Consider the following 117,199-nt stretch of genomic DNA (forward strand, 5'->3'; position numbering starts at 1 on the left):
CTTGCCGCCTGCCCACCCATTTATCAAGTGTCTGCAGCTCGGCACAGGCTTGCCCTGTCCTGCTTGCTCCATTGTTCCTGCTGACCCAGGGGAAGGCGCGTGTGAGCGGGAGGGGAGCGGAGGGAGCGGGAGCGCTCCCGCAGCCCCGAGCCGGCCGGGCAGAGCGCGGCGGGGCAGCTGGGAAGGGACAATGACACGGCGAGACTGACAGCTCCCCCTCCCCGGCTGGCATTGACAGATGACCTTGCAGGGACAGCAGCCCTGGGCCTCCCCACAGACATTAGCTGATATAATGGGCTAGACTGGACACGCCATCCTGGGAACGTAGGAGGTAGGGAAATCATCCCGGCTTGGTGGAAATAAACTCCACCGTTTACTTTCACAATAGATTTTCCCTCAAACTCATAAACTTGTTTCTCAGTAACCCTAAAGCAAAATGATCACGGAATTTGAACGCAACATTTACCAAGTCCTAATGAATAACATAATTATCACTTTATGCAAATCAAAACTCATTTGCATATGTGAATATTTAACTATTAAAAACAACGCTTTGATCTTGAATAAAAATATGTATATCACATAATCATAGCCTTATGGAACATGAAAACTATCTTTTTTTTCCTTTCTTTTTTTTTTAACCGTACAGTTTTGCTGCGCTTGGGTTTGCTGTTTGAACGTTCTCGGCAGGGACTCCATCTATGGAGCTTCTTCCCCGAGGATGTCCACTGGGGTCTCTCGGTGGCTGTCATCGCAGCTGGGTGCATTGGGCCTTTCTCTTCAGGTCACTGAAGCACGGCAGCCTTCCTTCAGTTTGCTTTTTCCTTGCCCGGTAGTGTCCGCTTTGGTGGCAGGAGCAAACCCCAGCTCTGCAGCCCAGGTGGGCTGAGTGCTCCTGTGTTACACACCACCCAGAGATGCTGCCAAGAGATGGGTACTTTATACATTAATTACAGAGTAAGGGAAAAAGTCAAACTCTGCTTGCATATTTAAATCAGACCACAGTAATGCAGATTTTTCTCTTAGGGAAAGATTACCAGGGATCACAGAGGAAGCAGGAGTCTTTCACAGGAGATTTCCCCACTGAAAGCTTTGAACCTGGTTCATAGAATAGCCTTGTGAAGGAACACTTGAAGCCAAGGATCTAGAAGCATCCAAGTGCCCAACACCCACAGGTATCCTTATATAATTGCCAAGAAGCAGCTCTGAAGGTTCAAGCCGTGCACTGTGATATGCTGAATGATAAATCTCCTGTTTTCATATACTGGAGCTATTATCAGCTAGCTATTATCACTAATTGTTGTCCTTTGTTATGTTTCACTAAAAATAAAAATTAGATTTTAAAATAACCCCTTCCACTTTACCAAGTAACTCCTTGTCTGCAAAGTTATTCATAGTTATTAAACTAAATGAACTGATAATGAATAACTGGTCACCTAACATTCCCCTACAGGCTGTCATTGATTATGGCCCCTGAACAACAATGTTATCTAGAAATGTGCTTACCCAACTGGGGTGAGTAAGGAATATCAGGCCATTGATTGCCCTGTACTTCTGTCCTATGGCTTGATGTGTTTCCCTAGGGATGTGAAAGAGTGGCCCCCTGGGCTGATGGAGACATCCCTTCCCTGCTCCCCCACCCCTATCATCCCCTCCCAAATCCAGGTTTTCAGTTCTTGCCCTGCCCTGCCCTGCCTGCAGTAATCCTGTGTGCAAAGGGAGCCAGACAGGGACACAAAGCATGTCCTTGACACTAACTTAGTGTCACCTTAGGATGAAGGTGTCCACTTAGGAAAAAAATAAAAATTGGTTCCAGCTCTTAGCTACAACACCTGCTTGAGTATTCTGCCCTAACAAAGTTTTTGCTGAAGCAAGGCTTGCTACCCTTGTCTCTCTCTTATAGGTAATATTGCCTGGGATAAAAAGTATTCATGCTCAAATACTTTTTTTTTTTTTTTAATCTAGCATTTGATGAAAACAGTGTCCTTTTGCAGGACTGTCTGAAGGAGACCCTCTTGAGCACATCCTGAGAGTCCCTGGGTTCAAATGCTTTATCATCTCTCCAAAAACCGAACGTGGGTCATTCCCATCCTGGCGGAGCACAGTAACCACTGAGCTGTTGCAAAAACTGGGAGTGGTGACGAAGGAAACAGGTGGTAGCACTTGCACCTCTTCTGATATTTTGTAAGCAAAGGCTGCTGTAAAAATTTAACTCCAGGACTGCTTATAGTGCCATGATTCCCAGTTGGACTTCAGTGACTTTAAAGTCTGCGCTGTTTAGAATTTGAGTGTTGGTTTGAACTTTGCAGTTTGGGCTTCAGTCTAGCAAGTGCATATTTTAAACAAAGAAAACATTTGGCAAATAGTTGATTCTGCATGCAGGCAATGTCCCTCTGCTCCACACAATTTATTTTTACAAGGGTCTAAGGGAGACACATTTCTCTAAAAATAAAAGGCATCCACACGAAGCTGAATTATTCCTTCGCAAACACAAACTGATCTTTGCTTGTTTCCAAGCATTCTAACAAATCATAACAACAAAGCAGCACTGTACTCCTTTAGTTAATGAGCCTGTGGCTGTACCAAAATCCTACCCTTTCCAGCCCCAAACACATGCATTGCTCCTATAAAGCTTTTGTCCATCAGAATGGACACCGTGACCCCCGACCTTTAAAAGGCTACAGCTTATTGATGGCATTTCCTACATGCTGTGTAACATGACAAAGTGCAGCTGATGCAAAAGTAAATTATTAGTGAAGAGTACAATACTAAGGGCCATAATTATTTTTTAACTATTCAACTTCTCTTTGGAACAAGTACAGGAAGATGATTTTCTTCAAATCACTGAATTCCTCTTAACGTGCATAGCTCAAAGTTTAGTGATGTGCAAGAGAGAAACTCCTGTAGATCTGTCAAAGGGACAAAAGAAAACATAATTCACATAGTAGCACTAATTTGGTATTTCTAATAGGTTGCTAAAAATCTTCCAGCATGTGGTGGATTGACCCTGATTGGATGTCAGGTGCCCACCAAAGCCCCTCTGTCACTTCCCTTCTCAGCTTGACAGGGGAGAAAAAATAACAAGGAAAGGCTCATGGGTTAAGATAAGGAGAGGAAGACGTAATGGGCAGAACAGATTCAACTTGAAAAAATTAATTTCATTTGTCGCTAATCAAATAAGATAATGAGAAATAAAATCAAATCTTAAAAAACACCTCCTCCCCACACCTCCCTTCTTCCCAGGTTTAATTTCACTCCCAGATCCTCTCCTTCCTCCCCACCAGTGCTTCTAGGGAATGGGGACAATGGTCAGTTCATCACACATTGGTTTTGCTGTTTCTTCCTTCTCAGGAGAGAGACTTCTCACACTCTTCCCTTGTTCCACATGGGGTCCCTGCCAGAGGAGACAAAATTCTCCAATCTGAGTACTTCCCAAGGCCTCTCTTCACCAACTGCTCCAGTGTGGATTACCACCTCGGGGTGCAGTCCTTCAGGAACAGAACTCCCCAGCATGGGTCACCCACAGTATCACAGTTCCTGACAGCAAACCTGCTCCAGCATGGTCTCCTCTCTCCACAGGTCCACAAGTCCTGTCAGGACCCTGCTCCAGTGCAAGCTTTCCATGGGGTCACAGCTTCCTTTGGGCATCCTCCTGCTCTGACAGTGGGTCCTCCAGGGGCTGCAGGTGATTCTCTGGTCCACTGCGGACCTCCATGTGCTGTAGGGACACAGCTACTTCACCATGGACTGCACCATGGACTGCAGAGGATCTCACCTCTGATGCCTGGAATACCACCTCCTCCTCCTCCTGCACTGACCTGGGTGTCTGAAGAGGTTTTCCTCTCACACAGTCTTTTCTTCAGCTGCAATTGTTCCAGCACCGCAATTTTTTCCCTTTCTCTTAAAAACGTTACCCTCAAGGCATTCACTGTTGCTGATGGGTTCAGCCTTGGCCAGCACTGGGTCCATCTTGCAGCCCACTGGCATTGCCTCCACTTGACATAGAGGGAGCTTCCACTACCTTCTCACAGAAACCACCCCTATAGCCATCCTTGCTACAGAAAGCTTGCCACACAAACCCAATACAGAGAATATTTTGAATACGTGACTCTTCTCTTTACTTGCCCAACACAAAGAAGCACCCCAGTGCTGTGTGCACAGGATCACTCTGCTGGCTGCTCCTCAGGAGGGCAGCCAGAAACGACCAGCAAAAATTTGTGCCTGAGCATCTTGATTCAAGACTTGTAGAAAACCAGATGAAAGAGGATGTGAATTGAAAGTGTGTTTGTCACTGCCCCCCTTTTTCCCAAGGTATAGAACAATGAGGCCCAGATGTTATGATTGCAGGAATGCTAAAAATTTCATGAGTTATTCTGCAGGCAAGAAAAGACACAGAAGGTCAGGCCAAACAGGCTTAGGGTTTGTGTGGGGCAGGAGCTGTTCAGAATGAATCTTTTTAATGTGCAGTATCCATTACCAATTGATGTCAGAGATCCTCTTATAGATGGATCATCTAATGTTTTTTCTTAAAAGGCAGAAAAATATCCATGGCAAACCTTCAACACATGTATTGGAAGAAAAATTCAGAGTTATGGAGACACAATATCTGTTTTGACCAGCTAGGAATGGCAAGTTCAAGTTTTATTCTGCTGTCCTTTCCTATGAAAGGATGATTACCAGTAAAAAAAAAAAAAAAAAAAAAAAAAGAAAAAGCTGGAAACTATGCAATGTATGCAATGTAAGAAAATTCATCTGAAATTCTCTATTTCTGGATTTTAAGTGAACTACGCCTGCTTTCATCAGGTAACCTGTTGTCAAGTCATCAGGTTTGAACAGGCTCAGATCTAACAGTGCATAAGTGTAGCATGTGTTGGTCTGTGTTTCCAGGACAGAACCCCAGTTTGAGCAAAGTTCAAGGTCATACACAAGGCAGAACCATGTGGAGAGTTTGCAAACCACCAGCCTCCAGCAGCTCCCAAACACTGCTGGGTTTGCTCAAAATGATACCCAAACTGTGGCCATGCTGCTGTGTCCTGTCTCGAGCAGGAGCTGCGGTTTCTTTGCCAGGAAATTTCCCATATCACAGGGGTTTCCCACATGAATGAACCTACATGCCAATGTCTGCAATGGCAGCTGCAGAAGCTTCTGCTGCTCCAGGCCACGTCTGAAACAGAACCGTACCTACAACCTCCACTTTCATCCTTCTTGTGTCCTCATCATAAAAGTTTTCTCTCCCTTTCCCCCAATATCCAGAGCAGTTTTGGGAAAATACCAGACATGCCCTGCTGGTCTGAGATAAAGATACAAGGGTCAGCAGGACTGACCCTTGTCTCTCTCTGGCCTCCTCTGGGAGTTGAAACCTGGATGCAGTCCAGGGCTTTGATGGCTCTCCTGCATATCCACCACCCACCTCTGCCTTGGCAATCCCACTCACAATGTGGCCACTGACAGCACATCAGCCCCCTGTTCCTGAGGGCAGAAGGTCCATATACCCCAGGAATTTCCTGTGTCCTCCACTTTAGTGTCCTCCACCTGCAAATGTCCCTCCCTTGGAGCAATGCTTCCCCATCCAGAGCTCCTTTTTCCAGGCTATCCTGCCCTGCTTATTTATCCAGAGTCACTCTCACACCTGTATCTCACATTTCACACCACTCAGTCAGGAGAAACTACTGACAAAGATTGACCAAAGAGAAGGAGGCAACCAATGCCTTGCTCCCATTCAAAACAAAACAGTGCAGGAGCAGAGGGCTTTTGTTTTGGCTGTCTGGGCATGTACACACAGCATCTGCCTGTATTGGCTTTGCATGGCCAAGCTTTGGTAGTGGGGATGCTACATGGGTGGCTTCTGTGAGAAGCTGCCAGAAGCTTCCTCCATGTCCAGCAGAGCCAGTCTCTGGCAGCTCCAAAGATGGACACGCTGCTGTTCAAGGCTGGGCCAATTAGAAATGGTGGTAACACCTCTGTGATAACATATTTAGGAAGCAGAAAAAAAATTAAAGATATTGTGGTGTTGTAACCATGGCCAGAGGAGAGTGAAGCAAGGGAAGGACTCCTGTCCCTGAACAGCAGCAGAAACAATGTGTGATGAACTGACCACAGCCCCCATTCCCTGTCTCCCTGGGCTGCCAGAGGGGAGGAGGTAGAGTAGGGAAAGAGGGAGGAGTAGGGAGAAGTTGTTTTTAAGGTTTTGTTTTACTTCTCATTATCTTGCTCTGATATTGTTCATAATAAATTCAGTTAATATCTCTAATTTGAGTCTGTTTTGCCCGTGGTTGTATTTGGTGAGTGATCTCTGTCCCTATCTCAGCTCATGAACCCTTTGTTTTATTTTGTCTCCCCTGTCCAGCTGTAGAGAGGTTTTGGTGGGTGTCAGGCATCCAGTCAGCACCAACCCACTACAATGCCCTGTTTGAAACCAGCCCTGTCTCCTCTCCTGTGCCACTACTGCAGCAAGGCTTGGAAACACATTGTTCTGTGCCCCAGCAAAGCCAGAATCTGAATGAAGAAAGGTGAAGATTCCCCATGACAAACACCCTTCCCTGCTTTCAGTACAATCGTGTAGCTCCTGCTAATGATGAACATTTCCTGGCCACAGCCCTTGGCGGGACCAAAATCAGGGTTTCATTTACTCACATTTCCTGTGATTTCCCTTAAGTTTGTCCATAATTTCATACAGACATTAAGCTTTCTTGCTATATATATCTCAAGTAGAAATCCATTCAACCAGAATTCCCTTAATAAAGGTTAAAAGATTTGCAGTGAAGAAATGTCAAAATACAGTAGCTTATAATTGCCCTCAAATATGCAGTTTTATATATTTACTTCATGTAGAGGAGCCTTGGCATATATTTAATTAAAGAAATGGAGCCTGCAGGAGGTCTTGGAATGGAGCTCATTGTATTTTGGTTTGGGATGAATTTCACAATCTACTCTATAGTTTTATTAATCTCCCCAAGCATGAAAAAACTCCAGCTATTTATGTAGAAAATGGCAAGGAAATAAAACATAGAAGCCTTTGGAAGTGGTTTTAAGCATAGCAGGAGAAATTACAGTATTTAATGTCAGAATCTAGACAATTATTACAGAATAAATGGCTCCTTGCAAGAGAAATAAACTTTGAACCAAGATGGTTAATTGATACTTCAACAAAGAAGACATTTTTATGAAACAGAAATTCTGAAACAGACTTTTAGCACTTTTATCAATTAACCAACAATAAAGGTTACAATCAGCACCAGGAAAACCTACAGTTTGATTCCTGTTGACATCATCTTTTTTGATTAAAGCTAGAAACGTTAACCTGAAGACCTGCAGAGCAAGAATCAGAGAGGTAAAGCTCTGGTGAGTTTCCTAACACCAGCTACTGGATCCAGGAGAGAGTGTAGAAGAGTGTCACTTAAAAGGTTACTTGGTGGATGGTTTAGAGCCACAGCTCAGTGTGGCAGAAAGTGGTGCCACACCAACCAGAACGTGACAAGACTTGGAGATAACTTTTTCCCACTTTTTGCAAGAAGTGGAAAACCTGACCTCGTGATGGAAGCAAACAAGGGAAACGCACATATGTAATACCATGTGTGCCAGGTCCAGGGACATCAGCAGGTGGGAGAACTTTGAATCTGAAGACTTGTTCAATCATGGATGAAATTCAGCATCCTTCCCAAGGGAGTTAACACTTCAGTGGGACCAACAAAGATGGGCCTGGCATATCTATAGGGTAATCTGTTACAGGAACATGCTGCTTTGAGTTGCCTAAGGGAAAGGGCGATTCTATTCCGAAACAAAGACTAATGCTTTCCTTCTCCTCTTTCTTCTTCCTGAAATGTCAAGACTAGAGGAAAAGTGACCAGAGCAGTGAAAGCAGTGAAATAAAATGTTGGAAAATATGACTAATTTATTTGTCACATAGGCTCTGGTGTCAGAATCACAGATCTAAAACACAGGCTAAGCTTATTTTTCACTGCTTTATTCCTTCACGCTTATACTTTTTCTCATAGGAAAGTTAGTGGAGGTTACAACGTGTGGTAATGGGGATATCTTCCACTGAAGTAAATGTAATTTAAGTGTAACAAGGCAGAATATAAGTTTCCATGGCAAAACAAAGAATTTGAGAAACATCCCATACAAACCAAACTTGTTCATTTAGAAGAAAAAAAAAACCTTCAAAAAATAGATTTATTTTTTCCTGGCTGGTATCTGAAAAGCTTTTCATCTATAAAGCCAGAGTCATGTACTAGTGGGAATACAAGCATTACCTCTTACCAGTTCCCTGTGAGTCCCATACACAGAGCAGAAGTATAAAGCAGGCTGACTTTAACAGCACAAGGACCTTAAACATGTAATTTTAGCTAGAGGGAATTCATTACCAAAATCTGAGACAAAGAGGATCACAAAGCTTGATTAATTGTGTACATGCTCCAGCCTATTGCTTTCCTCACTGTCCAACATGTTCATAGTTGAGGCAAAAGTAGATTTCACTCCAAAAGAGGAAAACCACACTGGTTTAATACTTAACTTCCACTAACCCCAGTGTGTTCTGGAATCCTCAGCCCTGGGTTAGAGACACAGGCATCCCAGGATGCCAGGTCTGGTGTAGGGGAGAAAGTAAATCTGATGCCTCAGGATGGGATTAGAGAAGCTGGAAAGTAGAAAAAGAAGCTGCCCAAGCTGACGGATAAGAAATGTCCAAAAGAGGCCATGTGGTGTGCAGTATTTAGGGGTGAAGCAATTAAGCAGAGGCAGTTATAGCTACCACTGGGAGAGAAGGTGGCACCTATCTCCTCTGGGAGTCCCAGCTGTAAATCCTTTCTCGGAGATAAGAAAAAATACTGAAAAACAACTAACAGTTATCTTGCCCATATTTTTCCCTTAGCCACATAAGAGGTAGGAAATTGCTTTCAAGTCTTCCTCCTCTCTCCTCGCCCACACATCTGATTAGAAAGCAGATTCAAACCTTGGTCTCCCATTGAGGAGAGTGTCCTCATCACCTCCTTCTTAGGTATTTGGGAACAGGACTTTCTTAATAATACTCTGCTGAATCTGATCTAATTAAACACCTGCATTCAATTATAAAACAAACCTGACTCTCTCACCTTTCTCTGTAAGGCTAAAAGATAAGGATACACGCCCAGAATGTGAGACTCAAGTTTAAATTTCTGCTCCCAAGGAGGTGAGCTCAGATGACCATGAAGTTTGAAAGGCCTGTTTGCCAGAAGACCTTATGGCATTTCCCACTCCACTGTGCATGTTCAGTGTGCCAGGAGGTGACCTCATGTGTTTTACTGCACCACTGTAATATCAGCTGTACAGGGAGAATCTAACATAGGTGCTCATGTCACTGCTCTATTGGTGCTGTCAGTGGATGTCTGATGGGTCACATACCTGCCCAGAAAATCTAGCTGGAGCACAGCTCCTCCTCCTGCTTCACTGCAACAGTGAGAGTGTTTGTGCTCCTTGCTCCACAATATGCAGCAGTGCCAGGAAAACATTTTGCCAAGGATAGGAAAAACTGACTGTTCCTCCACCTACTATCAGTAGCAAGGGGAAGTATTAGAGTTCTCTTAAAGAGGAGAAAATGCATGGACACGAAAATAAGGTGGGAGGATAAAACCTGTCTGCATCAGGCATCCTCCTCCCTCCGGTACTACAGATGCCCTATCAAGAGGAAAAGGTTATGTAATGAAAGAAGTCTGCCTACAAAGCCTGCTGCTACAAGAGTTTGCCAAGAAAAGAGACTCTCAAGAGAGTGCCTTACAACAGCCTTAAAGCAAGATACTGCAAGACAGAACCTCAAAGCATGATCTCTGAATACTAACCTAGAATGGGTTAAAAGGGTAGAAAGACCACTGAATCAACCAAAAAAACACATAATGGGCCATCTCTGGAGATTCTCACTCACTCATGTTACTGCAATTGCAAATAACAATAATAATGTTTATTTTTGTTGCAGGAGAGTGTGGAGGGCTGAATGACTGGGGTTGGTTGTATTTGTAATTCAGCCAGCAAGAACAGAATTTGAATCTAACAGAAAGATGGACAAATTATCATACCAAACATTTCTGGTGTTTGGTGCCACCTCCTTAGGCCCATCTAACAATCCATGTTATGTGGCCCATATGACCATGAAATAAATGCAATTAATATGACTAATGAACAAAGAGAAATATTGTTGCTGCCCACTACTTCCATGGTGTCCAGGAAGCTTTGTCTTGCTCTGCATTTGTTTCAATTCTGTTGTTCTTGCAGACAGGACCTGAATATGCATTGTCATGAAGGAAGGTAAATGGAGGCATTTAAATACTTAACTGCCCAGAAAACTGTGAAATAAAATGCTCAGTCCTTGTTTGATTCAAATTTTCATTAACAGCTTGAGATTGCCAGAGACAGATGCCAGGAAGATGATTACTGTTCCCAGAAGTGGCCAACTTTTGATACTTCACTGATGCTTCTGGAACCGTTCATCCTTTGTACACACATGTGTTAAGTATAGGTTTCTCTCTTCCCTTGAGCACTGTGATTCACACAGTGATGGTATTAAGAGATCCCAGTGAGATGAGAGCCCACGTGGGTTAGGGACACTTACCCATGTGCTTGTCCTAACTTTCTGAAGGAAAAGCAAGGAGTCCTGTGCCCCTTTACACACAGAGAGCTGAGGTACAAGCAAACACACTTACTCAAGATGAAACAGGCAAATCTGTGGTGGGGCTGGGAACAAAATCCAGGTTTCCTGAATCCTCTCCAGTGTCTTAACCTCAAAAGCACCCTTTCTCACTAATCAGGTATATCAGACGAGTCATCAGACACCTATATGTATATCTGCTTACCCTGAGATTTGTATACCTCTGTGGTCCTGAAAACGAGTTTGTTCTCTCCTGCCTCACCCACAGAAGTTTGATAGGGTGGTAAAACCAGCTTAAAGACTTCCTTTGTTCTGATGAGCAAACAGCAGCTCTGCTCAAGCCTCTGACCTCTGTCATGAGGACCTGAGAGATGAAACAGCTGTCAGGTGGGCTAAATCCACATGGAAACTTCCTCCTGGCTTGTGCCCTGTTAGGTGTCTCCTGGAGTATCGGTGGCTGGATGTGTTGTCTTGATGAAAGCAGTATAGGCAAACCAATGAAAGAGGCTCATCAGCAGCTCTCCAAAACCACCTTACCTGCAAACACAAGGCAGGCAAGCAAGGCATGGTCTGCTAAACAGAGAGTGAACAGATCTCAAAGAGAAGCCAAATAGCGTAGAAGTTGCCAAAAACCACTGCCAGTGTCTGCAGGTGAGGATACTGTTACCTTACCATCAGTACATCCTTCCAGATTAGAAAAGCACAGAGTCAAGAGCCGTAGGAAATCTCCAGGTGAATTTGTTAACCTTGGCTCCATTACTAAGTCAATCTTCATAAGCAGAATATCTGCCTTTCCATTTCCTTTGAAAACAGGTGCTGCAGACCTTGTCTCTAAGCGCAATCAAAGTCTGCTGTGTTGAAAAGAATGTTGACAGAGGTAGCAATAGGTATGACAGGAGCATATGAGACTCCTTAAGCTAATCATTAAAGCCAGGATCAAGAAGGCAAGTGCTTACAGGTGCCTCTGTCAGCCTTGTCAATCCAAGAGAAAATGAGGAGATGGGGGGTGAACTCCTGAAAAAGTAACAGCTGAAAAGTGAGGCTAGTATGATAAGATGGCAAGTCACAAAAAAAAGGTGATTCAGGCAGTAATATATGCTGATATTAACTAAAAACACGAAAAGTGCATAAGGAAAATGTTGTGAAACTGGCAAAACTGAATAGAATTTAAGAAGAAATCAACAGTTTTGAGAGACTAGCGTATTATCATTGGAAAAATATTTTTACTCTGACTAGAAAAATAAACAGAGGATAAAGTTTTAGAACAGCTGTATGTGATGTCAAAACTTCTACAGATCTCAGTGGCACCAAGATCTCATAGAAAAAATAAAAAACCTCTGTATCAACCAACTAGAAGTCTTGGGTGGGGAGAGCCCAAACTTTTCAGTTTCACCCCTGTTCCCACCACCCATGGATTTTCTGAGCTCCACATAATAGTGTAATTCCCAAAGACTTGGATAGTGTGTGGATACATCTGCACTGCACATTGTAGTGCTAAATGAGGTAGGTCTAAAAGAACTAGCTTGAGGATGAGAAGCAATCCAAACTGATTAGCATGGTGTTCTACCCTTGCCAATTTATTGTGCTAATGTAGATATATCACTTCTAAGTATCCCTGAACAACACAGCCTTGTGAGATCCGGATCTGCCAAGAGCTCAGATGTGTCAGTAGGTTGAATGAAGAAGGCCTGAGACTAACAGGTTGGTTGGAAATGTGAGGTACACCGAAGGAGGCTATTACTTTGTGCTGCTTTAATGCCTTCTAATTTTTTTAATTAAAGCTCGGTTACAATATCCCATAGGGAAATATCCCTTACTGGCAAAAAGAGTAGGCCAAGAAACCTCACAAGCTCTCTTCTGGCATTAATGTCTATTACTCTAAGTATCAGTCCAGCCCAAACTTGTAGGAGAATAAAGCTACCACACTCCTACCACAAAAACTATTGTTCTTAGACAGTAATTGATGTTTTTCCATATACAAGGACCAGATAATCTACTTTCATTCAAAATGACTTCTTTTAGGTTAAGGGAAAACAGCAACAAGAAGAAGAAGGGGGTAGGGGGTGGTGATGATGAGATTAAAATAAAATGCAAGGTCTCCAAGAGAGACCAGTGTGTGTTCACTTCCACGACAGGCTGGAGCAGGCAAGAGGAGCATGGCTGCTCCCTCTGCACACATTACAGGATTTCTTTGAAATTCGATGTGTTCCTGGCAGTCTTAAATGTTTTCTTTATTACATCGGCCTTTCAGGGCTCTCAGTCTTTTGGCTGTGCTGTTATCAAGCCTTGCAAATGGCTGAAGTCCAGTGAGGGAGCAATCATATGCATCTTTGTACTTGGGATCAAGGCAGGAACCCAGCTACAGAAAGGCTGGTTTGGCTTCAGCAGGCTGGAGATGCTGACGGTGCTGCCTCCATGGGCACCCTCAGATATGGTTGGGTCTGAGCTTCCCAATGTGACCACGTCCTTGTGCTACATCATGTTGCACACTGAGAGAGTAAATCACATGGGGAAGAAAAGAAGCTTCTTGTTCATTCTCTCTTCATACCATCTCAGCAGTGGTCTATGGCCAGAGCCCGTCAGTGTCATTGTAACACAGCACTAGTGACAGCAAACCAGAGAACTAATTTGAGCATGGTAAAACTTTTGCTGGAGTTGGTCCGGGGGTGACCTGGCCCTGGAAAAGGCAGCAGGACAGGGCTGTCGGCAGCTGCTGGATCTCCACTGAAGGAAACAGCAGAGGTGCAAGAAAGAGATTGATCTGAGGGGCTCAGGGCAAGAGCAACATGCTGATTTATAGTTATGTGCTGCATCAGCTAAAGGAGCTGTGGCACTTTCCTTTCAGCCTGGCTGTGGTCATCGGTTAATTGTCCATGAGAAGGTGGAAAGCATTAAAACTCAGGAAACCCTTGTGTCTGTGAGTGTGAGAGTAAAAGTGTTTTAGGCAGCTAAACTTACCTGCTAAGAATCAATTTTACTTTCTCGGGTGCCCAGGTCTGGTTTCCTCCCCACACGTACGTACAGACAAATACATGCACATAAATACTAAACAAATACATTCACCTTGATAGCATTTTGACTATTCGATATGGTCGGATTGCTGAAGTTAAAAACTCTCCAAAGAAAAGAGTTTGCAGATTTCTGTCAGCCAGAGATCTATTACTCATGCTCAACCATCTGGTATTTAATGAGAATATGACAAGCTGATTGTTATTTTTTTTTCACATGGCAAATTGAAAAATGTGACTTTTTGATCTGTATTTTAATTACACCCCCTCTGATCTCTCTCCCTTGCACTTTCTTAGTAATATGATTTTGGAGAGTAAACACATTCTGACTTTCTCTATTAGCCTTGCCTCTCAAATGGATAAATAAAATCTCATTTCTTCATGTTTCTCTGATTTACCTGTGTTCGGTGAAAGTTTAAAGAAAATGCTTTTTGTCACATCTAAAGAATCAGAGAAGAGCTTCCAATGGAAGGTGAGACTGCATGACTGCGACCACCCTTGGTACTTCACAGCTTCCTGGCACCCTGTTTTTTCCATGCCATTGCAGCTCTCCTGGAGGGGAGTTGTTTCATGTTGTATTTCATGTTGCAGGCATTGCTATTATCTAATAAGCTCATAGTTTTGCTCCAATGCTGATAATTAAAAACATAACATAATGAAAAAAGGAACCCAAACAATTCTGCCATGAGAAGAAGGGGAGATGATACAAGTCCTAGAAATGAGGGTTTCTGTCAGATTGACCCCTCTCAGTTCATGACATGTCACTGCCTGCTTAGTTGGGCCTCATGCCTATAGCTGCAACTACATCTGATTACATATGAAAGCCTGACTTTAAAGGGACTGGACCCAATCACATGACATGTTTTTGTCCAAGTTCCACTATCATGTGACAATCTACAGTAGATTTATGAAATTAAGCACAGATGGCTACTTTGTTTTTGTTCTTTGAACTGACAGCTGCTGGTGTAAAAATAAATTAAATTAAATTTCATATAAGTCAGACTCTGAGGGGGTTTTTTTTGGTTAAATAATCTTTAAGGTCCCCCCCCACCCTGCACAAACATACATTCATTTTAAGGTTTCACTGGTTCTGGCCTTCACCCCATGATCCTGGCACACCACCAGGAGCTTTTCCCATCTACCCTGGCAGTGACCTCCCTCCTCATCTGAGCACAAAGCCCCTGTCCCCAAACAGACACCAAGTGACAGTGGGGACAAAATGTGCCAAGCCTGGCCAGTGGGCATAGCTGAAGTGGAGCCATTTAAAGCCACTTTCCATCAGGAATCTCAGCTAAAAGAAGGGAAAACCCCATGAATCCTCTACCCTGCAAGCTTGCGGGAGAGTATTCCTAAGCCCTTAGGAGCTGTGAGCTCTGAAAGGCTGCATCTGCCAACAAAAGTGGGAGGATTGTTAATAATCGAGCTGCTAATAATCCAATATATAGGGAAAACCAAAGGAAGCCACTTCTAGGTAGGGAAAGTAATGGCAGGTGCATAAAAGAAAATCAGATGACTTTTTAAGAAAACAATGTTTCAAGATTAGCCAAAGGGTTCTCCTGTATTCACAAATCTCCATGGAGCACTTTAAAGTCTTCTATGTTTGTATCATTTAAAGTGCTGCTATTTTAGGTCAGTGTAAATAAGTCATGTGTGCCGTCAGCCTTGTACAAGTGCTTTCTGCTGCTTAATAATACATGTGCTTGTCCATTATAGGGGCTACACGGGTATGTGCTGGGATCTGGAGGCAGTCATGCAAAGATCCTGTCTTTGGCATGGCTGCTTAATGCTCTGAGTTAGGGCATGGGGTGTATGCTTGTGATGACCTAGAGCAGGACAGAGGCTAAACAGAGCTCTGATCACAGCTCCCAATAAATAATTCATAAGGAGCTATCTAATGGTATCGCTGCTTTCTTCCCCAGCTATGCCATCAATCCAACACTATTGCCTTTTATTTTATTTATACAGAGATACCAGGGTTCTGCATAGCAGGGGGTTAATTGACCACATCAGAATTCTGCTATTTCAAATGCATTTCAGCAGTTTTCCGGGGTCTGGTGGGTATTTTGGAATTATAATGTCTCAGGTTCCATCATGGAAATGCCTGGCACAAAAGATGCTATTCAGATGCAGCATCCTACAGGACACAGCAATCAGGGCATCTCCAGCCTGACAATCCCTTCAGATACACATTGATGCTGAGCTGCAGTCTCACCTATGGCTTGTGCCTCCAACAGACTTCCACCTCTCTGAAAGGTATTCCAGTCATTGGTCTCAAGTGGGAGCAGGACATTCTGTAGCCCACTGATGTGAGCTGGCATTCTGTGCTCCTGTATTGTTCACTCCTGTGTTTCTGCTTTCTCTGGGTCTCCTTTTCCATGTATGTAATACATTCATCACTATGGGGACTCACATCACGTGCTTTTCCAGAATTGAGCACCACGGCGTCCTGCTCCCTGTGGCCCTCTAGGCAGGACAGCAGCAAAGACAATTGGGTTCCCTAAGTGACCCAATGGCACAGCAGTGCTGTGCAATAGCCTGAATACAGGACAGAGAGCATGAACTTTCCAGATCTCAATCATCTGGTCATTTTGCAAAGCTGCAGTGAAATGTAGAAGTGATGGTGAAAAAGTAGGCCTGTCCATGATGCATAATTACTGAGTTGGTGCTTAAAAAGCACTCAGGGGTTGGAAGCTGTGAAGTCCTGCTAGGAAGATGCTGTGGCACATTTTCTTCAGTGCATCTGCATGTTGCTGCATCCAGTCAGGTAGCCATCACCCTGAATTAGAAGTGGGTTCTCTTATTCTGAGCCAGTTGCTTTGTGGGGAGAAAATGAGTTAAAGTGCCTGTTTTTCCTGATGGATATCTGAGAGAGTTAATCAGGTGATATTTTTAAAGGCCTTGTTCTCCTGTGATTTTGCCCCCAGAGAAGTCAAATTAGATTTGCCATTCCTCCAACAGGAGGAAAATTCAACAAATAAAAGAGCAAACTATCACAGTGGAAAAGCCAAATCTCCAAGTCTGACTTGCTGGGAGGGAGATGTCAAAATACCTTTACAAATCTGTGCCTCAGTACGAGTGTCAGGTTTGCAAGGTGCAAACACTGTGCTTATGAGAAAGAAATGAAGAGGGTTTTGTTAGCAAAAGCTTCCCCAATCACACCTCCACAGACCTCTGCAGGCTACTGAAACTGAGCACAATGTCTGTGAAATTAAGAGCTGAAGAGTAAATTGGTGAAAGAAAATGGTGAAAAGAAAAAAAAAGTAGTTTAAAATGGTCTTTTACTTTCCCCTTCAAATGTTACAGTACTGATTTCTTTGACAGAAAAATTAGTGTGTGCAAGTGTCTCTGTGGTGAGTTATAAGGAGAGGTTTAGAAACAAGATTTTTGACAGAAAACAAAAGCACGTCAGTAAATAAGTATGCTGTAATGTTGAAAAAGCCCCACAATAGCGTTTCTCGTGCATATGTGGGAGTGAGGGATTGTAAGAACAAGTGGTGGCTGCTTGCCTGGGTTTATCAAAGCCCAGTAGGGCACTATCACCTCTTTGTCTTTCCTGGGCTCAGAGTCATCAATCCCTCCTGTTCCTTCCCGAGCTGTGAAAATGTCGAGGGAGAAACTCCTCCTCCTGTAACAAAGCCCAGCTCCAGGCGAGCACCGTGCGGCTCTCGGGCCCCGGCCGGGTTCCCGCGGCTCCGAGGGGCAGAGGGGATGGGCAGAGCTCCGGCTGCGGGACCGCACAGCCCCGGGGCCGGGCTCCCTTCGGGCTGGGCTCCCTCAGGGCCGGGCTTCCTTCGGGCTGGGCTCCTCGGGGCTGGGCTCCCTCGGGGCCGGGCTTCCTCAGGGCCGGGCTGCCCCAAGGCTGGGCTTCCTCGGGGCCGGGCTGCCCCAGGGCCGGGCTGCCCCAAGCGCTCGGGCCGGGCTGCCCTCAGGGCCGGGCGCCCTCGGGGCCGGGTTCCCTCAGGGCTCGGCTCCCCCCGGGGCTCGCATCCTCCGCAAAGCAAGTAAGGGCAGGCCTGGCCAGGACACCATGCGAAGGAAAGGGACTTTGTGCTGCCTTGGAGCAGGGGCTGGCCCCGTTTCCTTGCTCTGACAGGGCAGTGCTGGAGGCAGCTTTGTTTAATAGCTCAGCTCATACCTGAAACCACAGCTTCCAAAAAGCCTGGAGCCTCGTGTGCGTCCTGTTCCACAGGGCTCCTGTCCCTTGCTCCCCTTCCCACTACCTCATGCACAGCCACAAACACCAAAGACCCTTTTTAATAAGGCAACCCTCAGACTGTCTACCCTGTGTGCCTAGCCCCCACACAAAAGCTTTCTGGAGGGATGTGCTGCTGAACTCCAGCTCCCTAGGATAGCTCTGGTGCTCATGGAACCCCCACAAGCTGCAAATCACCTCAAAGAGAGGAGGAGGAAAGGGCCCTTGATGCCCACTGGGAGCCAGCACCCCATGGAGAGCTGTGGGTGACTGGGCAAGTCCATCTGCAGAAAGGCATAGCCTGTGGGATGCTCTGGTGGGAGCAAAGAGAGCAGACAGGAGGAATGCAGACAGGGATGGCTGGAGGGGCAGGGAGGAAGCTGGAAGGTGGCTGAGGGCAGGAGGGGAGAGGAAAGGCTGCAGGACGAGGTGGAGAGTGGAGAGGATGATGAGGTGTGGGATGATGTGGGAGATGTACTGGAAGGCAGAGCTGGCCAAAGCCTCCAGGCTGGAAACCAAGTGAGTGCAGAGGTTCTGGGGGAAGCGGGTGCCTTCACTGCAGCTGCAGCACGGCCCCCTCCCAGGGGTAACAGCACCTACCAGCTCCTGCCAAGGCACTCGGGATCAGTGCAGCCCACGTGTGGAAAGCTGGGCACCACAGGAAGGAGATCACACAAGCATTGCTTCATACAGGAGTGCTGACAAGCTGGAAAAAGAGATTTTATCTTCTTCTATACCTGATGTGCTGCTGGGACAGCAGGAGGGGGTTATGCTGCTGGTTTCACCAGAACACCAGAGATCTGAGCTGGTGGCTGAGGGACTCTGGTCCCTGACCACAGTAGGAATGAGCGATGGTTTACAAAGGCAGCTGTGCAGGTCTGTGGCCTTCTCCCTGTGGTCAGGTAGGGGCTGTGGGCAGACTAGTGTTTTCCCAAGTGTGCTCAGCATGAGACAAATATTTCTCTGTCATTTTGTTGCAAAAGTGATTCTACCAAAAACATCCAGTTCAGGAAGTGATTTCACGAGGAAACAGACAGAGACAAGTATCCAAACCAGGCAGAACTCCAGAGCAGTAGTGCAGGATCAAGCACAGGATTTGCCCCAGCTTGATATTATTACTGTGCTTGTAATTAAAAGCCTTTTTTCTTCTGATTGCAAAGATAACCTCCTAAGTGTTGCCGACCATAATCCAAATCAGTTTCATACACTTGAGCCTGCATATACCCTGGAATGACAAATGCCTCTGAGAAATAGACACCATTCTATTGCTGTCAGCAGAGCATCATTGCTAGTGGCACCCATTCATTGTTTGAGTGTTTAGCTCATGTTTTCTCTGTGCTGCTGCTGGACATACCTTCAGACACCAGTGGTAACCTTTTCAGGGTGGTGCTGGCATTGCCAGGAGACCTAACAACCCTCAGATATGTAATATCATTTGAGATTATTTTAAAGGGAGAGAGAAAAGGAGATTCGTCTTCCTCTGTAAAATTTACTTATTAAAATTTCAAAATCCAACTTTTCTTCCTACATCACCTTCATTGTTCTGATGAACAATGTCCTCTCCTCCAAAGCAGACTGTAGCCTACAGAATCTCCCTCTGTGTCACTACAAGTACTGACATATATTCCTACAGCTTAAGAAGAAGCAGAAAATATTTACAAAGTGAGAGTTTCTACAATGACATGTAAGGAACCAGGTGGGTTAAATGACTCTTGAAGTACATTAAAAGGATGAGGCCATGCCATACTTTCTTCCAAAGACACACTGTCAGACACTGTACCTGCTATGTTGAACATGGCCCATCACCCATTTTTGGGAAAAGAGCCACATAACTGTGTATTGCTTTCAGTATTTCTAAGGAGAGCAGACAGGAACCCACTCTGAGGGGCACATCAGTAACCACACAAGCAGAGCTGGGAGAGATAACCATGGTGAGAGGCTCAACGACAGCCAGGACTGGCCCAATTCTTTACTCCTGCCCCTATGCATGGTCTTGCTCTCTGTCAGCTCCTGTTTTCTCCTCTTGTGCCAAGCAGCTCCAGGGGAATAGGTCAACCCAATTTCCTAGGACAGAGACATAGATTTCTCCTTCTGCACCGTGAGTAGCTGCTGCTGCCTATGGGAGTTGTCATCCTTCCTGCACAGGAAAAATACAGTGAATGGAAGAGGCTCAAATCCCATGCAGATTTAGAAAAGAGCTAGTTTCTCATCCAGGAGAGCAGAATGCCAGCCCCATTGTCTCTGATAGCAACCCCAGCTGAAGAAAGCAGAACCTGCAATGCTGTCACAGATTTCACTGCCTTCAACACCTACTGATAAGCCATTAAAAGCTACTTTGAATATATCAAACTAAGAAATAGCCCTAGATTGGCTCATGGTTTCAATACACATTAAGAATTTATGCCTGTCAGCCCAAAGTTTGTAGTAAGAGATGTTTCTTAGTGACCTGGGAGTAGGGATGTAAATAGTGAATTAGCAAAATGTCCGGATGACACAGAATTTTTTAGGTTATTCAAGACTATGGGGAGCTACGACATGTTCCAGAAAGACTTGACCAGACAGCATGATGGAAGATGAAATTCAGTGTAGACATGTGCAAGCTAATGCACACTGCAGGAAATAATTTAAGCTTTCATACATGCCAAGGGACTGTGAATTAGTGATGAGAGGCATTATGGTGGACACACAATGCCTTCAGTGAAGCTGGTTGCACAAAGTACAGCCCAGGTCAGCAAAGGAATGAGGGGAAACTCAGATATCTAAAAGTGAGTGGGGTGAGACTTACATGGCAGAAACCTTCTGGGTCAGGCTGGAATATAATTTAAAGGTACCTGTGAATGAAGCAGCTCTGGAATCAATTCTCTCACTTTGCCTCAGCCAGGTCTTTTGGGGCTCTCATGTCTTACACTCTGAGAAGGTCAGAATAGTTGTCAAGCCTTGTAAAAGAGCTGGACCTCACTGAATTCTTTTTCCATCCATGAAGTCCTTGAAAAATGATAGATATCCTGACAAAGGTTCAAACTTGGCAATTAAATTCCCATGAGCTGGAATTAGAAAAGGTGTCCCACTTACATGAATAGATTGCATAAATTGTATTTGGAGGTAGTTTCAACAAGGCAGGTTCCCTGGGTTTTGCTGTGAATGAGCCAAACCTTTAGCATAAGGCACTATTGCAATATTACCAAAACTTAACCCCCCTGGAGTGGGAAAGGGAAGACCCTTTTTTGTTTGTTGGGGTTTTTTTTCCTTTGAAACAAAGGGCAAAAAACAATGTCTGGGAATGAAAGCCCTATAAATTAATTTATATTCTAATTTCTGCAATGTCTTTGTATATAAATGGAAGTTAAGTACATAATTTATGGAGGGTGGTATATGTGAATTGGAGTCTCAAACCCCCTCAAACATACTCACTCAGGCATGATGTGTAGCACACTAACACTCTCGGGCAGTGTGCAGATTGCAATAGTAAAAAAAAAGAATCACTCTAATACTGTGTGTTACAATAATAAATGCAGGAATTAGAGGGTTTTACCGCTCTGTAAATAAATTATGCATATGTAGTTTTAAATTAGCCAAATTAAATGATTAAAGACACTCCATTCCTTCATAAACTTGTCTCAGGAGTAAGGAATGCAACATACAAGCAGAGGTCTCTGGTTCCTCTGAGCCTCACTGTTTCATTTGAAGCAATCTTAGATGCACTTCCCTTCCCTCATAGCTTTGCAAGGACAGAGGGGGTTTTATTTTTCTTCAGCTAATTATCTTCAGTGTTGTGATTAGAAGCACTAGTTGTGTTTGCAATGGACTGCTTCTGGGGTGGAGAACTACCCTGGCTCCTCAGAAATCATCCTGCCTACAATGACTGGTTCCAACATTTCTGCCCCTGGTTTTAACCAAGGTTTTCAAATACCCACAGCTCTTCATGACTGGGCTGGCAGTGGAAGTGGACACCACTCCTGAAATGCAGATCCACAGTGCCTTCTCTGCACAGAGTACTGTTGTGCCAGCCTGTCAGGGGGGCTATGATTTGCTTTGGTACGTGGCTCTGTGACTCACAAGTGGCTACAAACATCACTGCCCATTTTCCAGTGGGAGGGAGTTTAGGCCAAATCTCAGCAAACACATTTCTCATTCATTCCATGAACTGGCACTGCAGCCTTCAGCCAAAACTCACCCATCACAAGAAGCAACTGCAGAGATTTCAGGACTGTTTCTTTTCCAGTATTACCAGTGCTGTCTTACCCCATATTACCAAACAGGGCTTGATTCTACTACATCCTAGATACCAAATTAGCTCAGTTTTTCCAGGGAAAGTTTGGACAGTATCTGTCACTCTCAAAGCATTTAGCTCAAAATGTCATTTTATAAGTGGAGAAGCCATCACAGGAAAACAGAGCACCTTTCTTGAGATCACAGAGTAGAGCAGTGGAAGAGCTGAGATACTTGATTATTGCTGCGGGTCCTGCCTTTGGCCAGTACCACCTCCACACACCATGGTCATTTCATCAGCTGAGCCACTGCAAGGTACTCTTTCAGCATCACTCAGCACCTCCAAAGCAACTTGGACCCTGGATAGCTCAGGCATTTACAGATGTTAAAAATGTCCAGAGCTGTATAACCAAAAATGTCTACTGAAATCTGCATGTTAAAAAAAAAAAATAAAATAAAAAAAAGAAAAATCAAACAGGGATATCCACCTAATATAGATTTCAACTGGATTTTACATGTATCTGCTAGGGAAGAATACACAAGCTTGTCACTCTATCTAAAAATGTGTATTTTAGTGGAATTCTCTCCCCATAAATCAGCTGAAACGCTGATGCTTAAAGCAGTGTGAAAACAGAAGGAGTTTAAGTGAAGGCAGTGTGGGCATGGCACAGTTCACAGAGCATTTCTCCTTTAATTCCACCTGTAAGTACAGTGTGCTGATACATGCAGTCATTCACTGCATTTTGACCGTATTTTCCCTTCTTGCTATGAAACCAGCCTCAGGCTTAACATGTATCATGTAAGGCAAGAGATGTCTCTCAAAACATTCTTGATGTTTTGGAGAAGACCCCCATTTCCAACAGCAGAAGGAGTTGACTGTTGACATCCACAGCAACAGGGTTTTGGGAAGCAAGTCCTAGGTACAGTCCTAGGATCAGGAAACATAACAGACTTTAAACTGCAACTTTATGAGTTTATGAATGGGATTATAAATAAATATGAAAAGAAGAATCTTCAGAATTAAATTTACTAATCCAGAGGTTCCTGGTCATTCTTGGTAAAGTAAGCATGCCATCCACCTTGGGAATTACGGTAGCTGTTCCAAGGAAACCACATACTTAGGTTTCTATGATTCAGACACAAGGTAGTTACAATGGGCTCCAGAATTTGGTTTATGCTTTGGAGGAAAGTAGGGAGAAATTTTAATCTCACAGTGCCAATATTGATTCTGTGTGATCCTAGCCAAATAAAGATCAAACTGCTTCCAAGATTTTTTTTTAATGCTATATAGATCTGTCATTGAGAGAAACACTGCAAGTTTCTGATACAAATACATCCTCATGGTGAAATGGAGATTATTAGCTCATTATGTTTATAGCATGAACCACAGATTTTAGATATTAATGGGGCAAATATGCTGAAAAGAGTTGTGGTCTTTTGTTTAGAAATCTTCTCTTTCAGATTTTTACACCTTTCACTGGCCAGCTTGCCACTGGGATTTGGAAGAGTGGAGTGCAATGTTCACACAAAACAATGACAGACCATGAGGCTATGAGCTCTTTGGAATTTGGTTCTCGTGTGACAGGTTGCCAGCTTGCCATGGCCTCCAGCAACAGTTCAATACAAATAACCAGTGCTACATTTTCTTTCCCCACCTGTTTGCAAAACTTTACCACTATGTGTTTTCAACATCACAAGAAGCTGCTACAAGCTGGCATCTATGTGTGCACACCAAAATGTGTATCACATGTCTATGAAAACTGGGAAATGCTTCACACTTTCAAATCACTAAAGTTCTTGGGCTTGTGTTGGGATTCTGTGTGGGATGTGATGTGAAGGACAGAAACTACGGCATCTGTGAGGGCAGGTACACAGTGGGGTTGCTGGATGAAAATGCAGGAGGAATTGAGAAAAAATTGTCTGAACTACAGAGGACATGAATATCTTGGCTCAGGATGGAGAGAGATGGCAGGGTGCACCTCTGCTGCTCATGTGTGTCATTTGGCAGTATCACTCAGATCAGATCTGCTCTTTCTTACACAACTTCAGGTCACTCATGACCATTGCCTTTTCTGCAAGGGAACTTCAATGCGTAGCCCACAGAGGCAACCATCTCCGGGGCTGCACCAGAGCCAGCATGACCAGCAGGTGGAGGGAGGTGATTCTCCTTGACTCTGCTCTCAGGAGACCCCACCTGGAGTGCTGCATCCAGCTCTGGGGCCACAGTACAGGAAGGATGTGGACCTGTTGGAGTGAATTCAGAGGAGGCCCACAGAGATGATTAGAGGGATGGAGTCCCTCCCTGATGAGGAAAGAATGAGAGAACTGGGATGTTTAGCCTGGAGAAGAGAAAGCTCCAGGGAAATCTTATTGAGGTCTCTCAGCATCTGGAGGGGTACAAGGTACCTGTAGAGGGACTATTAACAAGGACAAGGGGGAATGACTTCAGAGTGAAAAAGGGGATGTTTAGATTAGATATTAGGAAGAAATTCTTTACTGTGAGGGTGGTGAGGCATTGGTACAGGTTGCCCAGAGAGGCTGTGGGTGCCCCATCCCTAGAAGTGTTCAAGGACAGGTTGGATGCATCTTTCAGCAACCTGGTCTAGTGGAAGGTGTCCCTGTCCATGGCAGCTGGTTGGAACAAGAGGATCTTTAAGGTCCCGTACAAGCCAAACTATTCTATGATTTATGATTGTGAAGGCTTGCACAGACCCTCGTAAGAAATTCTACTGCTCTGACACAGCTTGTGAACATCTCTGGCCTGACACTGCCTGAGCATTTCTTTTGGATCATTCCTGGAGATGCCTACCTCAAGAATTGCCTGGTGCAGATGATCCCTGTTTTTCCTCATTGAATGGTTGTACAAACTATCTCCTGAGCATGAAGATATTTAACAAGAGCCAAAACCACTCATTCTGTGCAGTCCTTGTCCTGTACAGTAAGAAGAAAAAGTACCTGGAGAGACAAGTTTTTGATTCAACCCACTATTGGGAAAACTGAATTTGGAGCTGAACTTCACAAAGAAGTAATGTTCTGTTGTTTTTCTGAAATTATGACTAAATGTGAAAAGTGTGGAGTTTAGCAATCTCTGTTCCAAGAAAATGTACTGGAGAACATGTCCCTATTTTTATCTATGCAAGTAAAAATATTCCAGGAGACATTAAACTTGACTATAGAATTTCTGGTATGATCATGGCATGCAGCACATGAACTTCAGGAGATTTAAAAAAACACTAACACTGGACTTAGAAAAATAAGAAAATTAATCCTGAAAAAAAAAAGAAATTAAGAAGATATAACAATTGCAGGTATTATAAGTTAAGATAATCACAAAGTTCTTACATTCGTGTCCAAAATACTTGTTAAATGTAACAAGGATCATGTAACATGAGAACTTTTTAATGCACTTGAATTCAAAGCCAGATATCAAGAAACCAGGGTACAGGCTGTACCTGTGAACTGTGGAAATTGTATCATCAACAGTAGTGATTGAAATGATGAGTGTGGAACCCAATGAAAGTGCCAAAGGAGCATTAAGACAAAGTGGACTACTGAAGGACTTTGATATTTGACCAGGCAAAATGGTAATCAAAAAGAGAAATACCACCATAAGCAGCTTTGGTGTTAATGAGCAACCATATATAACCCAGTGGAAGAATCTTTGAGGAGTATGGAAAATTAGAGGAACAAAGAGGGGAGAACCTAAAATCATTTTCAGGCTGGAGGAAACGTACGGCAAGAGGCCTTCTGTGCCTCTCTCATCAAAAGAAGAAGCCTGGGAGGTAAACTTGACTATTCCATACAAGTATATGCACAGAGGGAAATTTCCAGGGACTAGAGAGAGAGTTTTTGCATCCAGCAAAACAAAGCAGTACCAAATCTACCATTAGGACCTGAAGCAATAGGAAAATTTTGTTTTTGAAAGTGAGAGTCATCAAATATTGAAACAAGCTGCCAAGAATAGCAACACAATCACCATTTTCCCCTATCTTTGTATCAACGCTGGATGCCTTTGTCTTGGACAAGTGCACATTATGGACATATACCAGGTAACTGGATTCAGGGTCAGTGTTCTAGTGAACCCTTCCTGCCTCAAGGTATAAATCTAGAGTTGGTGTGGTTATTCCTACTGCATTCTGGAAAGGATATAATAGTATTTGTTCATGCTTCAGGGCTTTCATCAATCTTTTTAAAGGATCAGGATAAGGATCTTCAAGGAAACAGTTTCCCAAATCTACAGGTTCCTGAGCTACTTGTTCTACATTTTCACTAGGAATCAGTAGTGTACACTCTGCCTCATTGTGCTTCATTTGTCATTTTCATGGTCTTTTTGGCTATCTGAACCATGCCTCTTTAGGCATGTCCCTAGTTGATAGCAGCTTACTGGATTGTATCTGTAAGACTTCTCACTCCTACGACATTATCCAAGATTCACAGCTTATTTCTGTTCCTGTGCAGTCCAGGGTTAGCTAATGAATACCTTGATTACAGCATTCATAAGAGATGATTTACATTTTTTCATTTAAAATGTCACTGGAAGTCCAGTCTTCCCATGCTAAAATATTTGAAGCCACTGCCAACATCATACATGGTTGATATTAATTAGAGTAGAGGATGACAGCACTTAGAAAATGACCTTTAACAAGTGCTTGTTCTTTAGTTAGACTAGGTCATTACTAGAGATTATCAAGCATTTTCAATAAAACTGGAATCTCTGACTCCTCTTCAGCTTTAAATTTGAACAATGAAAAGTAGTGGAGACTCCTCATCTACCACTGCCCCTAGCCTGTCCCACCACAACAGACAGCTGGTGATTCCTGTGTATCATTTGCTCTGAACAGCAGGAGAAGGAAAGAAGGAAAGTGGTGAGCTTCATTCTCTCCCTTACAAGCAGAGCCTTTCCTTTGCTGCACAGAATCAGGCTCGAGAAGATGGAGGACAACCATCCCCAGCACAGTTCCTTTTGTCATCCACACAAAGCTTGTGGAAAAGGGAAGAAAAGTGGGTTTGCAGTCTGTGTTGTCACAGGTAGCAGCCATGTCCAAAATACGGGCAGAGCAGACTTTAAGGAGCTGCAGGTTCATCCTAGTTTCTTCTAGGTGCTTTGCACCTTACAACTCTGGAGTTTCAGAGTGTGTCACTGGAAAAAATCCATTTAGAGACACTCTTTGTGCTCATACTTCAGTCATACCAGGTCCCATGGAGCTGGGGACAAAGCTGCAAGCATAGCACACACCATGCAGTAAAAAGGGCAGTGGGGGCAGTCACTCTGTTCCAGCAGTTCTGGACAAGATGGGGTGAGCAGAACAAAAATCTCCCACCCAGCCTCTCTGTTCAGAGAGCAGGACTTCCCACCATGCTCCACAGCTAGTAGGCCCCATCAAATCCTGCAACTTGCTCCTTTCTGTGTGAGCCATTAAATGAAGGTTCTGGGCATAAACCATGCTGAGAAATTATGCTGCAGTTTAAGAGAGTCAGAACAGAAGGCCTGCTTAGGAAGCAGTTTGAAATTATTGAAAGTAGCACTTCACATTTCCACAGCAGAAGCCTTTATAGGCTGGAAGTCTCAAACCTTGATCACTTCCAATTGAAGCACTTATAAAAAATGTGCACTGCTGGAATATTTTAAATGACTGTGTGCAGTGTGTACTGACTGAACATTAGGGGCTTCAATTAAATAACAGTTCAGAACATAATGAACTGAAAAATTTCACACTCTCTAAAGTGAGATAAGTATGAAGTGAAGAAGAGAGAATTAAGAAATAGTGCTCTGAAAGTGGCACCAGCTAGTGCCTGATGAGACTCAGGCAGAAACACAACAGAACAGTTTGTGAATTAGGGTGTTATATTTTTGGGGGGTTCTTGTTTGGTTTTTTTTTTCAAATCCCTCAGAGAGTACAGGAAATGGCCAGGTCCTTTTTTTTTATTTAACAAAGGGTGACTTTGTGCTGAAATTGGGGATGCACATACTCTGTAAGCTTGGCTCAGTCATGTCTGAAGTTAGGCACTTCTGGAGGCACAGTTTGTCAGCTGCTCCCTGCTGTGGGATCAGTGAATAATCTGGAGCACAGGTCCAAAGTTCTGGCCTGATATTTTGCTAACACCAAGTCCTTCTGCAGTTCTTGCATTTACTAATGAAGTAATGTTCTCCTATGACTCCTCTGACCAGACACACAGAGTACATTTGAAAATGCTCATATGCAGCTATGGAGAATGATGCAGCAAAGACTGTCCATGCTGTCCATTTCCTCTGAATGTCAATTAGAGGAGAAAAGGGATGAGCAAAGGTAGAGACCTGCACCACAGCAGGAGGCACTTGCTCCAGAACACTGCAGAATGCTTTACAAAAGGGAAAACTGACACTCAGAGTGCCAGCACACTGCATTTTGGTAACTGCTGACTTCAAACTAGGGCTATTCTCCCTTTGTTCCATGGCTGGCTTGTTAGCTTTGGAGGCAAATCCCTTTACAGACTTCCATGATCTCTAAAGCACACTTCTTTGGTTTGAAATGGAACAAAATGAGATCTCATTGCAGTAAGTACCGTATTTATCCTGTTACCAGAAAGAGCACGGGTGTCTTTAGAGATCTTGCAAATACGAAAGATGTTTAAAAAAACCAACAAACGTAAAAACCAGGAAAATTGACACACTTCAGATTTTTAGGCTTATTAGGTTTAACATTTCTATGTTTGAGGTTTTAACTGACTCATTACTATTTTTCTGTCTGTATTATTTCATAGCAACCTTTCAAACAACTTGGTGGCACCTGCTCTAGGCACATCTTCCTTCATTTTTTTTAACTGGTGAGCTCCAAATCCCAGCTGACCAAAGCAGCTGTACTCTCTAGGAGCCCAAGAAGACTGAAGATGATGGACAGCCATATCAACCTCTTCCAAAGCTGATGTATCACTTACACACTGCATTTGACTTGAAACTCTTGAAACTAGACCAGAAAGGACCAAAAGCTGAAAAGTAAGTCGATCTTATTTAGTGGCTACTTTAAGTCATGGAGAGTTAACTCAGTTTGCCAGCAGGTGTTCATGGGGATATTAATAATCCCCATGGATTATTAATAAACTTCCAAGGTGGGAGTCAGGAGCCTGCATGTATTCCAGTTTACCTGACATTAACCCAGTATATGAAAAAACTGAACAGACTACAAAACCCATTTATAAGCATATGTTGTAAGCCTAATGATTCAGGAGTTCTATAAAAATTGTAAGTATGCTCTGATCTTCAAAAAAAGGTTGTCAAATAAAATAAAATAGGAGGGAAACTTATGCACATTTCCTCAAGCTCCATATTGTCAAACTGATGAGTCTGTTATCAAAGACTTGGTCTGACTGGTCTTTTGAGGAATGTAGGAAATCCAGCCCAGACCACTGAACTTTCATTCTGTTATGCATAGAAAAAGCATCAAAAGCAATGCAAAAACCTTGCTCCTTAGACAACCACATAATTATTTGCCCATGGAATAAGTTTCTACCTTTCCCCTTCAATTCAAATCTGCTTGTAATCTTAGAACTGAGGGCTAATTGTCATCTTAATTTTGCCTATTTCCTTTTACAGAAATCTGAAGCATTGAGAGCAATGCTTAGCCTTTTCAGACTCCCCCTGAGTGGTGGGATTCTTGTTTTCTTTGCCATAGCATGAAGTGTCAGTGGTTAACTATGTTTTGTTGGGTCAGTCTGAGGCTCTCTGCCTTTCAGACTCCCTTTGGTTCTCCTCAGTAAAGGAGGATGAATGAGACTGCAGCTGGACCAAACAGCAACTTTACAATTCATCTTCAAGGTTGTCCTTCAATTTGCAGCAAAATGCATTCTTGACCACTTGCACCAGAGGACAAAAAGCTGTTAAGATACTGAGCTCTTCAAATATTTGGCTTCAAGTTTTCAAAGAAAAGGGTTGAAGTCATAGAATCATACAAGCTTATATTCTTAAAAGGTCATTTCAAACCCAAAGCAGGGTTTAAATTTTAAGTTGCTTTTATGAACAAGGCATAGATTTCTTCTGACTCTCATGACTGACCATGACTGTGTTTTGGCCTGTCTCCACATGAATTTTCTGCTTGCAACATATCAGCTAATGAAGCAGGTCTGTCCCTAAAGCAGGGCACTACCTGCTGGTGATTTTAATGGGATTCAGCAATCTCTGAGCTTTCCATAATTTTTCTATATTTGAAGATGTCCAACAAATTCTTAACACTTGACACATAAGTAACATATGAAATGCTTGAACAACACGTAGGGAAATGCAGAGATCATGTCACTGCCCAGTTGTTTTTTTTCTTTAACAAATCAGCCTTGAAACATCAAAATAGGATGTTTTGAACAGATCAAATGTTTCCAGTTTTTTGCATGAGGAAGATATGCTAAATCTCACCCTTTCCTGCAGATTTGTGCAGTTTAGATTAACACACCCCTAAGAGAACATTTTTGTCAGTAAATCAATCAGCTATGCCTTTCCCTAAATACCTTTTCTTACTTCATATATCTGTATCACAATTAGCCATTACCTTAAAGAGTTTTTAGAGGCTCTCATTTAGAGATTTCACCTTGACTTCATTGTCTGTATTTGACTCTTTGTATCTTCTTGGAAATGGGATGTTTCTGAGTGTTTTCCAGGTTAATACTTTATTTGCATTTGCCACCATTGACCAAACCCAGGGAAGATGCCAGACCAGAACAGGTAAAATTACACCTGTGGATCCCAGTCTGTCCTTGGGGGAGGCTCAGCACTGCAGTCACAGCAATACTTTCTTCCCTCAGTCCATAGCTAGGGAGAAAAAATCCCAACGCTTAATAATCTTCTGTTTGTAAGGAGGAACTGCTTATTTTAGTGAACATTTGTTCTAAACAAGTACCAGGCACATCTCTTTTCCTCTTTCTAGAAAGAATCTTGTAGTTTGTTCACAAAACTATTTCAGATGAACTTAGAAATGTAACCTGCTCTTGTGACCAGAACTACAGATTCAGGCTCTGCCACCCTATTGCAGCCCCTTCTTCATGTCAGAAAACATAATAATGCTGCTTCATCTCAGAAAAATACTGCAAAAATTTGGCTTTGTGAGTGCTGCAAGGCATTTAGAAACCATTGGGAGAAAACGTGCCATGAAAGTGAATGTCTTCACTGCGGGATGCAAATATATGTTAAGCAATAAAATTCTACTTCCTAAATAGGCTTGACTTGCTTTGATATTCAAGGATATGAAAAAAAAGACATACATACTTCTCATTTAATCCTGCCAAGATACAAAACTTGCCTATTTTTATACAGTTGCCCAATATGGATGACAAAAATAGCTTTCTTAATAAAGAGAAAGAAAATACTAGCTAATTTCTCTAGCTGCAAAGCAGGAGAGGTTCACCTCAAGACTGCACATCATTTTAGGCTGAAATTCTACCTGTTGAATCTAATTTTTGCTGAGGAAAAATGCTGCTGCTTCTGAAAAATCAGCTGAAGATAACTGAATTGTCCTGTCAGAGGATATCACTACTCCCAAAAGTAAAATCTGAAGAAAAGATTAATATGCTTTGCTGAGAGTAAGCTCGATAACTATCATTGTGCTGTGTATTTGCTTCTTGCAGCAGACGATATTTGATCACTTGAAATGATTACTTAGCTTTAGCTGAGAATGTTTTGAATCAAGTGGCTCTAAATCATCTGTCCCACAAGTATTGCTACCAGCTAGTGAGCGTTTAGGCAGCATTAGCACAGGTTAATAACACCTCTCCAAGGGAGAAAGGGCAGGGAGTACCTCAAGAGTGTGTGTGCATGTGTAAAATCCTCTGAGGCAGGCAGCTAGACCTCTCCTGTGAAAAATAAGCCACATCACGCCAAACTGTGTTGCATTTTAAAATCAAAAGCCACACTCTGTTTCCAGGGGGAAATAATTTCATCTAATCCTGAGCGATGACATTCGAATATGAATGTTGTGCAATTACATTGGTGCTCATGTTAATGGTGCTGGACAGTTTGTATCCCTGTACTTGAAGTGAGCCCGTTCAGCAGCACAGGAGTGAGAATTTGTGAAAATGATACCACCATTTCTTAGGTTTGGGTAGTAGTAATTGCACTACTTAATGAAAAGAATTATTCAGGAAACACTATTATTTTCATTCCAGAGCTTATCATTTGAAAGATTTGTGTGCTATTCCTGCATTGAAGTGTTTACCATCGACCTATAAACTGCTGCTGTAATATTCCAGGAGGACTCACTTTCCTAGTCACTACCTAAAAACTTCAAAAATGAATGTGAAGAACAGGTTTTCAAACATTATTCAGCGCTGACAAACTATTAAAGGTACAGTGATTTTATTAACACAGCAAATGACTACTTCTGATTTGTCTGTATACATTTCTTCAATGGATGATACAATTTAAAATTAATAAATATGCTTTTTGATAGATACTTTTCAGAATTTTTAAGTGATAGCTTAAGAGACACAACATGCCAATGTACCCTTTAGGAATTGATGCCACTAGACAGAACCAAGAGCCTCTTTTTCCCTAATCTTGTGGCTCCTTAAAGCTAGGAATTATTAAGGAATGCAGTATAACTAGGTTTTGGTCACCTGAAAACACCACCACCACTTCCTTACTCACTTTGCTTGTTTATGCCTTTTAGCTGTGGTTTGATGCTGCTTTACAGCTGTGGGAAAAATCACATGTGTACATGGAAAAAATTAAAGGGACAAATTATGGATTTGCATAATTTAGAAGCTTAGGTAGAGTAAGTTAACAGGGATGTATGTAGAAATGACTTTAAACACTCACTGTGATGTACACTTCTCTATTTCATTTACCTGTAGTTTGATCTGTGCTACTCCTTTTATTTCAAATCCATAGCAGCTCTGGTCCTTTTGTTACTTACCATTCAATAGTATCTTGACAGCAAAACTACATCTTCGTTCTCATTTAATAACTATTTATCATTCTGTATCTGCCCATTTTCAAGAAGGAATAAAGTTAAGTGTTCCAGAAATTGGAAAAAATTGAAACTTGACCTTTATTAAGTGGGTTAATTGTCACAATCTCAGCATGTACAAAATTAATGACCAAAAAGTGGAACTTCAGAGTTTCAGAAGACTAGGTTAATGTCCAAAAAAGCCTAAACTCTGACCTTCTTGACATATGCCAAAAGAAACAGCCACCCTAATAAATTACTACCTGTGTGCAATTATAATAAACGATTCCTAGCATCCAATCACTTGAATTAATTGCTGCAAGGCAGTGGGACTTATAGATATTCAAGGCAATCTAAAAATTCCTTTGCAGTTCATAGGAGGCTGTTTGTGCATGCCTGTTTCAGCATGGAGATTCAGTTTTAAAGCACATTATTCATACCTTTGGACCACAAATCTGTGTACAAGCCCACTTAGTAGTGCTGAAATTAGGAGCCTTGGCTGAGGTATTAACATTACTGAAAGTGGTGAACCAGTGTGGAATACAGCAAAGGGAATGGAATTTCCCTTAAACCCATATCTTAAAGCAGTTGCTGGATGCAGGACACCTACACAGTTTCCAAAATTCAGCCTTACATAGGAGGAACAGGCAACTTCTGTGAATACGACAACAAACCACAGCATATTTAAATCAAAGAGCATTTGCAAAAAGCAAGCTAAAAGAAAGAAATGAATGCTCCATTTGCATGGGTCCAAGGTAGCAGTACAACATGAAATCGACTGAATTCCACAGCATCATGTCAAACACTGCTGAACTGGCCAAGAGGACAGCCCACACTTCTCCACAGATAGAAAAGCATCTAGGGCACAGGCAGGTTGCCCCAGCTGAACACAAAGCAAGAGGGAACCTGGTCAGAAACACGTGTAAGTGAAACAAGGCTGCAAGCTGGAATGAAGCTACTCTTGGTGCTTGCCATGCATGGGATGTTACAGGGAAATTTGCTTTTTTGCCCCTGTTAATCCTATTCAAAGGACAATTGACTTATGCACTCAGGGCTGGCAAGTTAGCCCATTTTTTAAAAACAGTAAACAAGTAAAATACCACTGTTTAAGTTCAATTATCTACTTCTGATGGTGTTTGAATCTGTGCCTAAGTAATGGCGACCCAGCTGTGAAAACCAACATTACTCATGTGCAAGATGCTATCCCCTATACTCATGCAGATTTTAAGCACCTTTCTGAAGAAGCAAAGTCAAGTCTCAGTGGCAGCAGTGACTCACATGTGCTCTTCACTGCCAGTTCAACACAACTCTTTGTGATCCATATGTGTTTGTGATCTATAGTGAAGCCCTTGCCTAATTGTGAAATTTCACAGTAATTACAGAACTAATTGGAGATGATTTTGAACATGCACTGAAATAATTCCTGAACTTCCTGTTCTTGAGAGCAGCAACTGTGCCTCCCTGGCAGAGGACAAACTGCTAGCTGGACAGACTAGCTGCAGTTCATTTGTCCAGCTCCTCTTTTCCGCTTAGGAAAGGACATCTCCTCAGTTTCCTCCCCTACCTAGCTTAATCTTTCATGATTACAAATTACACCAGATCCAAAAACCAGGACCATTTGTGGTTTGCTTTTTTCTTAATTATGGACTGAAAGGTTTTTTATTTTTTTAAATTTTAACTGAAAAGTCCTCCACATGGTTTCCAAACTTATGGCATTTGTTAGGAAATAGATGTAGAACCTGGGAAATGCTAAGAAAGCTCTCCTAACCATGAGTCACCAATTTATGTGTTGTACTTTGCACAGCATGCAGTGCATGCAAAGAAGGAAACTCGATAGAAACTATTAAATATAGATGGTAATTACGTGAAAATCATGCGGTCATATCTGACTTCAACAAGGATCAGTTAAAAATCTTCTAGAGGAAAAGGGATGGGTATTGCTTCATCAGATAAATGTGGTAGGGCAATGTTTTTACTGAAAACTCCTGTTTGGAGCAGAGTACAAGAAATACCTAGACTGAGTTTCAGTCCATAAAATCAGAAAAGATTTTGGGAGCACCTTTCTTTTGTCTGATTGAAGTACTTCAAATATTTCATAATTACTTCACATGCCTTTCTAGACAATGAGAGAGAATGGGCAGCAGTAGATACTACATACTGGTTTTAAACATGTGAACTAGAGGAGATTTTGTAACCTAAATCTTCCAGAATACCATTGAATCATGCGAGTTTCATGACTCCATGACGATCATTTCTCCCTAAAGGCAAATCAGCCTCAAGAAGGCATCTACTGTTGGGTTGCACAGATTTTCTGTACATACCACCTGATAATGATGTCTGAGGCAAAGAATAAATATTCTAGCCAAGAACAAAAACCATCCCACCTCCCCAGCCAGAAGGCTCTCATTTCTCCTTCACTCATGACAGCACTTAAGCTACAGTTGCATTTACACTTTAAAAACATTTTTCAGGCTGGCAGTTGCTGCTCAATTTTGTATATTTGACTTTATCAAGAGGGAAATATGGACATCACCTTGTGGCACGGACCCAAACTAGTTACAGGTTGTTAGGGAAATGATTCATCAGTAGGTAGGTTCATGTAAAATTCAAAAGGCTTTTTTTCCCCTGTTTTGCTTTTGGAGAACAGTCCGAGAAATGCAAGTGATGTCTTTCTTACAGGAATACTTTAGATAGCTAAACAGAAGCAAGATTTGGCATTTAGCCTGGGATTAGTGTGAACAGCCTCTTAACCAAACATTATGAAGAAAGTTAACTTTAAAATGCTTTGAAAGGTCTGTTTTCATGACAGATGGTAATAAGGGCTCATCAGTGCCAATTTTTTTTGTTTTCACCTCAGTTTTCAAGAGCTTAAGTTTTAGGTTAGTGCTTCTGAAGGAACCATTACATGCATAGAGGAAAAATGCAAATTACAAAATTAGATTACTCACTATTTTTATTGTGTGTAACATATTTTTCTAAATAACACTAACAGATGAAGAGTAAGAATTTGACCATGCACTCAGTAAAACACTTTCCCTTTCTTTTACTTGAATCCTTTTTTTGTTTTTTCCCCAGCTATTTGTCCTTTAATCTTCATCTGTACACCTGGACAGATATTCCTCTCCCCACAGACCCCAAAAGATACAGCAGTCAGTATCAGGTAGAGGTTTTGCTTGTATAATACACTCACTAGTGAAGACATGGTAGAACTATATTTTATTCAAGAAAACCCACACATTCTGTCCTGTGGTGACCACAGGCTTTGCTAAGCCATAGATATTAGCAAATACTGGAACAAAATACAGTGTATCAGATTGAATCAAAGCATTTAAATTCTGAATTACAGTTATAATTTTCAGGGAAGGCTAGTTTCAGAATTGCATCATAGTATCTAGTACAATGTTGTGCAATGTAAGTGGCAGAAACAGAAGTGGAGTATTGGTCCTAATAAAAACCAAAATGTAATTACTTGTATGACATTTAAATTGTCAAGACAACAATTCCATGACATTCTACCAAAGGCAGCATATAGTTACAAAAATACTGGTCCAGCATCTTGTTAGTGATGAAGCAATATCCAAGGTGCAATGGCAACATGCCATTCTTAGTGAAATACTTTTTAAAAAACTATTTTTTCTATTTTTTCCACACTGATACTAGCTGAACACCAGAACTTCTATGACAACCTGAAAGAAGGTCACTATTTAAATGTGTATTGCACCAAAGATTGATGCAAAAACACATGTTCCAGGTTGCAGTATGAAAGATGCAAAGGCTAAAAAAACTACAAATGTGCCAGAAGACGATTTACTGCAACTGATCTTCAATGAGCAGTTTGCAACCTCTATTGAGTTTTAAACAACTGTCCAAGCATTCCATTCTATCCATCATCATGAACTTAAGGATACAAAAGTAAGAGACAAAGTTCTTAATATTGAGAACGGATTTAAACCACTTGATACTCCTCTGAATTGATCCACAAAATAAAAATATTCTGCCCTCCTCTCCTCCTAATAGGCTGGTAATTTCAAAGTCAAGCCATGGAATTACCCTTGTTTTGATATTGCACAGTGCTAGGACTGTATGGTTTCCACCTAGAAGTTCAAACATGTACTATGACAGTGACCAAAACTGCTGGTGACAGTAGACCTGCTTAAGTTGTGGCAGCATCACAAGAAATGTGCATCAGATGAAGACACAATCTAAATGGCAAAAACCACTGCACACTTGGCTGTGGTTTGGACTTGGGCCAAAAATACATAAACCTGATTGCCATTTCCTTTGAGGAAGCAGGATCAATTAATATCTTAACTAAAAGACAAAGTTGAGTAAGATCAGGTAAACATGTGAATTCAATGTTACATTCAACAACACAGAAATGAAGGAGTAGCAGACAAGAACATTGTTAATATTTTCCTTTTAATAATGGTTTAGTCAAAAGTGTAGCTTTGAAAATCTCTAGCTCATTGTGAAAACCTGAAGAAGCTGGGAAGTGACCTCACTTTGATCAGTTTAAAGCTGTGGCTTGGCCTATCTGCTTGCAAAATCTCCAGTAGCTCTGCCAACATTGTAAATAAAAACTACTGCCTGGAAATAAAAAGTAGTCAGCCTTTAAAAGTTAATGAATGTTGTATTGTAGCAGCCTAACTCCGACTGAAGAAGAAAGATATTTTATACAGTAAACAAAAGACAAAGTAAACTGAAATCTTCAGAGATCACTTTAAGTGTATACAATTTGGATTCTCATTGACATTTAAAACTACCAATCATAAGGTTGCCACCTTACCTTTTTCTGGACTGGCACACCTGATTTTAAACAGGTTTTCCTCCAGTCTCCCAAGTTTCTGATCCTCTCATTCAGTTTTCTGCTGTATTGCTCCCCTACCTTCATGCTGAATACCGAGTCAGTCCTGCCTTCTGCTTTTCTTGGCAGGAGGCAGAGCAAGCTTTTAATTTCGGTAGTCAGAGTGACAGAACAACAAACGCACAGCAGATAGAAGAGCTTAATTCTTCCCCAGGAAGAAAATACATTTGGTTCAACAAAGGGCTGCAAAATCTTCCAAAGGCACCTCTTTCCCCAGTTTTTGCCTGAAAGCAAGATGGCAATCTTAATTGAAAAGGGATGCTAAATCTTTTAAATAACTTAAAATTTCATTTTTATATAAAGCAGCAAAACCATTTTTCTCTGCAGAAAGAGAAATGTTAACAAAGGAACACACCAACATAAATGCACTGTTGATAAACTTCAGCTAGTTTAATTTCACAAGAAAGTAAAATTTTAGGACTATTCTTTAACCTCATCAGTACTTTCTGAAGAAGATTCTTTGGCATCTTCAGTCCCTCTGTTGCTTTTCTCTTTACTAAGATTTTCACTTTCTGATTTGGTCCCATTAAATAAAGAGTTTTCACCATTTACAAACCCATTCTCTGTGACTTCAGCATCAATGGCTTCATCAATCTTTAAGTCCCCTTGCTCTTCCACATCTTCTAGGTTTCTCAAGACAATAGGGAGTCTAGAGTCTGCCACAGTGTTCTCCAACAAGGCAATATGGCCCTTGTCATACTTGGGGAGCGGAGCTCCGTCTGCCATTTGTTTCCTGTAATACTCTCTGCTGGCAGCTGCACTCTTCACCGCCTTCTCCAGGATCTCCTTCTCACCTAAGCGCAGTTTGATGGCCATTGTCGCATGTGCAGTGAGGTTGTGAGTCTCCAGGAAGGACTTATCCACCTGGTAGGAAAGAAAAAGCAAGTCTGCTACTAACACCTTACACAATCAAACAGCCCCTCCCTCACCTCATCTCTTTCTCTGAGCAGGAGTGACACCAGGCTCTCCAGGCAGAGCCAAATGGACATGAGGGGGGTCTGCAAGTGTTGCAAGGAGTCCCAGTGAAATTTGTCATGAAATCATAAAAAAGCCCAACATTTCTGCACATAAATCAGTCTGCATGACAAGCAAAGTCAGGTTACTTCACAAATACATGCAACACGTAGGTTCACTTATACATTTGCAATAGGAGCACATTGCTTTGCAATCTGGAGAATGCAACAAACAGAAAACAAGTTGAAACTGATTCCCTATCTTATTTGCAGAGAAAAAAGCAGGTAGTCTCTACTTGGAAAATCAAAGGAAAAATACATTAACAAAATTACATTAACAAAATTTCCTTTTTTGCAATCTTATTTGATTTTCCTTAGATAATGCAAAACTGTTTCTGCACTTAAAAAGTACAGAATTAATTATGTGCTAACATTCAGGCTGAAGTTTGCAAAGACAAAATGAAGGACAAAATATCTTTTCCTACAATCTCAACACACAGAAGAACTCAGACTTTTAAATTACACATAATGATAATTTTACCTCCACAGTTGTTTTATAGGTTTTCAAAAGAAGGGATGCTCTAGCTTCCAGGAATGTCCAAAGTTTAACTTCATTGTCCCAGCTAACAGGAAAGTCAGAGTTCCCCAGAGTGAAGATTTTGCCAATCGCATGCTCACCTATCAAGTGCTCCTTCAGCTCTTCTGCAATAAGTATAAAACCAATCTGTTAAAAAACAATCTCATCATTCACTTTGTCAGTTGACAAACTGCAGAAAGATTTATTTTCAATCATATATCTTTGAGCAGCTAGCAAAAAATAACCCTCTCCCTCAAATAAGAATTATCAGATATGCTGCTTTTTCTCTAGGATTTGCCTCAAAGAGACAACTTCAAGTCTTCAGGTCAGCAGCAAATGGGCCTTCTCCCCACCTGGAAATGAAGATACTTTAGACATCACAGCCTCTCATACACAGCATAAATCTCCATCAGTGAAACAGAATGTTTTGTAAAATCATTCATAAATGAAAGGGAGTAATTTGTAAAGAGTGCAATGAACTTTTTGAGAATAAAAGGAACAGGCCGAAGAGCGTGCAAATAGCAATGGAATTCTTTTTCCTATTGTTTTGATAATCTTTTTCAGTAGCAAAAACTTCCTACAGGTGGTCAGAAAAGACATCCATCAAAACTCAAGAGTAGAAAACATTTAATCAGCTCCTTGATATTACACAAATTTCATTTAAGTTTTAATTAATAAATTTGACTACTGCAAAGCAGTTATGACAAACTTCACCAAGAGCTTGCATGTAGTTTCTCAATAAACAGTTTTCCTAAACAGTATTTAAAACATATAAATAAACTGAGCACAATCATATACCAGAGAAATGCAATTAAAGCATTCACTAGCTATATTTTCCTCTCCAAGCCAAAATTCACTCCCTCATCAGCATCCTAAAATTTTCTTCCTTGAATTTACTTCCCAGAAGTATGAGGCAATCACAAGAGATGGATGTAGGTCCCTTCCAACCGAACTGTTCTGGTATATTCTAATTTCTTAGTAAGTTTTAAGAGATGGATGACAAGAGGAAGTGAAGGCATGACACTAAGTTACATTGTTTTTATTAAAGAAAGCAAATAGACCACATGCAGAAACTCAACTACTTCAGTATTCCTGCTGGCACAAAAAATCCACATCATCTGCACAGTATTCCTAACTGCAAGGGAGTTCTCTCACTGTCATGACAAACTGTCACATCCATAACCTTCAAAACTGCATCTAACCAACTAACCAGCTATTATGAGCATTTAATGAGAAGTTTCACATGCACAAATAAGGTGAATATTTATTAAATGCACACATATTTTTCCCCACAAATAGAAGTAACAGAAGAGAAACACTAGAAAGACAGTCTGAAAATACAGAAATTACCAATTACCAAAATATTGAATATTTAGTTCACAAATTACTAAAATATAGAAAATACTCAACTTTGAAATGTCTCTTCCATATTTCTTTTACAGTACAGAATATTCCAATTTAACACATAAATTATTCCAGTGGTGATGACTAAAACGCTGTGATTTTAAGCATGTAAACCCCTAGGTCTTGCATGATCTTGTTCTGCAAACTATTTTGAAACCCAAGAACTAGAGATCAAACTCCAAAGCTCACTCATTCACGAGAGTCTGGGCGATTAAAATAAATAAAAAATTGTATCATTTCATGCTTTCAGAGTTACTGAAATATTCCCTCAGATGACATGGACAAAGATTGGGGTTCTCAGTAGCTTTTAACTTAACCTTTTTAACTTAAACTCCTCAACTTTTCTGATCATCTATATTAATGTTTTATATAAATGTCTATCCCATTCCTACATTAAGAAAAACAATCAAAAATCCCCACAACAACACAAACATAAATTAGGTTATCTTCATAAAATATCCTACCTTCATTCATACAAAACACTCGAAGGAAAGCCAAAAGCTGGGCAGAGATTGCAGGCTCAGTGGAGTGCAAGGCAAAAACACTTGAACTAATAAAAGAAACAATCAAACAACAGCAGTAAATACAAGTCCAATTGTCATATCTTTTAACTTATTTTAATATAAAAGACCATAAAGTATACAACAAATGTACTGCTACAAAAGTAACTTAAAAAAATTAGGTAATATTAGCTCAAACAGAAAAGCTTCCCTAACTTGTATCTGAAAAGAATGATTATCTCTAAAATTTTACACTTAAAATTATTTTATTCAGCTTTCATAATAAATTCATGAAAATGCAATGTTTCATGTCTGCTGCTCCTAATAGTACCCTCTGGACTTAAATGACTAAAGGAAAATGCTGTGATTCACATACTGAGCATTGCACTATGTCTGCAAGGGATAGGAAAGAAAGTAAAGCCACAGATTGCTTCAAATTAATCCTTGCTCTGTTTTTGTTCAAATGGTTATTAAAGCAAAGGCCTTTTTCCTTATATATGGTTCAAATTAGATGATAATATAGTTCAGAGAACTTCTGTAAATATTATTACAATAACTTTAATTTGCTATACAAACAGGAGAAATATAACACCTAAGAAAATTATCACAAAAGAGCTCCATCTATGCTTTACTGGACACTATATACTTTGGAAATGTTTTGAAAAACCCATGGCATTGTGTTTTACTTACGTTGGGATACCAGCACGAGCTAAGACCTCTGCCTTCATAGCATACAGCCTGTCACTTTTACTCACGCCAAGCTTTATTTTCACTCTGTCATGTGAATTATTATCAAAGAAAAAACCACTGTGGATCACAAATTCAGCGTTTGACCGAGTGCCATAAAAAATGTAAATCTAGAAGGATGAAAAGAGAAGTGAAGGGACAGGAAAAAAGCTTAAGATCAGCTCACAAAATTGACATAATTTGAAAGTTATTTTCTAGAAGAGTTACTATTCTGAGTACAATGTATATTTGGTTATATGAAGAAACATGCTTTGTTTTCTGGTATTGACTCAAATGCTGTATACAATATGGCAATTACACTTTAGAGGTAGATGTAAACATATACATGTATAACACAGACTTTGAAAGGCAAGAGGAAATTTTTATTCTGTACTTTAAAAAAAAAATGTTCTGGTTTCTCACACTGACATAAAGTACCAGCATACAGAAATAAGCTTTCAAAGGCTTGCTAAAGGCTAAAAAAATCAGAGACAAGGAGGGCCCATTAAAAGATATGGTGTTTCTGGAATCATTTTCCCCAACCAAATGTCCACTCAAAACTACACTGCTGATAGATCAACTTTGCTTTCATTTAAATGTTACCTTAAGATATGGATATACCACAGTACATCATACAGAGAGATCTGAGCTGTGTTCAGCCAGTATTTATTTTTGTTTTACTCTGAACTCTTTTTTATAAAGCATATAGTTACTTTAATTCACATTTTAAAAGAAGTTACTAAATATAACCTGCAGAATGTATTAACTCAGGGCTAGGCAGTATGAAATTCATGGGACTAGAGGTCAGAGTACCAATTGTATTCTCCCACATCAAGAGGATATTTTCCCATTTGTGTCTGATAATAAAATTGTCAGTCAGAAAAAGAAGTCCCAGCAGTTACAGAATTCCCTTCAGAACCTCAGGGTACAGCAGTGCTCTGGATGCCTGCAAGCTTCCATTCCTCTCTAGCTGACAGAGAAAGACACAGTGCTCTCTAAAGGGCTCAGTAACAGCAATGATGCCATTTATTTTCTCTGTTTTCAATTTTGTGTAAGAGCTGTTTATCCTAAGCACCAAATGCTTAAGTATGATATTGAATTATACTAAACATTATACTGTAACACACTCATATGATGAACATGTGACCAGACCAGGTGTATTGAGGCAGTGGGTAAGGAGAGAGTTGCTCACCCTCTCAAGTTTTAAAACTATTGTGATACATCTCATATTAAACTAAAAGTCACATATCATGTATAGATTACACAGTATGCTCTTACACCCCAAGACTGTTTTACAAAAAAATCCAATTAAACACAGTGAGAATTGTGTTATTTCAGGCCAGTGTTTGACAGACTCTGTGGACCTCTGCTGCCTAACATTTTTAGTAGTAAAAGCATGGATCATACACTCTTCCTGCTAAAACTGTAAGAAATGACATCTGCATGGTATATTAAAGGACTGAAGCATTATATAATTACAGTGCTTTAAAGATGTCACTAACAGTTAAAGTTTGCACAGAAATTCTGATAAATAGCAGACAAAGTGAAACTACTAAAATAAAATTGAAATATAGGAACCCTCTATAATTGAAATGGAGAGAGCAGCCAGAACAGCTATATGACACATCCATTGCCAGCTGTGGAAAATTATAAATTGGATCACTTCTGGAAAAACTGTGGACCTCTTTTAACTCATCACACCACAACTGGAAAAAACAGAAAATATTTGACTACCATAACAAATTCTGAGAGCAAAAATTTACAATCACTGTAAACCTCAGCATAGCAATGAGGATAAATACACTTTTGGAAAGATGTATTCAATAAAGAAAAAATGCCAGATACTTCTTTGTTAAAAAAGGTAACAATACAAAAGAAAAATTAAAATCACAATATTATAAATTGTAAGACTGGCAAAATAACAGAGTAAAAGTAAAAACTCAGAGGCTGAGTTACAAAACATTTCAGGATGTTTCATAGACAAAGGCTTTGTCTGGCCATGCTGACTGCACAGGCAGCAGTCAGAAAAGGAGTGCTGCTCCACTTGAGGGTTTAGGCTGGCTGCTGACACAGCACAGGGGCTTCCTACACTCCTAGAACCACTGTCTTCAGTGCATCACTAGTTTGGACACTCAGTTTTGGTTCTGAGCAGTTCTGATCAAAATACTGGATTCTGAACTGTTCCATGCATCTTTGCAAGACTCTCCTGCTGTCTCAGGATGAAGAGGTAAATGCATGCATGCCTGTGTGAAAGGGACACAGTATGTTTTTAGGTCCTTCCTCATTTCCACTAAGCATTGCAATGACAACAGCATGGGTTAAAATAACTGGCAACTGTACTGCATTTCACCTCTTTTAAATGAACAAAGACTAACAAGAAACATAAGCCAACAAACACCATTGTTAAAAAAGACTCTACAATCCATTACTACAGACAAATCTAAAAATTATTTATCTTTGGCCTTTTGGACAGGGCCTTTTACTAAGCTCTTCCAGAATTCCTAACTTGGTGGCTGTGTATGTTCACATTAAAATTAAATATTTCAACTAGTTCTATAAAATACGAGGAATAAAACTCTCCTACAGTCAGGGTCTACCAAGTGATAGAAAATATTCTGAAAAAATGCACACGTATTTAGTTTGGTAGCATTTTCACTCAAAATTAGCTCAGCATAATAAATTTCAAATGTAGCAGGGTTTAATCCACACTACTACATTATTAAAATTTTCTAGGGAGTCACCAAGTGTTCATAGAACTTAATGGAACAACAATAATGTAGACAACTCTTCACACTACCTGTTCTCCAGCCTTGAAATCTTGAAGTGCTACACATTCACACCGGTCATCTTCCAAATTGTAGCCTGTAGTGATCTATCCAGGAAAAGAGTGACAAAAGTACATTTAGCATTTTATATTTCTCTCTCCCACCACTGACAAATTTCCCTGTTGGAAATAAATATTAACAATAGGAATTGCACACATTTCTTTCTCAGCACAACAGAATACAGCTGATAGTGATTGCTTTACGATTCCTGAGCAATCTCTTTTTTTAAAAAAAGTCTCAGCATTAAAGAAATCTAATGGAGGAAATAACCTACCTGAAGTGAACAGAAGGCTCTGAGGAAGGTACCCTCCATAGAGCACAGACAAAGTACCATGCTAAAGCTGGCAGCTTGTTATAAAGTTCTGGAGCTTTCAGTCACTCCCATGAGGCCCAAGGGAGCAAGGCACTGACAGCTCTATATACTGTGCTTTATCCTTCAACTGCCAACACATTTTTGATCTCTCAATGAAAAAGGATTAGATAACTGTGGATCTTTAGGGGATACAATCTTCAGAGAATTATAATTTACTTGAAAATAATCCCTTTATCTAAAAGTTAAGTAATACTCTTAAAATGCTAAAAGGATTTTTGAGATGGTAGCTGGCAATGGAAGAGGATAAACTCTCTTGACAAACCTGCACTTCCCCAAAAATAATTACTACACTGTAAAGGGGTCACACTAACAAGTAAAGCTTTCCTAAAAATGTAATATTTTTTATTAAGTGACGAACAGCATGTTCTTGAATAGTATGACCAGAGATGCAGCCACAGGATGGAACATAAGCTGCTGAAAAATCAGAAAGCAACTTTTATGGTAGGTAGTCTGAGTTCAGTACTGACAGAGGTAACTCATGGAAAAATATGCTCTAAGCCTGGGGAAAAACCTAGAAGAAGCCAGCAATTCTCTCTCAGCCTTCAAAAATGAAAAGTTTTGTAAGCTGACTGATATGAGTCGCAGTATACCCCAATTCCCATCTTGGATGCAGCTTGTCCAAAGACAGAACTACTCAGATTATTTCAAAAGCTTGGTTGATGGCTCACACATTAATAGTTTTGCACTGCTTGCATCATTAAATGTGCATTTGTCAGCCGAAACAGTGCTTTCAAATGGAGCAAATCCAAAATGTCAGCCCCAAGCACGGGCAGCCCAGCCCTGCAGACGCTTGCAGAAAGCTCCCTGTGCAGATGCTCACTGCAGGTCTGTTAAATGGGTTTGTGGAGATCAGTAAAGAACACAAGAGCCATGCAATGCAGCCCACTGAGAAACACAGGCTGCAGTACTTGAATACAAAAATTCCTGTGCATTCTCTAATTTGGACTGCACAGTTTTAATTAAGATTTTCGGTTTAGAAAGTTATCCTACCCTGAATTGCAGGTTACAAATGCAAGAGGATAACAAATCTACTTTCTACAAATCAGTCATCTTCTGAAAAACTGTACTTTTCATCCAAAAAAAAGAAACTCTTGACCTGTCCTGAAATTTTCTTAGTGTGTAAACTCAGTGAAATAGTTCTGAGTGTGAAAAGTCCACTCCAATCCTTTGAAATGCCAGTGGAACAGAAGGCTTTCACAGACTGGGGAAATTCCATTATTTTATGAGGAGGATTCTGTCAGTTTAAGCATGCCTCACTGGAGTACTGATCTTCCTTTTAAATTTTTAGTTTTGCTTTAAAAAAAAAAAACCCAAACAGCACACAAAAGCCAGCAGCACTTCTGAAAGACTTTTCTATAAAGCATAATGGAGTGCTAGACTCCTATTTCCTCCTTCTTTTAATAGCAGTCACGTAAGAGAATTAACAGGGTGTTTACTTCTCTTCCCACATGATAGCTGACAAATTGCATCCCTTCAGTTTTATTTCTGAAGCAGACTGATACATGAATTTCAAGTTGTGTATAAAGCATGCAATAGTCTGCTTGGTCAGTGATTAAGGATGGACCCAGCCCAACAGGCAGAATGTAGCTTATTCAAAGCTCTGTCAGAACTGGTAATCAACCTCTGACTGTCAAAATACAATCCCACTAAAGAATAACAATGAGAAATGCATGAAGACAACCATTTTGAAATAGTTCTTAGAGGCAGGTTGATCTAATTAATAGTGTCAGAAGCAAGAAAAAGCTGGATGGACCTAGCTCCAGTTCAAATCCAAAGAGCATTTTATTATCTAGCTCATGGAAAGGGGCCCTGTGGAATAAAGCAACAACAGGGATATATATGGTAGCTGATTGACTTGGGAGGTATTTCAGCACTACATTTGGAATAAACTACACAGGGCTGCATTCTATGTCATCTTTTGTTTCTTACTTTCCTGCAATGGATAACAGTTCCCTTCATGTATTTTAAAGGGATTGTGCTGTGATGAGAGCAGAGCCCACCCTCACCTCAATCTACAATAAGATAAATAAGATAAACTACAATATAGGCAGCTTACAGTTATTTTAGCAGTCACCCCCCATTTCTAATAATAAAAGGCAACTAGCACACAACAGAAATAGCTTTAGAAGCTTTTCTTAGCCCATTGCCAATACTACAGTTTTCTATCCTTCCTGAATTTATACCCATTTAAATTATTTTCTCTAGAAATATGAAATAAATGACTGAAATCTTTACATATATACAAAATATTTAAGTTCAGCACAACCCCCTTTGCCCTTTAGGATATATTTCAGCATAAAAAAATGTTTCAAATCCTGATATACTACTGCATTAGGAGGTTTGGCTCCAAAGGCTGGCTCCATATCAAACCCACTGTTAAAGAGCATAATAAAAATAAAAATTACTTTATCAATTTAAATAGAAGTTTGAATGAGTAAAACAACATAAATAGCTGCTCTTTTAATATATGCTACTTAAATTTTCCCTCACAGAACCTTGATTCCCTTCCTCTTTACTCTAATCCTAACTTTGAAGGCATTCATTAAGAGTTGTCTAATGAATACAGACAAGTCTCTGCAAAAGCATCTGAAAGAGATGCCCAGCAGGAAAAGGGTACAGGAAGTACTGATGCTTGCAGCTATGACTTATATTACAAAAATACACATTTCTGAATTTTAAGCAATTTTCTTTGTACTGAAGACTCTCATATGAACTTTATTGCTAAATCAAAGCTGTGAGATTGCATAACAAATAGGCAAAGGCAAGAATCACTGTTAAAGAACATGTAATCACCTTGCAATAATGAAAAATAAATAATAAACCCCAAACACTTGTACCTTCGTAGCCTAGCCTACCATGCTGTAATTGATACAGTCATAGTAACAGTAAATTAGCTAAATGTCAAGTGAAAAACAACTTACTTTACAGTTTGTTCATTTAAAACAGACTTTTTTATACCAACAGCACTAACACATTCTGCTGTCCTAACATTTAGGTCAACCCTCCCACAAAAGAGACAGATCACTTGAATAGGATGGTTATATCCAGTGCTTACAACAAATAATATCTACTGGAAACACAAGTAGGGGGTATGACTTTTGAAGTGTGCATGAGCATGACTAAATAACATTGATAAAACAGCCTCTCTGGGTTTCCATTTCCTCACCTCAGCATTAACTAGTCTGTTAATGAAATCAGGAATCATCCCCTGAACTAGCGCACGTAAGCCAAAATGTCAGCAGGTCTGACTTTCTATATACATATGTCACCTTTTAAATGTTTAATATGCCCTAAAGTAGTATTTTTGCATTTTGTTTCTTTGATGTAGTAACAGATGTACTGTTTTTGTTGAACTAGGCTTTGTTCTTGTTGTTGCTGTCTCTGTAACAAGGCTCTTTGGGCATGGTTAGGAGAGCAGGCAGTATTTCTTAGTTGCAAATCTCTAACCACTTTCCCTAGTGGTAGCTACAAGAGGCAACATCCATCAGTGCCTGCTTTCTGTTCTCAGAACAATTCTGTCCAGTACTGTGCATCTTCTTCAGCCCACCAGAAACAAAGCTCCATGTCAGGAGACTACTCAGACTTGTCTGGACAAAACATTTCATGTAAATGAAAACTTTTACAAGTACATTGTATGTACACAAGACATAACTTTACACAAGTATCAAATCTCTTGTATGGTTTTCTCTAGATGAAGAAAGCTCTGCCTGAAAAGCTATCATAAGATATTTGAGAAACTGACAAACCTTTCTTTCAGATATTAGTTTTTCTAGGGTTTCTTGGGAAGATAGCATACCTGTGTTAAGAAGCATAACAGAAAGTGTTACTAAACTGTTGTATAGCAGTTGAAAGACTTAATACCTAACCCCTAAAGTCGTTCAGCAACACTGAAGAAATACTTACCAGTCCATTAGTATGATTACACATGTCCCATAAAGGTATTAGAGCCAGTGTAACTCTGGAACCATCTTCTGTTGGAATCTGGTTCTGCCGTGTCATAACAGAGGAAACTGCCCATCTGCAAAAGATAAAAACATGAGATGGTCAATGTTCAAAGCATTAAAACACAATTGGCCATAGTCCCACCTGAAGCAATCATTTAGACTGGGAGTTTCCAAACTTAGTTTCCTTCAAGATCACACTGACTATAGGAACAGTAGAAGGCAATATCACTTGCAGGAAAAGCAGCAGCTCCCAGGTTTCCAAGACATGCACACAGAACAAATACCAAACCAGGATTGTGACCCCTCTTCTCTTTGCAAGTGACTCTTCACACCTTCCATTGGCTGCATTCCTCAGCCAGGATCCACTCCCTTTGTCAGCTTCTGCTTCCCAGCCCTTCACCACACACATATCTCACACTACACATCCCAAACCCAGGGTCACCTGCTCCTGCAGCTTCTCCTGCTGGGCAGCAGGAGCTCCCACATATGTGCACACTCTTGTAAGAGCCAGGGTATATTTCCCCCTCACTCTCTAAAAAGCTTATGTACTGCATGAACTGGAAACCAGTGCAACCACCTGACACATGCATGATCTTTTGGCAAGTGTTTCTCTTCAATTTGCAAGATTTTGGCTTAGGTCAGTATTGCTAAATTTTCTGCTCAATAGTATTGAGAGGAAAAAAAGCCACAACATTCCAAACAGATATCCAGGTAAAAACCATGAAGAGAGTATTACATAATTCTTTAGCACATGGACATCATTCAAAACCCTTCTAAGTCAGGTTAAGTAAACAAAATGCAAGCTACCTTTTCAAACATAAAAATCTTTAGAAAAGCTTAGAACTTCAGTATTTTCTAGATTTCATTTTTTATTTTATACCTGACAAAAATTAATATTAAACACTAGTGGAAAAAAGAATATTTGTCTCACCATATTCTGGCCTTACTACATATATGTGTTGTGGGGTTTTTTGAGGGGAAAAAAGATGTCACCAGGAGAAGGTCAAAATAATTTTAATTCACACAGACTTCACTACTAACATGTACTTAATATACAGAATAAGACTTGTGAAGGATTTCTTCAGAAGAACTAGATTGATAAGAAAGACAGTGGCCAACTGAAATCAACCTAGGTCTAAAAAGAAAGTTAAATTGTAGATAATTCTGATATAGAAAGACTGCTTGAAACACAGTAACAACATGCTTCTTGTTAATTGTTGCAATTTGTCTGTAAAATTTTACACCACCTCACTTGTAAATTGGTGTGTTCCTCTCTTTAAGTGAAGGAGGCATGCTTCAGAAATCCCACTTTTATAGCCTTACCCACAAGTACAACTAGGCTAGAAAATCTCTTATGAATGTCTTTTATTCATGCTATTTTAATCATTTAACAGAATTAAAGCTCTCATTATCTTAATTATTATTCTTTTAATCTTAGTTCTGTCACCCCTTATAGCACCTCCAAGTGACACTCATGCTTCATGTGTACAACTTCCATTCTCCAGCTCTCCTGTTCAACAGCAGCAGCTTGAGATATTAACTTTTGCTAGTGTGTGCTGGTAGAGCCTTTTATGAAAAAAAAAAATTAAAAAATTTCCCCAAACCCTAAAACTCCTGCCACATCAACTGAATTATTTTCTTAAGAAACAAGGAATTAGCCTTAGTAATCTGACTATGTGTGCCAGTGAGCTAAACTAACTGCTTATAATGAATGACTATTCCTTTGTAACAATTAAAATCTGCATATTTATTTCACTTTCTTCTTCACTAATAAAGTGTATTAGTATCAAATCCTACAATTAAAATTTCAGCAAAAATAGGGCTTTCCCACCAATTAAGACTTCCAGGGCCCCACAGTTTACCATAGTAAAAACAGAAAAGAAACAAAGAAAAAAAATTAAAAGACAGACCAACCTGTAGTCGTCATAAGTGAAAGAATCCTTTAAGGGCAGTTTGCTGGCATTAGGATGGGTCTGCAAAATGTAAGTTGCATAAAAAGGTGAAAAGAGGAAGAAAAGAGAAATCAGAAATCAGTCAGCAGAATTTCATTATTTAGCTGCCTAACAGATCCTAACAAGAGCCAAATGAAGCAGGAGGCGTCCAGCCGCGCTACAGAGGGATCATCATGCTATTATGCTCTCATACATCACTGTCAACTTAATTTGTTGTGCCCAGCAGCCGCCATAAATCTGTTTCTTCATATTTCAAGGCTGGAACCCACAGACATTGTACAAAAATAAAAAAAATTTAAGGTGGACTGAGTGTGTGAAGGTAAAACACAATCCAGCCCTCAATGCACAGTGGGGGAAAGAAATCAGACAATCAGTGTACATTAGCTTTCACCAACTTCCACATTTTCCTCTCCTCTGTGATATCAGTGAGGTATTTCACAAATGCAAGAAATATTATACAAGATTTTCAATTCTTCCTTGATACCTGTAACAGTATTATTCAGTAAAAGTTGCACTACACCTCTGAAACAAAAGCAGATTAAAATATTTAAATAGCTTTGGTGACAAACACTGATTAGGCAGTATCTACATTAACCCATCTACACACGCTCCTATCTAAAAGTGGAGCTGTGTCATTTGAGAATGTGTAACACAGTTCTCATTAACAAGCAAACATTTAATTTCTAAAAGCTTTAAGAAGCTCTGATACCCGTTATTTTTCTGACTAATTAACTTATTTAAAGTCTCGAAAATACAGGTAGCTTTAAGCCCACATTCACACATTTTCTTTAGAATTTTGTTCCAATTCATAAATGGAAAGCCACAGCAGCATAAATTTTAATCTTCAGGTTCAATTAGGTCTCTGAGACGAATTGAAGCAAATGATCAAACGGTTATTTCAGAAGATACAAATGATTTTTTGCATAGCTCTATCTTTGCGACGCTTTTAATGCGCGAAGCTCCATGTAGTACGCAGTTTTTTACTCTTGATGCATTAGCATCACAAGTGCGTGGTAATTTATCATTTCTCACTGTAATGTACTTGCTGGCACTGTGTGCAGGACAGTAGGGGATGAGGTAAAAGTGGCTCAAACCGTAAATCAATTAGAAAACAAAAGCTTGTGCTCAGCGCGCAATTTTAGGCAAATTATATATTACAAAAGACTGCCAATTGGGTGTGAGGTCCCAGGTGGCTGCTGTCCCTCAGCCCCTCGGTTAACCCTTCCGATGGGCTTTCTCCGGAACACGACCGAAGTTAACAATTCCAGTGCCTCCTGTTCCTCCCCTCACTTTGAATTTTTTTTTCTTTTTACAGCACTCTACGTTTCCAAATGATTTTCACTCACATAGATGGCACGGTCACTGTGTAACAAATCCCTTCGAATTTAATTGTAGCAAGACATTATACAGTTGTTTCTTCTAACAAAAACATTCAGCACAAACCCAGGACTGAGACAAAGCCAAGACATCTCAGGAGGCACCTTCGCTGCCGGACAGTCCAGACCCGAGTCCAGAAATGAACACAGAAACTCAGCCTTCAGCTGGAATTAATTATTACAAACAAAAACCTCCCTATAGTTTTCATTCATGACAATCTAATTTCAACTCTTAGTGTTAGTGATGTATTTTGCAGCAGCTTGATAAATTAATCGGGGAAAGACAGCACCAACACTGCGAGTATCAGCCCCTCAGTTTCACGTTCCAGCACGGCCGCGTTTCCCTCCGGCCCGTGGCGATCGGTGTGAGGAGCGGGGTCTCATTGTGCACCTCAAGTTTACATCCGGCACGCCGCCCGTGGTGCCCGGAGCCCCGCGGGTGCCGCTGCCCCGGCCCCCGGCCGTGCCCGGCCCCGCCGCCCCCGGGCCCGGCCCTCACACCGCGGGCCGCGCGGGCCGGCACTGCCCCCTGCTGGCGCCGCCGCGCACTGCTCGCTCCGCTCCCCTCGGCAGGGGCCAGGGCACCCCACAGGCCGAGCGCCGCCGCGCACTGCTCCGCTCCGCTCCCCTCGGCGGGGCCAGGGCACCGCACAGGCCGAGCGCCGCCGCGCACTGCTCGCTCCGCTCCCCTCGGCGGGGCCAGGGCACCCCACAGGCCGAGCGCCGCCGCGCACTGCTCCGCTCCGCTCCCCTCGGCTGGGGCCAGGGCACCCCACAGGCCGAGCGCCGCCGGCACCCCCAGAGCCCGCGCTGCACCGCGCACCTGCAGCGAGGGCAAGCGCCCCGCCGAGAGGGGTCCGACCTGTTCATCACAGGAGAAAGATCCCGGGAACGCAAACACCCCTGCGTGTCTGCTCTGTTCTCTCCTGCTTTGCTCCTGTCCCTGAAACAGCAGGATTTAGCGGAACATGCTGTTTTTCCAAGGGTAAGAATGACTATGGTCATAATGCACTGGAAGTAAAAAGGCATCACAGACACTGCGAGGGCTCAACAGCCAAAAAGCGACAGGCTGCAGCCCCTGTGTCCAGCACACAGCCGGTTCCAGGAGCACCAGCTCACAGCCTCAACCCCAACTTGGAGCAAATAACCATAGGATGCAAGATCTATACACGTTGTCATTGTCCTCTCTGTAGGAAACGTGTATTAGATCAGTAGATTGCAGGGAGATCAATTGTTCATTTCACGCAAGCAGCCTCCTGTAAGAGCCAACCTGAACACCCAACCCATGGGCAAAGATCCTGGATGCTGCCAAATGCTCTGTCACCCTTCTGGTTTGTAAATCTGTGAAACTTTGGGATTGCCCCTATGTGGACACCATCCAGATGTAATTCACATAAAACCACTAGTAAATTACAATAAGGGACAAAATATATGGTCTAAAAGACACAGGGCAGAATAAAAATCCCAGCATTTGTAATTACCATATTTATAACATCCCGTGGTACAATATTCTAGTAGCTCTTTTAAAGTTAAGATACGTCAGCATATTTGATCATGCTAGATTTCTGATTTGGTCTATTTTACTATGTAACTTTAAAACCCTATAGATTACAAGAATCTGAAGACACACAAAAAAGAACAATATTCTGATTAAGAACTTGATTTAGTATGCAGCTTCTCTTTATAGTCCCTTGGTAAAAATGAAATCTCCCTAACAAACACTTAATAAAACCTGTCAATATATCTAGAAAGAAAAATGACACAAATGCATTAAGTATTAAATACCCTTGAAAAAAGTCACATATTCCATGAATTTTTGATGTACTATCTTGACATTAATGTAAAACCTTGATATTTATAATTGACAGATATTTAATAAAGTATAGAAGATGACTGCTGCATAGCATGCAAATTGCTCAGACTGCTCAAAAAAGATACAGACATATTTAAACTAAACAAACACTTAATATGTAAAAAAAAAAATCAGATCTAGCTTTTACAGGTTCATGCAGCTAGGTCTCTACAGATTAGCTTTCAAATGTGACATTATCCACTACATGAACCCTAATTTTAACTTACCAAGTCTGTATGAAGTAGTTTCAGAAAGTTGGGAGAGGAAGCTTTAAATAAAAAATGGGAACATGAAAATGTGAATATATTCATTTAGATGCAGGTCCTGACATTCTACTGAAAGAGTTATTATAAAGAACAAATACCATTTATTTCGTTACCCTTTCTGTGAAAATATTGTCAGAGCTGGCAATCAGGGTGATGACCACTGCAAAAACAAATAGTGGCATGCTGAATTTCATTTTCCTCCTGATGCTGCTATTCCTAAAAAAAAAAAAATGAATAAAAAATGCTTTTTCCCCTTCAGTGTTCCAAGCCTTCTTTGAGACATTTGGAGGATATCTCAAAATAACCAGAAATATTAAAAAGTAACAGTGATTGCTGCCAGATTGTCTGCAGCCACTGTGGAAAGAGACAGACTGTTATTCTAGTCACCTAAAACACTATCAGACTAGAAGCCAGTTACTCAGTATGGCAATCAGAGGAAGGGGGGGGGCGTGGGGGGGAGAAGAAAAAAAAAAAAAGAAAAAAAAAGGACACTTCCAAACATATTTTCTCTTTCTGTGAAGCAGTAATATCCAGGGGTTCACATCTCATGTTTAATGCCTCATAAACAAGCAACACTCCTGATCTGCCATAGGGGCCTCTGTGTTATTAATTTCTCCTTCAAACTTTTAGATGGACATCACAAGGTAATAATTCTCAAGTTGCAGAAAGTAGATGCTAAAGCACTCCCGCTTTGAGGGCTTGTTTCATTTCAACGGCATGAAGGCTGCAGTGTAGAATAGTGGGTGCCCTTCCAGCTAAGAAGCCATCACAGCCTTGACTCTGCTTTCCAGCCTAGGGGCATTCAACTCCTGTCAGAGTGGCCAGACTCCTGCAGACAGTAACCCTTTTCCCTATTCAATCGCAAAATGCTACAGCTCATTTATCAGAGTTCCTAATCTTGATGGAGAATTTCCATTAAAATTGGCTTAACATTTGCTTGTTTACCAAGTGATGCAAAGAACAAGTCCAATTACTATAACATACAATATAATGTCTGAGTAGAAGGAAAATTTAAAGTTTACTTAGTGTTAAATTTGTGTTCACATCTACACTACTAGATGCCTTGAAAAGAGCTGATGTATTTTTATGTGAGGTCATATTGCCCAGTGTATTCCTTTGTGCTATTAACCCTAGTATAATCCAAGTAAGAAAAAATTATTTTAATCACTAGATGTGATCAAAGTTAGTTGTTTTTTAAAAGACACCACCTCTAAGCTGAGATAAATCGATCATTGGACCCATCTACTGCTCCACTGTAATACATAGCCAAAAAAAGGTTTTTAAAAAAATCCTTGTTTTTGTTGGTTTCCTGACTTTGTAGACAAAGAGATTGTTGGACTTCTGTGACAACTATTTCAGGTACTCACCAGTCCAAGGCAAAGTTGTGGACAATCACTGCACTGATATCACTAAATCAGATTTCAATAATCTCAGAAATCTCTTGTATCCCCATTGAAGGGGAGACAGCTCCACTTCTACCCCAGGAAATGATCATAGCCAGTGTTAAAAGTACACTGAGGCTACCACTGCACTCCCTTCACAGCCCCCAAAACATTAAGGGTGCTTGAAACAGTTAAAGCCAAAACCACTTTAAGTTTCCACCTTGTTAACTTTCATTCCTTTGAACATAAACCCCAAGGGTTACTTGCTTTTGACCAAACAATTTTTTCTTCCTCTTCTTTGCAGATTCTTCCCTCTTTCCACTGTACTCATTAACATGGGGAGATTTCGTTATGAGCCTTGGTGGATGCTACTTGATGGTTTCAGGCCAATGTGTAGGTGTACAAAAACACAAACACACACACATTCAGGGCCAGAAGCAGGAAGATCTGTCAGCATTTGCTGGTTACTGTCCCTTTCCCAGCTCTGGAAATCCTTTGAAGCAGCAGCCTTGAAGAGAAACTCCTCTCTGTGGAGCTGCTGAGGCTTTAACTGCCCTAAAGCTAAGTAAAATAAAGAATTCAGAATGGAGGATCCTAGTGATCTACAGGGAAACAAGAATTCACTTTTTCCATTGGACATATGCTGCCTAACCTAATGAGGGAAGCCAGTTTACTGTACAGGACAGGAGACAAAGCCAAAGATTATTTTACTTTGTATAGTTTATACAGTTTATAACTACAGAGGCATACTATAGAATTTTCAAACAGGCCAATTCGTGAAGTGCTAGGAATAATGTTCCCAAACTCGTGCCATTATATGACTTTCCTAACAGAAAAAAGATAGTTCTACTTTGCAAAACCTAATAGAATGAATCTTTTATAAAAAAAGGATTGAAACTTCTTAAATCTAAATAATATTCTTGCTTAATTCTTTATGTCAGCAATTTTTATTTACTTTCAGCCAATATACACAAGAAAGCACTGTTCCAGACTATTAGGGGATTCACGCAGCGGAAGCAAAGTGGAATGACTCCTTCTGGTGCAATGGAATTTAACTGTGCAGTCCCTTTTTCTGTACCTTCTACCTGCAAAATTGTTCTTTGTTAATGAGACAGCAGTGGCACAACAGACAACTCAAATCATTAACTATTAACTCAAGGGTCTGAAGGACTGACAACCCACTTCACATACAATGTGGATATTACTGTTTGGTAGACAGAGTACACAGAAACAACTCTGAACTGACTGCAACTGAGTACCCCACCTCCAATCCTGTGCCATCTCCTTTTTTAAATAGAGGCAAGACAGCCATGGACTCCTTAACAATTACTTCTTGATTACTCCATTTCAGAATACTGCTTATTCTGTATGTGTGTATCTATACACAATTCTGAAATACTAATCCTTCCCAAAACAGAAGACATTCAGATACAGCATTTAAATAAGAGACCAAGTTTTTGTACCTTTTTTTTTTGTCCTTTCACTGAATCACTTAGATCTGAGTGCAGCCACATTAAGGGCTGAAGTGGAAGAAGCTGGGCTGAGATTAGATGTGTTTTGCAATGAGACAGCCTCCCGAGTCCTTCCCAAAGCAATTCACTTGACAGAAGGACACATGAGCTCCACTATCCCCTGTGGTAAATCTCCTTGCAAAATTTGAGTTTACTGTTCATGTTGAGCCTTAGATTTACAGGCTCGTTCTGCAACATTTCATTCACACAGGTACAGTAAGATAGCTACAAAACCCTGCTTCCTTGCAAGGGTCTATGTTTGTATATCATGACACATCTTTTCCTCTATAGGCTCTTCCTGAGGTACAAAGTTTACCTTGAGCATTTTTCATTTCAGGAAACATTTTACCTTGTTAATTTCAGGAGCTGGACTTTGATGATCCTTGTGGGTCCCTTCCAACTCTGGATACTTTATGATTCTGTTTAGTGCAACACACAGGAACTATGCTTATGCACAAATCCATCCCACAACTCTACTATTAGTGAACTCCACTATTAGGTGAATCACAAGCCACATAAAAAATGCTGTGATGGAAACCCTGAAGTGAACTGCTTTGAAAGGACAGAAATGGTGTTTCCGATTCACAACCACTTCTCAACAAAAGAGTTTGCTAACAAGCATTAATATTATGCAGTATAGCCAAAGCTTTGTTACCTGTGATTTAACTACTCAAGTTTTCCAATAAATCCTACCAGGAGCCATTTAGGTAGAAGCTTGGATCACGATCACCTCACAACCAAGCTCCCACAGGCCATGGTAAGTCCTGGAATGACAGGTACTGGGGCTACAGTGGCACACACATCCAAAACTAAAAACCATTTCCTCTTCAACCTACATTCAAACAACAGTACAAGAAAATAAACTTTGGTTTACTTAGCAACATATCAATGTCCTACTGTGTGGAGTATTAGCATTGGGTCTGACTGAAGAGGATAATCCACTTTGTAATTTAGTTAAATTACTAATTTTAACAAAGATAAGTACCCTGTATAATTTTGCAGTGCTTAAAGAATACATCCTTTGAGTATTCCGCTCTAAGAAACATCAGCTTGTTATAATATTTTAAATTTATGGAACATTGGTAACTGCTGTTATATCAGGAAAAATATTAAATCTGCACAATAAGTACAAACTTTATATGAGAAAGTATACTTCTAAGTGCATGATGATCTCCTGATGTCTGCTGAGGCACTCACTTCCACAAAAGACACAGACAACATCCCTGCGGATAGACTCAAATGTCCCACAAAGTGCAACTCAGTTTAAAAAAAACACAACTAACAGAAAAGCAAACAAAAAACTGTCTCCACTCTATTGGCTGTAAAAAGAGATGCTTATCTGCATTCTCAACTAGGAGAGTGGTTGAGAACCCCATCTTCAAAAAAATGCCTTAAAAGCCCATACTACTAACAAGAGAATGTATTATTCCTCCCAAATGTGGTTTAAACTAAGCAGAAACAAATTTTGTTTTGCATGGCACATATGCTTTGAAGTACATCTCTGCTTCTCCAGAGGAAAGCAGGCGTTTAGGCCACTACAGCAGAATCCATTCAGAATATAAAATAAATTAAAACCTGCTGATTAGGAGATCTTAGCAATGTCTGTACAAGATAACATTTATATCCAAAATGAAAGATATGTTTTATCCTATCTGTCCTCCAACTTCGAATCATTTTGACTCTAAGCAAGAGCAGACACCAAGCAGGATGTGCCTGTATTCTGATCTAGGCCAGCACGGTCCAACTGGTGCCCATCGTCTGAATCTGGACCACAGGATGCCTCCATATGGCCTGCCACCTTTTCCTTGGAGGAGATAGGGAACAGCTGCTTGAGGAGCAAACGCTGCCTGAACAGCCAAACACCTCCTCCTGTGTCCGGCTGGCTCAAAGCCCAGAGCTGTCGCTGTGTTCCTGTGGAAAGCAAGGAAGGAACGGGGGAACAAGGCAGCAGAACCTCCCACCCACGCAAGGACTCGAGCTCTTCATCTGCCTGGCTCGGACAGACACAGCCCAGCAAAGCCTGGAGCTGCTTCTGCCATGGAGAGGGGCAGCCACAGGAATGGCCCCACAAAGCCCCAGGATCTGCTGTTACTGTCATCATGGTCGGGGGTGGGATGTACCCAAAAGTGACACAAAAAATCAGGAATTTGGCACATGTTTGCAAAGTCTAAACCACCTTACAGTAGCTACACTAAGTGGTACAGTACAAGCATACTGTCAATCTTCAATCTGCTGCCAGTAAAACAGATTAATACAATATTTTGGCCTTCACAGAGAGGAAAAACACAGAAAAGCATAAATATATTTCATTATTAACTGCCTATTTATTTATTATTGATCAAGAAGAACAACTTGGGCATTGAAACACAGACAAAGCAAATTATATAGCAACACTATTTTTACCTTTGCAACTGCCCACTCAATGCAATTTTAAATCTCTCCTTAAGGTGACATGCATAGTAGACAAGTAAAAAAAGGGAAAGATTTTACAGGGTTTACAACTGTGCCATCTTTCTTCCACCCATTTTTCATTGTGTCGCTGACATCATTTCTGAAAAAAAGCTATTTGACTGGTATGCCAATGAGTATAAATCAAGCAGGGAAGAACACTGAGAATCCTGAAGACCTACCTGGTACAGAAACAAAATTGAATTTCTGTTTCAAATACATCTGCTTTTGACTGCATATTGGTTGATCTCTTTGGAAGCATTAAAATATTCTCTATTACTCTATTATTATCAACTTAAAAATAATAAACACCTTCTGATTACTTCAGTGGGGTGTTTCAAAAGACAGTATACTTGTCTGCATTCAACTCAAGTAACGTTTAGCACACAAAAGTTAAATGGTGGTGTCTTCAAGCCAAGTACAGAGAGACACCAGATGTTCTACTTCACGCTGACCTGGAAAATCATATGCTTATTGGAATAGGAGAGATTAAAAACAACACAGAAAAATAATGTAAGAGCAGCATAAGTCATATTGAAAGTATCATCAAAACTTCAAAAATTGGTGTAAAAACTATGCTAGAGACGTGAAATCTCATTTAATATACCAAATATTGAAGCCACACACAATACCAGATTTTAAAGATGCTATGATGAAATCTAGAACTTGATGTGTTAAACATCCTAACTAAAATTATATTCCAGTCCCCAACAGCTAATGGCTGGATTTTAGAATTTCATTCATGCTAAATCAATTAGTCAAATTTTATATGAATAATATATGAAATCTAGTATCTGATCAAAAGGGATTACAGCCTCCAGGAAATTAAGTTCTCTGTCCAGTACTGCACACAAACAGACAAAAACATCTTTGTATAGATTACTGCAAAGCTTGTATTCACAACAGGACTACAACAACACTTTCACAGTGTCCAGATGTCAATACACCCTAGTCAGAAAACTGTTTGACAGTGTTCCTGTGAAATGCTGGAAGAAAATCAGACCACAGATAATACCTAAAAATTGTTAACAACTTCTACCAAATTCTATTTTAAAAAAATATTAAAAAGAGTATGACTCATGGGGCAGCTTCTGTCTTCTTGAGTAAGAGGAGCTTGACAGAAGGAAAAGAAAGCAAGTATTTGCTCATTAACTTTGCAAAGAAACATAAAAGTGAGTCAAAGAAAGTAAGTTTACTTGCTAAAAAATGTTACTTAAATAGGTGACTTTGCCTTCTTCATTTAGTAAGAATTTTAGAATTAAACTGATCTCTCCTGTACTGGGGAGCCCAGTGCTGGACACAGTACTCTGGGTGTGGCCTCACCAGTGCTGAGTAGAGGAGAAGGATTACCTCTCTCAACATGCTGCCAACAATCCTAGTGCAGCCAGGATGCCATTAGCCCTTTTTTGCTGTAAGGACACATTGCTGGCTCATGCTCAGCTTGTTCCCCAACATAATAATGGGATCATTTCACTTCAAGTGCAGGACTTTGCACTTCTTGCTAAATATCAATTAGCAGCCCATTTCTCCAGCCTGTCAAAGTCCCGCTGGATGGGACTTACCAGAAACTGAAGTGAGGCTAACAGGCTTGTAGTTCCCTGGAATGATCTTTCTATCCTGAGGATAGGAGTGAGTTTGCTTTCTTCCAATCCTCAGGAAAGTTTTCCAATCATCATGGGAAGATGATTGGGAAATCATCGCTCAAAGATCACTAAGAGTCATCAAATTTGCTTTGGAAAGGATCTCTAAGTGTTCCCTAGTCCAACTCCTCACTGTGATGAACAGGAACATCTTCAACTGGATCATGGTTGCTCAGAGCCCCATCCAACCTGACCTGGAATGTTTCCAGGAATAGGGCATCAACAACCTCTCTGAGCAACCTGTGTCAGTGTTTCACCTCTCTTTTTGTAAAAAATACCTTCTAGTCTAAATCAACCCTCTCTCTTTTTGTAAAAAATACCTTCCTTAGACCTAGTCTAAATCAACCCTCCTTTTTTAAAACCATTACCCTTGGTCCTTGCAACAAGCCCCGCTAAAAAGTTGGTCCCGATCTTTCTCACGCCCTTTTAACTATGGAAAGGCTGCTTTAAGACCTCCCTTTTTTTTTGTCCAGGATGAACAAGGCCAGCTCTTTCAGCATTTCCTCACAGGAGAGGTGCTTTAGCCCTCTGATTATTTCTGTGGCTATCCTCTGGAATCTCTCCATGTCCTTCCTGTGTTGGGGACCCCAGAGCTGGGTGCAGTACTCCAGGTGGAGTCTCACCAGAGCACAGGGATTGAATCCCCACTCTCAACCTGCTGGCCACCCTGCTTTTGATGTAGCCCAGGGTACAACTGGCTTTCTGAGCAGCAAGCACACATTGCTGGCTCCTTCACCAGCACTCCCAAAGTCCATCTTTCAAGGCTGCTCTCAATCCCTTCAACCCACACCTGTATTGATAGCATGAGTTGTCCCAACACAGGTGCAGCACCTTGCACTTTCCCCTGGTGAACATCATGAGGTTCCCAAGAGCCCATTTCTCAAGCTTGTCCAGGCACCTCCAGATGGCATTGTGGTACTAGGAACTCTTGAAGGCCAGTCTTACCAGTAAAGGAAGGCATTTGGTACTCCCATTTTACATGTTCTATGTCACAGTCCCCCACTCCATCCAGCAGCCCGCCCACATTTCCTCTAGTCCTTTGGTCATCTATGTACATATAGAAACCCTTTTGATCACCTTTGATATCTCTTGTAAGATGCAGTTCCTACTGAGCTTTAGGTTTCTTAACCACATCCCTGGATGACTGGACAATATCTCTATATTCCTTACAAGTTACCTGTCCCTGCTTTCACCTTCCCTATGCCTCCCTTGAAAAAGGAGTTAAAAACTCCGTCTGAGTTTTTGCCAGGAGTTCCTTGCTGATTCATGAAGGCCTCTTGGCACTTTTGCCTGACCTCCTGCTTTTGGGACGAACTGCTCCTGAACTTAGAGGAGGTGCTCTATCAATACTAACCATGTTTTCTTTCTTGGATCCTTCTTCTCTCCAAAGCCTTATCCCATGGGACTCTTCCAAGCAGATCCATGAAGTAGCCAATACTGCTCTCCTGAAGTCCAGCATCATGACCCTTCTGTTTGCTCCTCTCAGGATCCTGAAATCCACCACCTCATGGTCACTACAGCCAAGGCTGTCTTCAACCTCTGCATCTCTAGCAAACCCTTCTTTGTTTGTAAGTATGAGGTCCCTGAATGCAAGTAGCACCTCTCCTCATTGGCCCCTCCACTGCTTGGTTGACGAAGCTCTCCACAAACCTCCTGGACTGCTTATGCCCTGCTGTGCTGTTCCTTTAACAGATACTGGAGTGAGGTCCCCACTGAGGACCAGGCCCTGCAAATGTGAGGCTGTTTTTAGCTATCTGTAGAAGGCCTCATTAACTTCTTCCTTCCTCCTGATCAGGCCTTATAGCAGAGGCCCACCGCACTGTCAACCATATTGAGGTTCAGGTCTTTTATTTCTTTCCAGACTGATAACTTGCTCTTCAGAAAAAAAATGTGGTCCCTCAGTGGTCCAAAGAGTACAGGCTGAAAACAGTGTGTAAATCAATGCCAAACTGCCATCCTGGACAATCCCACAAAACTGGTGTTTTTTCCAGCACATGAGAGGCAGCTACACAGAGATACTACTCACGGAGTGCCACTGAATGCATACAGCCATGGCAAAAGCTATGGTCAGCTAATGCTCTGCTGGTTTTGGACTTACCACTTCAAAGATTTTAAAAGACAACTAAAGTTATCATAAAATTGTCTTTTATTTAGGCAGGAAGTAACAGCCTTTACTACAGCTGGGGAAAAGATACAACACTTTCATGTTCAAAATGGAATTAGTTTGGACACTTCCACCTTCTCTAAGTGCATTCCTTGTCTTCATATCTTGTTTTGATTCACAAAACCTTCTCTGTGGCTGACTACAAACAGGCATAGAGATGCACCTGAAAATTAAACACAAAGACCACTGCATATTCTTTTAAAAAAGCTTCAAACTCGGCTGTATTTTCTTTAGAAATATGATCTCACTGTGACTGTCTGTAAACTATATGGCTCCCTCTTGTGTCTATCATACCACATTTCAATGGACAAAAAATTTTTAACATTAAGCCATAAACATCTGGGCTTTGTTCACCCTTCTTCAGGCAAGCAGTGCTCATAAATGTTAAGGAAGTCACAGACATACCTTCCTTTCTCTTCCCATGAGAAGAGAAAACCCTGCAGCTTACAGAATTTCACTTTGGAACAAACTATAAAAAAATCTAGCAAACTACAAGTCTGCAGCAATGAAAGTAATCTTTTGAGCATTCTCTGTATTTTGATACCAATGCAGAGGCCAAATGCAGCACTGAAGTACATCTGCAACAACTTTTAACTATTTTTTAGTTATCAAATTACATATGTTTAGAGAGGTGTCAGTGTGGTTTATAGAGCCTGGCTAACATGCTCAAGAGTTTATTTTTGTCTGCTCAACATCCCACCTGTTTCTGCTTATCAAACCAGACTACAGTTTAGCTTGCAACAGCTGTGAAATTCATAAATCTGCCCATTCTTCATGTGTAGCCAGACTAAGCACTTGGAGAACGAGTCAGAACTGCAGCAGTCACCCTTTATGGAGAAGCTAAGGAAATAAAACAGAGCAGCACTTCTCAAACCATGTTTGAAACTGCACACCTATCAGAAGCCAAATTATTTTAAAAGCAGTCTAGCAATGCTATTTGGAAAGAAAAAGAAGCATTTGAAGACAGGACCTGTTAACCCTTTTATTCCCCCCACCATTAGAAATATCTTGTAGACTAAAAATATTGCAATTAGAATATTTTGTCTGCACAAAGTAGTCCCTTTTTTAGTATCTTCAATTAGCAAAAAACCCCAGCTTTTATTTCAGGATGCTGCTAGCATTACTTCCCACAGTAGAACAACTATCAATAAAGTAAACACAGTTTTAAGATTTTTGTATTATAAAAAATGTATCTGTATACTTAAAAATACATACTTTAAAAGGTATTTCTACTTTAAAAAAATTAGTCTGCATACTGAAAGCAATATGAAAATCCTGGTCACACAGGATAGCTTTCATTTAAACACTTCTACTAAAGCAGTAGTAATACTGAATGAAATGATGGTACACAAAAATCTAAAAAAAACCTCATTTAATCAAGCTTGCAGAGTACAGAGCCTTTTATGGACAAGTGGGTTTGATTTGCTTTTTTCATTTATATGAAAAATTTCTCTTTCACTGTTTCTTCCCTTTTCCATCTGTTCATGAATTACCCTTAGCATTAGTATTTTGGGGGTCAATTTTGTTCAAAACATGGTATGAGTACATGCAAGCTGATACTAAAATTAATTTAAGCTTTTATGAATAAGGAAAAATGGTACTGTTTTAGGGAAGAAAAAGACTTCTATTTTTTCTCTATGAACTCCTTTCCTCCACCATTTAATAAATTACAGGCTTTTATTTTTGAGAGCAGAAGCAGAAATCAAACATTTAAACTTTTCCATAAGTTTTCACCAAAAACATCAATAATAGCTGCCCAATAGATACAGTTGGCATTCCTGGAGCCAACTGAGTTTATTTGACTTTCTAATGTGAACAGTACTATTTGCTGAATAGTAGTGAAGAAACATTCAGCTGAAATTGTGGTTACATGGCAGTGCTGAAGTAAGGCACCAAACAACCAGGACCCACTTAAAATTTAACTAAATACTTATTACCTCTCATTCTGCAAAGGAAAGTAAATAAAGCAAATGATTCCTACCTGACCTACCTTCATCTCATGTTCAACAATGTGAAACAATAGCTATAGAACAAGATATGTAACAAGAATACAAGGCAAGCAATAAAAGTATTTGTCAGGAGAAGCAAAAAAAAAAAAAATTGATCTCATTTTCTGACCATTCTCCATTTCAGAGATTTTTTTTTTAAACTAATGTTGCAACCACACAACCTCTCCCATAATAGTACTAGTGCAGGATGAGTGAAAATGATGGAACTGGTCATAGTGATAGTTCAGCTGAATGAGATGATTCAGTTCTGAAAAGAACTGCAAGAGCAAGAATAGCAGCTAGAAGAATTGGATAATGTTCCACAATATCCTGCTAATAACTTGTCAAAAACAGTAGACCTTCTTAGGGTGAAAAAAACGTTCTAAGGCACAACATTTAGCAGCTCTGTTTGATCAGGCAGCATATTTTGAGAAACTAAGTGAAGGCTGGAAGACCAAGTGTGGACTGGCAGTCTAGGAGAGGCCACAGCAAGAAAGCAGTGTTGGCTGAACTATCATTTCCTCTACTGTGACACCTGGAAGGAAGAATTCAGTTCCCTTCCAATATCAAAGCCACTGTTTCTAGCTTATTCCTTGTGCATCTGATTTGGCTTTCACCAATCATTTTCAATTACTTCAGTTTTCAAAATGTATCCCTCTGCTCCTTACACTCCATAAACTGAATTTGTGTTTGAAACATATTCAGTTCTTGAAATACCAAACAGCTACACAAAATAATGTAACATTTGTTAAATTAAAACAGTTGACAGAACAGCTTTGGAACTCTGGTAACACTAAAGGAGAATAGAATTGCCTTGTGTCTTCTGACCTTTCTCATGGCCAAACAAAATGTCTCTAGACCACACATTTGGGGAGATTCAGTACACAGAGCCATACATTTTTTATACAGATTGTGCCACAAAAAAGCTTTGAATGTCTGGACATTGAGCACTACCTTGAGAACAACACATCAACATTCACACCAACATTATATCCAGATATCAGTCAGACTAACAGAGTTCTGTCAGAAACTTGGTTTAAATCATTACTTCAGAACACAATGAGAAGTTCACCCATCTCAAGCCTCTCCATACCCTGTTACCAGATGGGTTTATCTTTGTATTTGAAAGCAATCAGAAATAATTACACTAAACAGAACTCAAAACAACAGTTAATCCAGTTCATTGGAAATACAACATATGCAATGGTTTTATTCTGTCAATTAACAATTATAATTTTACTTTGTTAAGTGCAAACTAGACAGTTTCCAAAGAATCATAGAACCATGCATAGGTTGCAGATCTCTGTAGGTCATATAGAAAAGTTTCCAACCCAGAAACTTCTAGAGACTGGCTAACAGTAGCAAGATGAAAGCAGTGACTAGATCATTCCTTATCTCCTTTTCCCCAAAACAAACAAATCCAGATCCCTTAGTCTCCCATACAGATAAAGGGCTGAAGCAAATTACATCTTAATAGCCCTCCTCTGGTCTCAGTCCAGTTTGTCAACAAGTTTCCAGTTTGTCAATGTGTCTTTTGCACTGGTGGGCCCAAAATTGTACAGTATTCCAAATGAAGCCTCACCCATTTTTAAACAAAGGGCAATAATCACTTCTCTCAACCACCTAAATACATTTTTATATATCGATAAGCCTACAGAACTGCCAAATTTCAATAGCAGTTAAAAAAAAAAAAGGCAAGAAATTGCTTTAATGATTGAGACTTTCAAGGGCAATATACTTGTACTATTATCTAGCATCACTGCTTTCACACCTTCCACAATAAGGATCATGAGAACAACATGTATATACTATATTTAAGATTCTTACCTGAATAACTTTGTAGAAATAGGCATACTGTCGAGCTGTATTTTTATATTGGCTAAAAACATCATGTATGGCCTGAGTAGACTGAAGATACTGTACTTCATCTTCTTCAAAATAGAGAGGAGTATCATATTCACTGGGGAGAGTCTGGATGTAGGGCAGCCAGAAAGAGTTGGGGTTGGCTCGCTCACAAAGGAGATGGAATGCCAATGTTATATTGCCCATGGCTTGAAGAATTCGATCTTGAGAATACAGAGATCCTGAATCAACCAAGAAAGGCAAGGAACAAAATTGATTCTCCATGGAAAATATCATCCTAGATTTACTTTAAATTAACATGATTAAATAACAGTTAAGCACTTAACAAAAAGAAAAAGCTCTTCAGGTTTCTAAAATATTTAGCCTACACTTTATTATACTGCAAGATTTTTGACACAGCAAATGCCTCATGTACAATTGCATTACAAAACTAGAACAATATTCTCAATACCTCAGAACATTTTATCTCCAAGTACTATACAAGCTACATAATACACGTTCAAAATAACACAAACACTTGTGGCAGATATCCAGTGCACTCAGCCAGAAACTAACCGGGAAATTAAATTCTTTCCACTGACACTTCAAGTTTCTAAGTATTCCCAACCTGATGGCTGGCATGATAAGCAAGCCCTGTAATAAAGAAGATCAGCTAAAAAAAGAAAGTCTCCTACTGAAAGATCCCATAAATATTAATTTCTTCTTAAGAACTTCCTTGAGCTCTTACCTAAAACTGAATTTTTAGCTGACTCAACCGTCATTAACAGTTTTCTAGGAACCCACAGAAACAATTCTTCAGCCTACAGAAAGGAAAGAAATGCAATAGAGGGTCAGCCAGCATTTATATGATATGCCAAGTGTCTCAAATATACATCAACTTTAAATTACAAGTTGTTTGCATTATTTTTTTAAATAAAAATTATTCTGAATCTAAATTCTTCCTTCTCCCTCTTCCACTGCAAATTCAACAAACAACCTGTGGTTCACATTGTGGAAAACAGTGTTTCAATCTGCATTACACAAAGCTTTAAAACAGGCACTCAGATACAAAATAAAGCCCTTCCATTTTGGAACTGCTACGATGTACAACACAACCTTAAAGCTACCAGACACATTATATTGCTAATAATTACATGATCACATATTTTCTCACAGTAGAGTTTTTTCATATTGGCTGTTTTTATTCTAAAAGAATGGTTCAGGTATTTTATCAATCTATTAACTGTGTGCTAATGAAGCTCTTAAATTATTATACTGGGCTCATTTTCTGGTAGTCATTTTACAACAGCTGATTGGTCTTCAAACCTGTTTCCCACCTACAAAATAGGAATGGAAAGACACAATTTTAAATGCTTTCCTTTTAACAGTTACCTAACTCTTTGTGTGTCTATACTCCTTATCTGATGATTAAAAAAATCCTTTACAATTGTCATAATTTGGGGATTTTTTTCATTTTCACTGGAGAATAGGTATTGCAAACACCTCTTTCTGAGACAAAAAGACCAATTCTTTAAAAGAAGAGACATGAATGAAGAAGAGAAGAGGCTAAATAGGTATTGCAAATACCTCTTTTTCAGACAAAAACCTTGTTCAGTTCTTTAAAAGGGATATGAAAGAAGAGACTAAATAGTTAGAAAACATGGAATAAAGGGATACATCAGTGTGGTAGAGCACTCTGGTAAACAGTATAGGCAACATAGAGGAAAAGAAAAAGACTGATTAAAAATTCACAGTACTATCAGTAGTCATCCAAAATAATACTCTATTTTAACAATAATGTTTTTCTCAAGTACACAATGTTTCAGAACAGCATAAGCAGTTAAAAGGGGGAAAACGGTGAGCATTTCAGAGTTTTGCAGATACATTCCAAACACAATTTTCTAATCTAAGTCAAATGTTCACATGCTCACCTTTATCTCTCTTGTTGCTTTCAAACCAAATCCCTCCTCTTCAAAGTTAGCTATTTCAAACCCCTCTGTGGATGCTCCATTTTCAGTTGCCCACTTTATCAATTCAGGAAAATAGTCATCTCTTTTTCCATCAAAGACAACAGACAAACCTATATACACAATTTATTGAAAAACAAATGCAGAAATAAGAGGATCCAGAAAGATAAAAAAGCTCAATATAGAAGCCCATGTTAAAAGTTATCTGCTATCTCATAGCAGTGCTACTTTGAAGAAGCTGAGTCAGAACTGGTCTCTGTTAAGTGTTACTCAATAATTTATAAATGTCATACCCAATTTTCATCAAATTCATTATTGTGCCAAAATGGCTTACCAGTCATCTTAAAAATGCAACTGCCTAAACTGAGCAGTAATGAAATATGAAACTCTCCTCCTCTTTCCCTTTTAATAAAAGCCAAAATATTTCCAATCTTAATATCAATGATAAATGCAATCACCACAACATGTTGATACAGACAAGGAAGAATTTGAGAGGCAAGCTGTAATTTCATTAATTCAGCACTGCAACTGATGATAAGCAGATCTTGAGTTTCTTCTTTCACATACAAGACAGTTAGCCTTTTCCTGTAGCATATGGATCTACTAAAATATCCAAGGATAGATCTAAGGATAGATCTAAACTATCTAAGAATCATCCTCCTGACATCACAGAGCTCATCCAAATTTTTAAACTTTGCTTCTCCAACAACATGTGGTCCACCAGTGGAATCACAAGCCTCATTCATTTCCTCAGCTTTCTTCTACTGTGAATGCATTTGAATCTCTCTGTAATAGTTCCTGGCTATTCTCAGCCAGCTCCTTTTGTACCTCTTTGTCTCTGTCTGTTCTCTTCAATCCAATCTCTAGAGTCAGATAACATTAAAAGTGTCCAAAGACCCCCAAAATGCTCAGGCCATTTTATGAGTGACAAAATGTCATCAGTATTACATCCAAAGATATTTTGGCTAAGCAAAGAGAATAAAATACTTTTTGAGATCAAAATTATTTTAGGCAAGTAGCATTAGTAAGTAGCAAGTAGCATTTAAAATATCCCTCTCCTGCATTTTGCGTTTCAAGGCCCAGAACCAATCAATCTGTAGTTAACTTAAAAATGTGAGCATAATTTAAAACTTTCTTCTTTGTGATGCAGAATAAAAATTTATTAAGCATTTGCAAAGTATTTTTTTTCATATAATGCCCTCATAAACATAGTAAGTCTAGTTGCATAGTTTCTACAGAACTTGGTAGGTATTTACACTGCCCAAGATTTTGCTCTTGTGATTTTCAACTTTTGCTACTCTATAAGACTATTGGAAGCTTTTAACATCCAGTTTGTACTTGAGACCATTCTTTAAGCATCTCTAAAATTCTGCTTCGTTCTTCATATACAATGTGGACCAATACTTCCCAATTTTTTCCAAATTAAAGAGAAGATCATCTCCTTTAAGCCATAAGCACCATTGGGAAATAAATGGTTTCTACATGGAACAAAATATAGTTGTACTGATGAAAATCTATATTGAAAACTAGCTTTATTTAAGATTTTGCTAATGAGTCAAACAAGGAAAATTTTAGAAATTAAACTCAGTTTTCAAAATAAGATTTTTTTATACCGAAGATCATTCTAGTTCACATCCTGCAACCCCACATTCTAGTCAAGAAAAGCACAAAGTATAATATTTTTGGCAATATACATTAATTATATATTATTAGGTCTAAAGCCTTTATTAAGTTAGAAAACTCTGTAGATTAACTACTATGTTCTATTAAAAACAGTCTTGAAAGACACCATACCATTGCTGCTCACTGTGTATGGAAAAATGTTACATGGAAAGACACTTGTATGTGTCTTTCAATAGCAGTGTGGTTAGTAGGTTTTGTATCTTCCAAAGAAAAAAACTATGCTCTATTAACATGATACTGTTACACTAATTCTACCATCTCTGCCAGCAGCATCTTTCCTGCGGATAGTTTAATCATTCTGGTGCAGAAGAAAGATTCAGAGACAAGGGCAACCCCCGTGCTAACTCTGCTCTTATTAACCTGAATTATGACTTTAACACATATATTACATCATAAAAACCTGCACATGTACAGTAAGTTTATACAAGTCATGGCACAGTTAAAAATGAACCAAGTTCACATCTACATCACTACAGAATGCAGTCACTGAAAGAGCATCATTTATTCTTCCATACACCCTCTGCCAAAAACTGATCAGAGGTGTATTAAGTCCTTTGGAGTAAGATCTTTCTGCATCAGTCAAAATATATTAAAAACAGGTGTAAAAGGGAAGTTTCAAGACTCTTAAGTATGTGCTTTATCAAGTAACACCATGAACTAGACAAGCTCCATTTATATGTAGTCTGGCTTTCTTGCTATAACTGTATAAAAACCAGAGAAGAAAGAGTTGTTTAGGACTTTTTCAGGTATATCCAGCCCAAATCTATTAATTGCAAGGTTAAAAAGTTATTTCTCAGTCATTAAAATATATCTAAAAGAGGTTACTTTTACTAAAATTATGTGAAAAGGATTTTTTAGAGTATACCTCCAAATATAACAAAATTAATATAAAAAAGTATTAAAATATATCTAAAAGAGGTTACTTTTACTAAAATTATGTGAAAAGGATTTTTTAGAGTATACCTCCAAACATAACAAAATTAATATAAAAAAAGTATTATCAACAGCAAGATGTTACATTCCATAATAGAAGAAAACTGATCTAGCATGAAAAATAAGCATACCTTAAACTTTGGAAAAGTGGCAATAAAATTCTTCATGAACTGTGATATTACAATAATTTCTTTATTTTGATTATGTGCATAATTTAGAGCAGAGAGACTTATTAGCTGCTGCATTTACTTTGTGTATTTATATACTTTTGTCATCACTTGATGTCCTGATGTTGTCTTGCTGAAACTGTTTCAACACCCAGTAAAGCCTTAATGTACAACAGTTACAAATTTAACTTTAGAATGTTCAGATGTATAGAGACAGAGCAGCAGACTATGCAACCAGGAACCAAGGCAGCCCATTACTCTCTAAGGATTGTTACTTCTAGTCCTTCAGATGGTGATGAGAAAACAATCTCAAGCTCCTTCTTCTACTTATCAGACAAAATTCTCACAGGATCATCTGTCTGTGATAATCATTCAGAATTCTGAGTATTAAAGTGGTTAATGCCAGTGGTGAAGCCCACCTGAACATTTCAGAAATACTGCAAGTGTTTCACATTTACCTTTCTGCTTTTTGCGGATTTTCTCCACAAGTGAACGGATCTGTACATATTCCTCCCATTCCTTACCAGGACCTGGGGGAGGACTGCTGCATTCTGGAAATAAAAATGTTTTCTTTAATTAAGTACATTTTATATATAGATATACACACACATAGATCTATATATGCACACATATACATATATATTTTAACCTCAGAATTATGTTTTCACAGTAATTTAACAGAATCTCAGTACTATCTGTCCTTCAAATATGTTTACATGGCAAATAAAACAATCTCCACTGTTACAAACATCCCATTATATGACAAGTAACTAATTTAGACTTTTGAAATCTTAACACTATAACTTATTTTATTTTTAATATTCCTTCAGATATAAGAAATAGCAAATGTCTAAAAAGCTGGGTAGAGAAAAAAGTAAACAACCAGGCCATTAAGTAAATAATATCTCAGATAAGACAAACAACAAAAAGTGTCTGTTTTCAATAATTCAAGCAAAGCACTCTGTTTACATTACCCTGCTTGCCATCACTCTTGCTGTAATGAAAGCAGATAATAATAGCACAGAGCATACCTTAAATAATTGAGAAATTTGTTGGTACATACATTTCACCTGCCTAGTCATTACTGTTTTCATAGATGCAAAAGTACTGCAGGGACAAATAAAGGAACACAAAGCCATGCTTCAGCTTTAGATTACATCCACAGTGTCTCTGCCAATATTCTAAATGTCAGTGTGTGGATTTCTTGATCTAAGCCATGTAAATCCAAGTGGACAGCTGAAGATTACCTTGCTCAAGTGATTTGAAAAATCTTAGCATTGAATAAAATATGGAAGCTTGACAAAAAGAACAGCTGATACTTGTCTTTGCTTAGCAAATTAGATCCACATTTTATTTTTGGTAGCAAAGCAGAGGCCAATTGTAGCATAAGCATCAAACTGCTTTGCCAACTCCTTGTCTCCTCCTCATGAGCAATGCTAAGAAAAATTTTAATTTTTCTAAGGCAACACTTAGATGTGTCCAGAATATGAAAATATGGAGTTGTGTTTCAAAAAGAACTGTATCATTGCAGTTACTAATGACAGTAGCAAGAGTCAATAGTATTTTAGCATCATCGTATGAAATTATGCTCTGCGCTTCATATTTACTAGAAATAATGGATGAGTTCCAAGTTCCTCAACAAGTGAAACAATCTTTGGTCTATACACAAGATCTAAGCACTATGAAAAGTTTCCAAACAGCAACAACAAATTTATCTAAGCAACAAAAATATCTGTGCAGTTGAACTGAGTTGTATTACTGCTGCCCACAGTTAATTTCCCTACTCCGGTATCAGTTCAAAGTACTGTTCAAGTGATAGATGGAAACAGTGTAATTTTTCAAGTTTACAAGAAAAACATTTTTGACAAAGCTTCAATGCCAAGTTATCTGGTTGTTTAAAAACCTAATCTCACCCAGTATTTATGCTTGTACTCAGATGAAAAGCCAAATGCTGCCACAAATACAGTCTGTCCAATAAATACCCATTTAAATAAGCCAATGGTGGCATATATTAACAGAGGTAGTTTAGTATGTATCTCAAAGTATCCACCTTAAGCACTCTGAAATAGCAAGCTTGGCCACTTACAGAAAAAACACAACTCATTGGCTTCAGCAAGAAAATGTTTTTGTGCGGTTTGCACAGCATCCCTTTTCCCAGAGAGGCATAAAAACAAAACTTACTTTGCAATAACTCACTAATTAGATTCAACATTTCCTTTGGAGATACCGTCGCTGTGGCTCCTGTACCTGACTTCTGAGTTTTTACTCGGCTTTTCTTCCCCATCTTCCAACTAAAACAGATTAAGAAGCACACTGTCACCAATTACAATGAAAGAAAATATGATAAGTATGAATGAATGAGATCTTCTTTCACTAGTCATATGAAAAAGAAAAGAATGAGAAATTATTTCTCGCACATATATATGTGCAAGTATTATTTACATGGCCTGAACATAAGAGCTATACAGTGCAATCTGAAGCAATATTTCATGTAGTTGCATATTAATTACTTCAGGGTAATTAGAAACTAGAAATCTTAGAACAAAAAGAAAAATTATTCTAATCACATGCAAATTCATTAGTTGTGAACAAATATTATGGATTCCAATGTATTCAGGCTACAGAAAACCAGGTTATTTTATCTCATCAGCTGCATGGCCAATAGCAGCTGAATTAGTATTTTGACTGTACGTTACATAGTAATTCAAAATTAATTGAAAATTAAGTATTCCATTTCAAATAAAATCACAATACCATCTGTATGTCTCTGCTGCAGCTTCTTCTGATTCAAGGCAACTAGTTAAAGAAAACTTGTTCTCAGTTCCCAAAGTAAATGGAACATCATCTGAGGCTGGTATTCCAATATTCAGTGCCCCTTGTTCTCCTGCAGGACTTAAATCACACAACACCTCCTGGAACAGCATTGTAGTAAGGTGTGAAATATCCAGGGAATTTCTCACATGCACCGGGAGCAATTTCTGATGCTGGCACTGAACAGGCTTCTAGAGGAGGGGCTGAGCAGGATCTGGTACTCGTGAATAAGGAAGAACTGCTTAGACATGAGACAGCCAACTGCCTCAGATGCAGTAATTGTGAAATCGTAGCGTGTCTTGAGAAAAGAAAGGAAGGAAAAAAGCAGACTAAAGACTCTGGACTCACTGCAGCAGACAGAGCTGGGACTTGCTCAGGGAATGGTAAGCAGAATGACTTGGGAGGCTACAAACAAGTCCATGACAGCCAGTCATCTTCCTGGACTCTTCTCTGAGCACCAAAGAGCAGGAGGCCAGCTGACTGTGCACAGGGCTCCTCACTGACAGAGCTCAAATGAAACACAGGTAAAGTGGAACTGGGGACAGGCAACTGGAGGAGAATAGAGATGCACTGTCTGGGCAAGCAGAGGATGAAAGAGGGAGGCCAAAGCCTGTTTGGAGCCGATATTGAGGATGAATGTGAAAAGCAAGAAGAAAAGCTTTTACCATGAGCAGAAGACACTCTGGGAAAAGTGTAATTCAGCTGCTAAATCAGGAAGATACCTAGTGATGAAAGGTACAGAAAAAGTTGAGACACCTGACACTTTGGGCATGGTCTTCACCAGCAAGGGCTGCTATCAGGTTTACCATGTTTCTGCATTTAGCAAAGTTTGAGGGAGAGGAGCAGCCAAATCAAAAAGCTATCTAGGTAAGCTGTACCTATGCAAGTACATAGGATCAAATGGGAAACATCCAAAGTACTAAAAAAGTTAGTTGATGTCTCTGGAAGGCTGCTGGCTACCATCTTTGAAAAGTCATGGTAATTGCTCATGACAGGAAACTGGTAACTTAAAATCAAACAAACAAAAGCCAACTGAAAGGCAAGGTGGAGGCAGCAGAGTAAAGGATCCAGAGAACTAGAAAACAGTGAGTTTCACCTCAAATGCTGTACAAAATGTAGAATGAGTTCTAAAAGGAAGTTATTTCCAGGCATGATGGACATAAATGTGACTGGAATCAGAAAACAGACTTCTAAAGGCAACCCCTGCACTTCCTTAAGCAGAAGAGTAAGTGGCTTCATGGACCAGGGAGAACTGGGGGTTGCCAGTGCTTTGACTTATGCAAGGTTTTTAACACTATCTCCATAGCACCCCAATTGTCAAATTGAGGAGACATTGACTGAATAGGCAGGCAAATAATTCCTTGAATCATGAAGTTCAAAGAGTTTTGGTCCGTAATCCTTTATGCCAACAGATTAGGTGCAGTATTTCTCAGATTTCTCAGTAGACAATACCAGCCATTAATCACCAGATTTGGATGCTAGGACAGAAAGGATCCTCACATATTTACAGAAGATATAAAATGGAAAAAGCAGCCAATATGTTGAAGGGCAGGACCAGCATTCAGAAGGATCCCACTAACTGAAGCCAGAAGTGACTTTGTTAAGTTATACAAAGATATAGTATCCTGCATTTGGGAAGGAAAAGATCATATAGTGCATCATAGCTGCAGACTGGACCAGCAGCAGCTCTGCAGAAAAGGATTTGGAGACTCTAGGGGACAGCAAATTCAACAAAAGCCAGCATCCATAAAGCAGTGAAAACTAACTGCAGTTTGAGCTGCATAAGCAAGAACACAAACAGCAGGTCAAGAGAAGCAATTATTCCCCTCTGCTTGCAGTGGTGAGGCCCCATGTCCAGTGCTGCAGCTTTGGGCCACACAGAGCAGGAGGTGCTGGCAAACTGAAGCACATCCAGAGGAAGGCCACTAAAAGGGCTACCACATAAAATGAAAGACATCATTTGTTCAGTCTGGAGATGAAAGGGAGTCCACTACTGCCTTCATCTATGTGATAGGGAATTATGCAACAGATGAAAGCAGACTCTTATTGGAAAACACAGCAAAAACTCAACAGGCAACAGACACACAATGCCTCAAAGGAAATTCCACATAGGCATAAGGAAACTTCTCACCCTGAGGATGGTTGAGCACTGAACAAGACAGAGATTTAACAGCATCTCCAAGCAACCTTGGAGAATTTAAAAATTTGACTTGGCAAGGCCGTAAGCAACCTGATTTAACTTTGAAGCTAAAGCAAAAAATGGAGCCTCTCAATTTCCAGATATACTTTTTTCCCTACAATTCCACATGTTATTGCAACTGAACTCTGCACGTCTATAAGTAGTCTATACAGTAAATAATATCTTCCTGTACAGCACAGAAGATTCTATGTCCAGTTATTTTGCAGTGAGATGGGAGACAGTCATGTCCACAACTTCAGACATCTCAAAGCTTTCAAACATCTGCCCAAGTCATCAAGATCACCACAGCCATAGCAGCTTTAAGTTACAACACATTGCACAGTAACATCCATAAAATGCAAAAATCACTGTACAGAAGCAGTACTTTGGGCTCCAGGTGTTCTGAACATTTTGTATATATAAAAGGAATAATTTTATCCTTGGTCAGTGCAGTTAGCTGACCCAAAATTACATACTTTCTCTCATATGCTACCAAAAAGTTTTGCTCTTCAGCAACTGGTATTAACACTGTAATGTATTGACCAGCAGCTGAAAATTCTAGTAGGAAAGGTATATATCTGGCTGCTTTCCTTTTCCATTAAGATTAGAGAGAACAAGAAGCTACCAAACCCAAGGTTTATTTTAAATAGTAACTTTGAATAATCAGGAAGCAAGCTAAGTTAACACTGTTAACTTATTAACTCAAAATTAAAGGAGCTCAAAACTGACTGAAAAGCAACACCTCATAAAAGGGAAGTAAGGCAAAACTATAAGGTGTTTTCCAAAGGCAAAGAAACCGAGTCTTTCATTTTCTGACATTAATCATAGTGCAAGAACAAAACTAGCTCTGAGCATACACAAACTGTGAAGTCCTGGGGCATATTCACATCCCCTGATTTTAGCACTCTCTGATAGATGTCAGAGGCTCAAACAACCCACCTGTGCTTCATTTTATCAGTCCCCCCTGAGTTGCATAACTTACTTTCCTAATACAGTTTCTACCATGACAAGCCCACACATGCAGCTGGTAAGGAAAGATCCCACAGATTCAATGTGAGAACCACTGTCTGATCACATCTCTTGATGTTTGTGAATGAACACTGGACATCCCCTTGAAAGGTGCTGTTCTACCACAAACAATTACATTTGATATGAGATTTCTCTATATTTTTCAGCACAAATGAAGGGGGCAGTAATGCTCATTATGCAATCCATGTTGGATTTAAAATAGTGCTCACTGGAAATAGGATCCATATAAAAGGTCAACCTGCCATAATGCAGTGTGAGACAAAGATAAAGAATAACAACGCCAACAAAAAATTAACTTAGAGTTTATTTTCATGGTCTTCCCATTATACAGTCTTTCCTTCTGCTTTGTTTTTTTCTTTACCCCCCAGGAGTTTTCTCGTGGTACATCCTTCACAAAGACTTTATTTGCACATCGCCTATTGCATGTCCCACTCTCCCATATGCCATCCTGCTACATTTATTTTAGATTCTTCAGCTCTTAAGAAAAATCAAGTCAGATGGGTCTGTAATGGATCCAACAGCAGGATTGTAGATGGAGTCCAAAAGCTTAAGAGCAAGAACAGTACAGTCCTGTGTTGATTCATACAAATGTTTTCTACATTTCCTCTAAGCACAAGTCCCTGCATCTTTAGAATCATCAGAAAATTAAAGCACTCACACACCATATATTTCATTATAAAAGTTATAAATGACCTATAGTTTATATCAAGATACTCATAAGTATTAAGATATGCAGGTTGAAAAAATGAAATTATTTTGAAGGATTTTGTTTTCTCATTTCCAAGAATAAAGCAAGTTAACTGATCAATAAACTGGGGAAAAACAATCTTAGCAAATGTTCTGCACAAACAACTACCAATATACTGCATGCTTTTTTCTTTCCATTATTATTTTAAAGTTGTATTGAGAGGAATAATCTGCTTGAAATATAAACATCCATCAGTAAATTTATGAGAAGAAAAAAGCCAAAGAAAACTGTGCACATTTTATAAATGGAGACATGAAAAGTGCCACTGTGGATTCAGAAAAACAACACAGCAATACATAAAGCTGTTCAAATATGGTACACAGTTAGCAACAATTTTTGAATTTTTCCTTGTATGAAACACTCAGTAGCAATAATCCATTATTCCAGTGAAAGTAGTGGCAAGAATTATGTCTAAAGATAAAGCTGATTTCAGAGGCTGTGAACTTCAGCTTCCCAAATACAATGAAAAGGAAAATTTGAACAATGCTTTGTATTTATATTGCTACCCTAGATGAATATTGTTTCAGAGGCCAAAACCAGAAATCTAGCTGAAATCTGGTCTACACAAGAAATTCAAGGCTTATACAAGATATGTCTCAGCTACTACTGATGCTCAAATAAAACACAGCAAACATACCATAGAAAAAAACAAGCTCATTGAACACAATTTAAAAGATTGATGGCACCATAATCAGAAATGCATTTTTTCAGTATACTGCTACCAGTATATGAATATGAAATAAGCTCTGTGAGTATCTCTGCTCTCTCCTTTGATACATGCATCCTGTCTAACTATTGCTTCTTAGCCATCAGAATTTCTACAGAGAAAATATTCTGCATGCACGATTAAATCAGCAAGTCTCTCTCTCACACACACACACAAAAAAAAGCAAAACCATCAGACTGACATCTTGGGATATCTAGTTAAGGAAGTATTTCCTTTCAAGGAATCATCTACCTTGATCAAAACTGTACTTTTGGATCCAATTCCCAATCAGAAAAACAGGTTTCTACTTCCTACGTACTCATCTTCATTCAGTGTTCAGTTACATGAAACAGATATAACTATTTAAAACTAATGCATTTGACAGCTGAATTGTTTAGCAAGAGCCATAATTTGAAAGGATTTGCTGCTATACATAGCTGTCTAGAAAATGAATTCCAAATACCAGCACTGTGAAGTCTATGTATCATTAAAAAGTCACACATTATATCTCATAAAATAAATAATTTAAAAATAGATTATGAATGTTTTTTCAAAACTTCTGAAATCTAACAGAACACTTCATCCAATTTCATGGTTGGGAAAAAAGTTTAGTTAAGGAGTGCTCTGCTGTATTTAACCAGCAAATGATTATAATGATAGCAGGAGACCCAATATGAAGAAAGTAAGTGTGCTTCCTTTGTGAAACCACCTTTGTAATTTAGCTCATGAAACAGATTATAGAGTTAAATTTCAATTCAATTCAAAAAAAATCCTAGAATTCCATGACATATTGGTAACTTCAGGGGGAAAAACCAGTATATTTTTCATTTTAAATAAAATTTCAAACAAAAAGGTGGTGTATTTTTCTGCAAGTGACTAAAATTATTGATTAGAAAGAAAGTTCGAGTCCTCTTTATGACACAGCAATGAAAAGAAGGGGTGTTTGGCAGTACCTGCACGACAACAGAAAAAGCAATAAATACATGTAAAAGATATATATGTATGTATATATATATATATATATATATAAAATATAGCAGCACTACATGGGGAGAAGCAAAAGAAAAAATCCTTCAGATTCAGAACCACAAACTTTACGGATGTCTGAAGAAGCAGCACACATTTCAGTGGAAAAGCAATTTGGTTTGCTTTTTTTTTTCTTTTTGATTTTGGCTGTATTCTGGTGAATAGCCTTTAAGTACTATGCCATGTTTTCTTTCAAATGAACGTTGCTGAAAATTCCTGAAAGCATTCTCCAAAGAGCGAGTACACTGACAGCAATGATGAATATGCTTAGTAACACAGAACACAGCCACATTTCCAAATATAGTGTATCAGCTGGCTTGACAAAGAGAATCATGCCAAAACTGGCAGTGAGGGGTGTAAATGATCCATCTCCCTCTCTAATACTGCTATCAAAGAGCAGTATTGGGTGAGACTTTGAACTGGTTTCCACATCACACACAAAAAGAATATTTTAATGAGCTGTAAAATACGCTTCCTTTTTACTTACAGCTTTAAAAAGTGAGCATGTTTACCTAACAGCTTCAGAAGGTAACCATGAGAAGTCTGCACAAAACCTCAGATGTACTAAAGAACTGCCACCAAGTGAATGCATTTTTGTTGTTTTATTTAAAAAATAACCATGACTGCTTTACCATTTTATTTAAGAAACCTAATACTTCTGGTATAAGAGAGTTTGACTTCATCACAGGACTGCATTTTGTTATGGAAACAATGCCAATTTTGCACAATAAAACACAGATCTTTCCAAATAATAGGTCAGAAAAAAACCCTTCAATTTAATCATTAACAAACCCCTCAGTTCACTGTAGTGCTACATAGAGCTGCAGTCAGATTTGATAGGAAGAAAAAAAATTAAAAGATCTGTCATTGAGCACTGTAAAGACACCTACCTCTCCCCCTCTCTAACTGGGTAAAAATACAAGTTGCAACCTTTGTTACAAAACTGTGAATATGATCATTGAGCTAAGTAAACACTATGTTAATTTTTAACTGTGCTGGACTTAAAAAACTTATCCTACATGATGCAGACCACATGAAGTCTGATTTCTTCTGGATGTGTATCTCACTTTCTTTTCCAGTGGCCTCAGAATCCCTGCTGTGCTCTGTCACCCTCCTCATCTCCTCTGGGACTTGGATTAGCTTCAACTATTACTTTTTACTTTACAGAGCAGTAAACCAGCTACTAAAAAATTTGCCAGACTTTTACATACCAACCAAGTTAGGAATTCCCACAGCAAGAGTTACCTCTCCAAGTTTCCCTTCACTTCAAGGACTCAGTACATTTCAATGCAGTATCTTAACATTGCATCTTCTTTAATTCAGATCCTTGTAGATATTAATTACATTATGTTCTCATTATTACATAATAGTTACCACTCCATGCATCTACTTGGCATACACGGGCACAGATGGCAGAGGGGTGCAGATCTAGAATCTCTATTAGAAGGATACATATGGGTAAACAAGGGCAGACAAGGAGAAGACAAGGGAATTCTCAAGCCATGCAAAGAGCAAGGAGAGATGAGTATTGTGGGTGGCTGTGGGATACATTCCTTGGCTGCATCAAAAGGGAGGACAGATGAGTGGGATGCACACAAATGAGACTTGCAATTTCTTTTTCTAGCTTGACTGCCTAGCCTAAGTCCTTTTCCCCTCTGCTTCAGAGAGGGAAGTGTATCATCTCTTACATCAACATATGTTAAGAAGCCAGGGTCTTAAAGGACAAACTTAATGCTTATTAATGCTCAGACAACTGACAGGAGCTCTCCAATCTGTATGTAGGAGAACACAATTTTACACTTGATATGACCAGTTCTACACAGAATGTGATCTTTTGCTTCCACTGATCAAGTTTGGTTTTTTCTCCTAAACTTGAATCTTATGACTGTGGCTAAAAAGATAAATACATTTCATAGCAAATAGATGAAATCAAGAAGTGTAAGAACAGTGTGGGTGGAGGAAGAGATCTGTGATCTTTAAGAAAAATTCAGCTTATACATTTACAATGAATGCTATGTTTTCTTTTGAAAACCACCTACATCATGTCACTTGGAAACCACATTAACATTCTCATCACTCCTAAGGTATTAATCTAAATGTTCCCACTAAATAAATGACTAATTAGTTACTGATTCAATCCCTTTCCCCCCAGCTCTTTCATCTTTGATGTACTCCACCCCTTCTCTTCTTGCTATTAATTCTCTTCTCCTATGACCGCCTTTTCCTTTTTCTTCCACTTCCTCTACAAACTTGTCACAAAATCTGTTCTAAATACAAATGTCATTGCAATTCACTGTCTGTGTATTTTCTTTCTCCAGCATGTCTCGGTTCTTCTGTTTAAGTTGCAAGCTCTTTTGGAAGTTGGACCTTCTGTGATTGTATAGAGGACTAATAACAAATTTTTTTTAAACAGGATCTGAAGTATTTCTGTAGCAGTGATGACAATGCTGATAAAAACGACCTAAAGAAAGCACTAATAAGATTAATAATAGAAAACCCTATATTTTTTCCACTTATGATTGCATTCCACTTAAAATACAATGTGAATTTCTGTTTCCTTTAGCCATAACCCACACAATTTCCTTGAAGAGCTAGCTTTGCTGCATGTGCTCCTCGTGACAAGATGCTGTATTTATAATCAGTCCAATGCACAACACAAGTAACAGAGGGTGCCCTAGGATCTTCTGCTCTCCCAAAACAACTTGCAACCCTCAAATGCAGCTCCTTCTTGTTAGTTAATCTGAACACTCTATTCTATATAAAATATAGGCCAGATGCTTAGGCTTTTCAATTGAATATCAAGTCAAGAAAGCCACCTCCAGCAGCAACCCACAGCCCCAGATACTCACGTTCTTCAGGAAGAGAGACATCCTGGAACACACTTATATTGGTTACATGCTGCAGGTTTTTTAATTCCATCTTATGAGCTTCTGCTTACCATTGCCCCCTCCCTTTCTAGTGTCTGCTTCCTGGACTCAAGACCACCCAAAGCCACAGATCTTCCTCCAAAATCTTCTTGATTAAAAAGCACTCACTACATCCCCTCATATCTTCTCATCGACAAAGGACTGCACTGAAGAGCACCCACCATCTCCTGGAGGAACAGTGAGAAGTTGCCCTGCTCTGTTTCTTTATGAAGTCTGCAGTTTTCATCCTTACCACAGTCTCCTTTATTTTTCTTCTCCCCTCACCTCTTTTACCAGAGGAAAAGCAACAGTGACAGCAATCAAGAGCAGGCTACTTAGAGACCTACAGGAAAAGCAGGACAGAGGGATTTTCCTGGATGTGTTCACGCTGCTTCTTGCAGCCCAAGCTGCAATGTAGTAAGCTTCCCTTCTTCAGGAGGCCTGTGAAATTATCCAGGGCAGCTTCTCCTACTTCATACACAAACTCACATTTATTTTCTTTTCAAAGACCTGATTTAACCGCATGATCTATTTGCAATAGGACTCCGAACATTTTGTCGCTCAGGTAAAGCAAATTAAATAGGTTGTCACCATCACTTCTTAAAAAGAACAGTCTTCCTGAGAAAAAGTCTTTGAAAGCCTCGTGTCTTTTGATTCAGTTATTTCCTTCCCATAGCTTCTCATCTTTCTCACTTAGCAGATGGGTTTTATTCCCTTCAGGAGATAGGTACAGGTACCATTTACCTCTGTCGACCCTCTCTGGGATACTTGCATCTCACAAGCATTTTTTTCTTTGAGGAATCTACCACACCAGTGGTTGGAAGCTTTTCTATTCTCTAAAGACACAGTACCATATGAAAATTACAATCATCTAAATAAATTTAACTGATTAGGAATAAATTTTTACCCCAATGGGGACAAAATAAAGACTGATACAGAAAATGTCTCTCTAGCCCTCTTTAATGAAAAGAACTTACTGGCAAAAAAATTACCAGAAATGTGTGTCCATCTTAATGCTTCCAAATGAATGCTTTCTCTTCCTACAGGATAGGTTTGAGTACAATTACAGTATATGTATGCCATTGCTTTAAAAACAGTTAACATCAACTAAGTAAACAAAAAAAAAAAATTGTTAGATAATATTTTTGCTTTTGTACTCATTCAGAAAAATCCAGTTCTTGCAAAGCATCTGTTTTTCAGCTAGACCATCTTTTTACTGAACTCTTCGTGCAGGCTGTTTACTAAGGCATAAGACAGTCACATGATTGACATATGCTTCAATAAACCCAGATGCAAAATTTTGATTGTTTGTGAGAACACTACTTACATGTTTTGTCCTGGAAGAGCTGTTTGCTATGGCAGTGTAATCCCAGAAGAAACACCCTCAACATATAAAAGAAACTTTGAAAAAGTCTACAAAAGAAGTAAGATTAGTTGTTGTCTAGATCTAGCCTCCCAGTGCTCACATAAGAAAATTTCCCAAATGGCAAAACCATAAATACAGAAATGTTAATATGGACCAAAATATTTATTAGCCAGTATGTCAGAGAAAGTTACTTTGATTTTACCTGTTATCCTGTGCACATACATACTACACAATGCTTAAGTAAAACTGCTCATACGCTAAGACATGAACTAGCAATTATGTGCTACCTTTGCTATACTTAAATGGCTTTGTAAAGATCTAAATATTCCACAATTTTCAAAAATAGGTCCTGTGATGGCTTAACACAACCTGTTCTATTTGCCATTGCAATGTGCCAACAAGGCTCAAAATCACTCCAGTATGTCATTTCAGACAGCAACTCCTTGGCCATGCTGGCACATTTATCAAGTGTCTTCATGGAAATCTCTATATTAATGACGACTAATGAGAACAAAAACTAGAACCTGCCATCACCATTTCCTGTATTTTGCTTAGTCAGACTACTTTGCAAAAGTAGAAAAAATTAGTTACATTGATAACTATGAAGGCACAAGTTAAAATTAAGCAATACTATGTTAATAGAGGTGCAACAGAACACTGTAACATTCGATACATCGCTCCAGAGTGAACTGCTAAGAGCAGAAGTTCTGTCCCAGTCCAAGACAGCTAACGTGCTTTGAAATTTTGACAAGGCCTTGCATGCAATTAGGACTTTAGAATGATGCTATCTAAGCATCATATTTCCATAGCAATTGTTTTTTAACCCAAAATGTACATGTTACATAGCTCTTGGTTACTAAGGATCATAGTAATTTCAACCACCAAAAATGAGGCAGCACCTCTATAAATGGGGGAAAGAACTCCTAATAAAAATTTAACCCATTCCTCCATTTGTGTTACTGAAAAAGCAAGTGTGTGTGGACACCATCCACTTTTTTTCCAAATTCTCTAGAATGCACAGAAAAGATTGATGCATATTGATACATATCACTATGTATTTACTGTGACCTGTTTCATGTAACTGCTAGCGCAGAAGGAAAGGAGCCTAGCTGAATAGCAAAAAAAAATTCTTGGGTATCACTGTGTCAATTTTTTCAAGTCCTTTTTTAATTGCATTATAGTCAACAGCATAAATAACACATAACTAGGCAATAACATATATTCCAATTAACTGGATTGTCTCAAAGGAAGAGATTTAAAGCTGAAGACACTTAATGCCAAGGACTACTGTTTAATTGCAACAATAATTCCACATAAGTGGAATGCCCTCAAGCAACCTAGTAGCAATCGGGCCCACAATTATTGCTACACACTGAAAAATTCTCCTCTCAGTTTAGCTTAGTTTTTGCTTTAACACCTTTGCCTACCCTCTGCTTTCTACACCTACTGCAACTCCAGTATGATTTACTATTGCCTCCCACACTGCTCCCTTCCATTAGATAATTATGTAGGGCCATCATACTGACAAACCACATCTCCAGTCTCAGCATGGGGAGCACATCCTAGAAAGGGATGGCCACAGTCCTGGCACCTTTCCCATGTAACTAGCTCTCATGTTGAAGTTACTCCTCCAAGCAGCCAGGTGATGCAGATGAAACCATACATCAGATACATCACCTGCATTTCACTGAAAAGAACTTACTGCCCACAGAATCCTTCCAATATGTTCACAAAGTTACAAAAAACCTCTTGCAAACCACTCTAATGAAAGGGAGGAAGGAAAGATGATATCCAGAGCAGAAAACAAGTTTCACAAGCTTCAAGACTTGTTCTAGGCTATGTGGCAACAGACACAATTCTTGCCCTCAAAACCAGTTTCATTATACATTCATGTCTTGTACCGACTTAAATTGGCTGAATGTTTCAATACTGCTGCTGGAAACAAAAAACTACTTAAGTATCTATATTTGGACACTGAATTGACACTACCCAGCATGCACAATTAAACTGTGCTTGAAATTATAAATATCTGAATTCAGCTACAGTTTCAAGTTGCTTCCTGGAATACCCTGTCCTTAAAGAAGGGATTCTAAGCAGTTTTAAAGTAACTGCTGTATTTTTTCAAGCTAAGAGTATGAAGCACAGCTGTTCCATCAAGCTTCTGAAGCAGATTAATTCCTTAAAGATGTAGTCAGAGGTGGTATTGGTGGCACTTCATCCTGACCAGGAGAGTTTGGGACCACTATCAGACCACAAGAAACAAAACATGGTCCAGAAATGTTTACTGAATTCTAAGAGCTCCAGGCTGCAGCCAGGAACCACAGCAGAAACTAGTGTGAACAACGAAAAGACAAGTTTGGAGAAATCCATTGGGTATTTGTGTACCTCTTCTCAGGCTTCCCAAGACATGGGAATAGTTATGCCAGTTAATGGGCTTGCTGTTAAATTATACTCTGTGCCTTGTGCACTTCTGAAAGACACCTGACAGATCATGCTGGTATAGGATCATGGTTGCATGGAGGCAAAAAGTTCAGAGTGGCACTGCACCTCCATGAGAATGTGCTGCTCTTTTAGCCACACAAAGGGTACACCTGGCCTGCCTTCCTGCTCTGGGCTCAGGGCAACATCAGCTCACTGAACACACATCTATATAAACCTATCACTGCTCATTTGTGGAAATAATGAATGAGCATTACTATCATTCATTCCATGTGAAGTTTGAGGAGAGTCATACAATGGTTGCCAATGTATAAATTGGAGCAGTGCACAGATTTACTGCCATGCAATTGATAAGAAATACTCTGGGGATGCTCCTTAATGGTTTGAAAGAAACATTTTACCATTTTATATTTATTACAGAGCTGCTTCTTTTGCTGGCAAGCCTTTACAGAAGAGATCACAGCCCTCGAGCCCAGTTATGATTACACTTCAATTCACTGCAATTTTAGTGTCCTCAAACCACCCGGGGCAGACCAAGCACTCTGCATTTCTAAATCCCAAAAGAGTACTATTTGACAGTTGGGTGAGGAACTTCTGACAACATTTAAGAGCTATGCACATTGAAAAAAAAATTAAGAAGTTTCTGCTATGAATGCCTGATAAGTGATGTAACTGAGGGCTAAACAACTGTCAGAAAGTCTTCCAAACCCATTTGCCTTAAGCCCACTCCCTAGCTAGAGGTTAAAATGGTGATTATTCCAGTAGGTGTCAAGAAATTTCAGGAAAAACACTGGCAGTTTTCTGATTTTTTTTTATTCTAGACCTTGAAAATGAAGCAGCATATTCGTTCAAGCCCCTTCATACCTTCTGGCATTCACAGTTGGCAACTTGAGACCTTACAGTCTCTTCCATGTTTACTCAAACTCTGCAGTGGTTTGAAATAAAGCAGCTTTTAACATACACATTTACTGGGCTCTAAGGAACACGAAAGGCACAGCACTATTAAGTGTTACCTAGCTTCATCCCCGAGCTTTCAGATGTTTGATAAAGTAATAAACAAAATGTATACAGACTATAAGGTCTTGTAAACTGCCATAATCTTCTCAGAATGTTAATCCTCACCATTTAGAAGAATGATAGGAGAACTGTTAGGCAGCACTTGTTTTTCTGGTATGCTCACAGGTGACAACACAAGCCGAAGAAGAAATAGTTTAAACATTTATTTTAGCACACATTACAGAGTAAGCACATTGCCCACTCCAGTTCTAAAATATCTAGGAAGGCCATATAACTTTCTGAACAAAGGTCTCCTCTCTGTATTAAGGCAGAAAGATTGACCAGCATGTTTTCACAAGGTAACTGCCTCCAGTATCCTAATAAACTGTTAACATGTCTGCTGAGAATCTGTTTTCCTGCCCCGTCTTAATTTGGTGCACACCCCTAGTCATTTCCTCAACCTATCTCTCTGACCCCCAACCTGCACTGAATCACAGAGTAGGGCTGACCAGACCCTGCAAGCAGTGTTCCAAAATGTTCAGATAAAGAGCTGAAAAGATTTCTGTAGTCTTTCTACAAACCTCTAGGAAGCCTGAGCTTGTCTTGCCTCTGACCCCTCCAAACTGAGATTTCAATGTTTTTATTCCCAAGTACCTTCCTTGCTAGATAAACCACTTGTGTCAGATTCCAGCAGTTTGGACTTTCAACAGTCCCAGGCCCCTGCAGACCCCTCATCTTCCATCTCATCTGAGACCTGCATGCTTCCTGTGCTGCAGCAAGAATCCAGTTCAAGCAGCAGCCTCAGGGCCTGTTGTCACTGCCACAGCCCCATGTCCCCCAACAGCAACACCACCAGGTCTCCTTTGGCCATAAAGGACCACGAAGGGATATTGTGTTAACAACAAGTCACACCTGCAACACTTGCAAGAGGATACTTATATCCATCAGCCCAAAAAGAAAATTTGTTCCTACTGAATACAATCTCAAACAAGGGAAAAAACAGCAGCCTGACTCCAGAAAAGACTGGCTGTCGGTGTTAGGATTCCCAGTTCTTGTCGCTGGGTTTCCTGCTACTACAAATAGAACCATTACCTACAAGTCAGGCAAATTTGTAAATAGATAGAGATGACTTCTACTCAGACCAAGTAATTCTTCCTGAGACACAAAGGACAGAACTGAATACAAACACCATGGCTATTGTAGCAAAGCTGCACCTGATACCTTGCTGTAGGTGACACTGGTGAATCTCTATCCACCAGAGAAAAATGCATTCTGGGAGCAGCAGCACTTTCCAAAACTAGAGCAGCCATGCCCTAGGCCTTAGGTCAACACATCATATAGGGTCAGGACTGAAGTCTGCAGAAATGTGCTCAAACCAGGTTTTTGGTATTGACCTCATCTGGCATTTGAGAGTTTTCTGGAAAAGACACTACTTTATCTTTACAGAAGGTAAAATATTCCTCAAAGTTGCACAGAATTTTGCTGTCTTGGAGTGCTACAGTAAAACCCCAGTATGACAAATAAAACCAGCATCATTGCACTAACTTCCCACTTTCAAACTAGGCATACACCATGCCTTTAAGACTGCAGTCAGTGTTTACTAGAGTTTGCAAAGCTTTTGACTGTTGATATTATTATATGAAACTCTACACTATACCTCCAAACCACTTAGAGACCAACTCTTAATCATCACAGAATACAGCAAGAATTTTTTTTTATTAGTCTACTCATTTTTTTCCTCTAAATGCCCAAACTCAAAGTGCAACAGGCCATGTTTTTATATTCAGGCATGGATTCAAAGACTCAGTAAGCCAGAGAAACAGGTTGTAGAAGTCAAGCATCCTACAGTGACAGAAGGAAATCTTAATATTATCTGTCATTGTCCTGAAAACAGGAATTCTATTTTCAAATAGAGCATTGACAAATGCAAAAATTGTAATTTCATGAGCCCTTACAGAGCTCACTGTTCCCAAGCATCAGCTGGGAACAAATAACTGCTTGAATGCAGACTTTTGGAAATAGGGGCAGAAAACAGCTACAATCTGAATCTGACAACCACATGAAAACCCAACAGTCATTTTCTGCAACTCTGTTTTACAGTTGTATTAGTGTAGTCACTGTATCAGCATACAGAGCTTCTCAAATTGGTCTGACAACATCCTTGCTCCTGACTGACAGAATCAGGTGCAGCATACCCCAGAGGAAATGGATGCTTCTCTATTTTAAGTAAAGTTAATATATTAATATGCTATCAATGCAACTCTGCTTAGCAAAGGGGAAGATTACACATTGTAGGTGGTCATCCAAAGTAACCAGCCATTTCTTTCTTCATCAGCCAACCCTTATTACTTTCTGCAAGTCTAAAATACTATCCCAGCACACAAAGTTCCTTAAGCAAAGAAATTCATCCATACACAGCTCAGCTTCCTGCTAAGATCCACTTCATTTGAAAATGGCAGTTTCCAAAGAAAGGATTATCCAGTTGCAAGACCATTTATATATATACACACACATATATATATGTATGTACATATATACATACATACACACACACACACATATATATATATATATATAAATGACATCAAGACATAGCAGGAATATCCAAAGACAAGCAGTTACCCTCCAAAGTGAGCAGCAGAAGTTATAGAATGTCTGCTGGTTTACAGAGGTTAGAGCTGGAGTTCCACAACAAGACTGTAGAAATGTGTCAGTCACCAGTTTCCTGAATCCCAGCAGCTCTAATCATGCCACCTGGAAGCTCACAGACCACCCAGATGCCACAGCCTGTATAAGGCAGTGGAGACTAACCCAGAAGGCTGTGAGCCTATTTTGAAAAGTCAGTTTTGTTTATGTGAAAAACTAAACCCTGGACAAATGGGTCACAGACTTTTAGATACAGGCCAGTAGCTATTTCTGAGTAACATATTCAACAAGAAACTATGCAGATGCATTAAAGAAATGCTTTTGTACCTAGGGTTCAATTGACAAAACTGAATAAATAAACCTGTAAATAGATGCAGGAAAAACCAACTAAGCTGGAAGATCTGAACATTTTTATCACTGGTTTTGAGGAAGCAAGAAAACTAACTTTATGAACACTGATATCAACCTCTGTCCCACTCTGTCAAAAAAAAATAGAAGAGCATATTGGTGACAATTCATCATATCCCAGTGAAAGTCTGGGAAAACAAATGCTGAAACCAGAATAAGGAATAGTGACTACCACTGCAGTAAAACAGAACCATTTTAACAAACCCTGAAATGCTGTCTGTACAGCAGGTATCAAAAATGTAACAAAAGCATCTATATGACTAACACCTTCTACTTTTGAAAATGATAAATTATACTCTGTTGTATTTAGGGGAAAAAACAAGTAACCTTGAATGCTAAAAAAAAGTCTTGTATAGCTGCCTGGAACTAGAGATTTGATGCACAAGTGTAACTTGGTATTAACAAGTTGTTGTTAACTTCTTTTCTCCAGACCAAATGGTCTCAACTCTCCCAGCCTTTCTTCATATGAGGAAAGTCCCTTAATCATCTCAGTGGCCCCTCTTCAGTAACTTCACCTCTCACACTGGGGGGCTCAGAGCTGGACACTACACTCCAGATGTGGCCTCACAGTGCTGAGGGGAGGGAAGCTGTTGAAGCAAGTAACCTTGAAGGGAGAGCAGTGGATGCTGTTCATCTCTGCATTGATAAGGCTTTTAACAACATCTACCATCACATACTCACACAAGCTGATGAACTACCAACTAAAGCAGTGGACAGTGAGGTGGACTGAAAACTGGCTGCACTGCTGGCTTCAAGAGGCTGTGGTGAATGGCAGGAAGTTCAGCTGGAGGCTGGTCACACCAGCATAGCCCAGGGATTAGTACTGGGACTAACAGTGATTATCATCCTCACTGATGACTTGAGCAGTGGGACAAATCAGACACACAGTTCCACAAATTATATAATGGCATACATCAGTTCATTTGAATTACCTAGGGGCAAACCTGTAAAAAGAGATCTTTCAGAAGTCCTTGTCAGAAATATTTAAATGCAAAAGTTGTTAAATGCAACATCTCCTTCTCTCAGTTCTTGAAATTATTATGTGGCTACAACTATAAACTGTCATCAAATAAAGATAACCAAGAACCTCCAACAGTGGCCACAAAGACAACTCCCACAGGACCTGTCAAGGGCAGGAAACAGCCTGCACCTCATGCTTGGCTGGCACCAACCCCTTCCCACAAAGCAACTCATCCTCCCTTAGCTTGGCATGGGAATGGACACACCAGGCAAGACCCAAGGAAGTTCTGGACCAGCAATTCAGGTCCTGTGGAAGCAGAAATCCACACACCACATCCTCTTCCTACTCTGCTGAAACATTACTTGAAAACTTTGGGCACTAGTGCTATAAAGCATTAAAGACAAAAGCAAGATTAACTAAGAAATACAGGCAGCATTTGTAATGTAAGAGACTTAGTTTATTGAGATGATTCCATCATTATTTATCATATTCTAAAATACATACAAACATGTAAAAAGGACAATCTACAAACTGATCTGCATGCAAAAGGCTAGAATCAGATAGCTACCACTGGAGCCCCAGAGATTGACTCCCCTCCTTTCAGAGCAGGTTATCACACTCTTAACAGAAACAATAAAAAAGGAACTGAACAGAACTGACAGACTTAACAGTCTATCTTCAATTACAAAAACAATTCTGGCCTACATTAATACACTAGTTGAAAACCATATGTTCAAACCCTGCTGTAGGCACTTCCAGGACAGGTTAGCCAATTCCTTCAGAGATATTGGGAATATACCCAGGAATAAGATAAACCAACTAATCTGTCATCCCCCAGTACATAATAGACTTTAACATCAGGCTCAGAAAATCCTGCTGAAAAGTAAAATTATATCTCTCAAGTTACAGTTATATTATATTTTGATTCCTAATAGGATATTAGCAGCTACATTCTCAGAAACATGTCTTTCCCTTTATTTCTGCTTTATGTATTACCTACATCTGGCCAACTTCAGAGCCTGTAAACACCAGTGCTGTAGATAACACTGATCTCAAGCACAGTCATTCACACCTCTGCATGATGCAGCCCAGGTTAGATGTAGAGGTGGAAGCCTCCTGCAGTGACAGGTCTGCTGCTCTGGCCTGGTCACAGAACCCAGAACTGAAATAAAAGAATACAGCTCTAATTCTTCCTTATTTCAAAGAAAGAAAAAGGATTAACAGACTACCTGAACAGGATGGGAATTGGTAAAGAAAGGGCAGGGATAGATGGAGCAACTGGAATAGTCATTTGTTAGAAGAGATGCAATCAAGAGGCAATGTAGGGCAGAGCAGCTAAAAACAGAAAAAGAGAGCAAAGAAGGTTAAAGCAGAGGAAGGGCAAGACCAAAAATGCAAAGCAATGTTAAAATACACTTGGGCATGAAGTCACCTCTTAACTGCTACAAACACAAGCCTAGCTCCAAATACACAAGACTAAGGCCAGACAACACTGATGGGCCATTTTTATGGAGCAACGAAGAACCCCAGCTGTACTTTTAGTTTTGAGAGGTTCTTTCTTATATTTTACATAACAGTCTAAGTTAAAAACATTATTAGTCATCTAAAGCCAAATCTAGGAAGCTGAAGTGTCTCTAACAAGTTCTTTGGCAAAGGATGGTCAGAATCCAATAATTCCCTTTACTATAAAGAGCTGTACCACCACAGGTGTGTCAACCATGAGCACAAGCATAAAGTATTTGGAAAAGAGGAAAGACTGAACCACTGCTGTATGCACTGCATACATCTACTCTGCAAAGAACAAACTGCTAATCTCACTACAGTGTAAGGTTAAGGAAAGAATGATGGTGATAGTGGTGACTGTGATACTGGGAAGAAGCCAATCTATCAAGAATAATATCAAAAGAAGCTCCTAAAATTAGCTAAACATTTGGCTGATACACTTACAAAAAACACCAACTACAACAAATTTAGCTAATTGTTGAGAATCAAATTCCAAAAGACATTTATTCTTATAATTAGAATCCAGAAAACATGTCTTGACAGTATTCTGATTACAGATGCCTGAGGTAGTATTAATCTACTGAAAAAAGGAAGTCCTGTCATTTTGACATTATCTCCCTCCCCACCCAGTTGAACCTAGCTAGATACTAAGCACAAGACTGCCTCATGCATTAAATATAAACTTCTGGTAAGAAATTATTAATTTGAAGGTAGCACAAAATGCTGAAAGGCAAAAAAAAAAGTCTATATCCAACAGAACAGCTCAAAAAAGTATGTATTTCTTAATTCACTTTTATCAGCTTGCTCATTTTGAACTATTACATTATTTACCATAGGTTGGTCCCCATACCCCTTGACCTCCCATTAAAGCTTTCTTAAACAGATGGAGTGCTTCTTCCTATCAACACCTGACTGATCTTCCTCAGAAAGACAGTTTACTATCTATGCATAGGAAACAAGTTCTTCACTCCCTTGCCTCTCTCTTGAATCAGATCCTCAGACAGCTATTTGACCAGAAAAGAAAAAATACTCTTTGAAGAAAAGAAGCTGATAAACTCTACAAATTTACCAGCCCACTTTGTAATTTTATTTCTTAGCTTTAATTTTGTTCCTCCTGAAGACTCCCACAAACTTTCTTTTCCTAATTCCTTTAGAGCAGAATTAATTAAAAACCCTTATGTACTGTCTTTATCTGCAGGTTCCTAAATAATGTTCTTAATTTAGAAAATATTAACCTCACTTTATATGAAATAACTCCTAATTAAGAATAAAGCAAGCCACCCTGACTTCAACCATCAGTAGGGCAGACTTAACAGAACCACCACCCAGGCTTCCAAAAGGTTAAGCCACAGGCATCATGAGGTCTCATGCACTGAGCACTATGCCAGCCCACTAGAAAATATACAGATCCCTTAAGACCTCCAGTACCCTTAAAGTGCCTTTGTTTTTTTCAAAGAGCAACCACTGAAATACTCACTTGCTGAGAACTCTACACAATTTATCAAATTAACCACATAACCAGCACCACTATGATGAAGTATTACATAGATACAGTAGACATGTCGAAATAGATTTATTATAATGAAAACATCATCAAGATCTACACTTTTCCATACAGAGAAACATAATGCAGTCTATTTTTAATTTCTGTACCATACTGAAATCAGAATTCTATTTCAAGGCACATCTGACTTCAGCAACAGATCAGGCCATCTCTAGAAATAGTGATATATAGATTACAAATGATTTTGGGGCTTGTGGCATTTCTTCCCCCAACAGCCTAAAAATCTATTTCTCAGCACACAAAGTCAAGAATGTGTTTTCAACTCTACTGCAATATATACTTCAATCCCTGCTAAACATAACCGAAAACTTTACTAAGGCACAAGCCAGCAGGCTTGAATCTCTACCATATTAAGTTACTTAATTGAGCAAAAATATCAGGAAGCCACCCCCGCCTTTGAGCCCATCATGCCTTTCCTTCCCACAACTTGTACACTGGCTTACTATTTTGTACCAGGAACCTGATAGTGGACATACAGAATGCCACAGCTGTTTTTTACTCACCGACAAAATACTTATGTTTCACTTGACAGACATGGGATTACAACAACTGAAGGCAGAAAACACTTGCAAGACATTAAGCTAACATTGTAGCAATTTTCAAAGAACAGAGCTGTCACTTGAATGGACAGGTGCCTATATTACACGCTCCTAGAAGGGACAAAGACAATCTACTTTCAGCTTGATCTCAGGAGCAAGCTTAGGTTCCAAGGACAAGTCCACCCAGAAGAGCAGATGCCAAGCTTGGGGCAAGTACAGATTTGAACCATGAGGGACAACTTCCAAAAGGAAGAACTGAGCTTATTCTGATAGCTGAACGTAGGCTAAAAAATTGCATGCCAAATTCAAAATTTAAGAACGGAAGGCAAAGCACAACCTCAGCTCAAGCAACTCTAGTCAAGTGTTGCTGGGTGAGGAAGAGGAGGAAGGGTTCATGGGACGGGCAGCTGTTGTAGCAATAGGGGAAGGCTGAAATAGCGAGGCTGTTTCAGGAGTAACACCCCTGTCAATAATCAGTTTACGATTTACTCTAATTTTACCCCCCCCCTTTTTTTTTCCTCCAAAGATTTAACCCCTCTGCTTAAGCAGAGAAAGGAAAGAAAGCAGAGAAGCAGAGCACTCTTCTCCAGCCAGAGGAGGGCTCTGAGGAGCCCGCACACCCGCAGAGACGCCCCCGAGCCAGACCCCGAGAGCTGGGGGCATGGGAGGCTCCATGGCAAACTGAACTAGGAGCAGGGAGCATTCAAACCGTATCACATATTTAAAAAAAAAAATCAAAACCAAAAATAATCACATCATGAGGAAAGCAGTTTTAAGCCATTTGCTTTACTCTCGTTTCTATCAGCCTCTCAAGGGGGGATGGGGCAAGGGAGAACGCCAGTGCCGCCGCCTCGATCACCAGAAACCCGCGCAGGCCGGGCTGGAACGAACCCGCCCACGGCGGACCCGGGGGACGCGCCGGCCCCTTCAGCCGGGCAGCGGGACAGGGACAGGCCGGGGCGAGCCGCGACGGAGGCTGCGGCTCCCGGGGGAAGGAGGCCCGGCCCAGCCCCGCACCGGCCACGCGGGGGAAGGCAGGGGCGGCGAGGCCCGCGGAGCGCGCCCCGGGGCGGCGGGAGGGGGTGTCCGGAAAGAGCGGCGCCTCCTGCGGGGAAGGCGGCAGCGGAGCAGGGCGAGCCCACGCCGCGCGGAGGGTTGCGAGGAAGGGCCCGCGCTGGGGCGAGCGGCGGAGGCAGGGGAGGGGGCGCGGGCAGGCCCCGCCTTACCTCCCGGCAGCGGCCGCTCCTGCCTGGCCCGAGGGAGCGGCGCACCCGAGCCCGCGCCGGACGCCACTGCCCGCCGAGGGGAGGCGGCCGCTCCGCCCGGCCCCGCCCCCTCCTGCGCCCCCTGCCGCCATTGGCCGAGCGGCCGCCCGCCGGAAGGCCCCGCCCCTCCCGCGCCCGCGGCGGCCAATCCTTCGCGGCCGGCCTCAGAAAGGGCACGGCAGCGCCCCCATTGGCTGTCATTCAGTCCCTGTTGGCCCGCCTTCAGGTTTCTATTGGTCTCTGAGGTTCGCAATCTTTCTCTTTAGCGTTCCGATTGGTTCGCTCCCAGGGTACGCCGGCACGTCGGCTTTCTGCCGCGGCTCTGCAGCCGCTGACGAAGCCGGGATTGGGCGGGAGGCAGAGGGGACGCCGCCGCTTCCCATTGGCGGAGCCTCCGTCTTCGCGCGCTACGCCCTTGCGACGTGATGACGCAGCGCGTGGACTGGCCTGGGCTCCCAAGATGGCGGCGCGCAGGGCGCGGAGGCCGCGCTGTCGCTGAGAGGCCCCGCGCTCCGGTGCGGCTCCCGCTCCCCGCGAGCCCTGTGAGTGCGCGGGGCTCGCCCGGGCTGCCCGTCGGCGACAGCCGCCGCCTGGGGACGGGGGGAACGGAGCGGGGAGGCTGGGGCGGGGAGCGAGCGCCTCCCCGGGCACCGGCAGCCCCGTGCAGGGCGGGCGGGCGGGTGTGAGAGGCGGTGTGAGCATCCCCGGCTGGGCTGGGGCTGCAGGGGCGGAGCCGCGGTCGGTGCGTTCGGCTCAGGTAAGGTATGGAAAAGCCGCGATCGAGCTCTGGAACTCTCTTCCACTTTCCTGGGGTGCGTAAAAAGGCAGGGAAAACTTATTTTTGTCGGGCGTTGCGGTGTGGATTGGCACGTTTAAGATGGTTCATTGAAGATGTTTGCGGGTGATGATTTTAATTCCTGGTTCCGTATTCGGAAATGCGTTCGCTCCTTTATAGAAACAGATCGTGTCGCTTCAGGCGCTTTTAGTGTTAATTTGGTTTTAAGCGCTTTAGAAGTTAGAAAGTAAAATACCTCGTACGGAAGAAGGATCGTTACAGTTATAAAAATTAGCACCTTTCTAGTAAATGTGATGGGAATGTGTGGTCGTGGCCTGGCGCACTTTTTTTTGATTCTGGAAATAGTTTTTAGTAGCCATTTACTTTTTCTTGTGGCAGAATTTAGATCTGTCTGTGACCGATACCACGAGTTGTGAAGGTGATTCCAAAACCACCGTGAGGCAAAGACAGTTTCCTTTATTCTGAAAAAGAGAAAACTTTTTGAAGGTGAGCGAGGTGCTGATTGTAGGCATCGTTCTGTGGCTGTTCGCGTGATCTTCCTTCCGTTTTCGGAAGGGAAACGTCTCGAAAAGTAATAGCTGATTTTAAGAGTTTTAAATTTTGTGTCTTCCTGTGACTGTCTTGCTTAGAGCGAATATATTGCATCATATGTTAATGACTGTCTGTTATGCAAACCTTTGCAGGTGACTGTAGTAATCTGTGAGTAGTATCTGTAGCTGGTTGAATTGGAGTACGAGCAGGTTTGTGCCTTGCCTGAAAGAAATAAAGGAAGCGAGTGCTCATTGTTTAAGCTGAGGCACTGGCTGAATGTCTGTCATAATTCAAACACCAGAAAGGTGTCTGCAGAGCTTTGTGATCTGCATCTGTGTACACCAAGTGCTGGTAAACACAGGCAAGTAGGAGACTCTTGGGGTGTATTCAGTTGCCTTGTTTGGGGGATAGTTTAGATGCTGCCTTACTCTAAACTTAATTGGTTGTCTCAATCTTGATATGTGAAAGAACACTGATACATTTTTTTCTTTAAGTAATACAAGTACAGATCACTTTACAAAGCTTCTGCCAAGTGGTTGCTGCTAGGGGTATCCCTGGGAGCAGGCAGGTATTTAAGGCTCACCTCACCAGGGCCTTTCCTAGTTACCATTAGCTAATCCCCCCAACTTTCCAAATCTCTCTACAGCCATCACTGAACTGTTTTTTCCTAGTTTTATTGACAAAGTAGATGGAAGTTGTCCTACTAAGAAATAGCAGATATTGTTGGAGATGTATTCTTGAAGTCTCCTTATTAAACAGGTAATAGCAAGGATAAAACTTATGGCTTTTTCTTTGATTGTATTTGCAATATAGAGGGAGGCTAAAGGCAAAGTTCTTTATTCCTTGTCTTTGAGCATAGGAAAAAGTTCTTTCTAACAGGCAAGGCTAAGCACTAGTCTTCTTTACTCCTCTTTGAGCAGGAACTGGAGAAGACAGTTCTCTCTATTTTTAAAGAATTCCTTTTTTCTTTTCTTCAAGGTCCTGACGTGACTCTCTGAAGACTTTGTTTTTGAAAATTTAAACAGCAAAGACAATTCTGTTTTAATAAATGAAGGAGAACAAAGAAAATTCCAGCCCTTCTGTAAACTTGGCAAACCTGGACCATACAAAGCCATGCTGGTACTGGGATAAGAAAGATTTGGCACACACACCATCACAGCTTGAAGGGCTTGATCCAGCTACAGAGGCACGATACCGCAGGGAAGGGGCCAGATTCATATTCGACGTGGGAACACGTTTAGGGCTGTATCCTTTACACTCATGTTGGTGTGAAATGTCTCTATGAATAGTGAGTTTTCAGAATGAAATATACAACAAATGTGATATACTCAGCTGTTCAGATGTTTAATTGCTAATCAAAAATATATTTGTGTTGAAGTGCCTTTTGATGTAATGTGTTCCTACACAATTTCTGTCCAAGGTTCCAATTTGGAAGTAAGATGATATAAACTTTCCAATTAAGAGTAACTTCTATAAGTTATGAAACTCTGTTCCAATATATGAATCTATGTGACTTCTCAAATTTTGAATTTTTCCCCCAGCTTTCTAGATTGTGCCTTTGAGGCTTCTAACCTCTGCCTGCCCAGTCTTGGTCCTTGGTGGCTGTTTTTTTGTTTCATTGGTTTGGGATTTATAGCTGTGTATAAGTTCTCCAGACTGTCCCACTCCCTCATAGACAGCCACTTAAATTTTCTGCTTCCTATATTCCTGTGCTTCCTTTAATCTCCTTAGTTCTTTCTTTAATAAAGCATGGTGAAGACAAAACTGTTACTTGTCTTGAAGTGAAGAATACAGAGCATGTTCAGATTTTATTTGCATTTGTAGGTGTGAATAGTAACTTTCCTCCAGGCCAGCACTTGAATGAGAAGTGATAATTGTTCTGTTCCTTCGTGTACCTACTGCTGGATTTGACCTTCTCTGAGGCATGGTGAAACCCAGAGGTGACCTTATCTTCATCCTCTTGTAACTACAGTCAGGACTTTGCACATTTACAACAAATGCTTTAGATATCAGCTGCATCTGGGCCTGATCACAGTATTTACACAGCTTTAAGGGCTTTTGTGGCTTTTTTTTTTTTCCTAAAGCTCCTGTTTTACTTGCAGTGTTTTCTAAGTGGTCACTGAACAGCCAATTACTTGAAGTACTTGATAAAGCAGAATCCATTGTGCATGTTTGGTTGTATATTTGTTTTATGTGCTGCTTGAAAGTCCTTGATCTGCACCACAGACATTATGACACTCTAGCAACCGGAATAATTTATTTCCATCGGTTTTATATGTTTCATTCCTTCAAACAGTTCCCAAGATATGTAAGTATTTAGGATATTGATGACTTAATTTAATGATTGCACTAGGCAGGGACTATTTGAAATGGTGATTAGTCACTTGGGTACTACAATTGCTGTTCACTGCAGAAAGATGGAAAATTGGCATTTTTTCTTTTAATTATTACAGCTTAAAGTTCATTGTTCTTACCTGTTTACACATTTCTGTTTATGCTCAGAAATGTTTTGACATTGTAGTTATGACTTGCTGATATTGTTCTTTAGGAGTAGCAGCTGTAATGCTGGCACTTCTAAATTAGCTGAAAGAAAAAAGAAGTGTAATGCAGTTTTAAAACTGCTTGAGCGACAACATTGAACCAGGACAAATTGTGCTTTGGGTTTCTGACCTTGAAATGAAGTTGCATAAAATAGATAGTCCTCCAAATTCTGTGTAGTTCCTCTGAAAAAATAAAAGCTTAACACTATATTAAAATAGAAATTAGTATGCTCATTAAGTCTTTCCTGGGAGATTTCTACAGTACTGTTAATGGAAATTGACAGTGCTTTTATGCTACACTGTATTGCATATCTACATGCAGACCATTTTTTGAAAGTACTTGCCTTTTTTTAGGTGACAGGAGCCTGCTGTCTCTTCCTAGCAGGAAAGGTTGAAGAAACACCCAAGAAATGTAAAGACATAATTAAAACAGCTCGTAGCTTGCTAAATGATGTACAGTTTGGGCAGTTTGGAGATGACCCAAAGGTAAAAATACTCATGTTGAAATTGATTTCATCCTGTTGTACTGTAGTAAAGTGACACACACTCAATAGAGCATTGACTGATTTTCAGTTGTTCTAAATTAAATTAGATGTTCAGCATGCATTTATTGCTCTTCTGGGTAATGTGGTTGGTAGCTATGAAAGTAATTCTTCCTAATAAAAGTAGCTTTGGGAGCTTACTGGAATAGTTGTTTTCATTAAAAGTTTGCATTTTATTTCATGTAAATTTTGATATTATTTTGCAAATTAAAGTTAATTTGAGTCATTTCAGCCAGAGTAAGAAGTGTTACCAAGACATAAATCATCTGAATGGGATTTTAGGAAGTAGTTAATAGTGAATCTTAAATAAGAGAACTAGATCTCAAAATATTGAGAAGTTTCTTGTTTACAGCATTGACTTAGCAAAACTATGCTTCTCTTAAAATTTGTTTATTTTAAATAGCAGAAGGACTTGAAACTTTAGAGTGAAATGTGGTAGATCTTATATTTTTGTTGTGATTGTGTATCTGGCAATTTCATGCTGTGTCTAGTTCAGTTCATTCCTCTGCAGAGGAATAGGGATTTTAAACATCACATCCCCTGTCCTCACTCAAATAAATGTGAAGAAAAGGTATAAGAAAAGGTATCTGAGTTTAAAATAATATTGTAAGTTGGAGAGCTTTCTGTTCTCCTTGGAGACAAACATGGCTGCCTGGAGGTGCTGTGAAGTCATGCCCTGTACTAGCATAAAGTATTTTTGAGTGAAAGAAGAAATAATACTGTGGTTACCTTGTAACTCTCTATAGGAAGAAGTGATGGTACTTGAAAGAATCTTACTACAAACAATAAAGTTTGATTTGCAAGTGGAACATCCATACCAATTTCTTCTCAAGTATGCCAAACAGCTCAAAGGTAAAATATTGGCAGGGTGAGCAAGTAATGCCTGTTATTGATTTCCAGAACTTAATATATTAACAGTGCAAGAATATTCTACTTCCAGCTGTTTGTCCCTCCTAATTTTATGTCCTAATTTTTTTCTAATTGTTTTTCAGGAGACAAAAACAAAATTCAAAAACTGGTTCAAATGGCATGGACATTTGTCAATGACAGGTAAGATACACCTAGGAAACATTCTGAAGTGAAATAGTTACTGTTGCTTACATTGTTCTGGTATTGGATATTTTTTTGACAAATACTCAATTTTTTTTTCTGCTTGTTACATGTTTTCTTGGTTCTTTAGTTTTTCTTTCCATCACTACCATGATAAGTTCCACTGAGCACAGAATCTGAAATGAGTATGAAGTGGACCAGTAAGATCTCTGCAATGCTGTGGCACTAATTTAGTGCTGCATTAAAAAGAAACTTACTGTTTGAAAGAGCCAAACCAAATTCTTAATCTCCAGGATAAAAACCAGCTTCTTGCCAAATCTGTGATATATTGTACATACTGAAAAAAATAAGTCACTTCTCAATTCCATTAATGTATTTTTAATGTGATATTTTGGTAATAGTGAAGTAGCCATTAAATTCACTGAGGAATACAGTTTTTAGCACTGGATTTACAATTTCTTGAATAATGAACTTGTAAGAATGACATCAATTAATGGGAGTGCATGCAAAAGCATTTCTCATGTGGTATTGGAAAAAAAAACAAAACAACTTGACACACTTTAGTCTTGTTCAGGAGGATTCTACAGAGCTGGGCAAGTTAATTTATTAAGGACTTGAATATTACTTTTTGTTTCCATAGCAAACCTTTCAGAAAATGTGTAAGTTGTCTGACTGTCCAGAAATTGTGAATACATGGCTTTCAGTCATGCCTACAGCAGTAGAACATAATGAAAAAGAGGTGTATTTTTAATCATATTCCTGATTTGTATTAGTCCTGTGTGGGTTCAGTTTTTGTAAACTCTCCAAATTATTTTGACCAAAATTAATGGGGATCTCAAGAGATGTTTACTTCAGCTGCTCTCAGTCTTACAGGTAGAACAAAATTATGGCATAACTGTCACTGTTAAGCCTGTCAAAGTACTGTAATTTATCCATCAAAGTTTGGACACCATTGTACTTGGAATTAGGTAGTGTTTAATATTTAAAAACCTAACAATTAAAATGCACTTAAGGAAAACACTTGCATGAAGTTGGAGGGGTTGTTTCAAGTCATGCATAATAATTACCTCTGTTCTGAGGAGGCTATATTGTGCTTAGTTAATAATCACCATGTTAGAAGTTTACTTTGTTTGGAAAATAATTCAGTGCTTTGCACTACAGGCCCTTAGAAGAAAGGGTTCTGTTTTTATACAGCCACAGTGAACTCATGGAAATTCAGCTGGCTGGCTGGCTTTAAAATTCTGTAAACAGTTTATATGCTACTGAATCTATGGAGAAAATAGAGAAAAAATATTTCATCATTTAAAATTGATATCAAGAAACAGTAATTGATTGTGACAGAAACTTAGTTTATATCAATAATACCAATAACATCAATTGTTTTAGCATTAGCTTTAACAAAGGCTATTCAAGACATAACTTTTATATGTTGATCTAAAACTTGTGTTGTGCTTGACAAGCTGCTTTACAAATTCTTGTTGGCTGTTCTGTGGGGTTTTGGGGGTTTTTTAGTATTTGTTTACATTTTATTGACAAGCATTTTAGAAGCTCTAGAATCTGATTTGGGACCTGATTTCATGACCGTGGTAGTCCAGAAATTAGTTTTGTAAACTCTTTTGTTTAACAAGGCTCTTAATTAAAATTGCCTCAGAAGTTAGAATTGCGGTGGGATTTTATACCCTGTTAATTATATCTGCTGTACATTAAAGTGCACTTGGACAATCAGGTCATCTCCAAGGTTGTGTTTTGCTTGGTGCATTTTCTGTTGCAGCCTCTGCACTACCCTGTCCCTGCAGTGGGAGCCTGAGATCATAGCTGTTGCAGTCATGTACTTAGCAGGACGTTTGTGTAAGTTTGAAATACAGGAATGGACATCCAAACCAATGTACAGGCGATGGTGGGAGCAGTTTGTCCAAGATGTTCCTGTTGATGTTTTGGAAGGTATGAAAACCATTTCCCACAATATTTCTTGTAACTGTGTGGCCTAGGTCATAAGTAAATGCAAATAGCTTTTTATCTAGGTTTCAGTCAAAATAATCGTGTGTCAAGTATGTAACTCAGGTTGTATGTGCTGTGCCTTAATCAGGTTTTAAATTGAACTAGCTTAGCTTAGAAGCATATTTAATCATCATGATTAGTCTTTTGTTCAATGTTTGCTTTACAGTTTTTTTTTTAGTTTATAACACATCTAATTAGCCAGAATTGTCATGATGTGTTTTCTATTTTTTAAATGATTATCTACTCCCCATTTTAAATAAGTGTTTCTACAAACACTGGAACTAATGGAGCCTGATTCCCAGCAGTTTTGTCATTGATAATTGTTCTCTTTGACCAAATTATGCTAGTATAGAAGGTTTTTTGTCATGTACCATGAATGATGAACAGATTATGGGCATCCTTTACCTCCTAACATGTTGGAAGAAGAATTTAGTGCTAGTGCTTTGCTTAGTTTCCTAAAACTTTTTTGGCCTAACAAGACATGTATGTTTTAACATACAATCTTCCACTTGCTTTCTTGCTGTATTACTGTTCTGGGAGTGTGGTTACCTGGCTCTCCAGGCACACAGTAATGACAAACAGTGTGTTATTACCAAGACACTGTGTTCTCCTTCTGAAAGGCGTGCATATACATGTACATATTGCTCAGGATAGGCAGAAGAAACACAGAAATGCAAGTATAAGTTGAAAATTAATCTGTTTTAAAAAGTTATTTCATTCATTATTATGATGAGTAATATTTGCAATTAATTTTTCCAAAGTTGATGTCCAGTAAAAATCAGAGTTGATAATTGTGTTAAATATACACTTGTGCATTATAAGGTTGTAATACTTTGGAATTTTCTTTCTTTATTATAAAGATATCTGCCATCAGATCCTGGATCTATACTCCCAGGGAAAACAGCAAATGCCTCATCATACTCCTCATCAGTTGCAGCAGCCACCATCTCTTCAGTCTACACCCCAGGCACCTACAGTACAGCAGTCACAGCAATCCCAGAGTTCAGAGCAATCCCAGACCCAGCAGCAAAAAGAGTCTCAGCAGTCAGCACAGCAACAGCAGCAGCAGCAGCAAACACAAGCACAGCAATCTAAAAAGCCCTCTCCCCAGTCAAGTCCTCCTAGACAGATTAAAAGACCAGCAGTAAGTTGAACTTTACCTTGCAATTTTACTTTATTTTATCAGGCTGATCTGATGCCCATTTGATTTAAAGGCAACAATGTGCAGAAGACTTGTGTTTGCTTTAAGAATGAGCCTTGTAATTAATTTTATGTAATTGATTTTCCTTGTTCATGTGACAGCTTTGTTAATGCCAAACAGCCTTTACAGTTCTGTGACATTCTTATTCCACTTCAGCCAAAAGCCATGGAGAGGCTTTGCAGTCAACATGAGCTGTTCAGGTTCTCAGTGCTTGTGGTTCTGGACTATCAAACTTCATTGTTTTGTCTATTAAGCAGGTTTAATTTAGGGAGGGTTTCTTGTGCTGTACTGGAATGCAGAGATGTGCACAATGCTGATGAAGACATTTTTTGACTCTGATTACTAATATTAAGGGAACAGTGACTTCTAAAGTTATGTCAAAATTCTTGAAAGAAAAGTATTTTAAAATAATCTTTTAACAGTTACAACCTATTTATTATCAGATTTTATAGCCTCACTTTGTCCATAATATCACATCATAATTGAAAATAAGAAGCTACATTAGCAGTTGGATAGTGTCACAAGTAGTAGTCTGAGCACTTTTCAACAGCCATCAAGTTCAAATGAAGCTTTCAGATTTTAATGTATATTTCTGTTTTGTTTTGTTTTTTTTTTTCCGCTTGTAAGTTTAAAAAAAGTGTTACCCAAGTCTTCTTTTGTTTGTACTTAGCAACAGGAGTGTTTTCAGCAGTACAGTCTTTGGAACAAGTCCATTTAGGTTGTAAATTTTGTTCTAACTTTTGCTCCAACTTGTAGTTAATGCATGCCCAAACTAGAGAACAGACATCAGAGGAAAAAAACCAAACCAACAAACCAAAAAAAAAACCAAACTAAAAACTTGGAGTAAGCAGCAAATCTTGGAATGAAATGGAAATGAAAATGAAAAAGTACAGCATCTTCCTGATGGCAGACTCCCAAAAAAGACAAAAATATGACTCTGTAAAACCTTGGTCTTGTAAGTGCAGCATAGAGCTTACTAGAGGAAAAGACCTGCTCTGAAATTTTTAGTTGTTGCACTGAACTTTAGCATTGTTCAGGATGTTATTAATTAGCTTATAAACTGTGAGAGTTCTTTATAGGTATTATGTATTTCTTCTGCTTTTACTTCATACTTTTTATGCCATCAGCACAAATTCTGCTTGAGTTATCAGACCTGTAGGATCTCTTAACAATTTTTCTTCAACAAAAATGCCTGGGACAGTTTGGCACATCAGAAACTGTTAATAACAATTTTGTTTTTCCTATGTGTGCCATCTGAGTTGTTACAAATGCTTGTTCCTTCCTGTAATTCAGGATCATTCAGGATCTACCATTACAGTACTACTGATTTTGCCCCATCCCATATGTTAATGAAGTGTCTTGTGGAAAAAAGTGATGCTTTTGCATGGATAGTATCTGTTGTTCTTAAACAGTCACCTCTGGTCAAGCCATCAGTGAAACTTATCTTTTCCTGAAATTAGTTTGAGGTCCATCAATGAATAATCAGGAAAAAAATACTAGATACAGTGTAAGCAGCCACAACAAATAAAAAGCAAAGGGTGTTTCAAAATTCAAAGGATTTTTGTAGGAATACAGCACAAGCAGCATGAATTTGAGAAAATTAAATGTGGTGATCCAAAATTGTTCTTTATCCAGAAAGCAGTCTGGGAGAATAAGATGTGTGGTGATTGAAAGATTTACTTGGTGCTTCTAGAATGTTCTTGAGTTAGATGTACTATAAACCTTACTTAAAATCTTTGCCTGCTTCTATAAATAGGGCTTTGCATGACTTCTCCTTTGGTTTGTGCAGAACAGAAATGCACTTTGTTCCTGGGGCCAGATTTTCAATTTACATGAACTCTTATGACTCCCATTACCTTCTACTGAGCCAAGATGCTTTCAAGCAGCTGAGGCATTGGCCCATGACTTACAGACCCATATCAGATGTCTAAAGCATCTGCACATCCTCTACATCTCCAGTGGTGAAGAATGCTTGAATTTTCAGTTAATTTCACTAAAAATATGCTGGTGAATCATTAGATGTAAATAGTATTTTCATTTGGATTAAACTAGAAATTGTTGTGGGGACAATTTTATTGCTCATAGAAACAGCAGTAAAGGAGCAGTTCCATTGTGTAGATTCAGCTGAAAGTATTAAATATCCACCAGCCTGACAGTAGATAATGTTGATAATTTATTATTGTTCATTATGACCCTCAGGTGTTCTGGCTGGGGCAGTACAAACTACAGTGCAGTAGAATGACCAAATAAATGCTCATCTCTATTTTAGCAATTGCTGTTGTTGGAGAATTGTGGCTGCTTGACTCTTTTTTTTTTTTTCTTTAGTAAAAATGCAGTTTAAATTGATATTTGTTTTTTTCTGTCATGAGTTATTTTGCTCCAGTTTCTTGTTCTACTGTAATGTTGTACCTCGATGTCGTTTTTTGAATATTGCTCTATACTAACAAATGTACAGTAATTGAATTGCTTGTCACCTGAAGTGATCAACTGACTTCACAAAGTAAGTGATTTTTGGAAAAAGTTCCAACAAGTAGTGATTTGCTTCTATTTGAAAGTGCAGGGAGAGCTGATGCAGTTTTACAGGCATGGAATTTATTGCTAGAAAGTCAAGAAAAGACCATTGAAGTAAAATGAAGGCAACAGATGAGTCCATGAGAGTCACTAAAAAAAGAACTGTGTGGGTTTGAAATGGTAAGATAAAGATTGTCCTTAAAAAGCAGGAAAGCAGCTGGATGGTGTCTGGAAAATTGAAATTACTATCAAAGGAATACAAGAATGAGGTTGCCTCAAGCAGGCAAAAATTAGACACCAAAAATTCTGAGAATACCCATAAGAATTAAGGAAAAGTACTGTTCAAGTTGGATTGAAGTGTGCTGTGGAAAGTGGAATGAAGGAAACAGAACAATTTGTGCAGGTAAAGCTACTAGAGATAAACAGTCCCTTAAAAAACCATTTTCACTGAAAAGACAGAGAAGCTATGTACTGTACCCCTCTGACCTTCCTCATTCAGTCTAAATACTGTTGTACTTAAAATTTCAGTTAAGTTCTCCGCTTTTCTCAGAAACCATCAAGTAGCCATCTCAGTGGGACAGTGTAATCTAAGATTTTTTTATTCCTTTATCTGTGGTTGTTTCATAAAACTGCAATGAAAGAACAACCAACAAAACAATAAAAAACCCAACCAAAAACTTGTGATTGGAAGGATGATGTGAGGGTTTGTGGGTTTTGTTCAGTGGGCATACATTTTTTTCCTGGCATAACATTAGGATTTTATACAATGCTTTCCATCTGAAGGCTTCTGAAATGTTTTATGCTGTGCAACACTTTCACTGCCCTCCTGTCCTGGTAAATAAAGCATAAGAGCCTGAAGTGATTTTGGCAAAGGTTGAGTGACAGGTCAAGGCAGAATTGGGAACAGAGGCCAAGCCTCTTGTTTTCAGCTCAGTGAGCAGTGAACCGGACCATGATGTATGTGCAGTGGATGATAAATACATGAAATGAGATTTAATACTCAGCAGTGGGAACTGCAGGAAATGCTACATATAAAATACCTGCTATTTTTCCAGTCTTTTCATTCTGCTAGTCAAGCTGGGCTTTCCAAGTGTGATTTGACTTAGTCTGTCTTGCATTTGTCATAAGAAGCTATAGAAGCATTAGGTTGGAAAAGATCTTAAAGAGCATCAGCTCTGATCATTAATGCAGCACTGTCAAGTCTACCACTAAACCATGTTCCCAAGTGCCACATGCACACATCATTCGAATGTTCCAATGCCTGACCACCCTTTCCATGAAGAAATTTTACCTCATATCCAATCTAAACCTCCCTTGGCACAACTTGAGGCCAATTCTTCTTGTCCTGTCACTTTTTACCTGGGAGAAAAGACTGACTGCAATGGTGTTATTCTTATATTTTTTTTCTTTTATTTTCAAACAGGCTGTATCTCCAAAAGAAGAAACAAAGGCAGTAGGTAAATATTAATATTCTATTCATGTTGCTTCCATTTTACTGTTTAAACCAGAATAAGTAATTTGCTGACATGCACTTAGTTTGTCTGCTTACAGGCTTGGCATTTCTAAACTATTTTGATCCTGCTAATGTACCTTAAATATATACAATAACTGTTTTTAAAATGTTCCTAACTACAAAACTTAAAATAAATTGAGTGTAACTGTTGCCCAAAGAGTTCCTTAATAGAGTCAATTTGGTAGAAATCTTGCTAAACTAGTCAACTCTCAGTGTATAACTCCATGCATCATTTGGGAATAGTTCCTCAGCAAACTGTGAGGCCCTGAAGTGACTGAAGGTACCATGTCATTAAATAGCTGCACTAACAGTAAGTGGTTGGTAATCAGTGATGTTTGTAATTGGTTGTTGGCATGGCTGCCACTAAAAGGCATTTTGTGTCAATAGATAGTGTAGTGAAAGAAATGTATACTCACTGCAGTGATCATACTTGGTTATTTTGTTTATTTGGGGGTTTTTCTTTGCTTTGCTGGTGTGGAACAAAGTAGTTCAGAATCCTAGGATGTACTTCTTAAGGAAGCCTGGCACTTATTCCCCTGTAGCTCTGCAGACAGATTCCAGACAGCTGTCTCTTCTTCCTCCTCTCCCTGTCCAATCACTGTTTTGTTTGGTTCATGACGCACATTTCCCTGGCTGAGCAAAGGTCAGCTTCTTCTGAAAGCTGTTCCAACTACTTACAAGTTAAAGTTTTGGGCTACAAAGCATACACTTGCTCATCTTCACTTACATACTGTTATTGGGAGTTTGTCTCTAGTTACAAAGTCACTTGAATTTTTAGGCATATGTTCTTTTGGAAGACTTGTGTGTGATACTTGATGCCACTTAATTTATGCAAAGGTGTTGATTTTAGTTTTCTTTATTAAACATACCTAGTAAATAGGATTTCCACTGTACTTTTGCATAGTGTAATGTTATATGATAATCATTATCATGAGAGCAGAGTTGGAATTTGGAAAATATTGCAGAGCAATAACCAATCACAAACTGACAAATGTTTTTTAGAACCACCACCACCATCTAAAATTCCTAAAATTGAAACTTCACATCCACCAATACCTCCTGCACATCCACCTCCAGGTAAGCTTTTATTTTCTTAAAAACATTTATTCTTGTTAACTTCCTTGCTTTTCATTCAGGTGGGGGCAGGGGTTTGTTGCCTTGATTAATCTGCTTGGCAAGTAAAAATACAAGGTTGATGAGCTCTAGAGGGAATTTCATCATAGTAGCACAGGCTTTTCCAGACAGAACTAAAAAACTTACAATGGAAACAAGACTATACTAGGTGGATAAAGGCAAAACAAAGCTGCAACAGTTAAAGGCCTAGAAGATGAAAACTAATTGTTAATAGCAGGCTAAAAGGGACTTCTTGATCTCAAAATGATGATAGATGCCACACTGGATTACTAGAGCAGCCTTCAGCTATCCTATAGAAGTTTCCCATGTTATATCTGTTGTACAGGAATTCTGCAGGTGTGCAATTTCCAAACAATAATACAAAAAATACCAAAAAAAACCCACCACAGGGGGATGCTTTCTTTGCTGTACCTAAAAAGAGGATTTTTTTCTGTCAGGGAACACTAATACCACACACATGCTGTATGTTTGCAAAATAAACTTTACTGTTGTAAAAATGTGCTTCCAGCACCTTGATACTTTAGCTGTCTTCCAGTGACCCTTAAATATGACATAAATATTTCACTGCCCATAGCCCATAATGTAACTGTAAGGTGGCAGCTTCTAAAGAGAACTAGGAGAGAGAAAAGCAGTGCTCTGAAATATAGTAGGACAATTTTTCTCATTTCTTAAAATTTAATTAAGAATGAAGTTTTTCTAAATACCATTATTCCTTCAGTTACTAAATCTTGAATGTACATCTTGCATCCAGAATGGTTCTGAAAGTGAGGAAATTATTGCCTGCTACAATTTAGGAGCTTGAGGTCACTGAAATTAGGACTACCACAGCCAGCATGCCCACCTTATGTGATTTAATTATGTGGCTTTCCTAGGGGGCATTTTTGCTGTTAAAATCCTACTTAGGCAGGTAATGGATTTATTTCCCTTGTTACCTGAAATTTTCCTCTTTGTTTATACAAGGATGTAATTGTACAAGCACTGAAACATTATCAAAATAAAGGGCAGCTCTGTGGAAAAGTCAGGTGAAAACAAAGAATGCATCTTGACCAAGTGAACTAGGAGGAGGATTTATCTCCAATTCTGTTTAACAGTGACAGTGTAGTATGCCACTGGAAATGACTGCCCTGCGTGTGTTTCTAAATAGCTTTTCTTATTGAACAATGTTGTAGATGCTCATATATACAAGCAAGATGTCCCAACCTCTTTTTTGTTGGTTGTTCTAATAATCTCTCTGACCATACAGAGAGGTTTCCATTAGGTTAGTAATCCTAGTGGTATTACTTACTTTACAATGTCTGCATTAAGAGGGGAAAACAAACAATTCTTATTTAAAGAGAAGACTGCTTAAAGCATCTTCTTTCCAGAAGTAGCTAATTATAATTCTGTAAAATGCTGACATTTTTATGAACTTCTCCAGAGTGTCAGGTACTAAGTTCACTGAAATTAATCAGTGGGCAAAGCTGATCAGATTTCATGTCCTTCTTACTTACCCTTTGGTTTTCTTTTTCTCTTTCTTTGGTAAACAGGTTTAGAACTGAGCGTTAAAGACTTGAGACTTTGGCCTGTGTTCTCAAATAATGTTTCCCAATATGGGAGGCAGGTGAAGTGCAGAGGGTAATCCCAGGCCACCTCCTGGACTACCCAAGAGGTAGAAAGGAGGCCTGAACTAAAGAAGGTGAAAGCACTGAACTAAAGATTTTTTTGTATCATGAATCCTATGACTTTTTAATCCACTAGTTGTGATTCCATCTATCCAGTGTGTTAATTCTGCTGATTGTACAACAATATTTAAATTATAAAAAATAGTAACAAGAAAGATGAATTTAACTTTTAGAATGGGAAAAGCTGACCTTGAAGCTTTGATAGGCAGCTTAGTTGGTTTTTAGTGACCTGAGATGGTCTGACTGGATACCATATGGCATTCAGAGACTTAGAAAATTGAGTTCTCTTTTGCTAATTTAACTGGAGGAAAAATATGAAGTATTCAGAAGCTGTTCTTGCCACTATCCTTCAAAAAAATAAATTAAATTTTCTTTTCCAGAGCGCAAGCCTCCTTTGACAACAGCGGTTTCAATGGGAGAACCAGAGCAATCTACTACTGTGGACTCAGTAGATGTGCCAAAGGTCCAGATTCCTCCTCCTGCTCATCCTGCCCCAGTGCATCAACCTCCCCCTCTGCCACATCGTCCCCCACCCCCACCCCCCACCAGTTACATTACAGGGATGTCTACTACAAATTCCTACATGTCAGGGGAGGGTTATCAGAGTCTCCAGTCAATGATGAAGACAGAAGGACCAACATACGGAGCTTTACCACCGGCCTATGGACCACCAGCTCATCTACCATATCATCCTCATGTCTACCCTCCCAACCCTCCACCACCAGTTCCACCTCCCCCCCCTGCTTCTTTCCCCCCACCCAATATTCCACCTCCTACTCCCGGATATCCTCCTCCACCTACATACAACCCTAATTTCCCACCTCCAAGACTGCCTCCAACTCATGCAGTGCCACCTCATCCGCCTCCAGGGCTGGGAATGCCCCCAGCTAGTTACCCCCCTCCTACTGTTCCCCCAGGTGGACAGCCACCTGTACCACCTCCAATTCCACCACCTGGTATGCCACCTGTAGCAGGACTTGGACGTGCTACCTGGATGAGATAGCATGAGGTCATTTGCACGAATATACCTTTATGTTGATTAGGCAGGAGTAGATAGCCAAAACCTACATTGTAAAGATGAAGAGGAGGGTAATCTGTATAATTTAGATGAAGAAACGAGATTAAATGAAAATTTAGCTGATCTGTTTGCAGTATGGTTTATGGTGAGTTATATAGGCTTCTAGATTTTAATCAGCTTTGCAGTATCTATTCTAACTTTATACATTTGACTTAAGTTTAAATTGTCGTGACTTATTCCAGCACTGGATTACTTTGTACTAGCAAAACCAGCCATATTGGCTCAATTATATCAGTAAGAAGAAAATTTCCTTCTAGAAATCAGTGCCTATTTTTAAGTATCAAAATAGCCAGATACTATGATATTTGATCTATAATAAGAAACTTCATTTTTAATAGTAAGTAAACCAACACGATGTCAAGCATAAAAGCTGCTTTATTTAAGAGAGATTCTGAATGCTAGCTGACTGGAATAATTTTGAGGTGTTTGCCTTGCTGATAGTTTTGGTTTGGAATGTACTGGTATCTTAAAATATTGTATGTTTACACCTATTTGCAAATTCCTGTACATAATATATATATTTTCTAAGTGTGAAAGTCTGAATGTAACAGCCTACTGTGATGTACATCATAGTTATAAATGGGACTACTTTGTTCACTCTACCCAAATAAAATTGGTTCTGAATTTAGTGGATTTCCAGGTTTTTCATATTAGTTCAGAGGTCATAGCTATGGTTACTCCAAGATACTTACTCCAAGGTATTTCAGCAGTGGTCTCCCAAATCTTACTCATCAGTTTATTTAAAAAGAATGTATTTTATTTTATTCAGCTAGAAGTATACACTATCACAATCAATCTCTTACTTCATTTTTACTAAAATATTTCAAAAGAATGTTTTACACACATTATCAAAAAAAAAACTGTACTATTACTTTCCTTCCCCAAAAAAGCCAGAGTGGTTCAATAATAGGTAAAAACGCGTGCTAAGGTCTAAAGAATTTTGCTATATACACAACAGCAGGTGCTAACTTTTCCAGTTCTTTGTAAATCATATACAGAAAATATAGCAGGGCTGCAAGATCACAGGTTTAACAGAAATCAAACTTTAAACTGATTTCTAAAGCAGCACAAATAGACTTTCCCCACATTATGAAAAATATACAATTTTATCACTTTACAGTCATGCACTTTGAAAAAGATCAGTAGTACTCTTCCCCCCAGCTTCTAGAAAGATAAAAGGTCACTTTAACACTGATTTCATTTAATATCTAATATTTGGATAAAAATGTGCCATTCTCAAACAAGGTTGTGCTCAGCAGTCTTATCAAGGTGCGAAGAGCCAACTGAAGCTGGTTACACTGCAGCATTTCAGGAACTGGTAGGGAAACACTGCTTACTCCAGTCACTCCAACAAAAGTCAAGGATGTGATTTTACTTTCCTTAAGCAAGCAAAGTCCATTTGTAAACAGTGGATGCTTTCTTTGCCAGAGGATTGCAGAACCCAGGGCTTCAATCTTGAAAAAATTATCTTGGGCTATTGCCCCAAATATATGAATTTAATGGCCACTATTGCAAGGGATGCTCCCCTCCAACTTCATGTACAAAACTCCTCAGGTAGTTTTCACTGAATACTGAGCGCATAGGTAAGTGAATTCAAATATGCATATAAAATATCTATTTAGACAGCTGAAAATTCAGCACCCAAGTCATCCTGTAAAGTCATTGAGCATCATTTTACCCCAGGAAGACATTTCATAGCTCAAATGGAATAAGTATGAAGATTGGCAAGCCTAAAAACCCCTAAACAGTAACACTGCAAGGTACAGCACTGCCATGTTCTTCTGCAAAATCAGTGATGGGCATCTTGCATTGAAGATGATAAATAAAATCTTTAAAAGGGCAGTACCCTATGAGTATGAAGTTTGTTCAGCTGAACTGCTGGCTACCATAAAGTGGCTCTTCAGGATTTGCAGGGCTAATTGACCTCAATTGCAGCACTGTTTCCCTTGTAGGTGAGATCTGCAGGTGGAACAAAACAAGCTTTGCTTGAAGTCAATGAATAGATTTTGAGAAAGATTTGAGAGCAGGGAATATTTGAGTGGGAATTACATAGTGGTGGGACCAGTAATCTGATGAATATAGCTCTTGTCTTGTGAGAGGACCTGCTAAAAGCCTCATATACCCTTTAAATAGCAAGCATGTCATGAACACAATTAACTCTCTCCAAGTGCTGGCAACGCTTGTGTTGCTTTAGTTAAAATTCACTGAGACAAATCAACCTTGTTCAAAATATACTTCAACTCTGCTTAATCCAGCAGTCAGATGCCACCAAAGTTAAAATGGGCTTTCAAGCAGATAAAGTAACCCTCGTTTTGACTTCAGATGTTAAGGAATAATGATGCTCTGCTTTACATCACCTTTTCTGTTACAGAAATCTCAATGTATAAATTGTACAGGAGGAAGACAAGTAATCACCAATGGTGACTAGAAACTGGAGGACAAAATAAAAAGCAAAGAGGAGGAAATCCAGAATCCTCTAAACATGCTTAAAGGAGACAGTCAGACTCTAGAATGGATTTTTCCAGACTCCATGGGATGTAAATACTATTAGACTGAGAGCTATCTAGCTCAGTGTTCACTGACTGAGCAGTAGTAGGAAATAATCTACTGGTGGGTGTGTGAGTGAAAGTATGCACTCGTGTTTTGGGGGTGGTTCTTGGTTATTTTTAAATAACCTACTCAACTGTTACATTTATATGTCTGCAATGAATAATGAAGTGGTGCTTACTCTTACTGGTTATTTTGTATTTTGGTTGTATTCCTTCTCTATTTTTTTACTGGTTACAGGTTTCAGCTCTGACACTGAAAATTCTTCAGCCAGGCAGCTGTAGTTTATTGTACACCACGGGACCAATTACCTTTCATAATTCATAATAAACCACACGGGTTCCTTGGTATTGTATCAGCGCTCCATGTAATACAATACCACAAGTCAAGAACTCAACTGGCAGAACAAATTAATTTAGAGGAAGAATCTGTCCAGCTAATACAGCTGTCGGTAGCTCTGACTGATTCTTGTAGGGAACAAAAAAAAAAGTAATGGTGTTTGAGGTCATTACATCCTATAACTAATCACTAAAATTGATGCAACTTTTGAAGAGGAGGCTTTGATCTTTTCACATGCCTGTCTTTAAAATTATTTTACACCAATGAGTTCTAATAACGAAGCCCCGCTTCCTTGGACTATTGGGAAAGAACATCTAATGAAATACAGGGACAGCTGCTGTGACAACTTGGAAAAGGAGGGAGTCAAATTCTTACAACTACATAGGCAGCTACTCCAC

The 117,199-nt window shown here is 39.7% G+C and overlaps 2 protein-coding genes across 3 annotated transcripts; one reads left to right on the forward strand and one right to left on the reverse strand.

Annotated features, from left to right (window-relative positions):
- Nucleotides 1-35,866: 35,866 nt before the first annotated feature.
- Nucleotides 35,867-97,406, reverse strand: SETD3 (SET domain containing 3, actin histidine methyltransferase). Its single transcript, XM_036383862.1, has 13 exons — nucleotides 97,322-97,406; nucleotides 74,450-74,559; nucleotides 72,727-72,819; nucleotides 69,450-69,598; nucleotides 68,267-68,339; nucleotides 67,504-67,760; nucleotides 51,012-51,070; nucleotides 49,057-49,171; nucleotides 44,753-44,827; nucleotides 41,920-42,086; nucleotides 41,194-41,279; nucleotides 39,290-39,450; nucleotides 35,867-38,659 (listed from the first exon to the last, which is right to left on the reverse strand). Exons 2-13 carry the CDS (start codon nucleotides 74,550-74,552, stop codon nucleotides 38,216-38,218), a joined length of 1,782 nt encoding a protein of 593 aa, XP_036239755.1. The 5' UTR covers nucleotides 74,553-74,559; nucleotides 97,322-97,406; the 3' UTR covers nucleotides 35,867-38,215.
- Nucleotides 97,407-97,820: 414 nt separating this feature from the next.
- On the forward strand, nucleotides 97,821-114,543 carry CCNK (cyclin K). 2 transcript variants are annotated; one of them, XM_036383363.1, is made up of 12 exons: nucleotides 97,821-97,902; nucleotides 98,535-98,642; nucleotides 99,666-99,932; nucleotides 100,914-100,995; nucleotides 101,582-101,713; nucleotides 102,516-102,621; nucleotides 102,762-102,819; nucleotides 104,591-104,760; nucleotides 105,678-105,961; nucleotides 109,953-109,986; nucleotides 111,045-111,119; nucleotides 113,218-114,543. In XM_036383363.1, the coding sequence occupies exons 3-12, from the start codon at nucleotides 99,736-99,738 to the stop codon at nucleotides 113,838-113,840; spliced, it is 1,761 nt and encodes a 586-aa protein (XP_036239256.1). In that variant the 5' UTR covers nucleotides 97,821-97,902; nucleotides 98,535-98,642; nucleotides 99,666-99,735; the 3' UTR covers nucleotides 113,841-114,543. The 2 variants fall into 2 exon arrangements, with proteins under 2 accessions (XP_036239256.1, XP_036239257.1); XM_036383364.1 differs by lacking the exon at nucleotides 98,535-98,642.
- Nucleotides 114,544-117,199: the final 2,656 nt, after the last annotated feature.

This window comes from Molothrus ater, chromosome 6 (genome assembly GCF_012460135.2).
Source record: "Molothrus ater isolate BHLD 08-10-18 breed brown headed cowbird chromosome 6, BPBGC_Mater_1.1, whole genome shotgun sequence".
NCBI classification, from domain to species: Eukaryota; Metazoa; Chordata; class Aves; order Passeriformes; family Icteridae; genus Molothrus; species Molothrus ater.

Excerpts from the sequence above, each read along its gene's own strand:
- SETD3 (XM_036383862.1), bottom strand. The coding sequence starts at position 74,552 with ATGGGGAAGAAAAGCCGAGTAAAAACTCAGAAGTCAGGTACAGGAGCC. Across the intron at positions 49,172-51,011 it reads TTCACTTATGACGACTACAG|ATGGGCAGTTTCCTCTGTTA; the intron begins GTTGGTCTGTCT and ends TATCTTTTGCAG. Across the intron at positions 42,087-44,752 it reads ATTTCAAGGCTGGAGAACAG|ATTTACATTTTTTATGGCAC; the intron begins GTAGTGTGAAGA and ends TCATCCTTCTAG.
- CCNK (XM_036383363.1), top strand. The coding sequence starts at position 99,736 with ATGAAGGAGAACAAAGAAAATTCCAGCCCTTCTGTAAACTTGGCAAAC. Across the intron at positions 102,622-102,761 it reads GTATGCCAAACAGCTCAAAG|GAGACAAAAACAAAATTCAA; the intron begins GTAAAATATTGG and ends ATTGTTTTTCAG. Across the intron at positions 109,987-111,044 it reads AGAAGAAACAAAGGCAGTAG|AACCACCACCACCATCTAAA; the intron begins GTAAATATTAAT and ends AATGTTTTTTAG.